The sequence below is a fragment of the Atheta coriaria genome, unplaced genomic scaffold, assembly GCF_025399875.1.
Source record: "Atheta coriaria isolate IRGN ID8LTWV9N9 unplaced genomic scaffold, Caltech_Dcor_3.1 hic_scaffold_2_pilon, whole genome shotgun sequence".
NCBI lineage: Eukaryota > Metazoa > Arthropoda > Insecta > Coleoptera > Staphylinidae > Dalotia > Dalotia coriaria.
The window spans coordinates 2,005,008-2,124,953 of NW_027045444.1; the positions used below are offsets into that span (position 1 = coordinate 2,005,008).

The 119,946-nt window shown below is 32.2% G+C and overlaps 8 protein-coding genes and 3 long non-coding RNA genes across 16 annotated transcripts; 6 read left to right on the top strand and 5 right to left on the bottom strand.

The window, feature by feature from the left end:
- The first annotated feature begins 1,118 nt into the window (after positions 1-1,118).
- On the top strand, positions 1,119-12,496 carry LOC135801885 (microtubule-associated protein futsch-like). Its single transcript, XM_065315408.1, has 7 exons — positions 1,119-1,552; positions 3,768-4,125; positions 4,196-4,286; positions 4,384-4,584; positions 8,929-9,148; positions 9,212-9,292; positions 9,360-12,496. The coding sequence occupies exons 2-7, from the start codon at positions 3,768-3,770 to the stop codon at positions 11,985-11,987; spliced, it is 3,579 nt and encodes a 1,192-aa protein (XP_065171480.1). The 5' UTR covers positions 1,119-1,552; the 3' UTR covers positions 11,988-12,496.
- Positions 12,497-16,287: 3,791 nt separating this feature from the next.
- LOC135801086 (116 kDa U5 small nuclear ribonucleoprotein component) lies at positions 16,288-20,219 on the top strand. The gene is made up of 7 exons (XM_065314455.1): positions 16,288-16,509; positions 16,578-16,798; positions 16,863-17,131; positions 17,185-17,993; positions 18,050-19,185; positions 19,245-19,398; positions 19,886-20,219. The coding sequence occupies exons 1-7, from the start codon at positions 16,393-16,395 to the stop codon at positions 20,090-20,092; spliced, it is 2,913 nt and encodes a 970-aa protein (XP_065170527.1). The 5' UTR covers positions 16,288-16,392; the 3' UTR covers positions 20,093-20,219.
- A 546-nt stretch (positions 20,220-20,765) lies between these two features.
- LOC135801095 (serine/threonine-protein phosphatase Pgam5, mitochondrial-like) lies at positions 20,766-22,467 on the top strand. Of its 3 annotated transcripts, none has more exons than XM_065314466.1 (6): positions 20,766-20,910; positions 21,087-21,271; positions 21,330-21,630; positions 21,697-21,783; positions 21,955-22,088; positions 22,147-22,467. In XM_065314466.1, exons 2-6 carry the CDS (start codon positions 21,087-21,089, stop codon positions 22,295-22,297), a joined length of 858 nt encoding a protein of 285 aa, XP_065170538.1. In that variant the 5' UTR covers positions 20,766-20,910; the 3' UTR covers positions 22,298-22,467. The 3 variants fall into 3 exon arrangements, with proteins under 3 accessions (XP_065170538.1, XP_065170544.1, XP_065170551.1); XM_065314472.1 differs by having other exon boundaries at positions 21,958-22,088; XM_065314479.1 differs by having other exon boundaries at positions 21,967-22,088.
- Positions 22,468-22,906: 439 nt separating this feature from the next.
- On the top strand, positions 22,907-26,596 carry Hmt-1 (ABC transporter ATP-binding protein/permease Hmt-1). Its single transcript, XM_065313791.1, has 12 exons — positions 22,907-23,068; positions 23,136-23,476; positions 23,548-23,747; positions 23,807-23,948; positions 24,143-24,320; positions 24,377-24,546; positions 24,607-24,844; positions 24,896-25,071; positions 25,131-25,336; positions 25,396-25,782; positions 25,846-26,223; positions 26,290-26,596. The coding sequence occupies exons 2-12, from the start codon at positions 23,171-23,173 to the stop codon at positions 26,438-26,440; spliced, it is 2,532 nt and encodes an 843-aa protein (XP_065169863.1). The 5' UTR covers positions 22,907-23,068; positions 23,136-23,170; the 3' UTR covers positions 26,441-26,596.
- A 3,085-nt stretch (positions 26,597-29,681) lies between these two features.
- Positions 29,682-34,490, bottom strand: Reg-5 (Rhythmically expressed gene 5). Its single transcript, XM_065315023.1, has 3 exons — positions 34,145-34,490; positions 32,680-32,851; positions 29,682-30,686 (listed from the first exon to the last, which is right to left on the bottom strand). Exons 1-3 carry the CDS (start codon positions 34,271-34,273, stop codon positions 30,157-30,159), a joined length of 831 nt encoding a protein of 276 aa, XP_065171095.1. The 5' UTR covers positions 34,274-34,490; the 3' UTR covers positions 29,682-30,156.
- A 10,544-nt stretch (positions 34,491-45,034) lies between these two features.
- LOC135803207 (isoaspartyl peptidase/L-asparaginase) lies at positions 45,035-46,645 on the bottom strand. The gene is made up of 4 exons (XM_065316788.1): positions 46,405-46,645; positions 46,071-46,246; positions 45,579-45,941; positions 45,035-45,520 (listed from the first exon to the last, which is right to left on the bottom strand). The coding sequence occupies exons 2-4, from the start codon at positions 46,195-46,197 to the stop codon at positions 45,090-45,092; spliced, it is 921 nt and encodes a 306-aa protein (XP_065172860.1). The 5' UTR covers positions 46,198-46,246; positions 46,405-46,645; the 3' UTR covers positions 45,035-45,089.
- Positions 46,646-47,806: 1,161 nt separating this feature from the next.
- Positions 47,807-50,828, top strand: LOC135802897 (toll-like receptor 4). Its single transcript, XM_065316522.1, has 3 exons — positions 47,807-48,857; positions 49,783-50,365; positions 50,431-50,828. Exons 1-3 carry the CDS (start codon positions 48,669-48,671, stop codon positions 50,673-50,675), a joined length of 1,017 nt encoding a protein of 338 aa, XP_065172594.1. The 5' UTR covers positions 47,807-48,668; the 3' UTR covers positions 50,676-50,828.
- A 6,345-nt stretch (positions 50,829-57,173) lies between these two features.
- On the bottom strand, positions 57,174-58,129 carry LOC135800664 (uncharacterized). Its single transcript, XR_010550208.1, has 3 exons — positions 57,993-58,129; positions 57,755-57,863; positions 57,174-57,682 (listed from the first exon to the last, which is right to left on the bottom strand). It is a non-coding gene; the product is annotated as an uncharacterized lncRNA (long non-coding RNA).
- Positions 58,130-62,303: 4,174 nt separating this feature from the next.
- Positions 62,304-63,347, bottom strand: LOC135800659 (uncharacterized). Its single transcript, XR_010550206.1, has 3 exons — positions 63,224-63,347; positions 62,964-63,086; positions 62,304-62,891 (listed from the first exon to the last, which is right to left on the bottom strand). It is a non-coding gene; the product is annotated as an uncharacterized lncRNA (long non-coding RNA).
- Positions 63,348-67,263: 3,916 nt separating this feature from the next.
- Positions 67,264-106,145, bottom strand: LOC135802654 (fatty acyl-CoA reductase wat-like). 2 transcript variants are annotated; one of them, XM_065316276.1, is made up of 6 exons: positions 106,008-106,145; positions 69,562-69,950; positions 69,099-69,208; positions 68,497-69,028; positions 67,746-68,003; positions 67,264-67,664 (listed from the first exon to the last, which is right to left on the bottom strand). In XM_065316276.1, the coding sequence occupies exons 2-6, from the start codon at positions 69,861-69,863 to the stop codon at positions 67,553-67,555; spliced, it is 1,314 nt and encodes a 437-aa protein (XP_065172348.1). In that variant the 5' UTR covers positions 69,864-69,950; positions 106,008-106,145; the 3' UTR covers positions 67,264-67,552. The 2 variants fall into 2 exon arrangements, with proteins under 2 accessions (XP_065172348.1, XP_065172340.1); XM_065316268.1 differs by lacking the exon at positions 106,008-106,145 and adding an exon at positions 72,901-73,526.
- Positions 80,330-87,878, top strand: LOC135802667 (uncharacterized). 3 transcript variants are annotated; one of them, XR_010550600.1, is made up of 4 exons: positions 80,381-80,469; positions 80,673-80,878; positions 80,956-81,247; positions 87,793-87,878. It is a non-coding gene; the product is annotated as an uncharacterized lncRNA (long non-coding RNA). The 3 variants fall into 3 exon arrangements; XR_010550603.1 differs by lacking the exon at positions 87,793-87,878 and having other exon boundaries at positions 80,330-80,453; positions 80,956-81,291; XR_010550596.1 differs by lacking the exon at positions 87,793-87,878 and having other exon boundaries at positions 80,956-81,291.
- Positions 106,146-119,946: the final 13,801 nt, after the last annotated feature.

The window sequence follows — 119,946 nt, forward strand, 5'->3', positions numbered from 1 at the left end:
AATTACGGACTTTCTAGATTACATATAACTTTAGTGTAAACTTTACCCTTTGTAGGATTTAATCCTTTATAACATATCCAAATTTGGTAACAATTCGATAAAATTAGTGCAAAAAAAAACAAGAAAAATGTTTCTGAAACCAGAAAAAGTTGTACTGTAAAGGTAAAATTAAGCCGTTCCGGACGGCATATTAAATTTCTGCACCTTCAATCCCATAGAGAATTTAATCCTTCATAACATATCCAAATTTCAAATCATTCCTAATCACCAATAAAAAGATACAGCAACTTTTATGAAAAAAACTAATCAACACATTCGTCAATTTACATCCATTGTCAACTTTAACGTTAAAATTAACACTCTTGCCAAAAGAAATTTAATCATAAAAGTAGTCAATACTACAGAGAATTTAACCCTTAACAACATATCCTAACCTCAAAACTCACCTCGTAATAACCTTAAAGATACATCAAATTTTCTAAGAAAAACACCAAAAAATTAACTCCAATTTCATAACATTACTCATTTCCTATTACAAATGACATTATTTTGACATTTGACAGTATATATAATAAGCAACGTTGCCAAATAACCAACAACACTATCTCTCAACTATCAATTGTCAATTGTCAAAACAAAACAAACCAACACAACGCAACACCTCACGTCAAATACAATTATCATCTGTCATATATTCGCATTGTCATCTGTCATAAAAACCACAAAACTAAAACACTACTAATCCCACCATCACCCAATCCAATCCATTCACCGCGTACACATCACATCACCCGCTTCGTATTCCAACTCAAAATCCGCACACGAAACGAAACTCACCGAACGTTCATCGAAACACCGCCTGTATACACTCACCGCTCGCCTGTTCACACAGCGTCGTCGGTTGCGCAGCGCACAAAATCCACGACGTCGCCGACGACGAATATTCCGTATTCAACGTTTCACGCTGGTGCGCGCGTCCGCTGTAAATAAGGGGAGCGCAAGTAAATAACCAAATACACACAGCCACACACACACACACGCTATATACCACCTTTCCATCGTCGGCGCGCAGCCGGTCGAAACGTGCACGAACCCAACCGACACACACATCGTGCATCTCCGTGCGTTATATACTCGCCGCCTCGGCAACAACCGGCGCGGCGCGCACTCGTCAGTCACTCGTTCGCTTTCGTCGCGTTCACGTCGTGCGCACCGCGAACGCGCACAATGTTTATTTTCGGTTGCGGTTGCGCTGTCGAATGCATAATCGACGTATAACTAGCATACCACTATAACCTAACCTATAAAACTGAAACAATCGAATCGGCTCGTGAAGGTGTTAAGGTTGCGGCGATTATTTTTGCTCGGCGTGGTGCGTTGTGTGTGGAAGGTTGGTAATCGTAACAGTTGTGTAAACACGCGTCGCTATGCGTTCTTGGATTACCATCGTACGACGCATGTGCTGAGTGCTCGCTGTGTGCTGACTTTGGATATTTATCACAACCCGGAGTGAAACAAAAGTGCAAGTCATTGCAATTCGCCAATATACAAGGTTAGTATTTTCTTGGACATATTTCAGGTTATGTATGTTATTACCAACTGTTTTTGTGTGTTTTTCTAGTGTTTTTAATGAATTTTTAAGGTTATGTTGGCTATTCCGGATATTGTCACACACGTCTCGTCTTTTCTTCGTTATTATTCTCGAACTTTATTCTCGCCTTTCGCCTCCCTTGACGTTGTGTAGCGTCTGTCTCGCTTTGTAACTGGAATCGAACGGCCGCACACCACTCGTTGCAGTCTTCTTTGCTTTGCTCGACGCTGGTTGCTTGTGTACGCGCTGTGCATGTGCACGTTTACGCCATTCTTCTTCCTTCGGCTTTCTTTCTCTAGTCGCGCCTGGCCTGCATGGCATTAGCATGAGCTAGTTGCTTTGTGAGAACGTTTTCTTTTTTTTTTACAAGGGGGGCTATTGTATTGTTTGGCTGTGTGTGTGTGTGTGTGTGTGCCTTTTTTACCTCCAGCGTGTTTGAAGGAAAAAGTACGCGTTTAAGGTTTTAGTTGTGTGTGGATGGACAAATTGTGAAATTGGCAGTATGGGTTACGTTGCGTTTCTTTTCTTTTTTCTTTATTTCTTTCTTTGGGAAGTTTGGTGTGTCTTCAAAATGGGGTTAGGGGTTGTGTATGATATTAGGGTTTATAGAAAAAGGATTAAATTTAGAAGGGGTTAGACTTGTTTTAGGTTGAGGTTGAGACTGGGAATGTGTAAAAAACTAACCTTAAAGTTGTGTTTGATGTTTTGGTTTTTTGGTTTTTGGTTTTTGGGAGGGGGTTGTAGGATATCTTGATAACGGATTATCCGAAATCTTTGAAAGTTGGATGTTTTGTAGAGTAATAAATTCTGAGGTTAATATGATATAGATTAGGTGAATATTGCTACTGTGGTCTTTGTAAACTAACCTCAAAGTTAATGATAGGTGTAAATTTATGTAAAGTTGATTTTTCTTCAAAAACTTGTTGTATCTTCTCATGGAAGATAGGTGTATGTTTGAAATTCCGATATTTTATAGAATATTGAATTCTGAAGGTAATATTACAAAGATTATGTGTTTAAGCCTTCTCTGGACTTTGTAAATTTAGTTCAAAGTTGATGAATTATGCAAATTTTGCTATTTGCCTAGGCTTTTCTTTCAAAAAACAGTTGTATCTTCCCATTGAAACTTTGGATCTTTTTGAAATTTGAATATGTTATAAAGGATTAAATCCTGAGGAGAATTCATAGCGTGCCAATTTTATATCCATACCAGAAAATCCTTAATTTTAGCTTTAAAACTCAACTTTTTAATGATTTCACAACATTAAATTTATGCTTTTTGTCAACAAGTTGGCAATTATTTCCTGATTGCGTTGTTCGAAACTTTTGATATTGAGATATGTTATCAAGCATTAAATTTTAAGATAAGCCTACTTTGTGTTATCTTTATCTTTGAACGGGGACTTCCTTAATTTTAACTTCAAAATTTATCTTTTATCGCTCTCAAAACAGGTTTATGTGTACACTTTTCATTAATTGTTAAATATTTCGAGACTGAACGAAACAAATTAATTCTGAGAGTATTTCTAGGTAGATTGTTTATATACGACCCTTGCAAATAGGTTAGATCAACGCCTAAAGTTGATTGTTACTCATACATAATCAAAATTGAATAGACGCACTTTAAAGGGTTGTATCTTTGATATGAACATAGGGGTAGTTATAAAATTTGGATATGTGCTAAAGGGGTAAATTCTGAGGGTGATGTAAAACAAACAAGGTATAAATTTTGCTTTGAAAGTAAATTGTTTTCACTTTAAAGTATTTGAAACTTTCTTCAAGAACATTTCGCAATATTAAAGAAAACTTCAAATATTTTGAAAATGGATGCTTGAAACCTTTCCAATTTTGGATATCTTATTAAATATTAAATTCTGAGGGTAGTGTGATATAAATTTCTTCGATTCACTTACTAAAAAGGGTTGAAAATTAACCCCAAAGTTGATGTTTAAAAACCACCGCAACTAAAACATCGTCAACTTTTTCGAAAACCTTCAATATCATCAAAACTAATCATCAGATTTTTATAAAACCTTCTAAATCAACAAATTATTAAATTCCACATATAATAAACAATACATTTCTACAAAATTCCAGTTTATAACTATGCATAACCCTTGCTTAAATCTGCATATTGCCTTCCATCCCTCAAATCATCTGTTGTGACTTGTTGCAGATGACGAACATGGACCAAGAGCAGCGCGACGCGGTGGGGCACGCGGCCCCAACGAGCGTGCAACACGCGCCCGCACTAAACTACCCCATCGCCAAGGGTAGTTCCGTCGCCGTCGTCGGTGGTGGCAAAAACGTGCCGCTTGACTTTGATACGCCCAAACCTGCGACGATCAAAGCGCCACGTACGCCGACACCCATCCCGACCACAACCACCACTACCACTCAACCAGCAACCACCCCAGCCACCCCCAAGAAGAACGAGAAGATCAAACTGCACGAGGTGAACCCGTACCTCACGTGCCTCCTTTGCAAAGGGTATTTGATCGACGCCACGACTATTTCGGAATGTTTACATTCCTGTAAGTCTTCATACTAAAAGATTTATTGATTGTATTGTGATTGATTTGTCTTCTTTTTGTTGATGTTTAGTTTGTCGGAGTTGCATCATCAAATTCCTACAGGATAACAGTCATTGTCCTGAATGTGAGGTGGTTATTAATAAGACCAAACCTAATTTAAAGTAAGTTTTCTTTTTTTTAATTTTTTTTAAATTAAATTTTCTTTGTTTTTATTTTTTTTTAAATTAAATTTTTTATTTTTTCTTTTTCTCTCTGTAGGCTGGATAAAACCCTCCAGGATATCGTCTACAAGCTAGTCCCCGAACTGTACCTGAACGAAATGACGCGCCGGCGGCAGTTTTACGCCGGCCACCCCGCCGGGTTGAAAGCGCCCCTGTCGCCAGAGCAACGCGGGGATGATACCGAGCGCATCGTCTTCAACGCACGCGACAAATTCAGCCTATGTCTGGAATACGTCAGGTAACGATCGTTTTTCGCTCTTATTCGCTCGTTTCGAGCCGGAAATTGTCGCGTTTTATATGTGCGTTCGTTAAATTCGTGTTCATGGCGCCGTGTGGAAAAATACGCGCGCTCCCGGTGATGTTTATATCGACGTGATAAAAACGTGCTGATGTATTTAGCGAGCCGCGGTCTCACACTTTCTAGAGAAGCTAGAGTAGAGAATGTGGAGGAGAGGAGAGGAGTACGTGGTGACAACCTTGGAGATGACTATTTTGTCTCGTGTGAGGTTTTTTGATGTTATTTGGGATGTTTTAGAGCGAATTGATTCAAATTTGAGGGGTTTTTGTTAGGGATTAGGTTGGGAATGGTATTTTGTGTGGGATCTAGTGGAATTTGAATGGGAAAATGGGTAAATTTTGGTTTAAAATTGAGTTTGAAAGAATTTTAGTGATTTTTTTGTTTATGTCCTTGTAAGTCAGAATCCTTTCGGTGAATTTTTACCAAATTTGTTTCTGATTATAAAGGATTAAATTCTGCGTTCTGTGACATTTGATCAATTTCAAAATTATCACTTAAAAGTTGTAAAATTGGTGTTTAAATTTCATTATTACTAATTTTCAGTTATTTTGGTATTTTTCTATAATTATCTTTATAATTACTAATTTTACAGACCAATTTGTACCAAACTTAACAATAATATAAACAATTAAATTCCGAAGTGAATTGTACTCGCGATATTTCAAATATTTTACGGGAAACTCTTCAAATTTGTCTCCAAGGTTGACGGTTCCGAAAAATTTTAATTTTTTCGAATGTCACACTTGATTTGTGGACAAGTACCTATTGATTATAACTAAGTATTCTGTTGGTCAATTTGCTTCAAATTTCATATTATTATAGAAAATTAAATCTCGATCAATATTTCATTTGAAATTTTTCAAAATTTTAACGGGAAACTACGAAAATCTGCCAAAAACCTGCAAAAACTGATAATTTTGCTTTTTCTTGGTTTTATCTTCATAACGTATTACCCTGTATATTAAATTTGATAAAATTTATACCTATTGTACAAAATTAAATTCTGAATAGAACCTAATATGTGATTTGCTCAAATTTGATCAGGAACTTTGTCAAATCTTCTTTCAAAGTTCAAAATTCAACAAATTTCAACGTTATTTTGAAAATATTTACAAACATCACAATAAAACAAAAATTTACCAATAAATTTGTTTATAACTTTGCATAACGCATAAAAATTACATTCTTTAAAAAGTCTACTACAAATTTGATCAAATTATTACTTCTAATAATTAAAAAATACAAAAAATTCCAAATTCTCACGTTTAAAAGTATAAAATTCTTCAATAAATTTAAAACCTTTGTCCGCTTGCAATTATAAAACCCGTGACAAAAACCTGCGGAGACGAAATTCAATTCCTCACAAACGAGATCTCCGCAAAAGAAAATTCTCGGCGTGCCAGCGGCGCGCTAAATAAAAAATGCAGTTACTCAACATTAGCATTAACTTTAACAAAAGTTGCTTATGCATTTGGCGCGCATTGTAAAACTTTCCATCCGTGAAACGCACGCCGCACGTAGGTACAGTACAGTACTCATATACTCACACCATACTCATACAGTACGTAACGCGCATTCTCACACACAAACACACACACAGACATAACATTACGACGACGCCGCCGAAACGGGCGCGATATAATAAACTACAAACCCGGCGTGTGCTTACACTCTCGAGGCTTATGCAAGCCGAGTACGAAGTACGAATATACGCGCAAACATATTTATATTTACGCGCAGTCGTCGGAGAATATACAGTGTGTTGGGTATCGCCATGTATACGTGATCGAGGAGAGAAGGAAGGCGAGCCGACGGGCGACGACGAGCAAACCGTGAAACTCGAAACAGCTGGCACGCACCAACACACACACAACACATACATACATACACATGGATATCTACTGCAGAGAGAGAACAAACCGCCTTTCAATCGATGCTTGCCTCGTTCGGAGAGCGCCGTGGAAAGAAAATTGATCAAATGATAGGAAATGCTTGAATGTGAGCGTTAAGAAAATGACACTCACACATTTATATGTATAGGATATACTTATGAGGAGTTGGAACGCACGCGAGTTACGTATTATTAATGTCCTAACCTTAGGGTTGTAATTTGTGGTGGCTGGCTTTTCAATAAAACTATATTCGCTCGCTGTGTGGTGGTTGTCAGGCTGGTCTTTGCTCGCGCACGCGGCACGGAACATTTGAGTGCTTTGTTTTTAATATTGTAACGGCGGGTGTAAGGGGTATGCAGGGTTGAGGAGAGGGAGGGGGTATTATGAAGGGTCTGCTGTTTGCTTCCCGTTTTCGAATATTTTGTATATTTCTATGCGCTTTGAAAGTTTCTAGACTTTGGAACTCACTTAGGCATAAATTTCAAACTTGCGACGAGAGTTTTTGAGGGTTTTGCGATATAAGTTGCGATTGCGTGGGTGGATTTTGTTGAAATTTGTGAGGGTTGTAAGGAATTAAATTCCGGAGGATATGGGGATTTAATTTTATTGGTTTTTGGTTTTTTATAAAAGAGTTTTACAAATTTATCATTTTTGAGGTTGATATTTGTGAAATATGCGTATTATACCCTGTTTTGGTGGTTATTTTGTTTAAATGTTATGTTATATTATAGGGAATGATATTCTTTATAGTGTGGAGTTTGAATTTTGTTTATACCTGCGATAGTTTTTGTTTTATGCGAGTTTAAAGTTGACGTTTTTAAAGAAAATCGTGAATCGAAAATTTCAGAATTGACAACAGTCTACAAAAACGTTAATTATTCAAAATTCTATTGTTGCATTGAGTTTAAATTTGGATACATTAAAGAATAAGAAATTTAAAACAAAATATGATCAATTCTTGTTTAATATTTCAACTGTAACTTCTTCAAATATTCCTTCAAAGTTACGTACACTTTGGAAGTATGTAGTACACGTTTGTCCGAAACATTTGAATGAACTTTAAACTGTCATAATTTAGCATTAAATCATTGAATATAGATAAAATTCTCACTAACTGATAGAGTATTTAATGCTAAAGAACAAAAACAATAGAGGTTGTTGGTTTCTACACGTTTAAGTGGTTATTTTTACGTTTAAATGATGAAATTCTCGAAAATTTGTTCGATTGGCTACATGTTTACTAAATTGCTGATAATTCTAAATTTTATCGGCCATTTTGTTTGAAATTTTGTCACATTATAAAGTATTACATCCCTTATTCCCTACAATTTAAATTATGCTTGTATCTTCAGTAGTTTTTCTTTAATTCAACTTTGAAATTTGATAACTTCTCAAAATTTTACCGAAAAATTGACTTTTTCTAAAAAATACAAATTTCATCCAATTCCATTGATAAATTCCTCTCATTTCTGATAGGTATATTACACAGAGAAGAATATATTAACCGTAACTGTTAGTTAACTACCACTATTTAGATAACTTTAACCCTTAAATTAAACGCCAACCAACTTGCGCATTCCTCCAAAAACCAGTTTTATACCCGTCGGTACCTTTTCCGCCGCTCCTCTAATAATAATTTAATTATCATTAATTTATCCCAAACCCAAGCATTCCCTTAAAATATCCACCAGATAGCATCCGTACAACTTCACCTCTTACTCCCCTCCACAACTCCAAAGTCCGTCTATTCTACCCCAGGGCGCCCTCTCAACGAACTTGCATTTTGTTAATGTTTCTTTTTCTTTTGCTGCTTCTTTTGTGCAACCAAAAGAAAAAACGTGATAACGGCACAAGTACAACCCTCCGGTATTCTTCCGAATGCGAGCAACATTTCTTTTATTTTTCTTCTCGCACCAACGCAGACGCGCTTCGACTCCCGACACTTTCGAGTTAATAATGCGTTACTAATGACCTCAAGCAAACGCACGCCGTAGAAAAAGAAACATAAAGCAATGTAAAGAAAGAAATCAGCTGAGAATGATTATAAATGAAATAAAAATAAATAAATTAGATCCAATAAAATAAAATTTAAAAAAATATATTAAAAAATACTTAGTGACAAAGACAAACCCGTCTCTGTAACCGAGTATAAGGGTGCAACGTGCACAGGGCGGAAGCCTCACCGCCGACCGAGGAGGGTGGCGGAGGAGGCAAGCGAAGGGCAGGCAGAGGCGGGCAGGCACAAAACACACCAAAATCGATATCGTCTATAAATAATGCACTCTCTAGGGGTTGCTGGGGATGTTACGTGTCTTTTTCATCCCCCGCACATAAAACATTTAATTCGAATCTTCAAATCTCGCCACCAAAAAATATTTATTGTTTATTACAGTGACGATTCCACTCCCGGTGCTATTCTACTACCGCCAAACACCAATGACTCTTTAGATGTCGCTACAATCATCAACAACAATACTCTGGACGCTAAAACCAACCCCAAGGAGACCGAAAACAATATGCGAAGGTATCTTCAATGTCCTGGCATGTGTCGTATTGATGTTTTGAAGAAATTCGTCAGGAATAAATATACAGTTGATACGAATAACTACCATGTAAGTTTTTATTAAATTTTTGGGGTTTTATGGGTTTTTATTGATTTTTTGTGGAAATTTCAGATTGATATTTTGTATAAACGCGTTCCTCTACCAGACCACTACACACTTATAGATATAGCTTATATCTATTCATGGAAAAGGGTAAGTTATATTTTTTTCCCCTGAAAATTAAAGTATTAATGTTTTTGTTGTAATTTTTTGTTCCCAGAATGAACCTATGAAGTTTTTCTTCCGTATCACTGATATCCAGCAAGTTCGCGACCGTTTCGACTTCTATGACAATTCTACAACCACATCCCCACTACCAACATCACCACCAACCAAAGACCTCATCAAACCACCCAGCGAGAGTGAAACAAAAGTGAAAAAATCAAAATCCGTGCGGTTTCATAGTGATGTAATGAAGGCTCCGGTTGCTACGAGCACCTCGATCAAAATCAAAAGTGATAAGAGTGATAAACCGGATAAAATTGATAAACTTAACAACGGTGTGATAAACGTGCGTGCTTTTACACCCATGCCTACACTTGCAAAAGATGCTGCTATCGATGTTAACTGTGACGAGTGGTTGAAGAAACAAGTGAAACTCGCCAAAGAACTCAAAAAATCAAAGAGTAAAGAAGTGAAGAACGCTATAAAAGATATCAAGGAGACGATTAAAGATATCCAGGCGACTATCAAGGATATCAGTAATAAAAAACCTGTGCTGTTGTCGAGTGCGAAATTAAAAAGTGATAAGCGAATTCATTATAAGTCTACTACTATTGCTCCACGGTTGGATCATCAGGTGTCTTCGATTAAAAAGGATTTCCCCAAGGTGGAGATTGATCCGGATTATAAAGTGAATGCGTTGACTGAGATTGCCGCAGTGGATAAAGAACAGTTTCTTAAATTGATGTGTCTACAAGCTAAGAATTCGTCGAATCCTGCTACGAATCAAGTTAATCTAAAAAATGATCAAAATTTAAACCAAAGAAAGACGTCTCCAATTCCCATGAGTGGTTCATCTCCCAAATCTCCTAAACAACAGGGTCAGAAACGGAAATTGGCGAGTCCTGTACCAGATGTGAGTTTAATCAAGTGTAAACCTGCTAAAGAGCCACTGAAAGAAGTTAAAAAACCTAAGCTGGTGGTTAAGAAACCTCCAAAAGTTGCTAAAATCCCTAAAATACCCAAAATACCGAAAATTCCTAAGGTTATTAAACCACCCAAAGTACTGTCTGGTTTTGTACCACCTGTTGTGATACCTGTTATTCCTCTAAAACCAAAAGCAGAAACAGAAAGGGTTGTAAACTTAGAAGAACCCAATTTGAAGAGTTTACTCAACACCTGTAAGATACCTTCGAGCTTGTCTATAACCTGTGTGAATGGAGGTGTTACCGATCGGGAGAATCAGATCAAACCTGTGATTAATCACATTGAAATCTTGAAATTACCTGAAGTAAGGGAGGTTAGAGAGGTTGCTTCCCCGGATAGTACTTCTATCAAACAAGAACCTAGACAGGTCTCTGTTTCTCTCCCTCCCAGTGAAGATACAAAATCATCTTCTAAGGAAAAGTTAGAAAAAGTTGGTACTACTATGAAACTACAAAGCAAACAAGAGTCTCTTAAAAAAGAAGATGTAAAGGATCCGATTTGTAAAGAATCTGAGTTGTCTATCACCATCACAATGGAAAAAGAAGCTGATAGGAAGGATATCAAAGAAGATATCAAACTATCTCCTAGTATGGGTGTACATCCGAATTTACCTAAGGTTATACAACCTACTCCTACAGGAAGGAATATAAATTCATTCCAGAAAATGTTTGAGGATACAGTGCGGAAGCGTAATGAAGCAGCGGCGGCAGCTGCAGCCAAGGGTGTTAATATTAATAAAACCAAGGAGACTATTGTCATTGATCCCATACAGGATAATACAAAAAAAACTGAAGAGAAAAATTCTGCTGGTAATAAAAGAAACATCCTCGAGATTGCTTCACAATTATATTCAAAGAAAACCAAACTAGAACAGGATCCATCTACAAAAGAAGTGGATATGGTGACTAATGCCCAAGGAAAAGTCGCGATCCCCCGCCTGAAGAAACCCGAACGTACCGAAACCCTCTCGAATCTCCACTCGAATAAACTAGCCTTGAATTATTCGGTTTCCATCAACCAATCACCTCAGAATGAGAATTTGGTTACTTCTACGACTACAACCAAAATAGACGCGTCTCCTACTTCCCTTTCCAGGGAAGGGTTGTCTCCTTCACCTAAGTTCAGTATGAAACAGGGTAGTCCAAGAGGAAAACCTAAGTCACCTCAACCAAGACCTTGTGATGTTATGTCACCGAAACCCATTGCTCCTAAAGGACCATCAAATCCACTACCAGGAAAAACATCATCATCATCTCCGAAGAGTATTTCCATGCCTGCTTTATCCCCATTATCTCATATGAGTATGAGTCCACAACCTTTGGCGTTGACTAAACTCCCACATTCTCCACGTAGTGATAAACCCCTACAACCCACACCTGCTCTATCCCCATCCGGGTTATCCCCGGCGAATAAATTGGACGTTAACCAACTCCAGGAGAAATACAACCTGCAAAATCTTGCTCAGTTGAGTGCAAGTTTTAATTTCCCGGGTGCTTTTCCTCATCACCCAAATGGTCATCATCAAGCAATGGCCGCCATTCAACAAGCAGCGATGTTATATGGAATTCAACAAACACGTCCGTGGTTTAACATGCCGCCTGCAAACATGGAGCAGTATGAGAAGTTTTTCCAGAGTTTGGGCGCGAATCAAACCAAATCCCCCGGTGGTCAGAATCATCTCCTTACCAAGGAGAACTGACGAAGTCAATCGTCAATTTTCGTCAATGTTTACCGATTGGTTAGCTAACTAGCGTACTAGCTTTCTCTGTGGTTGAATTTATTGTTGATTCTTGATTGATGTTTTTGTTTGAGCTCTTATCTATTATTATAAGATTATTATTATTATTATTTATTGCAAATGTGTGCCAATGCTGATGAATATTGGTCCAAATTTATAAGGCGTGTATTTGAATTAAGTATTAGTGAAAGAAATTAGTTTCTTTTTTTTACTATACGTTATATTATGGGTTTAAGTTCCGATGGTTGCGTTAGGGGTGCGAGAAACCAACGAGTCGTTAATTTAATTTGTTTTGCTGCGAGAGTATGGCGTATGACGAAATGATATGGAGAAATTAATATAATTGTACAGTTATTGTAAAGAATTTGCTTAACTAATTATTATATTGTATGTAATTGTAGTCGGACATTTATATTGTATATATTTCGTAATATGGAGGAACGTAAAAAATATTTAGAAAAAATATTAAATAGGGTTTTATTTGATAATATCCCAAGTTTTGTTCTTGTTTCAGGTGTGTTAAATTTTTTTGTGTTTAGAAAAATCGTGATATCTTGACATCTAATTATCGGAGATTAATAAATGATGTGTTGGAAGATGCAGAATTTAAGTGAGAATATCCCACGTAAGTTTCAAGGTTGTATGTGGAACCGTTAATGAGATAAAAGGGTTTTAGTGAGGGTTAGTTTCTTTGTCCTATTTATAATCTGTTTTTAAATTTGTTGTAACTTCAGAACCAAAAGACGATGAATAATGAATGATATGTCATTGGATGCAGAATTTTAGTGGGAATAATCCACGCAACCTTCAAGTTTATATTTGAAACCATTTTGGAGATAAAAGGGTTTTTGTGAAGGTTTGTACTTTTAGCCCATCTGAGACCTATTTTTAAATTTGTTATAACTTTTGATCTAAAAATCGTAGGATAATGAGTAAAGTGTCATTAGATGTAGAATTTTAGTGAGTATAAACCATACTAGAGTTAATTTCACAGAAACAACCCTTCCGGAGATAAAGGGGTTAAAGTGACGTTACGTACTTTTATCCCTATTTAAGAAGTTACAAAATTTGTTATAACTCGTGAACTAATAATGATAGAATAATGAATGAACCATCAGTAGATACAGAATTTATCCAAAAATAACCCCTATCAATCTCAAATTGATATCAATAACGATTATAGAGATATAAGGGTTTAAAGGGCTGATGGTAAATTTACGCCTATGTAAACAATGAACAAAAATCGTTATAACTCGGAAACTAAATGAGATACAGAAACAATTCAAGTGTCTACAGATTGGCCATTTGCACCTCTACAAAATATAGTTTACACAAAAATGATATTGTTTATATTTTAGCGGTAAATTAACTTTTTCTAACAATTTTCTACCAAAAACTCAATTTTTTTCGTCTAAAATTAAAATTCTAACTTTATCACCACTCAAAATCATACAAAAATACTATCAAAAGCTAAAAAATAAACCACACAATCAAACAAGCTTAAATTTTGTATCTAAAACAATTATTTAAACAATTAAAATCCTTATAATATTAATATTAATCTCTCAATGACTCTGCATAATATCTTTCCCATTTCACTTTCATTCCTACATCGTAATTTCCTATTAATTTCAATTTCAAGGCTTTTCCCGCACCGCCGGAATGTTTACGCTTTACGACAAGATGTGTCTGCGAATGGTCCGCACGGCGCGCTCAATGCGACCGAAAAACCGGCATTCAACCAGCCCGACACGTTGCACGTTATATAAAAGTTATAAAACATTTAGATACGCGTCCGACGGTGTCACTATCGCAACACGCCGTCAACACACAACCAAAACCAACCATAATAATCAAATAATCACACAATTCATACTCTAAACTCTAAAAACTTAAAAAACTAAATTTTATTTTATTTTATTTTCACGCTTGTGCTTTATTTTCTCCCCAGCAACTGAATTCGAGCGAAAATACCGCTGCTATATCCCTTAAACAGAGATAGAAAACATTTACAGTGTTGCCAAACATCCACTCAACAACTTACTCTTTCTAACTTTTGATTTCATAAAAGTATAGTGTTTGTGTATGTAGAAGAGTAAAAGAGAGAGTGTGATACTCTTGGCAACACCGCACTGACTGCGCGCTTGTTATCCCGAAGCATGTGAGAGCTTCGAGCTTCACAGCGCACACAAACACCGAGCGGCGTATGCTCGTGACGGATCGTTCATGTCCGTAAATTAATATAATTGCCTCAGAGACCGGGAGTGATTCATGATTCACTGCTACACTTCACCAAACCGGCGAAAAGCTTTTTAATAAATATTTAACGCGAATTTCAATGAAATTTAGTTAAAATATCAAAGAAAAACATTTTTTATTTCTACGAATGAAATAATATGAAATATAACACCTGGCGTAGTCTAACCACAAATTTAATTAACCACCCATCAATTTATGGCTTTATTAATTCGGGTCATTATTTATTATCCTACTGGGCTCGTGCCTTTCGTGTTTTACGATTCTTTTGTACTTTTTTACGTTTTATTTCCTACGCTTGACTTCTTTTTCATTTTCTTTTATATTACTTACGCAACATTCGTGTTTTAACGGTGTACTTATCCTCCACCTGTTCATTGTTCTATTTTACATCCCAAAACCGACTTTTCAAGTAAACTTTAATCATTTATGAAGAAAAAATGTTTTTGCAAATAAATTGCAAATAAAATGTGGAAAAACAGATGTTTTTAAGGTTATTGAAGGTTGTTATGAGTTTTACTGTCATTTGTCATTTGTAGCACGAGTTTTCTTACCGATTCTTGGAAGGGCTTTGAAAGGGTCGCCAACCGTTACAGCAATTCGAGCTTTTTGCTCTACGGAATTGTATTCCATGGCTTTTACAGCTTTACCACCCGCTTGGTGATTATTATCCGAATTAGACGCGCATTCTACAGACCAATATGGCTGATTTACGCATGTGAGCCAACGCCCCAATTAAACTTTCTCTCATTTTTCATTTTTCACTGTTTCACTACCAACTTAACACTAAATCACCCTAGATATCATTAAAAGATACACTAGGTAATATTATTTTAATAGTTTTAAAGCTATCACTATGAATTTCCAGTGGAAATCCGAAAATTTGTCGATTTACGACGCAGGATCAAAGTCCAAGTCTCCGAGAACAAAGACATTCCCTTTTTTTACTCGTAACTCTGTTGGTTTTGCACCAAATTGCCTGAAATTTTATACTTACCTTGTCCTTTTTATCCTCTTTCGATTGATGTATCATTTATCCTTCTAGTGTTTATAGTTTGTGTTTTTCACAGAATGATTTTACGCTGAGCGTTGTTGATCGTTGTCAATTTGGTTAGCGCGGTGAGTGGACGCATGAGGCGTGTCCCACGCGCAGGCAGCAAATGTGAGCTGGGGCGAGGCGGGCCCCAAGCGTTTTATCACTGCCTGCGCTCGCTTTCTACTCGTTTGTTGGGTTTCGAGGCGGTGCGCTCGATACGCTTGCATCGAACGGTGGTTTTGTGCTGTGTGTGTGTGTAAATGAGTTTGCGGCGTTTGCCTCGTTCGTCGGGTCGATACCGCTGGGACCTTCAAACGACCTCTAGGTGTTTTATTTGTGCCGCATTCAAGCAGCTAGCGTACGACTAGCGTGGCTAATTTTGTTCTTGTATTGTTTGTAGAGTCGTCAAACTTCTACTGCTGTATTTTGATTTTTTTTTGTTGGTAATGAATATAAACAATATTTTTTTGTAGATTGTGGTTGATATCACTTTTACAATGTTTATGCGTTGTGTATGGGTTATACACAGTGCATGAAGTGTATCTTTATCACTAGTCTACTATATTTGTTTATATTTTGTTCGTGGTATGTTTTTGTGTGGTATTTTTATCTTCTTGTGTTGAAAATAAAAAATATTTTAACTAGAAAGTTACTTCTAGCGACATCTACTAAGTTAAAATTGTAGTTTCAACACTACTCAAACCGCCACTTTTAAAAAATGAACTAATATTTTTATTTATTACTGTCTTAAAAGTATTTACCAATTAATTTTGTAGATAAAATAATATCTACAAAATTATCTAAGAAAACTCTAATAAATCTTAACTTGTTAAAAAGTAAAATAATGAATACCTGGAATATTTTTCTTAAAAACTTAACACTAGAGACGCCTATCGGAGTATTTTTTAAACATGATACAAGCAGCTCCACCATAATGTGTATTTCAAACATTTGAACTAAAACTATAACCTTACAACCAAACGCACCGCAAACGTTGTTTTGCCTTGCTTATATCCCAAAACCGCGTTGTTTTAACTCAAAAATCACTCATAAATAAACAGAAATAAGCCCAAAATGGATTCTGATTTATACGATGAGTTCGGTAACTACGTCGGTCCTGAACTAGACAGTGATGATGACGATGACGAGCCCGATAATCTCCAAGACGACGATGAACAACAAGAATACGATGTAAGTTAAAATTTTAAAACATTTTAAACGCATTTATAACTAATAAATAAATAAATAAACACAATTAGGATGAGCATATGGACGATTCCGAGCCACAACCCATGGCTATTGTCCTCCATGAAGACAAAAACTACTATCCATCAGCTTTACAAGTTTATGGACCTGATGTAGAAACAATTATTCAAGAGGAAGATGCACAAGCTTTAGATGTCCCCCTAGTAGAACCAGTAAAGAAGAAAAAGTTCCAACTTAAAGAGCAGGACCTTCCTGATACTACATACAGCATGGAGTAAGAATTTAATTATTTTTATGTAGTGATTAATATTAATAAACTTAAATAAATTTAAAAATAGGTTTTTGGCTGATATGATGGATAATACATCACTAATCAGAAATGTAGCCCTTGTGGGACATCTCCACCATGGCAAAACAACATTTGTTGACTGTCTCATCAGACAAACTCATCCAGATTATCAAGATAATGAAGAGAAAAACCTAAGATACACTGATATGTTATTCACTGAACAAGAAAGAGGCTGTTCTATTAAATCCGTTCCTGTGACACTTCTCCTGCCTGATATTAAATGCAAAAACTACTTGATGAATATTTTTGATACACCAGGTAAACTCTACCCTCAAAAACTAATTTCTCTTAATAAAAACAATAAATTTCAGGTCATGTAAACTTCTCTGATGAAGTAACAGCTGCAATGCGTCTCTGTGATGGCATAGTCCTCTTTATAGACGCAGCTGAAGGTGTAATGCTAAACACTGAACGTCTCCTCAAACACGCCGCGCAGGAACGTCAGCAAATCACTGTCTGCATCAATAAAATTGATCGCCTCATGCTGGAACTCAAACTTCCGCCACAGGACGCGTATTATAAACTGCGTCATATTGTCGAGGAAGTAAACGGCCTTCTAACTTTATATTCCGATGATGCCAATCCTTATATTGTATCACCTGTGCTCGGAAATGTTTGTTTCGCCAGTTCGCAATACGGCGTATGTTTCACGTTGAAATCTTTCGTGAATATTTACAGTCAGTATTACGAAGGGGTTAATATCGAAGAATTCTCGAAAAGATTATGGGGGGATATTTATTTCAACAACAAAACTCGCAAGTTTACCAAAAAAGCACCGCATAATTCAGCACAGAGAAGTTTTGTCGAGTTTATACTCGAACCACTTTATAAAATCTTCGCGCAAGTTGTTGGAGATGTAGATTCAAGCCTTCCTGAAGTTTTGGACGAGTTGGGGATTAAATTAAACAAACAAGAGTTGAAGTTGAATATAAGACCGTTGCTGCGATTAGTTTGTAATCGTTTTTTGGGAGATTTCAGTGGTTTTGTTAATATGTGTGTGGAACATATTAAATCACCGCTTGAAAATGCGAAGAATAAGATTGATCACATTTATACTGGGCCCAACACTAGTAAAATCTATGATGACATGGCTAATTGTGACCAGGAAGGTCTCCTTATGGTAAATATTAACTTTTTCAACAAAAAAAAAAAACAAATTTAATGCTAAAATTTCAGGTTCACAGCTCGAAAATGTATCCGACTGAAGATTGCACCTTTTTCCAAGTGTTAGGACGTGTAATGAGTGGTACCCTACACGCTGGAACAGATGTACGTGTCCTTGGTGAAAACTACACTCTACAAGACGAAGAAGACTCAAGAATCCTCACAGTTGGAAGACTATGGATCTACGAATCACGTTATAAAGTCGAATTAAACCGTGTGCCAGCTGGTAATTGGGTATTAATCGAAGGAATTGATCAATCCATAGTGAAAACAGCCACGATAACTGATTTAGTTATACATGACGACTTGTACATCTTCAGACCTTTGAAATTCAACACTCAAAGCATCATAAAAATCGCCGTGGAGCCCGTGAATCCATCCGAACTGCCGAAAATGTTAGACGGACTTCGAAAAGTCAACAAATCTTATCCTCTACTCACAACAAGAGTAGAAGAAAGCGGTGAACACGTTGTTCTTGGCACTGGAGAGTTATATCTTGATTGTGTCATGCACGATTTACGAAAAATGTATTCTGAGATTGATATTAAAGTGGCGGATCCAGTTGTGGCATTTTGTGAAACAGTGGTAGAAACAAGTTCATTGAAGTGTTTTGCAGAGACACCCAACAAAAAGAACAAGATTACCATGATTGCTGAACCCTTGGAAAAAGGATTAGCTGAAGACATCGAAAATGAATCAGTACAGATTAATTGGAATAAGAAAAAACTTGGAGAATTCTTCCAGACGAAATACGATTGGGATTTATTAGCTGCACGAAGTATTTGGGCGTTTGGCCCGGATGTAACCGGTCCGAATATTCTAGTTGATGATACTTTACCTTCGGAAGTAGATAAAGGTTTGTTGAATTCAGTGAAAGATTCAATTGTGCAAGGGTTTCAATGGGGTACAAGGGAAGGTCCCCTCTGTGAGGAACCCATAAGAAATACCAAGTTTAAAATCTTGGATGCGGTGATTGCGAATGAGCCTTTGCACAGAGGAGGTGGACAAGTTATTCCAACGTCGAGAAGAGTGGTTTATTCTGCTTTCTTGATGGCTACGCCTAGGTTAATGGAGCCGTATTTGTTTGTGGAGGTACAAGCGCCTGCTGATTGTGTTTCTTCGGTTTATACTGTGTTAGCTAAGCGCAGGTTTGTTTTTATAAATTTTTGTGTTTGAATGATGAAATATTGATTTTTGTGGGTTTTAGGGGTCATGTCACGCAAGATGCGCCTGTTCCAGGGTCTCCTTTGTATACAATCAAAGCTTTTATACCTGCTATTGATAGTTTTGGTTTTGAGACTGATTTGAGGACGCATACACAAGGACAAGCTTTTTGTTTGTCTGTGTTTCATCATTGGCAGGTAAATTACGCAATAATTGCTTGGAAAATACTAAAAATCTTAGTTTACACTGATTTAAACGTTCAGAATTAACTTTTTTTTGTAGTTTTGCTAGTATTTTTCCATAAACTCAACAATTTTTGCATGTTTTTCAAACAAAAAACCCTAAAAATCTCACTTTAAACTGATTTAAACGTTCACAACTAACTTTTTTCATAGTTTTGCTACTAATTTTCTATAATCTCAACAGTTTTTTCATGTTTTTCAAGCAAAAAACACTTAAAATCTTCCGTTAAACTGATTTAAACGTGCAAAACTAACTTTTTTCATAGTTTTGCAAGTATTTTTCCATAAACCCAACAATTTTTGCATGTTTTTCAAACAAAAAACACTAAAAATTTCACTTTAAACTGATTTATACGTTCAGAACTAATTTCTTTCATAGTAATGCAACTTTTTTGATAATTTTAACGTTTTATGCATTTTTTTCATACAAATAACGTTCTAGATTGTACCTGGTGATCCCTTGGATAAATCAATCATTATCCGACCGTTGGAGCCTCAACCAGCGACGCATTTAGCCCGTGAGTTTATGATCAAGACTCGTAGACGAAAAGGTTTGAGTCAGGACGTGTCTATCAATAAATTCTTTGATGATCCTATGCTGTTGGAGCTCGCGAGGCAAGACGTGATGCTAAACTATCCACTTTTATAATTTTACACTAAAATTATCTATCTTAAACTGTATCTTTCTGAATCTAGGAAGTAATGTACGTTTTTTATAACTATTCCTGCTAAACTATCTTTGTAAATCAATAAAAATCAATGGAAATCAACGCGAATCAACCGCTCTTTGTGCGCTTTGCTAAAAACTGAAAACCGTTACAGTTTTCCCGCAAATTTTCACTCAATGACAGATTTAGTGGGATTTTAGAGAGAGAAAAGTGAAAATTTATGTTGGTAGCAATGTCCGTGTTAATCTTACGAGGCGGCCATTATTATTTTTAGTGTAAAAACCAAAAGTCCCTAAGTGCTGCAACCCACTATACATCTAACCAAGTAAAACAACTAGTAAAATAGCTTTTCGATAATAAATCTTAAATTATACATTAAAATTGATACTTAATTGATTTATTAGCGTATAATTTCAGTTATTTCGTATTAATTAAATATTTTAATAGTATATTTACGCTGTAAACTATAATTTTAGAAATTAGCGTATATTAAGTTGCTTATACGTAAGGCGAATATTTGTATAAAAATATCCTGAATTTATTTTAAATAACTCGTTTATTTGCTCAATAGCCAATCAATTAATCAACTTGTAAGTATAAATTTAGATTGAAATATTTCGCGGTGCAAACACGAGAGAAAAACAATATTTCAAGGTTATACTCGCAGTTCGCCGCAGTTTGCCGTCCGAAACGTGTCGACTCGCATTGAAATCGACTCTGATTTAATTTCTCCCCAACGTCTTATCATTGTTAATCATATCAGTGTAAATAATCGCAACCTGGCAACCAAGTCACACAGGTACGAAGACGTTTCGCATCGCTTTTCATTTATAATACAATTATTGTCAACGGACGTAATGTCATCGCGTAAAATTTAATCTCTGCATTCGTCCGTAAAAACTCTTCCAAATTGAATGTGTTCATTCAATTCCAAAGCATATCGACGTGAAATTGTAATGTGCACGCGGTTTTCAGATGGCATCGTTCACGAAGCTGCAGAAGCTTGTCCTAGGTCTTGGTGCAGTCAGTGGGGCAGCTATCTACTACATAACTAACGTGTACGAGCCAGAAAAGAAAGAATTCTTAGACAACAAGAAGGTGCACGCGTCATGGACAACGAATTATGTACCGTCAACGAAATGGGATGATAACTGGGACCAGTAAGTTATTATTTTACTTGTTTTATGCATTTTTAAAGCATAAATTTTATGTTTTAAGTCGGCAACCTACCAGTTTGGTGAAACCTCCACGAAATGGTGACACCAACGAAATTTCCAATGAAAAATTAGAAGAGGTGAAGTCACGTTTCACTCGGCATATTATTCTTGTGAGGCATGGTCAATACAACTTGGATGGAGTCAATGACGAGGAGAGATTCCTCACTAAGTTGGGTGTTCAACAAGCTGAGTCCACTGGTGTCAGGCTGAAGCAGCTAAGTTTGCCTTACACAGATATGGTGAGGTCTACTATGACTAGGGCTCAACAGACAGGGGAATTGATATCAAATAGTCTTCCTGATGTAAGTTATAACATCTAAAGCATTTTTAAATGAGTTACTGATTATTATCTTATATTTCTGGTTTAGATCCCAGTTAGAAATTGTGATCTGATTCGTGAGGGTGCTCCAGTGCCACCAGAGCCACCAGTGGGTCATTGGAGGCCTGAACCTCATGTAAGTTATATTTTTTTGTTAATTTTTACTTTGTTTACTTATAAAACTAATTTTTTGTGTCTTAAACTTAGAGTGGTTATATTTTTACTTCATTTTATTAACAATTATTTGTAAATTAATTCCCTGGAGTAATGTAGGGCATGTGAGTCTGTAAATGCGGCATTATTTTAGCAGTTTTTTAAGGACGGTGCAAGGATCGAGGCTGCTTTCCGCGAGTACTTCTATCGCGCCCCTCCGGAGCAGGTGAAGGACACGTACACGATTCTTGTTTGCCATGCGAATGTCATCAGATATTTCGTCTGCAGGTAAAATATAAAATTAATTCATTTTAATATTATTTTTGTTATTAACTTTTTTTTGCAGGGCTTTGCAATTTCCACCTGAAGCCTGGCTGCGATTATCCCTAAACCACGCAAGTATTACCTGGCTATCAATTACACCAAGTGGACGCGTTATTCTTCGCAATCTAGGCGATTCCGGCCATATGCCTCCAAGCTTAATCACCAGCAGATAAAATCTCAGTCGATGAATATTTAATACGTAAAAACTATGAAATTAATTCCGTATCATTTTGTTATAAATTAATTAAAAATTGTGTGTTTATGCTCAAAATATCATGCCAAATCGTTTATTTATGTTTTTAACATGTGAGAACTACAATAAAACAGTTAATAATGCCATTAATTACTGGTTTTGTTTTTGTTTTGACAACTATGACAGTTTATAACCAAATAACACTACTAGAAATACACTAAATAGGTTGGCAATCGTGCACGTGTAAATCTTATGAGGCGGCCATTTTGATTTTGTTAGTGAAATAGCGAAAATCCCTAGAACTTGCCGATTTTGTAGTGGTAACAATGACCGTGTAATTCTTACGGGGCGGCCATTAAAATTTTTTGCACAAAAAATAAAAAATCCCTAGAAATAAAAATTAATTTGGTAAGTTATGTTTGCACCCGTGTATATTTTTAGGTTTTATTTTCAAACTTCTTATAGCCTAATAAAACAACTACTAAAAGTTTAAAACAAATTTAATTAAAAAGTTTAAATAATAAGTACTAATACCATATTAAAAACAACGTATATTTAGTTGCATACATCTGTTTAACTTTTTTTGCTCTGCATCAACATCTGATTTCGCTGACCATCGACATTTGACTTTACGATTCCGGTGTTGATGCAGTTCGTGTTGTTTTTTCGGCCCTGGCGTTGTAAATACACAATGACTTAACGTTCGAGAATGCAAATGTGTACGTCGATTACTATGCAAAACAAATAAATCGTGAGTACTTCACTTCACCGCACCGAAACTCTCCAAACACGCTTTTAAACCATCACAAACCTTCTAGATTGTAGGTTAAACACTTATCAAACTACATTAGTCATGCTTGGAGGAACTTATTGCCCGAACGGCACATCCCTGGACGAAATATGGGTGGATCATGGTATATCCCCATGTTTTATGGAGACAGTCACTGCAGGAGTGATTGGCGCTTACATGCTGATCGCTGGAACTATCCAATTGGTTATCTACAGGAAGTATTCAACTGAAGCAAATGTTCATCATCTGCCTAAAAGTAGACTCTATGGGCTGCAGATATGTCTCTGTTATTTTGTGCCAATGTTTGCCATTGCAAGGCTATTATTGGAAGGGTTTTTGTTGCACAACAAAGTTATTTATGGCTACATGGTAAATAGAACTAGAACTAGATAATCAATAGTTGTGACAATTTAAAACTAATTTTAATGTTTATACTTTAGGCTGTGTCTGCTGGAGTGACCATCTTCATGTACCTGTTTAGCATTGCTTTGATTGTTAAAGAAAGGTATTATCTTTTGCCGTCTGTGCCTACAAGAGGACATGGTTTGGTTTTGTTACTCTTCTGGACTCTTGCTTTCATTGCTGATAATCTTGCCTTTATTAACTTTGAAAAGAAAAGTTGGTGGTTTCATCTGAAAGAGTAATATTTAATATTTTTATGTATTTTATTCAAAAATTTTAAATTATTTTATATTTTAGTGAAACTGATGTTATAGAAATGACTGTCTTCATTGCGCATTATGTGTGTGACCTCTGCCTGTTTGTTTTGGGCTTGAAGGCACCTGGAATAATGCATCATGTCGACTATTTGAGTTTGAACGACGCTGGAAACGCGCGACAAGTAAGTCATTCTCTGTCAAAATGTTATTTGAAGTTTTGTTTACAAAATACACTATGTTAAATTCAAAAGGGCGTTATATTCCGATAAATAAACGTTCGGGCACGTTGCGGCTCTCACGAATGGGAGTAGTTGTTAAATGCAGAGTAAACTATTAAAAATTTTGATTGAAAATTAATAAAAAGATGAATTTCCAGGCTTCGTCCGAGAATGCTTCAACATGGCGCAACTTCTGGAAGAAACTACGCACTTTACTACCGTTTTTATGGCCAAAGAAAGACTTCCTCCTGCAGTTCAGAGTATTATTTTGTTTCATGTTACTCATGGGTGGACGTGTCATTAACTTATACGTCCCGATCTATAGTAAATTAATTGGTAAGTAAAAATAAGTAAAATTGTTTGTTTTTTCATTAAAAATTATATTATTTTAGTTGATAGTATGACGATAATTACCCCGCTTGTCTTCCGTTGGGACTGGATCCTAATCTACGTGAGTTTTAAGTTTTTACAAGGTGGAGGCACTGGAGGAATGGGTTTCCTCAACAATTTGCGCTCGTTTCTTTGGATTAAGATCCAACAGTATACTACAAGAGAAATTGAGGTAAATATTTATAATTTAAACAAATTTTAATTAAATATTAATAAAATTCATAATTTAAAGGTTGAATTATTTAGACATTTACACAGTTTATCCTTACGTTGGCACTTGGGCCGTAAAACCGGCGAAGTTTTGCGAATCATGGACAGAGGCACTGATAGCATCAACAATTTATTAAACTACATCTTGTTTTCCATCGCGCCGACTATTATTGATATCCTGGTGGCTGTTACTTTCTTTATCACAGCGTTTAACATGTGGTTTGGTCTCATTGTATTCACTACGATGTTATTATACATACGTAAGTATTTTTAAATCAAAAAAACTTAAAATATTAATAGTTTTATTTCAGTTGCTACTATAATAATAACGGAATGGCGCACAAAGTTCCAGCGACGTATGAATCTAGCTGATAATGCGACACGGGCGAGGAGCATGGATTCGTTGATTAATTTCGAAACTGTGAAGTATTACGGCGCTGAAGCTTATGAGGTTGATGCTTTCCGGGAAGCTGTATTAGCATATCAAGTAAGACTTAGTTTATTTTTCACATAAAAATTAAATTTATTAATTTATTGATAAAATAGGTAGAAGAATGGAATTCTATGATTACGTTAAACATGCTCAACACTCTACAGAATATTATAATCTGCAGTGGTCTCTTTGGCGGATCACTGCTTTGTGTACACATGGTTGTGGAGCATCAGTCTTTGACTGTTGGTGATTATGTGCTTTTTGCCAGTTATATCATTCAATTGTATACGCCTTTAAATTGGTTTGGAACTTATTACAGGTATTTATCCATCTCACATTTAGTTAATGCTATTATAATTGTTTTTATAATCACTTTAGAGCAATACAGAAAAATTTCGTCGACATGGAAAACATGTTCGATTTACTCAAAGAAGAACAAGAAGTTATTGATGCGCCTGGTGCTGGTCCATTGCTAGTTAAAAAAGGAGTGGTTGAATTTAACAATGTCACGTTTGGCTATCAACCAGAACGGACAATACTCAAGAATATATCGTTTAATGTGCAGCCAGGGAAGACAATCGCGTTTGTCGGGCCAACTGGGTCTGGAAAGAGTACAATCATTCGTCTGCTCTTTAGATTTTACGATGTGCAGACAGGTTCCATAGTTATTGACGGCCAGAATGTGAAAACAGTCACTCAGGAGAGTCTTAGACGTGCTATTGGTGTGGTTCCACAGGATACTGTCCTTTTCAACAACACAATCAAGTAAATTTATTTAGAAATCGAAATTTTATTAAAATTTATTAATTTTTTGATGTTTTTTTAAAGGTATAATATAAAATACGGCCGGTTGGATGCAACAGACGCTGATGTGATTGAAGCAGCACGTGCAGCAGACATCCACGAAAAAATCCTTACTTTCCCGGATGGCTATGACACGCAAGTTGGTGAAAGAGGATTGCGTCTGAGTGGTGGTGAAAAACAACGCGTTGCAATCGCCCGGACGATTTTAAAATCGCCGATTTTGGTGCTGCTTGACGAGGCGACAAGCGCGCTTGATACAAAAACAGAACGTAATATTCAAGGAGCTCTTGAAGGGATTTGTAACAATCGAACGACGATTATTGTCGCGCATCGACTATCAACCATTATACACGCGGATGAAATTCTTGTTTTGAAAGATGGAGAAATTGTTGAACGTGGAAAGTATGTTAACACAACTTTTAAACAAAACATCAAAACAATATTAAATGATTTTTTTTGGCTGTTTAGACATGAATATCTACGATTCCAAGATGGCGTCTACGCATCAATGTGGGCTGAACAATTACGAAATCCAAAGGGTGAAGACCCCGATGAAAGTGTCGGTGATGGTGAGGGTGAAACTGAACAAAGCGCGGACAATCCGCCCGCCCAGTCTTAGAAATATAAAGCGGTGATCAGGGTGAGCGTAGTCTAATTTTTGATATGTTTATTAACGAGCTGAAAATGAAGGTAATTATGAAATTAGTGTAGCTAGCTGCAAATTAAAAACTAAAAGAGTAATCAACTTTATTTATCATAATAAATATTCAATAGAGTTGTGCGTTTGATTGTTGAGTTAAAATTCAAAAACATTCAAAATCAACTTCTGTTTATCATTCCTTTTTGATATCGCAGTGCCATGCTATCAGCCGGAATGGGCACTTTGAAGTTTTTGTACGTTTTTGTTTGCAACATACTCAGCGCAGGTTTTTGTACTTCGTGCAGAAAGTTGTGCGGAAGCGTCACTTCCAATTGTTCATTGTTTCGCGTTGTGAGAAACATTTTATCCTGTAATAATTCATCTGTTGTAGATGTTTCATCTTCCACGGGGATGAGATTTAAGTTTTTTAATGATGATTTCTCGAAGAGTAATGATCTACTGTTGATTGACGGTGGATGTGAAAGAGTTTCAGCTGATAATGATTTCCGGCAATGTAAACAGCGACTTGTTCCATATTCATCGGGATTTTCAGCTGTTAATTTTAGATTTTGATTGAGATAACACTTGTGAAGACATTTACTGTGATAGCATGCAGTTTCCTTCTGTTTTTCATCATTTCTGGGGTTTTCTAAAGTAGCTGTGCTTGAATGACATGCGAAGAAGTTTGATTTTCGAAAAGACATTATATCTTTGATTTTTGTTTGTTGTGTTTTAATTTGGCAACATTTTTCACGCTCTTTACGCTGGGTACGTTCCTGTAGACATCTGTATTCGTCCTGTTTGCGTTTTATTTCTTCTTGTTCATGTTTTAACTCTTTCTCTAGTTCTTCTAGTCTTTGTTTTAAAGTTGTAAAGTAATCTTTTGACTTTGTTTCGTAGTATTCACGACGTTTTGTGTATCTACCTGCAGTTTGGCATCTTTCTGTCTTTGGATGGCTTTGTGGTGAATAGTTTTGTGTCTGTGCTGATTTTGTTCTTGTTCTGGTTGTGTTTTGAGTTTGTGTTTGTTGGCAGCAGCAGGAATCACGCGGTTTACCCATGCATGGCGCAACAGGAAACGATTTGCAATAGCAGTCCGGGCAGAAAGTTTTATGTATTTTGTGTTGTGGAGTGCCACTCTGTGGCTCGGAGAGGATGACCCTTCGGGGCTGTTCATCTTCTGAATCTGTGCCTGTGTAGCTTTCTTCTTCTAGTAATGCTTGTTTATTGTTTTTGTAGTTTTTGTAAGTGCAGTCCGGTTGTAATAAGGTGGACACAGAAGTTGAGTCGTTTCTTCGAATCCATTTCTGCGATGTGAGCGTTTTCTTCGGGCAGATAATGTTGCTGATTACCATTTATTATTGTAAATTGATGGTATATTGATGATGTAAATTGAAATATTGTTTTGCATGCGCCAAAACGCCCCTTGACGCGTGTCCTAGGATACAAACATTTCATTTTTATCTGTTTCCATGGCGAGGGACGCTATACAGACAAATGTTTGGTTTTGCATTGAGCAAGTACATTTATCTTTTGTTTATTTAAACATTTATGTAGCTTGTTTGAGAGAGAATCGATTTATTTGCATTATAGGTGAAAGGATCTGAAGAGATGCAACAGGACTACTAGACGACTCAGGCACAAAGAGGGTATTAAATGTGTATGAAAGGCAGAAATAAAACAATTCATTGTTCTTCATCGTAATTTATTTATTTAAGAATCCCTCTTTTAATCAAGCATGTTTCCAAGTCTAAATCCTTTGAAATTGTTAAAAATTTAGGTAATAGTGCATACTAGTGCCCTCTTTTGGCAATAAGTACAAAGTACAGCCTTTACAGAGTCCTGTAATACTTTAAAGCTTGTAACAAAATAGTTCACATCTTCGCCAACAGACGCGCTAGTTTGTTTAAAACTTTTACACCTTCTCATACATTCTGTGATCCTAATAACAATAAGGATTTTGTCGACTTTGACGAGCAAAATTTCGCTGTGAAAACGTTAAAAATCAGTTTGTGTCATTAGGAGAGCAGAATGTGCGAGGAGGCTGTAAGAGTTTCGACCTCAAATTTAAATCTAGCGCGCAACGTATACTTTGAGTTTTAAAAATGGCAGTTGTAGTAGAGTTTATCATAGAAAGAGGGCACTAATAGATTTGTTTTTAATTAATTTTTGAGGCGAAATAAACTACAAAATTGATTTTTGCTAATAGGATAGCAGAATGTGCGAGGAGGTGGAAAACTTTCGACGGATTTTCGATCGATTTCAGTCCGATTTTCGATTAGGATAATAAATTTTTAACAAGTTTCGACGTCTTTATAATTAAGAATTAATTTTTGAAATCTGAAAACAAATACAATTAAGAATACAAAATTAAGATTATTAAAACTTTAAAAATGTTATTTATTAGTGTGTAATTTCAAGAAACATTAAAATCACCCTTATAGTTTGAAAATTATAACCCATTTTTTACCAAAAATAGGGGCATTTTCAAGGCCCATTTTGAGGTACTTCCTGACGTACTACAGAGTGACTGTATAGCGCACAGAACTCTTTAGCTATAAAATAGTATAAATAAACTTAAAATTACCCCTATGGTTCGCGAGTTATAGCCTATTTTCCACTGGGTATTTTTACAAAATCCCAAAGTAGTGCAACTTTAAAAGCCATTTTGGGGCACTTCCTGACATATTACAGAGTGACTGTATTGCGCACATGAAAGATAAACTCTTCAGCTATAAAATAGTATAAAGAAACTTCAAACTACCCTTATGGTTCGCGAGTTATAGCCCATTTTCCACTAGGTATTTTTACAAAATTACAAAGTAGTGCTACTTTAAGGGCCATTTTGAGGCACTTCCTGACATTCTACAGATTAACTGTATAGCGCACATGAAAGACAAACTCTTCTGCTATAAAACAGTGTAAAGAAACTTCAAACAACCCTTATGGTTCGCAAGTTATAGCCTGTTTTCCACTGGGTGTTTTTACAAAACCACAAAGTAGTGCAACTTCAAGGGCCATTTTGGAGCACTTCCTGACATACTACAGAGTGATTATATAGTGCATATGAAAGATAAACTCTTCAGCTATAAAATAGTATAAAGTAACTTCAAACTACCCTTACGGTTAGCAACTTATAAGTCATTTACTACGGCGTGTTTTTATAAAATTTCAAAGCATTTCAATACAAAACAGAACAAAATCACAGAGACACAATATCTAAAAGCCATAAATATTTAATAGATAATTAGAATTACATCACAATTAAACACACATTATACAACAAAACAGACAATTCCACATGAAAAGCAATGTTTAAATAATAATTCTACCCACATCACACACGCAACATGCAAATTCATGCGTTAATTAAATTACGAACACATTTTCTCACAAATCTATCATCTACCGGCTACACATTAAACATCATTACAATAAACATAGATTATTTACAATTACACACATAAAATTGGCATAGATTCGAGTATTCACTTGAGAGCTGTGATTCAAATAAGTTAAATCGCGTTCGCTTAGCATAATCAACTAATTCCTAACAATTTCAACGCACTTCTAAGCACTATCAACTACTATATACAGTGAGTTCTTAGAATCCTGCTTCTTCATCAACATTAGGAGGAGTTTTCGTTCATAAATATCACAGCACATGAGGCACTTCACATCAAACGCGTTGAATCTTAGTGAAACGTTGGAATCTTTGCCTTTGACATCTTGTACTGCTTGAGGTCTTCATCCTGGGGTAAACTGGCCTTCTCCTGGACAGGAGTGCCATCCAAATGGACCTTCACAACCATAGGTCCTGTCAATGGAGCGCCATCACCAGCAGCCATATCATCTTCATGATCTTGAGTAGTGAATTGTTGTTTTTGTTGGTAATTAAACTGTTGGGCTTGGTTTACTTTTACTGCTTGACCTTGGTAGTTATTTGTCTGTTGAGGGACATATCCTCCCTTAGGGCTCACGTATTGAGATGGTCCGTTGGTAATGACGAATCCTTTGGGAGGTGGAAGACGATAGACAACTGTTTCGATCTTGGCGGAAGCTGCGCCGGTGTAATCGTTGTTGGCAGGTGTTTTCCATGCGAATTGGTCATCTTCATATGAGTTGGGTTTGGCTGTGGTTGTGCGGTAATTAGTGGTGGCAGATGATGGACGACGTTGCTTTACTTTGTCCATCATTTCATGGCCTTCCATCATTGAATCCCAAACTGGAATAAAAAATAAGAAATCATTAGTAAAGCATGTAAGAAACACATTATAGCTAATTGTGTACAATAAAAAGGTGATGGTGATTAATTAGGAGATCATTAAGTGTAATAAACTAGTACAGTAATTGAGTTTGAATATAAATTAATGAAGTTATAGAGAAAAACGTAAAATTTTGCACTTTTGGTCGAAGAGTTAGAAAAATGTAAATTTCTCTGATTTAAAACCTACTAGAATGATTGCAATTAATTGCAATTTATGCAGAATTTAATTAGGTTTAGTTTAAGACCAACTTAATTAATCTGCTAACAAATTAGCAGAAATTGTACGTGATTAACTAAGTAATTTCAAACACAACTAATTGAAGGCAAATGCAACATGTTTCAGTTTAATACTTCGACTTTAACTGCAATTAAGCAATACTTCCTGATAAGTTAATTATAATGTATTAGTATCAAATGATACATAATTTAATTGGCTTTCATTGAGTATATAATATGTTTTTTTATAGAGCATTACACAAAAGTTATTAACAATATTGTAAAATATAACAATTTTTACTTTTTTTGTATTTTAAATTGAGTTTTCTCTATGTGAAATATTATTCATAGATAATTTGATAATATGTACTTAATCAGAATTTAATTAGCTATAATAAACTTTTTTAATCATTAAATTCCCGTAGAAATTAACAAAGTTATAGATAAAAACATAAAAACATACTTTTTTTTCAAGTACGTAATTAAAACATAAATTTCTCCCGTTTACGATCATCTTCAATGATTGTAATTGACTGTAGTTTATGCAGAATTTAATTAGCTTTAATTTATGACCAACATGATTACTCTAGCAACAAATTAGCAAAAACCGTACGCGATCAACTAAATCAATTCAAGCGCAACTAGTAGCAAATGCAACATGTGTCACGGTTAATACCTCAACTTAAACTTCGAATAAACAATACTTCCAAATAAGCAAATTAGGTTTTACTACTATCAGATTAAAGGTAATTTTATTGACTTTCATTTAATCTATAATTTGCTTCTTTATCGCACAATTTACGATAGTTATCAACAAAGTTATACCGCAAATCACAAAAAATTACGTTTTCCAATTGCAATAAAAAAAAAACATCAATTTCTCCTGTTTAAAACCGTCTAAAACACCAATAATCACCTATAATTTATTCAGAATTTAAATGGCTTTAATTTAAGACTAACATGATTACTCTATCTACAAATTAGCAGAAACTGCACGCGATTGACTAAAACATTCCAAGTGCAACTTACTAGTAGAAAATGCAACATGTTTAACGGTTAATACCTTCACTTTAACAACCATTAAACAATACTTGGTGATAAGCAAATTAGGTTTTGCTACTATCAGATTAAAGGTAATTTTATTGACTTTCATTTCATATATAATTTGTTCCTTTATCGCACAATTTACCATAGTTATAGCACAAAACATAAAATCACGTTTTCTCAATACATTAAAAAACATCAATTTCTCCTGTTTAAAATCATCTAAGACTCCAGTAATCACCTATAATTTATTCAGAATTTAATTGGCTTTAATTTAAGACCGACATCATTACTCCAGCAACAAATTAGCAGCAACTGCACGCGATAAACTAAATCACTCCAAGTGCAACCAATTAATTCAGATTAACATTTTTATGATTGATATTTCCTTCTCCTTGAGGCGTGGAAATACCCAAGAAAAGATCAAGGCGAGTTCCGGCTTCGTGTACGCGTATTGCATGTTTATCGCTTATTTAAATATAAATCTGCTGCACAATTTGATCGAATGATTTACGAGCGTTCAAGGCAAAGTCCGACGCGCCGCGTGCATTTAATTAATTCGCGCCGTAGTTGAGAATAATACGCGATGCGCAACAATGAGATGATTATCTATCTGTATAGAATTGGGTTGTTAACATTGAGATGCGAGTCGTGATGATAAAGGTCATCTTGAATGGGAATAAATACTTACTGAGTGTGTGTGCACCGCGCTGATATGGATCCATCGTGTCCAGATGATCTTCAGGCATGTCCTTCAGCTTGCCGAGGCCGAATTTCAACAGCTCACGATTGCAATTGTGCATGTCGCTGAACTCGCAGAAGTCTTCCACTTGATTGGCGAACATTGAGTATAAATAAGACATCTGTAATGGAAAAATTATTCAAGTTATTTGAATGTGAATTTGTAAAGTGTTTTGCGACATTGACATTCAGTTAAAGGAATTAATCGGTGGTTTTCTCGAGATGTTTTGATTTCACATGAATGGGGATTTAATTGGCTATAAAATACCGCCGGAGATTTATAAATAGATGTTAAATTGTAAAAGTTATAAAGGAAAATGTTTCGTAGTGCACAGAGTAAAATTTTTGAAGAATATTTTAACTTCTACGAGTTTAATTTAATATTAATTAGCTTTCCAAATGAGTAATTGATAAGCAATTTACATCAAATCGTAGATAATTTAAATGGCTTTAAGTTGATATATAATATATATAATTTGTTGTTATTAATGGATTTGTTCAATAGTTATTAACAAAATTGTAAAAAGTTAAATTTATTTTAACTTTTAACTTTAACTGCTTTAAAATACATGAAAACTAATTTAATTATGTTTAAACTTTATTAATTTAAATAGAAAATTTAATTGTTTATAATCTGAAGCTAATTTTGTTTAATTTAACCCATAAACAAAAAACTTATAAACGAAAACGTAAACGGTTTCATTTTTATGAGTCATAAAACTATTTTACCGACGGAAAATGTGTATTTAAATAAAATTAAACAACAACAAATACTATTAATTGTTTATAAAATTAATAAACACATAAATTATTTATAGTTTTATGCAAAATTCACTAAGTTAATTTAATTTTTGGGTTCATAATGCTTCAAATTTACAATTTCACACTTTTTTGAAGTAATAGTTGATTATATTCTTAATTTATTATTACATAATCAGTATTTTTAGAGGTATGATTGGTTTGGCTGATTAGTAATATAATTAGCTGTAGATCACCATAAGAATTTTATAAATAGCACTAAAATTGTAAAAGTTATACGCAAATAAGTTCCAGTAAACCAAAACTAAAAATTTCTTCGATTAATTTTTCAAGTTTATCAAGATTTAAACAATACTTCCGGATAAATAAATTATACTGTACTAATATCAAATGAAAGATAATTTAATTGATTTTCATTTCATATAAAATTTGTTTCATTATCATTGAATTTAAAACAATTATAAACAAAAGTGTAAAATAAGTAATTTTTCTACTGTTTGTCAACAAAAGGACGATTTCTCGGTTTAACAACAAATTATTCGAATAAATTAAACTTGTATATCATATAAAATTTATTCTTCTTTAATTTAAGCCCAAATTCAATAAGATCGGACAAAAACTACGCGAGTTATTAGTAAAAGAATGTCACCACTCACCTTTTCATCCTTGCTTAAATATTCCCACATGGGAATCGCCGCCGATTGAACATCCTCCGCCATGAAAACGGCGGCCGAGATGGCGACAAGTAGGCCGCAACACAACGAATTGCGTCTTTGCGTGTTCATCTTGACAAGTCGGATTTCAGTAAACAACAATTACAAATAATGTCTTACACTTTCTTCTTTTTTCTTCTTCTCAAAATACGAATAATCGTATTAAATCAACGCGTAAACTCAGTTTTCACACTTAAAATACACTTTACACACAAATAGCGGATTGCTTGTTGTAAATAAACTCGCGTGTTGTGCGTGGTTTGCTTGCTGGCTGTGAATTGAGTGCGTTTCACACTCGTCGTCGTCTTTATAGCCGCGGCCTTCTCCTCTCAAACTCAAACTCAACATTCAAGTGTTGGTTGGACTTGGAACAAAGTTGTGTATTCAACACACACACACACACACACTTAAACGCAAAAAAGGTAAACGCGAGTTTTACCTGTGCGCAACGTGACGCACGTCGTGTTTTAGATGCTTAGATGCTTTAACTATTGAAATTACTGTGGAATCCCGCATCGCATGACGTCACGTTCCAGCACACGCGTTTTGTTGTTAATTAGTTTCGTTTCGAGCATACGCGAGCAAAAAATCATCGATTCCAAGAGGTAAGATGTAACAATAAACAGATAAACAGGAAGCGGACACTTTTTTTATGAAACAAGCGTCAGGACAACAGAATTTTGGATTTTTGGAAATTTCACTTTTTTATTGATGCGTAGTTTGTGTGTTTTAATTAGTGATTAAATTAGTGATTTATGTTGGATATAATTAATAACATGATTAAGTTGAAAATAATATTTTTATCAATGTTTTTATTGTGTTTTGGCCTCATTTTCATATCTTTACTCTAAACCCATGATGTCATATAGTGTTAAATGTCACTGATTAGTTCATACGGCTGTTTGTATCATGAAAATTACTTAATTGAGTTGATATGCTATAAATAATATGATGTTATGTTGATAATTTATTAAAAAGAGTTGAAAGTGATGGAAATTTTATATGATTCATTCATAGTAGTGAAATTCTTTAGTTTTTTGTTAATAACTTTTAAACTAATTGATTTATTTGAATTATCTCTTTAACACTCTCTGTATTATTAAATTCTGCATCTATTGGTGATTAAAATTTATTGATAACATAGTTTTATCAATTGTTACCGACCAATTTATGTCAAATTTAGAAATTTTGTGAATATCAACTTTAATTGTTTATAACTTTTGGAGAACTCTCAGAATTTACAAAATTTTTACGCCAAATAGTCTGGAATTTAATACAGTATTGATATGTAAAAAATTTTTGATTTTGTTATGGTTTTGTAGTAGTTATTAATAAATTACATAATCTACAATTTAGATTCCTCTTATCATGGGTTGTACAAACTTTAAACATTTATAAAGTTCTGAAATTTATTACTTATGATTGTTTTTGTAAACAAGATTGTTCTAAATTTAATTCGCTTTAATTTAAAGTTTAAATGAATTATTTTTATTGAACATTCTGGGAATAATAAACAAAATTGTTAACGGTTGCAGAAAATGCAATATTACAGTTTAATAACTGCAAACAAAGCATAAATTATGCAAACACAATGTTTTAATGCATTATTAACATTGTAGAATTTATATATGTTTAATTTAAATGTACCATCAGCAATTTACAATAATTTTTATAGAAAATATAAGCAAATAAGTAGATGATTGCATTTAATTTTAAATTTTGCGAAAAGTGTGAATTAGAAAAGTTAGTATTGTTTTAAAGGCGCATATTTTGAAAACTTCAATTTAAAATTTAATTATCTATAAGATAATATACTATTTTCTAAATTTTAATTAAAATTTGATGTTCTACGAGTAAAAAATTTAAATTATTCCTGAAAAGTAATTATGTTCACGTTGTTGAAGTTTAAAGGTGAAATACGTCAAAGAATCATACAAAATAATTGGATTTAAGTGTTGTTATTCACGTTAAATATAATTGACTTTAATTTAAAAGCAAAATAAACAATATTGAACAATATTTATAAAAGATACAAAAACTTTACGGTTTATCAAGTGGAATTTTACTAAAACGCTTTTTTGTGGCATCTTAATTAAAAAGGTTTAATTTTTAGGAATAAAAACAAAAGGAATTTGTATCCAAAATTTAATTGTCTTTAATTTCATGTTTTCATTATTAATGTGGAATAAAAGTTTTAGGAGTTATGAGAAAAATTGTAAATTTTTGCAAAAAATGTTGTTTTTACATTTTTTGTAAATTCAGCAATAAATATTACAAAAACAATACAAATAACAACTATTTTAAATATTATTATTAATATAAAATGTATTAATCTTTAATTTAAATGTAAAATCAACCATTTACAACAATATTTACAGAAGTTACACGCAAATAACCAAAACAATACAGTTTGTCAAATGAAATTAAAATAAAACTCCAAAAATACTTGTTTAAACGCTTATAAAATAAAACCTGTAAGTTTTTATTACAAAAACCAAACAATTTCATGTTCAAAATTTAATTATCTTTAATTACATGTTTACATCATTAATTTCCGATAAATATTCTAAGAATTATAACAAAAAATGTAAATTATTGCAAAAAATCATGTTTTCACATATTTTCTACTTTGAACAAAAAATATCACAAAAATATAACAACAAACCACTATTTTAAATACCACTATTAATACAGAATTTATTAATCTTTAATTTAAATGTATAATCAACCATTTACAACCAGATCTCGCCGATTTACGAGCAAATAACGAAAACATTGCAATTTGTCAAATCGGATTTTTATTCGTTTTCTATTCATGTCCGAGTGTCAACGTTTTTACACAAATTAAAATTTATCATATTTTGCAGCCGGCGTGCATTGTCCGACACATCCTGCACATAAACATAATCGATTGCATGATGTTTTCTTTTTGGCGCCTGTTTTGTTTGTTTTGTTTTTGGGAATTCCGAATTCCTTCGCAATCGGTGACATCGATCGGCGCCAATGTTTTTATTCTTCGGCACCACGCCGGAGAATCCGTGCGCTCATCCTCTTACAACTCCTACGCGCAAGATAAATGCGAATTTTATTAATGAACTCGGCCAACAAGTGTAAACACCAACAACACACACTTGTAACCACTTAAAACGTAAACAAATCTCAAAATGCAACTTTTACTCAACACATTTATTTAATGTGTTTTACAACGCCCTCTATCATAGAATGAATAAAGTATTGTGTAGTTCTATTGTGTGCCACTGTGAGCTACCATTACATTATGTGATTTTTTTGTTTTATGCTTTTATGTTTTTTATTCTTTTCGATTTGTGTTTTGTGTTCAGATGTGATGAGGAATGCGAGAGGCGCCAGCACCCGGATGCTCGACACGACGCGAGTGTCGAGTGTCTTCTTAGCGCGCCGTCGAAGGTTTGCTTGCAAAAAATGTCAACGATTTTTACGACGGCACGACGTCGGAATGCGAAAAATGTTAGACGCAACATGGACGACGCTCTGCCTTGAGACACGCGACACGACGGCGCGGACAGGACCGACCAAAACTGGTCAAAGGTCAGGTCGTCAAGTGCTTTTTGGTCCAACCACATTTTTATTGAATTTTAGGACTTGAATATTAATATATTCAAGGAAACACCCGGTATAGCAAAAGTTTCTTAGAATGTTCTCGAGTTTTGTGTAATTTTTTTTAGTTTTGACGTAAATTTGTTTTTAAAGCTTTGTAAATAGTGTTAAACCTTGATAATTTGAAATTGTTTAAACATTATTTGTTGTAAAATTTAATTGGCTTTAAAATGGCGTTTAAATAATTCAAATTAGTTGATTATTTTGGATTTTATTAATAAAAATGTAAACAATTTCAAAAGTCTGAAAGTGTAGTATTTGTATGAGAATATTATTAATTTTATTTCTAGTTTATGCAGCAATGGCATTTAACAAATGTTTAAACATAAATGTAATTGATAGAAAATTCAATTAACTTTTATTTACAACTAATTTTATGCATTTACTCGTAAAATTGTTGTTGTTATTACATTTTTAAAAGAAAATAAAGTTTTTAGTTTTTAAAAACTAAAATTTCAATTTAAAACCGTTGTAATTACTGATACAAACAATAAATGATCAATTTTCTAGTTATTATTGTTTATGTATTTATTAATCTTTAATCTGGCGTTTACAATTTTTAAATTGAACAATTAGTTTAAAAGTTATTAACAAAAAAGTGATCAATTTACAAACCGATGAATCACTAAAGTGATTAAAACGATAACTTTTGCAAAATCAATAATAACGATAACAATATTGATAAAAACAGATTAAAATCTATCTAGCATTAAAACCAATTAAATTTTAGTTAATAATTTAGAAATACAAGGTGTTTTAAGTATAAATTCGGATCAAATTAATAATTTTTTGAAATATTTCTTTTCTTGTAATTTTTTTGACAATTTTTTATATTTTTGTTAATAACTTTTAAACCATTCACAGTATCCATAAAATTCAAACGGCTATTAAAAGTTAATTAAATTTTCATTATAAACATAATTAAAATTTTGCAAAATATCAACAAATTAATGATTTACAAAGCATTTAAAACTCAAAATTTAATTTCTTCAAACCAAACCGAACCAAAACCAAATTTATCGCTTTAAAAGCCAAACAAATGTGTTAACGATGCATTCTGCCCGCTAGCAAGCAATAACATCGCGAAATAATCTCAAACTCAATAACATCGGATGATTGATGAGCGACATTCATCCCGCAATGGGCCTCCTACAAACGTCAAACAATAAATTTTCTTCAAGAACACCATCGACGCAAAAGTTCATCATTAATTTCAATATAAATATTAAAATCATAAAAATCAGCTTGGAATCAAATCAGAAATCAATGATTGATTTTTAATGCCGCGAATTTTACGATGATTGATGTCACAACAAGTCATCGATTGCGTGATATGACACATGACTTAAGATGCTTTCGGATTGCTGCGAGATGAGGCTTGGAACCTCGAAATTGACATGTTAAGGCCTTTAGAAATTAAAATCGGTAAACAACCGTCATAAAATTAAGGTTTTTCAATGTAAACACTCGTAAACAGAAAACTAATTGTGTTTCAAAGACTTTTTTCGACAAATTAGGAAGATATAGTCTCAGGTGTAAAATTGACGGTGCAAGAGTTTAGTTTTTTATTGATAACTTGAAAACTATTTGAGTTACTTTAATTATTTAAACGTTAATCTAATGAATATTAAATTCTTTGTCACATTATGAAAAGATATTAACGATAGCTAGTTTTTATCAAAAGTTACAAGGCAATTTGTGTCAATTATATAAATTTTTACTTAACGCAAGTTTAATTGTTTATAACTTTATGTACAATAATCGTATAAACAAAACCGTTACGTTAATTAACGTAGAATTTAATTCTAAATATATCTGTAAAAACACAATATTAATAATATTAATATTTATTGTTTAAATAAGGAATAAAGTTGTCGCGCTTTATGCAAGTCGATTATTTTTAATCAACGGTTCATTTATTAATGAATTACACAAAAACTAATTAATTTAGACCATAAATTTCTTAAGGAATATAATCTTTATTAAATTCTGAATATGTTTATGAAAAAACAATGTAAATAACACTATTTAAACAAAAGTTATAGATTAATTTGTGTCAACATTATAAATTTTTTAAAGTTCAACTTTAAATGTTTATAACTTTTTACTATAAACTACTACAAACAATATATTTATGCTACTTTATGTAAAATTTAATTCTAAATCAATTCCTGCAAAAATAACAACAATATTTCAAATAGTTTCCGAGATATTCACAAATAACTAAACCTAACCACAAATTATTCACACCCAAAGTAACCTTAACGCCACAATTAATAAAAAAGCAATTTACGCACAAAATAAGTAAGTGTTAATAATAATAATTAAAGTCCCGCCTAGGGAACAAACAATAATTGTTTATACTCTGTTCCTATATCATAAAATAACGCTGAATATGTGTTTATTGCCTATAAATTGCTGTAAGTTTGAGCGGAGTTGACAAATGTCGGAAGTTAAGCTCTCTACGTTTGTTTACTGATCGCACACGAATGTTTAAAAGGTAAATCGCGGCCGAAGGTAAGTTCAAGGGTGTACGTCGGCAAATTCTACTTCCTGTACTTTTCAACAAGGAAATAAATCGATTCAATCAACTTTTAGGTTAAATTTTACTAAATTTTACAGTGTGGTTATGAAATGACGTAATACAATGTCAAAGATCATCATAAAACTTAACCTCAAATCAATACACAATAGATAAACACAAACACGGCTTGAAATGATGAAAACTTGTTTGATTTATGTTTGATTTATGTTCAGATTATACTCGAAGACACAAATCCTTGATTGTGAAGATTTCATTGAAAGTTCTTGACCGTTGTGCATGTACTCGTAGATAGCAACAATTGTTAAACGTTTAGTATTACACGAACGCTTTGTGCGTTGAAAATCACTTCTTCGCACGCGATGGCGCGAAGAAAGTTGATGTCCGACGTCCGATCATGTATACAATAAAATAATAAAACGCTTTTCGCATTTTGTTTGTCTGTTACGCTGCGCTTGTTTCTGTTTCTACATTTTACTGCCAGCCAGCTGCATTCGTCATTATTGTAATTTCGAATCCGGGCGCCGCGCAATGTCGTTAACGTTTGTTTATTCGGCCGGTGAAAGTCTGCTTTTCTTTTGCGTTTTCTTTCGCTTCTGTATTCTGTATTCGGCTGAGTCACGAAGCAAACGCACGCTGTGGAGGAATTTTAATTTTGAACACTCAGGCTTGACATTAAACTAAAAACGATGGAATTGTTTGCGTTGAAATTTGAATATTGGCACGTTTTTGTTTGTGAATGGTAGATGGAAATTGATTTTGAATAATGCGTGTTGAGACATTAAAATCAAGATGCCAGACAATAAAATACAAGACGAATCTATTAAATATCAAATAACGCATTAACATTCCATACAATTCACACTGTGTTTATTGTTAAACTTGTTTTTTTGATCAGTTTTAGACAATTGAATAGGTTTCAAAACAAAAGTATTAAAAGGTGATAAATTGATTTGTTTTGCTTGATATTTGGTTGATAATTTTATGTTTTTGTTAATAATTGTTGTAAATTTTGTGAATAATTTAATTGGCTATACGATGAAGTTTAAATTAGTCAAATTAAGTCAGTATTTTAAAAGTTATTGATAAAAATGTAAACAATTTCATTAAAATAAAATTTAAAATATTTGAAAAAACACTCTTGACTTCAAGATCATTTTATGAAGTTTATATTATCCGAATATAAAACAAAATTATTTAATCATATGCTAAATTTAATTGACTTCAAGATGCTCTCAAAATTATTTCACTTGAGTATTTATTTTAAAAGTTATTGTTGAAAATGTAAACAATTTAATTGAAATAAAATTTAAGAAAATTTAAGAAAAACTCTAGTTACTTCAAGATCATTTTGTAAAGTATACAGTATCCAAATATACAATAATAACAAATCATCTTATGTATAATTTAATTGGCTCTAATTTAAGACTAATTTTAATAATTTATTCACAAAAATACAATAATTATTAGCAATTTAATAACAAAAATCAATTTTTTAACATACTTGGTGTCATCTTTTTTTTGGATGCGTTTTAATCAATATTATAACGGATAATATAAAATTGTTTCTATATTTCCACCTTTAATATAGTCTAAAAAGTATTTTAGTCACGGGCTTTAGTCACGGGGTGATTATTTCCTCGTTTTTTCACGTTTTTTCCACATATTTTAAATTTTTGCATTTATACAAAAAACTTTTTGTTTGTTTTAAGTATAAATAAACAAAAACAACAATTAACAACAATTGTTTATTATGTAACATATAATTATCTTTAATTCAACACTAATTTTGCAAAAAAATTCCAAAAATTACAAAAGTTATCATTAAAAACAAATAATTTTCGTGTTTTTTGTGTTTTTTGGCAAAATCATAAAACTCGACATAATTATCATTAACTTTTGTTGCTAAAATAACAACAACCAATTAATCTAAACCGTAAACAACACAACCAAACCAAAAAATCAAAAATAATACAAAATTTCTATTCGAAATCCAGAATTCTAAAACTTTTATCGAAATAGTTAATTTACAATCTTGTTGATTGACAAAAATCTAGAAACTCAACGAAATGTTAACGACGTGCATGATAAACAAACAAATGACTAATGATCTAACAACAACGACAACAGTGACTAATCTTAAACTTTTATTTAAATTCCTTAATTATAAACAATTAATTATCGTGTGGGCATTAATAAAGGAAGTATTACATCAGCGTGACAATTAAAAACTGATCAAGAACTTGATTGTTCGGACACAATTCGTGAATTTTCGGATGAGTCACTTAATTGGTACATCAAATTTGGTCACGACTTAAAACACGACTAAAATTCCGTTACGGATACAGTTTTTTTTGCTTTCTTCGTTTTGCATCACATCGACGCGCTGCAAAAAATAAAAATTAATGAAGACGTTTCCAATCGAAGGAATTTACATCCGGCGGGAATGGGAATTACCAAAAAAGTTGCATGCGCATAATAATAAAGCAAAAAAGAGGCAAACAACGTGTTGGATGTTGGAATTTCGCCGGTTTTGTTTACGATTAGTTTGTTGACGTCCCGCAGGCGTGCAAATTGTACGTTTTTATTAAATGCTCGCAATGATGGCGTGGAGTAGGTATGAATGTATGATAAGATTAATTAATGTTGTCAGTTGAATAATAAATGTAAATTCGTTTCAGAATGTGATTTCATGTGATGGTAAAGGTGAAAGAGACGACACTCGATGAGAGAAGGTCGTCGCGCGACCTTCTTGGGAATTTTTGCCCACGCGTGCTTCTCGCATGACCACATCGGTGAATTTTGTCACTTTTCAAACCCCGCCACATTCCACACTTTAAATTACCAATTATTTTGGTTGAAAGAGCTTCCTAATGAAGATTTAAGAGTGCGTTTTGGAGGGAAACTCGTGATACTCTAAAAAACGTTTATTTTGGCTTGTAATTTCAAAAATTTTAAGTTTTTGGAAAAATTTTTATGTTTATTTGATAGAAAATTTATTTTTCTTTTATCCAATTTTTTTTTCATGTCGGGAATTCAATATTTTCAAAGATATTGCAAGTTTAGTAAAAACTGATTTGAGTTAGGTAACAGATTGTTTATGCATTACTATCTAACATATGGTGTAGTTTACAATATAATATTAATATAGTTAATGTATATTTTATTGGCTTTCAAATGACGTTTAAACTTTTAAAATTGAGGAATTAGTTTAGAAGTTATTTATAAAAATGTAAATTATTTGCAAAAAAATTACCCTAAATACAAAGTGATAAGTTTTTGTATGTTTGAAGAAGAATAAATAACAAAAACTATTTACAAGAAACTGTATATTCTGTATTATTTCATTGTCTTTAATATAAAACATATATTTTTTATGAATTTATAAAACTGTGGTAATTAACGCAATAGTTATACGTAAAACCCATTTATTGTAAATTGACAGAATTATATCTATTTTGATTGCGTTGTAAACAATGTTTTGATAAGTAATAAACAATTATCTATACTGTACTTATTGTAAAATTTAATTATCTTTAAGATAAGGTTTAAATTTTAAAAATCAAGCAGTTATTTCAAAAGTTATTGATGAAAATTTAAATAATTTGCAAAAAAACTTAACATAATCTTCAATAACACATATTTTAACAAATTTCAAGCTAAATAAACAATATTAACCACTTGCTACAAACTTTTTATTATGTAAAATTTAATTACCATTAATTTGATACTAAATTTGTCCAAAAATTCCAAAAATCACCAAAGTTATCAACAAAAACACACAACAAACCAAAACAAACCATTTTCCAATATGGCTACCTACAACAAACCTCAAATACATAGCTCCCAATGCCAATTTTGACAAATTTCAACGTCACACCCTAAAAATCATGCACACATTTTGGTTATTCTGCATTTGTACATTCCTACTGCCCCAATTACAAAATCTAAAAGAAGTAAAAATGCCCCAACTTGCATCTTACACCTAACACGACGCACATCAACAGACACCTGCGTTGGAATCTATGTAGCATCATATTGGGTACTCACCTCGCAGTCCTGTGTATTCTCAATGGAACGCGACGGCCGTGTGCTTGAAATCATCATCTGCACGGGCCCTGCAAAGACATCAATCGAATACTGCGAGCAACGCATGCTAGGAGTCAGAATCACAAAACACCCAAAACTCAACATCGCCCTTATCGAATCCGACTACGATTTTGATCATCGCCTCTTCCCAATCACACCATTCACAAGAACAGAAGAAGAATTAGCTGCAACTACACAAGATGAGCAGAAATGTTTCGTGTATGGGTTCGAAGCATCTGAAACAGTAGCATCTCTTGAACTGGAATACAAAATCAATAAGTATCTTGGTCCATGCGACGATGATCATCACGTTTGTGTCCTGAATCTACCAGAAATGCCATGTCAGAGTGATTCCGGAAGTCCCTTGATATGTGATGGTAAACTTGTTGGTATCCTACACAAAGCCACGCCTTGTAATGAAACACAATCTGGCGGTGGTGCAGACGGTGGTAATATTGATTCCTACACAAAAGTTGTGGATCTGTTGAATTTCATACAATATGCACAAATAGTCAAAGGGATTCTATGGACGTTTCCGGTTGGACAATCGCATGCTAGTGTTAGACTTATGAGTAATACAATGTTGAGTTTATTGGTTGTAATAAAATCAATGTGGAATGTTTAGATTGTAATCGTTTCAATGTCATGTTGATCTTGGTCCACGCCGAAATGTACTTCGTTGCCTTTAATGTAGGCCCAGGACATTCTATTGGAAGAGAAACCAACTCCTACTTCGCCATTGTGGGAGATAGCAATGGCACCGGCAGTGTTACCAACTTTAGCTGTCATATCATTGACGCCTTTCTTCGTAGCATCTTGAATACTCATCCCTGCTTTGTGATTTTCAAGAATATTGTATGCCAGACATACTTTCATGATAGATTCACCATGGCCTGTGGTTGAGACGCATCCAATGGCGTCGTCTGCAAAGGTACCACTTCCGATTTGGGATGTGTCACTGCATCGACCCGGCATTTTGCCTTCGCGGCCTCCTGTGGATGTTGCAGCAGCTAGATTTCCCTTAGAATTGATTGCTACACTACCAACGGTTCCTATATAAACCATAAAAGATATAATAATCATTTTTAAATTGTTTAAATTAGTTATTACCCATTTCACATTTGGGTTCTTGTCTTTTTGCTAAGATCCTTTTTAAGTCTTCAATTCTACGCTCGGTGACCAATGCTCCAGGTTCCATTAAGTCTAGGCCTTGATCAATTGCAAAGCGTCTTGCTCCTTCAGCTCCAAGGATTGTATGTTCGGTGTTCTCCATTACTTTCCGGGCAAGTGTAATGCAATTTTTGACGTCTTTTACAATGGTCACAGCTCCGCAATCGAGTGTTTTTCCGCATTGAATACTGGCGTCCATTTCAACTTCTCCATCTGTATTGATAACGGAACCTTTTCCGGCATTGAAATTTTCGTTATCTTCAAGATTTCGGACGGCATATTCAACAGCATCCAAGACACATCCTGTTTTTAAAATAAAAAAAAAATTATAAAAAAGTTTAAAATGAAGATTTACTATAGGCAACCAGTCGTACACATACGACTTTTTTTATTGTATTAATCAATAATTTAGTATTATTATAACTTAATTACCTGTTTCTTGAAGCTTTCTGTACCCTTCTAATGCTGCAGCTTTCACTCCTGCAAGTAAAATAGGAATTTTTGCTGAATCTGTAATGTCTCCAGCACCACCATGTACCAAAACAATATGCTCGATCATTTTATCACTAGTTTGATATTCTTCTTTGCTGTGGGAAGTTCTTTCACAACTAAAAGCATTATTAAGTAGTATTCTCTTATAAATAGACTTAAATACTTGGAATGTTGATAAAGTGAACATAATTAAACAAATGTCATAGTAAATAATGTTATCATTTGTTGCTATAGTGACAAATTATTAATAAATGTAATTTTAACAAAAACTTACTTTATAACAGTAAAGAATGAATCCACTGGGCTTTAATAATATTATTAACAATGCAATTAGTATATTTTTAGGTTATTTCAATGTTTTATAAGATTTCTACTTGAATTAAATAAATTTAAGCACAAAATGAGCGAATATATAGCAGAAAACACTTAAAAATGTGTTTTTAAGTAAATATTTACTTCCTTATCACAGATATTAGACTTATAAGATGTTTACGTGCCACATCAGAAGTGTGTTTGATTATTATAAGGTTGATTACATGTGCAGTACATGTTTAAACAATTTACACGCAAACTGCGCATGTGCACTAGCGCAAAAACGACTCTATTAGCAATATTTCACATTTATCTGATAAAAAATGTAAAATAATAAACATAAACTCTGTTTTGACGAATAAAATGTGTAAACTTGTCTTTAACATCTTCAAAAGCTTCGTGCAACTTCGCCAAAGCTCAGTTTACATTAATCTGCGAGAGTAGGGATGAAAAACTTAATAAAATAAATCCGTGTGGGTTTTATTTGTTTATGATTCACGCTGGCAGAGCGCTTAAACTGATTTTAATTGAAAAATACTGTACGATGCAGTGCGACAAAGCGCACTGAAAAACTGTACGAGATACAGAACGACGAATCGTTGATTGGGAGCAATTTAATCGGTTAATGAACGCGAACTGCTTCAATTGAACAAAGTACTACAACTATCTACGCTACAAAAAACCTTCAAACACGGTTGTGAGTGGTTGTGAGGGAACAATCTGACGATCAGACACATGACGAACGACAAACAATCGCTGAAACACTCCCTGCTTTATTATTGCAATACAATTTATGCAGACAATTAGTTTTTAGGAACAGTTTGATGATCATGCAGCGGATCATGTTACAACTGATTAAAACGCCGTGAGAATATGGAGATTTATAATATAATATTACATTTAACTATTTGTCAGTTGTGTTTAATTCGCAAAGAGAAATTTTCACTTAGGGCTCACATTAACAGAGTCATTACAACTCGTTACATTAATTGTTGTTCGAATTGGACATCGGTCTATCGGTCACATTGCTATGACATTTAATACCAGAGATATATTTATCAAGAGTCAGATAACAAAATATTTTTTTAAACAGGGTGTTACAAATGGAAAATTTAAAAGTTTTTATTGCGATTTTATCGGTTTTAACATAAAAATTAGTTTAATTTAAATTTTTATGTTTCCGATGATTAATTTGGATTTTTGGTCTAAATATAATATTAAGTGATATGTTATCAAGTTCCTCTTGCGGTTTCACTCTGTTTATAGCCATTAGAATCAAATTTGAACCATTCAAAAGTTTAGGCATTAATTAAGTGGTATACTTGTCAACTTGTCGTTTATTCCAGTGATAACGCACGAACAGTACGCATCACAAACAAAAAACAAAACAAAATCAAAACTAAAGTTAATAAAATTGAGTTTTCGTGACTTGTAATAAAAGTGTTGCCAAAATATAATTCAATGTGAGCAAATTGAAATCCACACGCCATCAAATATTTAATCATATCAAGGTTTGATTGCGTTCTATAAACAGCTTAAATGATAAGAATCCCCTTGTCAATCGCACTCGTTTGTGCGAGAATATTATCATTACCATTTGTGATTATCACAGTGTGAACCTCTCAGTGATCCCTCTGAACTAATTCGTAATTAATTGCAAGTGCAATTAATTTTTCGCGATGCGTCTTGAGCAGTGAGTTGTGAGATCAGCAGACGTCGAGTTTAACCTTTTGACCGTAACAATAAAGTACAATAAATAAACACGGTTGGGCGGCGAATGTGCTGAGAGCTTTGTGCATGCGCTGAGCGCCGAAGTTTCCTCCGCGTGTGATTGTGAACTTAATCGAAACTAATTTGCGCTCGTTTTCTTCCATCGCAAAGCCGAGCATAACATAACAAACAGTGCGTCAGTGCAGAGGCTTGCTGTAATTTGGAAGGCAATTAACAATTAAGACACTGGACAAGAGTGCTGAATAAGTTTAAGTTTACAAACTGTGAAGTTGATGTTGTTTTGTGATGAAAATGTGATCAATGTGTGCTTGAAATGTTTGTGCGTGTTGTAATACCAGTGATAACATATTGACCTCTGGGTTTCTTCTGATTCCACCCGCTGCAATCGGATTAAACTGCATTTTATCAGCTCGGATATGACTTTCAACTAAGTTGACTTTAATAGTGTTTAGTTTTGGTTTCTGTTGAACTGTTGTGTTCGGGAAATCTTCGAAAATGTGCCAGTTTCAATTGCAACTAGTCGGATTAGCGTTGACTTTGTTAGTTTGTAGTGGATATGCTCATGTGGCACAAAAGTTTTGTGAAGGACAGTGTTCAATTCAAAGGATTCATCGGATGATGTCTGCGGATTGTTATGATCGGACCTGTAGGAGGATTCCGAGGAATTTACAATCAAATATTGAGGTAAAATGAGTTTAATTAATAGATTACGTTTGTTAGGATTGTTTAAAATTTTCTTATGTCTAAAGTATGTTTATATTTAGCACTTACACTTTAAACAATAACAAAATATCGAGTAGTTTAAAAGATACAGTGCAATAAACAATAGAAAGCACGAACGAAACGTAAATCTGACGCCATTTTGTTGATTGTGTGTAAACTATTTGTTGGAGGTTATTGAGATAATGCACGTTTCTTGGAAATTTATTTATTTATCGCCTGATGTTTACATCAACGTAAAATATTTGCTTTTGTTAAAGTTATTGTTATTTTAGTAACAAAGAAGAAAAGTAAAATAAGTATCATAATTTTCTTTGTGTTTCGAGAGAATTTGGCAGTAAAACTAATTGAACTTTTACATATTCTATAAAAATTTATCTTTTTATTGTTTATTGATAAATTCACATAACTGGGAATCATATTTGACTAATTACAGGCATGTAAAACACAAAAAACGTAGATTTATTGATAAAATTCTAAAACACGACACCATTTTGTTAATTATACAATAACTACTGCATAGATATCATTTAAATTTGGCACATTTGTTAAATATTTATATATTTATTGTTTTATGTTTAAATCAAGACCGTACATACATTATTTTTGAAGTTATTAACAAAAAACTAACAAAATGGATAAAAATCTAGAACAAGTCGCCATTTTATTGATATCTAATCATAGTACATTGTTTAAATTCCGCATATTTATGAAGAATATATTCATTTATCGTTTATTATTTAAATTGCATCGAAATATTAAATATTATACGAGTTACAGTCGATTTACTAACGAAAAACACTTTAACCGCCATTTTGTCATGTTTACATGAATTTTACACGAAACATAACCTCAATATCATTTTATTAACTCAAATATATTCTTCTAGGTCCTAGATGTAGCATTCAACCGCATTAGATCTGTCTCCGCCGAAGACCTAAAACCATATTCAAACCTAAAGTATTTATATCTGGCTGATAACATGATAACACACATACAACCAGAAGCGTTATCGGATAAAGATTCCCTGCTTGCTCTGGACCTATCCCTCAACTCATTCAGCTCGGAAGCATCCATCCCCGAAGTGGTTTTCCAGTTGCCATCATTGAAGTATCTTTACTTAAGTCAAAACCACAACATCAACATGGTGGAAGTCATTGAAAACGCCACACCACTGCGTGCACCATTGGAATACTTGGATATTTCATTTAATTACTACAACGATGAAGAATGGTCACTGTTACCTATCATGGGATTAATGCCTACGTTGATAAAATACAATGTTTCTGGGATGAGTTTAATCTTGAACACAAGTCAATTTGCTGGACTCTGTAACCTGGAAGTTTGGGTAAACGCGAATATGAGCGCCCAGTTTATAAATCCCTGCGATTGTTGGAATTTGGATCGATGGCTGAAGGAAAGACGCATTGTTTATACCAATTTTACTAATCAGTGTGAAGTTAAACAATCAGGTAATGGTTTTATTGCAAAATCTTTGATTATTTTTTAATTAATTTTTGTTTTTTGTTGCTTTTAGAATGTGATTATGTTATTCCACAAGAAGATATGGATTTATTCACTTCTTGTAAGAAGGAACATGCCGAACAGATTTTTCAGACGAAACTAAATAAGTCGTTACTGATTGGTGGATGTGTCTTGGGTATTATCCTGATTGTTGTCGTGATTGTACTGTGGAAATGGCGAAGAACAAAGGTTAATCAACGGAAAAAGAAGAATCAGATTTTGAATCATGAGGAAAGCGCCAATTTAAACACTTTCTGATTGTTTCTAATGTTATTAACACAAACTGCTATTTTATGAATACTAATAATTAGTCTTTGTAGTATATGTTATATTATTTTAGTACGTACACACATTGTAATTATTTATTAAAGTGACAATTTAATAAAACGTGATATATTACTCTGTAGATAACTGATTTTCTTTTCTGTGTTGGAAAATTTTATTTTCAAAACACGATATGGAAAACACCCTAAATCACGCTATCTACAAGCACAATTTTATCGTAAATTACGATTGCTTGTAAAAGATGAGTTCCTCGTTTATTTAATATCCTCAATACCCTCCAAAGCTTAGAATAGTCCTAAAGATGTTATTAAAATTATTCTATTTTCCACGAAATGGGTTTAAATCATTAAAAATCCATCAGTAAAATCATTAAATCTGTCAAAAATCCGTAAAAACATAACAGCCTCTTCACACATTCTGCTATCCTAATAACAAAAATCAATTTCGATTTATTTCGCTCCGAAAATTATTAAAACGCGCTCCAAATTTGTTTTGAGAGAGGTTTCAAGCATATTCAATATTCGGATCGCAGAATGTGTGAGAAGGTGAAACATTTTCGGCAGGTAAGATTGGTGGGTAGGTAGGTGGTAATATTTATATCTTCTTGGGGTCTATCCAATAAGATGCTCTCTTTGTTATCAATGAAATATTTGTTTGTTTATTGGTTGTTTAAAGTATGCACATTGTTTATTCAAATTATAGCAATTTCTTACATTAGAAGTGATTTAATTGATGTTATAAATATTTTAAATGTAAACATTGAACACTGTAATAAAAAAACAGGAACAATAACGTACTAATAACAGAAATATTAAATTTAATTAAAAATGTACATACTAGCGCCCTCTCGTGGCAAAGTGTGTTATCATAAACTATTATAACATCATGCTACTCAAAAATTGCAGAGTTCTACATTTAAATAGATAAAAGCTTGAAGCTAGATTAAAGCTTTAATACTTTGCAACTAGGTGGCGCCAGAGGTATTAAAACTTTACAAAATTACGCCGAATCTTTTTCGCTTCTTTATACATCCTGTGATCTGAATACAAATTCTGTTCGAAACTTGTGCCGAAACAACTCTGGTGTATAATTAAAAAATAAACAATACACAATAAAATCTATGCAAGTATCTAATTAAATACATTAACAGGCAGTCACTGTTGAATCAAACATTATTTCGTCCTACATGTACATAATTTTAAGATGTATAACTATTTACACCAGTTGAGAAAAATGAATTGCTTCTTTTAGTTAAATCCATTAAGTGTGTATTAATGATACATCTTAATTGACACTGCAGACAATGGCAAACTGATGTTGTACAGTTGTTAGCACAGTAGAAGATATCTTTGTGCCCCATATAAACTCAGTCTTCAACTTGAATCAGCAGAATGTTAAATCTGGTTAATATTTGAAGACTCTTCTTACTTTACCTTTAAAATCCAAGTTGGAAATCAGCTGATTGTGGTTGTTCATGATATGGACCACTGTTTCAATGTTACAAGATTCTGCTATTCTGAATTCTTATCATATTATTAGTCATTTTGTGTGAAAGCAGTTTCACCTTTATTTAACACCTAATTCCTTTTACCGGGTGCAAAACAACCCTTATACTGTCAATGAACATCCTACAAGATGTAAATTAACAGTGCACATCAATTCAGTTTAAAAGAGTGTGCAATTTATTAAAATCATTCAAAATCCCGCCGAAGGATTTCAGCCTCCTTGCACATTCTGCTCTCCTAATATAGAAAATCAATTTCTCGATTTATTTCGCTCCGAAAATTATTAAAACGCGCTCCAAATTGTTTCGAGAGAGGTTTTAAACATATTCAATATTCGGATAGCAGAATGTGTGAGAAGGTGAAACATTTTCGGCAGGTAAGATTGGTGGGTAGGTAGGTGGTATTATTTATATCTTCTAGGGGTCTATCCAATAAGATGTTCTCTTTGTTATCAATGAAATATTTGTTTGTTTATTGGTTGTTTAAAAACTACACATTGTTTATTCAAATTTTAGCTATTTCTTACATTAGAAGTGAGTAAATTGATGATATAATAATTTAAAATGTATACATTGAACACTCTAATAAAAAAACATTAACAATAATGGACTAATAACAGAAATATAAAATTTAATTAAAATGTACATACTAGTGCCCTCTCGTGGCAAGTTATACTATCACAACATCATGCTACTCAAAAATTACAGAGTTCTACATTTAAATAGATAAGAGCTTGAAGCTAGATTAAAGCTTTAATACTTTGCAACTAGGTGGCGCTAGAGGTATTAAAACTATAATATTACGTCGAAAACTTACCAATTTTTCTCAAAAAATAGAGTATTTTTGATAATAATTTTAACGCCATTCTAAGCTTTTGAGGTCGCTAAGTGATATATCAAATAAATGGGCAACTCTTATTCTATAAGAAAACATAAAATTCAATAAGATTGGGCTAGCGGCTCGCAAGATATTACGAAATTTTCATCGCGTGTTTTAAAAACTTGCAAACTATGTCAAAGTTTAATGCAATTTTAAGAGATAATCTGAGCTTTTCAGAGAGTTACGTCATACATCGTGCAAAAGCTCAATTTTTGTTCTACAAAACGGCATGAAGCACAATAACATTGGCTTGGCGGATCGGGAGATATTGAACATTTTCAGAGTGTATTTTAAGAATTTTGTAAACTACTAGCGACCCGCCCCGGCTTCGCACGGTTGCAATACTGATACTAAATACACTACAGAAAAACTGTGAACGTTGTATATAAAAACATAGCGGCCCGCTACGGCTTGAAGCCATTTTCAGAGTGTATTTTGAAAATTTGCAAACTATGCCAAAGTTTAATGTCATTTTTTGGGCTGCTCTGCGCCCTTCAGAAGGTTAAGTCATATATCATTTGAAAGGTCAATTCTTCTTCTACAAATCAGCCCTAAAAATGCTATTAAATATTGGAATGGTTTGCAAACTTTTAAAACACATTGTGAAAAATTACTTATATCTTGCGCAATGTTATTGTTATTTTACGTTTTCTTGTTGAAATAAATTTGTGCTTTTATTTAATACGGGACTCGGCATCCTTGAAGTTTCTGCGCAGCTCTAAAAATGTTATAGGAAATCCACAATTTAATGTTAAAAAGTGTTAAAACCAAACAAAAATTCATTTAAAAAGTGTTGAAATCACGCGAACATCCGTTGAATCATATCAACCTCCTCGCACATTCTGCTCTCCTAATAACACAAATCAATTTTTCGATTTATTTCGCTCCGAAAATTATTAAAATGCGACTCAAATTGATTCGGAAGAGGTTTCAAGCATATTCAATATTCGGATCGCAGAATGTGTGAGAAGGTGAAACATTTTCGGCAGGTAAGATTGGTGGGTAGGTAGGTGGTAATATTTATATCTTCTTGGGGTCTATCCAATAAGATGCTCTCTTTGTTATCAATGAAATATTCGATTGTTTATTGGTTGTATAAAGTACACACATTGTTTATTCAAATTTTAGCTATTTCATACATTAGAAGTGATTTATTTTATGATATAAATTTTTAAAACGTAAACATTAAATGCTTGAATAAAAAACTTTAACATAAACACACAAATAACAAAAATATAAAATTTAATTAAAATGTACATACTAGCGCCCTCTCGTGACAAAGTGTGTTATCATAAACTATTATAACATCATGCTACTCAAAAATTGCAGAGTTCTACATTTAAATAGACAAAAGCTATAAACTTTCAGACTTTGCAACTAGGTGGCGCTAGAGGTATTAAAAGTTGACAAAATTGCCTCAAAATATCAGCACATTTTTTCAGCATATTGAATATTTCTATTTACAATTTTAGGGCTATTTTAAGCTACCTAGAGGGTTAAATCATGCATTAAATAAAAGGGCAGCTCTTACTCTACAAGAAAACATAATTTGCAATAAAATAGGGCTCACGCAGCGCCATATATAAGTTGTTTTACACATCGTGTTTTGAAAGGTTCCAAAATATACCAGACCTTAAGCATTTTTAGGGCTGTTTGTATGCTTTTTATAGAGTTAACTTAAACAATAAACTAAAGGGCTAATTTTTTTCTATAAAAGGGCATAAATTACGGTCAAATTGGTTTAGCAGATCTCGAGATACAGAAAGTTTTCCACATTATATTTAATTTACAATATGGAAAATCGCACTTATCTTCCGATACCTCGGTTTCATTGTATTACTATTTATACCCTTATATGGAATAGAAATTGTCTTTTCATTTAATATATGACTCAAAATCTCATAATTTTCAGAACAGCCCTAAAAATGCTTATTAAACTCATACATGTTATGCAAATTTTCAAAACCCTTGGAAACTAGCTTATATCTCGCACTACGTCAGTTCTAACTTATGTTTTCTTATATAAATAAATTTGTCTGTTCCTTTAATACGTGGCTTAACATCCTTAAAGTTTCTGCACATCCCTAAAAATGTCATTTAAATATGCAATTTTCTGCTAAAAATGTGTTGAAACCCATCAAAAATTGATTTTAAAAATGTAGAAATCATGCGAACATCTGTTGAAATATTTCAGCCTCCTCGCACATTCTGCTCTCCTAATAACAAAAATCAATTTCTTGATTTATTTCGCTCCGAAAATTATTAAAAGGCGACTCAAACTGATTCGGAAGAGGTTTTAAACATATTCAATATTCGGAACGCAGAATGTGTGAGAAGGTAAAATATTTTCGGCAGGTAAAAGTAGGTGTTAATATTATTATTGGCCGAGGATGTATCCAATAAGATCCTTTCTTTGATATGAATGAAACATGTGTTTGTTTGTTTATTGGTTGTTTAACGTATACACGTTTGCATCTTTACATTTCAACTAGTTTATCAGATTAGAAGCAAAAATTTTGATGAAATAATTACCTAAAATGTAAGCATAATTTTGTACATACATGTTCAATAAAAAAAAATACTAACAATAAAAGATAAACATCAAAAATAATAAATTTAATTGAAATTAGTATACTAGCGCCTTCTAGTAGCAGACACAAATACTACTATTTTAAGTTTCTGTATTCAAGTAGAAAAAATCTTTTAGTTACAAACTTCACCACTAGAGAACGCCATAGGTATTAAAATTACAAATTACGTGGAAATATCAACCATTTTTATAAAAAAATTGAGTGTTTTTAATAACAATTTTAGGGCCATTCTAAGCTTTTGATGGAGCTAAGTAATATATCAAACAAAAGGGCAACTCTCCTTCTATAAGAAACCATAAAATTGAGTAACCTTAGGTTAGCAGATCGCGAGATATTAAGGTTTTTTCACAGCGTGTTTTGAAAAATTGCAAATTATGTCAAAGTTTCATGCCATTTTTAGCCCTGTTCTGAGCCCTTCAGAGGGTTATGTTATATATTAAATGAAAGGGCAACTCTTCTTCTATAAGAAAACATAAAACTGAATAAGATTAGCTTAGCGGATCGTGAGATATTAAGGTTTTTTCACAGCGTGTTTTGAAAAATTGCAAATTATGCCAAAGTTTAATGCCATTTTTAGCTCTGTTCTGAGCCCTTCAGAGGGTTATGTTATATTTCAAATGAAAGAGCAGCTCTTCTTCTATAAGAAAACATAAAACTGAATAAGATTAGATTAGCGGATCGCGAGATATTAAGGTTTTTTCACAGCGTGTTTTGGAAAATTGCAAATTATGCCAAAGTTTAATGCCATTTTTAGCCCTGTTCTGAGCCCTTCAGAGGGTTATGTTATATTTCAAATGAAAGAGAAACTCTTCTTCTATAAGAAAACATAAAACTGAATAAGATTACGTTAGCGGATCGCGAGATATTAAGGTTTTTTCACAGCGTGTTTTGAAAAATTGCAAATTATGTCAAAGTTTAATGCCATTTTTAGGCCTGTTATGAGCCCTTCAGGGGGTTATGTTATATATCAAATAAAAGGGCAACTCTTCTTCTATAAGAATCTATAAAATTGAATATGATTGGGTTAGTGGAATGCAAGATATAAAGGTTTTTTCACAGCGTGTTTTAAAGATTTGCAAACTATGCCAAAGTTTAATGCCATTTTTAGAGCTGCTCTAAGCCCTTCAGAGGGTTAAGTCAAATATCATGCGAAAGGTCAATTCTTCTTCTACAAAAAGACATAAACAACAATAATATTGGCCTAACGAATCGGGAGATATTAAAGTTTTCGTACAGCGTGCTTTCTAAATTTGCTAACTATGCCAAAGTTTAGTGCCATTTTTAGGGCTGTTCTGAGTCCTTCAGAGGGTTAAGTCATATATCATGCAAAAAGTCAATTCTTCTTCTACAAAAGAGCATATTCCACAATAAAATTGCCCCTTTGGATTGGGAGATACTTTAACATTATTCATGCATTTTCTACAGTTTGTTATACTATTACCACTACTTTCTGCCATAAAGCGCAACGTAAATTGAGTAAAATAAATTAGAATATATTTTCACACCATTAATGATTGTTTATTCATTAAAACAGCAAAACATACTTAAAAAATATACCAAATATTTTACACTTACAAGTTAATATAAAGGTTATAACTGTTATGAAGCTTACAAAACCTTTCAATAAAATTACAATAAAAATGTACAATTGAACAGCATGCTTCTATGCAAACATCTAATTAAACATATTAACAAACAGCAACTGTTGAATCAAACATTATGTAATACCACATCTCTATAATAATAATAAGATATATAACTCCACACACCAGTTGAGAAGAATAAATTACTTCTTTTGGTTAAGTCCATTAAGAGTGTGTTGATGACACATCATCATTAGTGCAGAAAAGGGCAAACTGATGTTGTTCTTTCCTTGTTCTTAACTTGAAGCAGCAGAATATTAAATTTGGTTAGTATTTGAAGGTTCCCTTTACTCTACCATGTAAACGTTAGTTTGAAATCAGCTGATTGTTATGCATGCTCAATGCTTTAATGTTAAAAGAGGCTGCAAATTAAATTAAATGAGAATAAGTTCAATAAGAAATAAGTGCTGATTACAGTTGCAACAATAACTTACCAGATTGCTCAATCACAATGTTCAGCTTTAGATATGTGGTTCCTTCTGCTGAAATGTTTGTAATCTATAAATAAACGCCTTGCCTTGCTGTAAGAATTAATTTGTAAAACTGCAATAAACAAAATTATTAGAAACTTGAAAAGGAATTTGAAGTTGTTTATAACGGATTCGCTCCTGAATTGAGACAACCCAGATTCCACCACTTTTAATTTATAAGTATAAGCACAGTAATAATTACCAGAATTTCACATCCAAAGTAATAAACTAAAAAATCAGAAGATTCGGTGAAGAAATGAAAAGAAAAAGTGGTTTGTTTACATCTGTCATTCTTTTGCGCCAAACTGTCAAACTTGCACCTAGTGACTTATTTTTTTAGGGTCTTGTCATTTTGTGAATTACCAATTATGTAACTAGAAAATTCCTGATTTTTCGAATGAAATGAAACTATTTAGGTTGGCAGCCACGCTGACCTAGTTATGCGGCGGCCATCGCACATTCCTCTATGCAGACGAAATTCTAGGAACTGTTACTACGTTTTTACTACGGAATCCCCGAAATATCTGGAAATTTCATAAAAATGGAAATATTAATATTTACCGCGGTTTTGAGTATTTTTTGATGATTTAAAAACTGGTATCAATAGAAAATTAAAGAGTACACCAATATCTGTACAAAAATTTAAATTTTATTACGTTGTTGATACTGAAATTATAAAAACTAACTTTTAAAAATTCATAAAAAATAAACAAAGTAGTATTTGATAAAAAACAATATTGCATTAGGATTTGCAACTCTTTAACATTCTACTGGTAAACTTTTGAATAAATTGAAAACTTAGAAGTTAGAGTAAAATTACTTTAATTTTGAAGTGTTTTTTAGCACTCTTAAACAAAAGTTACCAATCTATGTTTAATGTCAGAGAAATCCTGATTAGACGAACTAATTTTTGTTTTTTAAACCAATAAAATTGAACAATGGGTTCATGAGTTATAGACCCGTAAAGTTAACCTAAATATGAAGAAATTTTCGATGTGCGAGTAAAATTGAATTAATTTCAAAAATTAATAAAAAAATAAATCAGCTGAATTTAAACAAATTAATTATACCATTAAATAAAACAGTTATTACAGTATCAGTAGCCATCATTTTGAGTAGATTGATTCCAGGAATAATTTGTATAAGGGTTGTAACTTTAACCCTTATTTACACCCTTAATTTAAGGGTTAAAATAAAATTCATATAGTTGATTTTATAAGAAATTTAATGTAATATTTATTAGTGTTTAAAACATTTTGATATCTTTATTGTTTTAGTGGTAAATAATAAAAGAAGACCAGAAACCATAAAAATTAAAACATTTTAAATTGTTTATTCGTTGTTAGCGATTATTGTGTAAAATATTACAGATAAATTAAAAAAGGTATTTATCAATGGCTAATTACTTAAATGAAATATAAAGTGCAGTATATTTTAGCCCCAAACATTGAGAAATTTTCTTTTTAAGGGGTTGCAACTTTAACCCCTATTTTCATCCCCTATTTAAAGGTTAAAATAAAAGAAATGTTCATAATTTTATAGGAAATTTAATATACTATTTAATACGGTTTATAACAATTTGATATCATCATTATTTTTATTTTTATTAATTAAATAAGACTAGAAAACATTAACATTCAAAAATTCAGCAATCTAAATTTATTTCGTTCTTTCTAGCGACTATTATTTAAACTGATTTAGATAAATTATATATATATATATTGATGCGTAGGTTGTGCTTGGTTGTTGATGATGCTCGGAAGAGGTCGATAAGTGCGTGCGGCGTCGAGCGATGTTGATGGTAAAGAGGCCGAGTCGCTCAGCATCCCTTGCTGAGCACCCTCAGCGCGGTCTGGTCGGCGGTGTTCGTGGCTCGTCGGCTTGGGATGCGGCCTCTTCCGCTGGGGGTTGTAGGTCGCGGATGTTGTGGGCGTTCCGGACTTCGCGGCAAGTGGGCGCCGGAGCCAAGGGTGGCTTCAATATATTTTACTGATATTTAAATATTTAAATATTTTACTAATTATCATATTGATTTCACCCCTAAATAATGAGTTAAAATAAATATCTGATAGACGTTTTTGTAATGATTTCTATTGTATTTTCTAATGTACACGTATTTCTAATGACAATTTTAGGGCTATTCTAAGCTATAGAAATGGTTACCTAATATTTTAAATAAAAGGGCAACTCTTCCTCTATATGAAAACATGAATTGTGATAAAATAAGAGTGGCGCAGCGCGAGATATAAGATGTTTTTACAATGTGTTTTGAAATTTTTTAATATATATACCATTGTTTAATGATAAAACTCAAACTCATACATGTATGGCAAATTTTCAAAATTTTATGTTTTCTTATATAATTTAATTTGTCTGTTCCTTTAATACGTGATTCGACACTCTTAAAGTTTCTGCACAACCCTAAAAATGTAATTAAAATATGTAATTTTGTGCTAAAAATGTGTTGAAACCCATCAAAATTTCATTTCAAAAATGTTGAAATCATGCGAACATCTGTTGAAATATTTCAGCCTCCTCACACATTCTGATCTCCTAATAACAAAAATCAATTTTTCAATTTATTTCGCTCCGAAAATTATTAAAATGCGACTCAAACTGATTCGGAAGAGGTTTCAAGCATATTCAATATTCGGATCGCAGAATGTGTGAGAAGGTAAACTATTTTCGGCAGGTAAAACTAGGTGTTAATATTTTTATAGGCCGAGGATGTATCCAATAAGATCCTTTTTTTGAGATGAATGAAACATGTGTTTGTTTGTTTATTGGTTGTTTAACATATGAACATTTGTTTCTTTACATTTCAACTAGTTTATCATATTAGAAGCAAAAATATTGATGACATAATTACCTAAAATGTAAGCATAATTTTGTACATACATATTCAATAAAAAAAATACTAACAGTAAAAGATAAACATCAAAAATATTAAATTTTATTGAAATGAGTATACTAGCGCCCTCTAGTAGCAGACACAAATATCACTATTTGAAGTTTCTGTATTCAAGTAGAAAAAATCTTTACGTTATAAACCTCACCACTAGGGGACGCTATAGGTACTAGAACTACAAAAATACGTGGAAACATCAACAATTTTATCAAAAAATTGAGTGTTTTTAATAACAATTTTAGGCCCATTCTAAGCTTTTGATGGGGCTAAGTAATATATCAAACAAAAGGGCAACTCTTCTTCTATAAGAAAACATAAAATTGAGTAAGCATAGGTTTGCAGATCGCGAGATATTAAGGTTTTTTCACAGCGTGTTTTGAAAAATTGCAAATTATGCCAAAGTTTAATGTCATTTTTAGGCCTGTTCCAAGCACTTCAGAGGGTTATGTTATATGTCAAATAAAAGGCCAACTCTTCTTCTATAAGAAAACATAAAACTGATTAAGATTGGGTTAGCGGAACGCGAGATATTAAGGTTTTCTCACAGCGTGTTTTGAAAAACTGCAAATTATGCCAAAGTTTAATGCCACTTTTAGTCCTGTTCTGAGCCCTTCAGAGGGTTATGTTATATATCAAATGAAAGGGCAACTCTTCTTCTATAAGAAAACATAAAACTGATTAAGATTGGGTTAGCGGAACGCGAGATATTAAGGTTTTTTCACAGCGTGTTTTGAAAAATTGCAAATTATGCCAAAGTTTAATGCCATTTTTAGGCCTGTTCTGAGCCCTTCAGAGGGTTATGTTATATATCAAATGAAAGGGCAACTCTTCTTCTATAAGAAAACATAAAACTGATTAAGATTGGGTTAGCGGATCGCGAGATATTAAGGTTTTTTCACAGCGTGTTTTGAAAAATTGCAAATTATGCCAAAGTTTAATGCCATTTTTATGCCTGTTCTGAGCCCTTCAGAGGGTTATGTTATATATCAAATGAAAGGGCAACTCTTCTTCTATAAGAAACCATAAAACTGATTAAGATTGGGTTAGCGGATCGCGAGATATTAAGGTTTTTTAACAGCGTGTTTTGAAAAATTACAAATTATGCCAAAGTTTAATGCCATTTTATTCCTGTTCTGAGCCCTTCAGAGGGTTATGTTATATATCAAATGAAAGGGCAATTCTTCTTCTATAGGAAATCATAAAATTGAATAAGATTGGCCCAACGGATTGGGAGATATGAAGGTTTTCTCACAGCGTGTTTTGAGAATTTGCAAACTATGTCAAAGTTTAATGCCATTTTTAGGGCTGTTCTGAACCCTTCAGAGGGTTATATCATATATCATTAGAAAGATCAATTCTTGTTCTACAAAAAGACATAAACCACAATAATATTGTCTTAACGGATCGGGGGATACTTGAACTAGTTCGTATTTTAAATAATTTGATAGACTAACCACCCACAAAGGATTAATTATTATAATTAGACGGTTCTTTAGTTCTTCTATTTCAAACATTATTCATGCAGTTTCTACAGTTTGTTATACTATTACCACTACTTTCTGCCATAAAGCGTAACGTAAATAGAGTAAAATAAATTGGAATATATTTTCACACCATTAATGATTGTTTATTCATTAAAACAGCAAAACATACTTAAAAATATACCAAATGTTTTACACTTATAAGTTAATACAGCAGTTATAAATGTTATAAAGCTTACAAAACCTTTCAATAAATGTGCAATAAAAATGTACAATTGAACAGCATGCTTCTATATACAACATTGAATCTATGCAAACATCTAATTCATCTAATTCAACATATTAACAAACAGCAACTGTTTAATCAAACATTATGTAATACCACATCTCTATAATCATAAGATGTATAACTCCATACACCAGTTGAGAAGAATAAATTACTTCTTTTTGTTAAGTCCATTAAGAGTGTGTTGATGACACATCATAATTAGTGCAGAAAAGTACAAACTGATGCTGTTCTTTATAATTTATATTTTGTTAGTTCTGTAGAAGATGTTTTTGTGCCATATATAATCTCTGTCCTCAACTTGAAACAGCAGAATATTAAATGTGGTTAGTATTTGAAAGTTCCCATTACTCTACCATGAAAATGTTAGTTTGAAATCAGCATTGTTATTCATAATATGGACCACTATTTCAATGTTACAAGATTCTGCAAATTAAATTAAATGACAATGAATTCTATAAACAATAAGTGCTGATTACAGTTGCAGCAATGACTTACCAGATTGCTCAATCACAATTTCCAGGGTTCAATGTACACGATTCATTCTGCTGAAATGTTTGTAATCTATTAAAAACATCTTGCCTTGCTGTTCACAACCTCTGTGAGAATTAATCTGTAAAACTGCAATAAACAGAATTATTAGTAACATGAAAATGAATTTGAAGTTTTGAAGTTGTTTACAACGGATTTACAGCTAAATTGAGGCAACCCAGATCGCACCACTTCTTGTTTATAATAACAAACACAGTAATAATTACCTGAATTTCACATCCAAAGTAATAAACTAAAAAATCAGAAGATTTGGTGAAGAAATGAAAAGAAAATGTGGTTTGTTTACATCTGTCATTTTTTCGCACCAAACTGTCAAAATTTCACCTAGTGACTTATTTTTTTAGGGTCTTGTCATTTTGTGCATTACCAATTATGTAACTAGGATATTCCCGATTACTTCAATGAAATGAAACTATTTAGGTTGGCAGCCATGCTGACCTAGTTATGCGGCGGCCATCGCACATTCCTCTATACAGACGAAATTCTAGGAACTGTTACTACGTTTTTACTACGGAATTCCCGAAATGTCTGGGAATTTCATAAAAATGGAAATATTGATATTTACCGCGTTTTTGAGTGTTTTTCGATGGTTTAAAAACTGGAATCAATAGAAAATTAAAGAGCACGTTCATACCCATAGAAAATTTTAAATTATATTACGTCTCTGATACTGAAATTATAAAAATTAACTTTTAAAAATTCATAAAAAATAAACAAAGTAGTTTTTGATTAAAAACAATACTGCATAAAAATTTCCAACTCTTTAAGAATTATATAGTGAATTTTTGAATAAATTGACAGCTTACAAGTTAGAGTAAAATTGCTTTAACTTTGAAGTGTTTTTTAACACTCTTCAACAAAAGTTACCAATATTTCTTTAATGTGAGTGGAATCCTAATTAGATGAACTATTTTTTATTTTTTAAACCGATAAAATTGAACAATGGGTTTATGAGTTATAGACCCGTTAAGTTAACCTAAATATGAAGAAATTTCCTATGTGCGAGTAAAATTGAATTAATTTAAAAATTCAATAAAAAAATAAATCAGCTGAATTTAAACAAATTAATTATACCATTAAATTAAACAGTTATTAAAGAATCAATAGTCTTCATTTTGAGTAGATTGGCTGCAGAAATAATTTGTACAAGGGATGTAACTTTATCCCCAATTTACACCCTTAACTTAAGGGTTAAAATAAAAGTAATATACTTGGTTCTATAGAAAATTTAATTGATTATTTATTACTGTTTGAAACATTTTGATATCTTTATTAGTTTAGTTTTAATTAATAAAAGAAGACCAGAAAACATGAAAATTCGAAAATTAAAACATAATAATTTGTTTATAGCTACTTCTTTAGCCATTATTGTTTAAACTAATAGAGATAAATTAAATATATGTTTATTTATAGCTAATTATTTAAATAAATTATATATTGCACTATATTTTAGCCCCAAACATTAAAAATCTTTATTTTGTAGGGGTTGTAAATTTAACCCTTATTTTCATCCCCTATTTACAGGTTAAAATAAAAGCAATAGTCATAGTTTTATAGGAAATTTAATATACTATTTCATACTGTTCATAACAATTTGATATCTTTATTATTTTCAATTTTATTAATAAAATAAGAGTAGAATACATGAATTTTCAAAAATTCAACCATCTAAATTTGTTCTTTTCTTTTTAGCGACTATTATTTAAACTAATTTTGATAAATTATATATTTAGTTTAACCCTTAATATAAAAAGCTTGGTTTTTAAGGGGTTGTAAATTCAACCCCAATTTGCATCCCTAAATAATAGGTTATAATAAATTTCGGATATACGCTTTTATAGATAATTTAATATATTGTTTTATACTTTTTGAAAAATTTTGATATCTTTATTAGTTTTACTTTAATTACTAATGAAATACCAAAAAACATGAAAAAATAAATAAAAATTAAAACATCTATATTTGTTTATTCTTTATAGGCCACTAATCTTAAAATAATTAAACTCTTCTTTTACAGATACAAAGATATCTAAATAAAATGCAAATTGCGTTTTATTTCAACCCCAAATATTAAAGGGATACCTTCTGAAAGGGTTGTACATTTAACCCTTACTGTTCTCTTTTAATTAAGGGTTGAAATAACTTTCTTGTAGCTTGTTTTATAGATAATTAAGTATATTATTTAAAATTCTTTAAAACACATTGATATCTTTATCGGTTTAGTTTTAATTGATAATAACTGACAAAAACATTAAAATTTCAAAATAAAAACATTAACAATTTTTCATGTTAATTATTTAACTACAGTAATATTTTGCTGATTTGCCAGTGAATCTTGAGATACTCCTAACATGTTAATCTGAATTAAAACTATCAAATAAGTACTCACACTACCAAAAAGAGTAAACAACATTGTATGATCAACCTTATAAAATGAATTCGCAGTAAAAATCGGATACTTCCCTTTTAATTCATGCGATAACTCTCTCAAACAAAAAATTACTCCATTAACATCCTCATCATACTCAAAAACAGATAACCTTTTAGCTAAATTTTCACTGTGATGTATCGCCATCGAAGATTCATTAACAACAGTATAAGAAACATGCGCCAGGGGAACAATCAACACCTAAAACAAATCAAAATCATTAAATAAATTAACATCTTATAAATAAACACAAAAGAATAAAATGATATACGTACAATACAATTAAACGCACTTAATACTGCAATGATAACATAATGCAATCCAAAATTAGGTATATCAACACCATCAAATACATTTCCCTTCATAACTTGACACAGAGCCGAATTAATCGGGTGTAAAATACTAACAATGAAAGTAATCGATAGAAACAATATCGGATTACCAAAAATTCGATTAAAATCCACACACATTAACAATAATTCCTTATGAATATAATTTAACTTAAAAAAATTCAGTTTCACATCATTATCAGGTATTATTTTGTAAATATCTTTGACAAGAAATATTTTAATGTCGATTGCTTTTAAATTTTTGTTTAAAAAACAAAATCTGTGTTTCAGTGCTAACGCCAAGTTGTAAATAATCATCGACATAATAAACAACTGAATTTTTAGTAGATTAGCAGCTGTGTATGATGAATTACTCTCAAAAGTAATTGTTACAGTCCAGAATATTTCAGTGTAAAATACATTAAACACTAGAATAAATCCTAAAATTAACACGTGTTTTATAAACCATTTACAATGATTATTATTAAACTTATTGCTATTATTATTAGTTATTAATAATTTATCGATTTTAGAAAACTTTTTGAATAACTTTTGTAGTTTTTTATGATATAACAAACAATTATTTATAATAAACATTATTGCTGTGATTGTCATACATGTATAACTCCCAAAATCCAAAATTGTGTCAGTTATATTCGGTGTGAATGGATAGGAATCCTTAAAGCGTTTTTGAATCGATATAAAATACAATGCGATATAGTTTATGCACATAAATATACTCCATGTTATTCTGAGTGTTGATTTTTTTAGTTTTAGTGTTTTAAAGTTTATCGGTGGTACAGCAGCTAATATTACACCAAAATTATAGAGATATTTTAGAAATTTTAAGTTGAATGTCATGGTTTTATCAAGTTTTATGTTGAACTGTGATTTATAAAAAAGTTTGTGCCAGAAATATGTACTAATGTTTTGTGATTATTGATTGTGATATCAATCTTGATTTGAAGTTGACATGTGAACAATGAATGATTATTTTTTTTTTGGCTGTTTTTGTTGTGTAGTGTGTGATTTGTAATTAATGTGTCATGCTTGACTATGGAGACATTAGTATTGTTAACAGATTTTCAAATAAATAAAAAATAAACATGAAAATCAAGAAACATGAAATATACAAAAGTGACTAATTTTATACCTATGTAATTTTAAGGTATTTTCCGGTGGTTTAAAAAGTTTAAATAAATTTTAAATCATTAATTAAGTTTTCCCCTTTAAAATAAAGAAAAGTTAATTAAAATTTAACAAATAGTTAATAAGATACAGGGCGTTTTCCACAACATGCTTTTTAAACATTATTTTGTGTTAATTTTAAAGAACACTCAACTTTGATTTAAAAATTAACATAGTTTTAGTAATTATCTTAATCCTAAGTTATATTTATATTAAAATTTTATTAGTTACCTATTTAAATATAAAAAATAAATAATTTTGATCAAATGGTTTTTGAGTATCAATTTGGTAAAACGTAACATTTTTTAAAATTTGAATCTTACCATGATATTTATTAAATTATCAGTTTACATTTATGTATTTCCTATAATAAAATAAAACAATAGATTAGTTATAAATATAGTTACATGCCTACACGCCTGCATACATGTATACAGTCCACAAAAATATCAGAATACACTTTGAAATTCAAAATAAATTTACACAATATAACATCTAAACTTATGATTGCAGGTCACGACTTAATCTCAATTAATCATATTCAATCTCATTGTATTGTATTATACGTAAATTTAAATCATGTTATTATATCATCCAAGAAACAGTGAAGTTACGTTGAATATCGTCGACAGGAATGAGTAAACCACACGCAGGACGATTAGATAGAATGCGAATTTGACTACGTGATGCACTATATATAATCTAAAACAGAATAAATAAATAATTATTAATTAATTTAATAAATTTTTGTGATTGTGTAATTGTTTAAGATGAATTTAATACCTTTGCCATTTTTTCCTTGCTGCCGGTAATGTGTCTGGATCTTCTTTGATGATGAAGGTCCGCACACCGAAGATGTTCATGTGACTGTGTGCTTCCCAATCAACTAATTTGATATCAAAAGGAAATAGCTTTTGATCTATAGGTGAGAGGGCAGTCCACATGTCTTGTATGTTGTTGTTACGGAAGAACCAACGACGGATTGAGAAATACGAGATTACGTTGGCAAACTTGTCGATTTTCTTGTAAATTTTAACCAGCCTAAAATAAAAAAAAGATTATTATTAACAATATCTACAAATAAAGTATTACAACAATTTAAAAAAATAGTACTTGACCGATATAGCTTATTCTAGAAGAAAAACGTTGCAATATTTAAGTAGAATGTAAATAACTAGATATAAACAAAATTTCGACCAAGAATATCAAAGAAAAAGTGAAATATCTACAAAAATATCTAATGAACAATATTGACATTATATCAAATTAAAGAGAATTTAATCACGCATCTTTTGTGCATAACGGATTAATTCTTTGTGTTGAAATGTTTCGGAAAAGCAAGATTTAAAACATTTTTTCGAGTGACGCAATTAAAAATTGTTTTCTATTACTAAATGCGCTCTATTGCCAAAACTATCTACACGACAAAGATAATATCGACCAAAATTGTTTTCTATTAATGCAGTTTTTAAAATGATACCGTTTTAAATAAGCTACCTTAATTAATTTTTAAATAATCAAAGTTTTTACTTACTGTGGTTTCTTCCCAACCATAACAGCCAACCCATCCAACAAGAACGCCGGCAACCATTGTAAAAACAAAGTATAAAAGTAATGTATCGGTTTATACTTGTTCAGTCTGAAACTATAATACCAAAAGGCCTGCATCGTCGGTACATTAATACCATAATGTCGATTCATCTCGGTGTATTCCTCCCACGTCAGCGGGTTTTCCACAGAAGACACGTAATTATAAATTGGTGGCTCTACAACTTTCACAATCTCATCATGCCCATCCAAACGACCCATATTCACGCCATTTTGTTTAACATGTTCTATTTGCAGAGTATTAGCAATTTTGTGTTTGAGTTTAGCTGATTTGGAGTTTTTGTACGCTGTGGTTATCATCGCGTTAACAACCCAATCGACAGGGACGATTTCAGCGACGTTTTTTCCATCACAGTATAGGGAACGGAGAATTCCGAGTCCTGCGCCGGTTATTACACCTGTAGGACCGTAGACGTTGTCGATCCAGCCACGGAGAGGACCTTCGTATGTTGAAATCACTACAAAATAATTTTATTAGTAAATATTAAGTTTGATAAAGTAAAAATTGTGTGTTGTAGGAATATTTACCGATTGAAGGGCGGAAAATTGCAATTGGTAAGTCGCCAGCTTCATTTTTGATTACTTCTTCAGCCATTGCTTTGGTGAATGTGTATGTGTTAGGCCATGGTTTATATAAACTGAAAAATATATATGTTAATCAATTAAAAAGTTTTTCAATGCAATTTGTGGATATATTTTGTTATAAGCTAATAAAATATTAAATTATCAATCATTTAAATTTTGTTTTATAAAAATTAAACTAAACATTGATTTGTGATTAGTCGTTAAAGTATGGTTATGTCCAATTTTGCAATTTTTGTACAAAGTGCCCTCTAGCGGCGAAACCAAACTTACAAAACTATTCATACTCTCAAAATATATTCTTTAATTAACAATATTTAATATAACCATGACTCCATAAAAATATCTCTACTAGTTTTTGTTTAATTCGTTCTCAAAGTAAAATTTTCTATGAAAAAATAACACTTACCACAATTCTTCCAACTCTGCATCAGTTTTAGTCTTGATAAGTGCGCTGAGATCCTGATAATTAACCGGCATTTCGTAGTATGTCTCATCTACGAACTGCCGCACACAATGCGAGAATGCTGTGCTGATGTGAACAAAAGAATCCAACGAAGAACACTCTTTACCCAGGCGCATCATTTCCAGCGTGCCACGAACATTGATGCCCATTGCAGTGCGAATTTTCTCGTCGAAACGCACGGTCGCAGCGATGTGGAAGATGACGTTTACTTTGGATGCCAATAATTGACGATCTACCTCGGACATGCCTAAACCTTCTTCGCCAACATCTCCTTTGATTGGAGTTACTTTGTGGCGGCATTTTGGGTTTAACTGGTTCAATCGACTGAAAAGCTAAAGAAAAGAAAAAATTGAAATATTTTGTTATTTATTTAATTATAAACAAACTATTAGTAATAATTTGATAAAAATTCGTATGTGGGTAAGTTATTAAATTGTCTATTTAATATAATTTTATAAATAAATTATCTTTATTGCTTTCTGAGTTCTAAGCTCCCAAAATTAAAGATGTTTAATTTTATTTTTGTCAACTTGAAATTTTTCATCGCTTAATAGTCGTTAAAATAATTTATTAAATTAAGAAGCAATTACTATTTCATGTAGCTCTTTAATTGAGCTTTCGCTTTTAACTGCAGCCATCAAATAATCTCGTAAATTACGCGCGTTCGAAGCCATCAAAAGTGACATTGTCGCCGTCATTAAAAGTCAATAACGCATTCTTCAACTTTACTCTTTTCCGAATTCCGAATCGCCGATCGATCATTAAAATTACTCGAATAACTGTGCGCGCAAGTCACTCACTAATAAAATTTCAACGCAGCCGCAAGTTACTTAAGTTATTAACCACGAATTAGAAGCGATTTCGTGCGTCAAGGTTGCATATTCGAAAACGTTACAAATACAACAAATCTTTTGCTTACTTCGACGGTAACAACCTTCAACAACTAATTTTAATTACCAGCGTAGAGAATTTGGACTTTACTTACTTGTGGATAGAGATACGCGCATGTTATATTGTGTTTATATGCAAAAGTTATGATTCAAGAAGCGTACAATACTATTTTTTACGATTGGTATAGTCACAACGCGCTTACTTGACATTACTATGAGAAAAGTTTTAGTTTTTTGTTAATAACTCAAAAAGTAACCAAGATAATTGAATGATTTCTTTAGTAGTCGACAAAGAAGTAAATTCTATGATTAGTTTATAATATTTGTGTTGATAACGTATTTTTATCAAAAGTTATAGGGCTATTTGTGTCAAATTTGAAAATTTTATGTTATTTGAAGTTAATTGTTTATAACTTTTTGTATTAAATAATTATCAATGTTTTTCTTGATGTTCATGTTGCAGAATTTAATTCTTAATCGTTACGAGAAAAAAATGCGCTTATTAAGTGATTTGTTTCTGAGTAATTAACAAAAAACATACGAAATGTAATTATGTAACCAAGCATAATTTGACAAAGTCCAGTTAATGTCTAATTAATCCAAAAGTAAACAAAATATAATAATAATTCGCTTAGTTGTTGATTAAGAATTAAATTCTGAACCAACGTAAGAAAAACTTAGACTAAAAGCGTAATTAGTTTTTGAGTAATTAACAAAAATATAAGATGATTTACTATAAAACTACAAATACGATGACAATATTTTAGTAATTTACTAATTACTCCAAAAATAATCAACGTATTCATGTAATTTCTTAAGAATTATATTAAGAATTAAATTCTTTATCAACTTCTAAAACACGATACTGATAACAGCATATTATCATCAATTATTTGACTATTTGTGTCACTTTTCATGTTTTTTACTAAATTGAGCTTTAATTGTTTATAAAGAGTCGCGAAATAGTCTGATGAGCTTTACACTTATATAATTAGAGGTAGAAATTAATATTAAATGGTTTCTTGAAAGAATTATTACTTTATCTCAAATAGTTCAAAAGTTATTACGAAAAACTAAATAAAAGCATAACTCTTGCACCACGTAAAAGTACCGCAACTATATACGCGTACACAAACAAATAATGTTATAATATCATATGGCGTGAGATATTAACATTTTGATGTTCGTTTTTATGCGTATTCGTTTCCGTGCGTGGTTTGTTTGCTATTGATTTTTTTGTTTGTGCTCGGAAGTCCCACTCAAGGCTGAATAAAATTGCACTGAATAACTTAAACTTAATATTAGGAAATACGCGAAAAAACGTGTTGAATTAATGAATTAATGCAGAATTACGGAATTACGGAAGCGAACTATTCGCAAAATTTGTCATTGAAAGACATTTATACATATACACATATGCGATTGTAGGTATATAAATGTTAAGCCTAGATGGCTGATTAATTAATTAAGTTATAACAGGAGTTTTTGTTACGGTTGCACGCTTACGTAATTGTAACAATTGTCACGCAATCACAATATAACTTGACGACTAAATGTGATATGCGAATGCGAAATGCAAGCTGGCTTATTTTGTACGAGGAACGATAACAAACGCAACAGACGCAGCACATTGGCATTGACATCGTGCTTAAGTTAATTATACTTAATCATTAATGCTTGAATATTGAATATTTAAATATTTAGTTTTTAAATTTAGTTTATAAATAAATATTTTGCCTGAAGTAATTGTTGAATGTTAATAATTTGTTGTTTTTATCAAAGCTCAAAGTCAATTTTACATAATTTGTTGGAAGTCAAATAAGTAAAAATTTACTGTACATTGAAATATAAAAAAATTACAACTAATAGATTATTATTTATATTTTAATGTGGACTTTAAACTTTTAAATTATAATCAACCAAATAAAAGTTATAATCATTCAAAGTTACAAGAAAAATAAAATTAAAGATAAAATTTGTTTTTGTTTTACAATTATAAATTGGGCATTAAACAAAAACTAATTCAGATATCGACATAAATTAAATTTCATTAAATAACTAATTAATTATGTTTTCAATTTATGCATCATCCAATTAATTGTCATAATGGGTTAATTGTTTACAATACTACAAACTCATAGGTTGATTTTCGAGCAAATTTTTCAAAACAAAATTTGCAAAATTAAAAATTTTATAATAATAAACAAATTTAACTACTGTACTTATGGACATATCAACAAATTATTAACTGTACTTTAAGTTGCACTTTAATTTGTTTAAATATCTTCACCCAGTAAAAAGTTATTCACATATAAACTTACTATAAAATTTCCCTTATTTTTAATTGAAAAATCAAGATTAAACATTGAAATCATAAATTATTTGTACTTACAACATCATTGAATATTTCCTCCGTGCGATCATGCATATTCTTCCCCTTTTTATCCCGACACAAAATAAAAATGCCCTCGATATCCGGACAGCATCTCAACAACTTCTCGATCGCAATCTTCCCAAGAAATCCGGTCGCGCCCGTCAAGAAAATCGTCTTCCCTTTGAAATAATCAACGATCGCACTGCCCTCAGTCGGTGGTTCCGGTAAAGATCTATGCAAATCTTCATAGTAACACTTTTCCGGCGGCTCGCTGAACCGCCATCTTCTTCCGGACTTAACATTATTCATTATAAATTTATTTTTATTGCAAAAATATAACACACTTTAAATTTATAATTCGTATATATAATACAAGTGTGTATTTAATATTTATTATTTAAATAATTTTATATAAATTGTATCTGACTTAAGTATGATGTGCGTATACTTAAGCGAAACACGCTCGAGTGGTGCGCGCGACTGCACCGATTCGACTGAGAAACTGACCGACCGGACAAGTGTCTCCCCCTGCTTGCCTCACTTGACTTAACTACTCAACAGGTAAACAGGTAATATTTACACATATGTGTGTGTTTGTGTGTGTTTATTGTGTGCACTTGTTGATCCGTCGCGATCCGCGAACGACTCAGAGTCCGGTCGGACGCGTTGCTTTTTTTTATAAATTTCAGCCAGGTGAGCGAAGAAACCCACCATGACTTGCTGCGAGTCCAGTACACTTGTACTTTGATATCGTACTACACGTGTACACATTCTTAAGTCATGCGAGCTTTGGCGGGTTATAAACAAGTAAAAAATTACAATAAAAACGAGTCAAGAGTCGCGAAACAAGATGATTGAGCAGAAATTAGTTAAGAGAGAAAAAAGTTGGAGGAAGTGTTCGGGGAATTCCATACATATATGTTGAGACAGTGATACAGCAGATATAATGTTATTTTCGCAGTTTTAATTTATGTCTAGAAGAAGTTTTAGACATGTTAAGAAGTGAGTTTGGTATATATCAAGAGGACAATGTATGTCAGTAGAATATTTGAATAAATGTATCGTGTAGAGATGACGGAAGTAAAAAATAAGTCAAAAAAATTATTTTTATAAACATAAAGTATGAAAAATAATTATTTAGCTCTATTTGTGCTACGATATATTGTTTTTGTTATTTGATGAGCAGTAAATTATGATTAATAATGTTTCGTGTTGAAAAAGCACCAGTTTTAGGTGATTTTATGTTATTTTAGAAGTGGACGAAGAAAGAATCTGTGTACCTCCTTCATAATTTAGTTTTTCACTACAAATATTTTTGAAATCTGACAAAAACTAAAAAGTATCATTAATCACTTAAGTAATGAGTAAGTATTTCTGAAAATCTGTAATTGACGTAAAACTTACTGATATGTGGCATAATTAATGCAAAACAATAATTAATACATCAATTATCACCTCCACAGAAAATTGTAAAGTAATGTGGAAGTAATTGAACGTTTATTGTAGCTATAAATTATACTTGAATGCATTTATAATGTATAATAATTATAGAGGCAGAGTTTTACGTTTTTTCTTTACATTAATACCTTACCTATCTACTGTTTAACAACTTATAAACAATTTATTAATAATTTTTAACTAACTGTAAATAATATTATGAAAAATTATACATTTTGTATTGTTTTATTTGTTAATATATAGTTTATATTATAAAAAACAGTTAGGTTTATTTTAGCACAAATTATGAATTATCTAAATTTCAGAAATAATTTTAAATCTTTAAATTATTTAAATACACCCTTAATTTATTGTTGACTCAATTTACAGTTTTTTGTGTTCTAATATTTATTAATTTATTATGAATGAAAAATTTATGAAGAAAGTTTAAAATATTTTTTTCATAATTTCCTATTCTTGTTTTCATAATTTAAACTGTAAAAATGTAAAAAAGGAACACACAAATCAAACACGCGTCATATCCAGACGTATGTTTAACAAATGACTGGTTTAATAATGATGATATATAAATGACAAAAGTGACGAAGGAAATACCTCAAAACAATAAAAATCCCCGTACGTAAAAAACAATTCCTCAATTCCTCAATCTTCAAACAACAACTTCCAACTACCTAACAGATACGGAAACAAGACATGAATTTTAAATAAAATATAGCAGGTATAACAATTAATTTGCATAAAAAATGTACAAAATTGACGCGTAAAACAAATAAATAGATAGATAAACAAACACGTCTTACAAAACGTCTATAAACTGTAAGAATGATAAACATAGAAGTTAAATTTTGTATTTAGTATTTGGTATTATGTATGTATGTAGTAATATATTGTAACGATGTTTGTTATTTCATCAATAAACAACAACGCGTAAATATTGAATAAAACGTGATACGAATTTCTGAATTTTAAGTTTAAACGAGTTCAAGTTTAAAGCAACACTTAAATTTGAGAATAAAAGCGTCAACACTCAAAATATTGTTGCGGTTGAAATGATTTATAAACTTAAATATTATGTTGTTATTTTATGGACTTCCAGACGTCGTAAAAATTTAAAGTGGAGTAAGAATTAATAACAAGTGAGTTTTTATGTAGAAAATAAAAGTGAAAAATAAAGTGGAACAAGTTTGGGACAAGTTTAGTTTAAATTGTTTACCAAAAGAGTATGGATTTATATATAATAACAAATTAAATTTTGTTATAAAATATAATTATTAAACTATTTAATTTAATAATTTTAGTGTTGGTATATTGTTTATTGATTTATTTAACCTGGATTTTGATAAATTAATGAAAATATTTCAATTATTGCGTTTTAACATTAATAACTTTTTTGTTAATAATAATTTCACAATAATATTTAAGAAACGTAAAATATGATTCTATATCTTTACAATGCGATTTAAATATTAAGAATATCTCAAATAATTTTCAAGTTATTGAAGTTTAAAAACCAAAAAGCAAATTTAAATACAGACCCAATCTTCACAACTATCCAAACTATTCAAAATTATTGATTTTTTGAACATAGTCCAGCAAGTGGCGCCTAAATAAGGGTACAACGACAAAAGGGGTAAATAACTACTTCTATTTCATACCCCTGCACAGTGCTGCCTAAAATAAATGGCTATAAACTGAACTAAATCAACATACACCCCAAAACACCCCGTAAAGTGCTGCTTAGAAATTTGACGGAGGGTAGTAGTACCAGTAAAGGGTTGGAAAATAAACTATAAGCTTAAATTTAGCCTTGAATCAAACCTAAACTGCTTCGAAAATAAAAACATTCTATAGTTGCCTAGCTTTTATATGATGCAAGAATTAAAATAATTTTGTGAGCATTTTTTATTAATTGCAGAAAAACTAACTAATTTACGATTAAAATTTATTTAGATATTTAATAACTATTAACTAATTCATTGAATTACTTAGTTATAATAACAGTATCTATTTTATATCAACATTTACAAGCTAATTTGTGTCACTAGCATAAAATTATAAATACGAGTAGTTCAATTTTAAATTATTAATAAATAATGTAAAACAATTTTCATCAACAAAAATTTAATATACAAATACGCAGAATTTAATTCTTAATCAATTTATTCAAAATTATTTACTCTAGCCTAAATAACTTTGATAAAATCAACAAAAAACTAAACATTTTCATAAGGGCGATGTGCTTATGGTGCTACCAAATCACATAAAATTCAATGTCACCAAAATTACTATACACTAACCCAATAATTATAATTATTATGAAATGTTAATTATCCTCAACTGCGTATTTGTTCATTCACTCATTTGTTCATTGCCATCCGAAAATGAATACTAATATCATGAATGTATGTTAGTTATTCACACTTTAAACCAAATACTCAACATTAAATTCCAAATACAGTAGCACAAGACGTGCGAAGGCAAAAAAAGTGAAAGTGAAACTCGGGCTACAAATTAGTCTGGAACTGGTATTTAATATTTTTGCACCTGTGAAAATCATAATTATGCTCCATTAGCAATAGAGGAATTCACAATATTCATTATGCGTACTCATAATTGTGTGAGTGGTGAGTTTCTACTGCCATAATACTGGAAGAAGCCAAGCTTAAGCGTAATTCAATCAATTTATTTGCAATTTGTTTGCAATCAGTTGCAACAATGTGCATGAAAACGCAAGAAAACGTATTATGAAATGTCGAAATGTTGAATGTGCAGCGGATTATTATTATCAAACAAAAAGTTATGACGCAAATTGCAATCTTACAAAATTTCAAAGTTGAAAGTAATTCGTTTTTCTAAATTTCACTTTTAATTTGATCTAATATCATTTTTAGTTTAAATAAAAAATATGTTATAATTTTATTTAAAAATAAATTTTATTAGTTGTATACTAAAATTGAATTGATGTTTGTGTCATAAAAATTGCTTAAATTATTCAAGTTTTAAGATAATTAAACATTTTATGTTTAAAAATGACAAAAATAAAATTATTGTCAAGTTTTAACAGCGATAAATAATTTTTGGTAAATAGCAACAATAAAATTTAAATTGCATGTAAAAATATTGTTAATCATCTATAGAAAACAATTTGTATCATTCGTAAATCTTTATAATAACGGCTATAATTAAACATTTTCAAAAAAAGTTTCTGTAATTTTGCGTTAGTAACTTTGCGATTTTACTAATTAATAAAAATATTTCTGTTAAATATACAACATTAATATAAATTTACAAAAATAAAATATTTAATTATGTTTTAACTGAATTTTGATTGGCATTTATATAATAAAAATTGTTTACGTTATTTAACTTTTAACACAAAAAACATTTTTTGTTAAAATTAGCAATTTTTTTTTGTTGTTTCAATTATAAACTGTTATAAACAATTTCTAGTAAACAACAACAACAAAATCAAAACTGCAGATAAAAATATAGTTAATAAACTATAGATTACAACTTAAATAATTAATTTATCTCTAATATTATAGCCACAATTCAACTTTTAAAAAACATTTGCATTTCGACAAAATAATATATCATTATGTCATGAATAAATACTCGTACCAACATACGCAATATAAACATTAGTATTCCATGAATTGTAACAACGAACAAATTGAACAGCTGTCAATACACGCATAAATAAAATAATTGCGCATTGCACTACACAATCGATTAATTTTATTATTTCGCCCATTACTTTCATTATTTACATTTGCCACAAAATTTAATTACAACCAACGAACCGGCCATCAATTGGATGCGTTTTCCTGATAAATTTTATTATAATTGTTGGAATTGCTGGAATTGCCGCACGATTGCAACATTTGTTTCTAATTTAAAGTGTAATTTATTATCGGTTAAAATATACATTGACCGAATGTGAAATGTGAAATATTGCGGCTGGAATTGCAAATAAATGAGTGCAATAAGTGCAAGAAACGAGTGCAGTGAATAGAGAATGCGTGTGTGCAGTGCGCAGAAAGGCATATCTTGCGTCATTGAATTTTACTTTCGAAATATTTTCAACCGGTCAATAATATTTTCGCGTTTATTTTCCATTTTTATAACTAGTTTTTAATTTGAAGAGGAAAAAATTCCAATCAATGGTAAACTTGTTTTACTACATCTACGCATTATTTTATTATTAACCTTAAACTTCGTTGATATTCGTCATTATTTTGATAAAATATTTATCTGAGACAAACAAACTCTTTAAAAACATAACGCGTTTTTTTTTTGTGGGTTTTAAAGTTTAACGAGTGAATATGGCAGCGAATTGTTACCGCGTTTCACCTTAATTCAACTTCGGCTAATCGTCAAGTCTAAAGTCTCAAGTGATTAGTTATTAGTTATTAACTATTAGTCATAGAACATAAGTCATAAGATATTAGTACAAAAAAGAGATTATTTGCAATATGGTTATATAGTTAAGGTGCTTTAACTTGAAAGAAAAAAATAATATTGAGTAATATTGCAATATTTTAGTTATTTGTTAATAACTCAAGAAATAATTTGTTTATAATAATGAATCCTTTTACATCTTATGTAATATTAAACTCTGCATACAATTTTATAAATAATTATTTGTTTATATATTTTTGTCAAAAGTTATTGACAAGTTTATGTCAATTTAATTTTTTTTTTACAAGATTGAAGTTTAATTGTTTATAACTTTGAAATAAATAAAGGTATTAACAAAATATTTCTCAGTGAGATAAAGACTTTAATTTTTAATCAATTTCTGAAAAAATTATGTCTCTAGCTTATTTAATTAACGAGTAATTAACAAATTAGTCTCGGCGTTTTTTTGAGTTGCTCGGTTCTAATATTTTAATGATATTGTTTTAATTTTACACAAACACTAAATAAACTATATCAATTATCATTGCATTGGTTTTTTTATTATTAAATTTTTTATCTATTTTTGTAAATAATTTGTTGATAACCCTATTTTTTCACTAGTTATTAACAATTTAAATTAATTTTTTTAAATTTAATTTTAATTGTTTATAATTAATTGTTCAATTAAAATATCAACAAAATGTTTAGCAAATAAATACAAAATTTAATTCTAATTATTATTATGAAAGAATTATGATTGTAGCATAAGTAGTTTCCGAGTAATTAATTAAAAACTCAACAATAAAATATCACTCCGCCTCCGCATAAAGCTACCTTGACTATATACCCAAAAATATTATTACTAAGTAACAACAAAAAAGTTATTTGCCAAAAAGAAGTTCGTGGTCGGTCAAACCGGTTTCATTACCGTAAACACCTTCAAGCCAAGCTAATAATACACAACTCATTCTCGAATATTCTATCGTCTATCCGTTTTGATTTGCCTACGCGCGCATTATTTAAATAATTTTCCTATTTAAATGAAAGAGTCGTAGACACATCGGATAGATATCCTATTTCCTCAAAACGTCAATGAACACCCGAATATACATATTCGCGATATTTGGACAACTTTTACTTTACTACCTGGTGTCTGATGTCTGGTGTTGTATCCCTTGGGGGTTACTCTACCGATGACCCTCTTCTTAAAATATCTCCACGGACCGACCCCGTTAGGTATCTGATTGTTGTCGAACCGGTTTGACCATTAGTGTGCCCAAACTAACGAAAGGAATCAAACAAAAGAGCAGACATTGTGATTTTTTGCTATTTTTGGCCGTTGGTGATGTGTGTTGACCCTTCATTTACATACCTGCGTGACCACTGTGAGAAACGTTCACCCTTTAGGTACAACGGATTATTTTTATAACCGTCAATATAATTATTTTTTAATTATTTTAAAAAATTGTCAAAAGATTTTTCTGGAAAAAAATAAAAACGTCTTCACATCACACATGTGAAAGGAGAACTGATACGTGTGTACGTGACTACGTAGGAGATGACGAAGCGTTATTTGAGTTTGTTTATCGGTTGCTATTAGCAACGGAGAAAAAAGTGAATGTAGGGTGTCAATATGTGAGTGAAAATCTGCAAAGTCACCGTAGTGACTAAGATTGTGATCAGTTGTAGTTCAGACTTCATAACTAACACAAGTAAGAAATACTCATGGTAATTATTATCTCAAATACTTTTGATTTTAATAATAAACTAAAATATAAAAACATATTAAACAACAAAATTAAAATTAATATTGACGATAATTAATTAAAAATTAAATTTAAATTGAATTGACTTATAATAACTGAATATTTTATTTTATAATAATTTTTGAATGAAATTTTAATGTCTTACGTTTTATTTTTATCTGGAAGACGTCTTCACATCACAACTACTAAAATCCAACTGATATGTAACTACGTAGTAGATGACTCAACATTATTTGAGTTTGTTTATCGGTTGCCCCTAACAACGGAGAAAAAGTGAAAGGAGGGTGTCATTTTCAGCGTAAAAATCTGCAAAGTCATCATAACTCCCAATCTAATAATCATTTCGCATCCAGACTTCACAACCTCAACACGTGAGTAATATTATTATTAAAAATTAAATTTAAACTTTTATACATTTATATTTATCTAGTATGTTTGTACATTCTAGAATTTATTCTGTCGGACAGATGTCCAACGCGGAACTGCTGCATATGTTCCATTGTAGTTGGTCATCCGAAATTTGCATACTGGTCTGACCACTCCGTGAACCCTTCCGGTCTTCACCTGCATCTGCATCCCTTTCCGTATGAAAGGGAAAGTGACCTCCAGGCTTCCCAACACACTGACCTACACCATGCATTCGAGGAGAAACCGGTTTTCTCATGGTTCAACAAAAGGGTCATGAAAGATTTTAAGTGAAAAGAAAGGGTCATTGTGGTGTAAAAAAGGGTTAGAGCCAGGTACGAAAAATATATTTCGAAAGGGTCAAATCTAACTGGACCTTAATATGATATTCAGTGTAAATTTAGTTGCAGTCCATATTGGACGTAGAAATTTTTATTTTGAAGTTGTGATAAAATCAGTGAATTTGTAAATTTGAAAGTTGATAAGAAATTTGCTGTGAGTATTTTGGAAATTTAATATTAGTATAACACGTGTTTTCTAAACGGATTTATAAACTTGTTGCGTGTCGAGATGGCTGCGGCGGTGGTGGAGGCGGCGTGCCGCCACGCGTTTTGCCCTTCTTACATGCCTTCTTACTGTGTTACTACTCGCGAGCTTTTACTCAAGCTTCTTCCAGTGCTCTTCCACGCACACTTGAAACTTGCACAGTTTTACGCAAAAGACGGAGATCAGTAAGCGCGCAAAGTTTAAGTGTTCGAGCTTTTGAGCTTTTTAATACATTAGTTATTTAATTATTAACAAAACGAATACGCTGATTATTTTAATCAAATATTTTTTGTAGCAAAAATTATAAAAATTATTTCAAAAATCTTTTCAGAGCTTTTTTGAGCTTTTTTTTAGACAAAACACTAGAATACGTTTCATGGGGAATATAGGTGGCGGCTGGCAGTGTTGCGGTTATCCACCGCGGTCCGAAATTGCCGCCTCCCATACCGCCACCCCTGAAAGCTCGCCTTACGCTTGTATAACTACAACGTGGCTGCGGTTAATGCGGTCGGTGATATCATGTCCAAAATCACAATCTGAATTTAGTTAATATTTAAAAATAAGAGCTGCAGGTTTGATTGACATTCGGGAGCTTTTTTGAGCTTTGCACACGTGCGACTGTCACTTTTTCGTAATTTTGTTAGACTTGCTACTGCAGGGGGAGATTCCTGCGAGCCCTTTTTCTATCTCCCCAAAAATGATTGCATCTTGAAGCTTTATACAAAACGAAAGCTCTGCGCTTTATTCTTATGCGATTGTTAGAGTATAAGGCAGGAGAAAGAAGAGGACGAAATACATGCTAAACAGAAGTGATTGCGATTGCATTTAAAAGTGTGTAGGATGTTTTATCTCAGAGCTTGAAAAAGCTCAGAAGGATTTTGGAATCATCCAGTTACGTTATCTTAGAAATTCTAATCAAATAGGATTAAATTTAGATAAAAAATGTTAAAAATTGTTTAGACGGGTTTTTAATGTGATAATAATATGTTTAAAATTACCTTAAGTTATGTTAGAGTTAAAAGCTCTATTTAGAGGTTAAATTCTGGTTGTAGGTTAGGTTATAACCTCATTTTCACACTTAGAATCAAAGTTTGAGTTGCGGAATAATTTTAGTCATCTTATGATCTGAAAGTTGATACATAAATGCAAATATTAGACAAATGACAGGAGATATCAAAAAAATTTACTAAAATAATTTATTAAGCATTAAATTCTCTATTGATTAATAGTTTAAGCTTTTTTGCAATATTATTATTTATTGATTTACAGTAATTTAAAGTTGAAACATATTTTTTGAAGATTTAAATTGAACTAATTTATGATGCAACTTTAAAGTAAAATAACTAATTATCTATTCAATACAATTAAATGATTCTACTGGCATCTGATAATATATTTAATGCCTAATAGATTGGTTTTTAAAATTTCCAAAATAATTGAATAATTTTTGTGATACAGCGATTTGAAATTAATCTGTACAGCCAATTTCCATTTTAATCGCTCCGCGCGCATCTCCAAATGAGATTCTGATTTTGATTCCGTGCCAAAAATGATAAAAACTCTCGAGCGCGAGCAGACGCGGGAAAAATTGCTTTTATGCAAATTCCACCCGGCTCGCCGCCACCCCCGCGCCCGCTGCTCGCAGAAAGATTCTGCGAGTCGAGCAAACGCCGCGCGCGCCAGCGTCGAGAGTAGAAGAAACGGGGCGAAGAAGAGCATTTACAATTAAAAGAGCGCTCTTTCCCCTCGCCGCCGCCCCACGCCGCCCCTTTCGCAGTCTTCGCGTTTTTCGGGCCCGCCGGACGCAATCTATATTCCTCCTTTGTGTATACGCTGTATTTTATAAAAGCCTCGCTGCGCCATCTCCATCTCCATCTCTGGCAGCGGCGGTGGCGGCGGCAGCGTGTCGTTGAGAAGGCGACGGAAGAGCGTTCGAAAAGAAACAGCGCAGACGAAGAAAGAAAAGAAGATTCGCGCGCGAGAAAATTGCGAGCGCGCGGCCAGAGACATCGCTGAAGGGGTGGAAGTGGAGTGAACGGGGGGGTGGGTGGGTGGATGGTGGTGGTGGATGAACGAGGGGCGCCAGCGAGCCGAACACGCCGAGAGAAAAAGAAAAGGGAGGTTTTGAATTTGCATCGGAAAAGAGTTGATTGCTTCCCCCTTTTTAAACGCGGCGCCGAGGCGGCCATCGCGAACGAGAGGGTGCCGTGGGCGGCGGGGTGGGTGAGCGAACGAGCGCGACCCGCTTTTTCATTCCTCAACCCTCGCGCACTTTTTGAGCGCTTCCATTTTTAACCGGAATTCGCCGGCGAATAAAAACTTACCAGAAATCAATACCGGACGAGTTCTTTCGATTTCGGGAAAGGAAGTTGTGACTAAATTCAAGATTACGCGGAAACAATTAGTAATACGGGAAAAGTTTATTGAAATAATATATTAAGCATTAAACAAACTATCACACACAATTTAAAGACATATTTTATCAGTTTTAGTTTTTGTTAAATAATTAATCAAAAATGAAACTAAAATTTTTTTTGCAAATTTTATTTATTATTGCAATATCTTCCAAATTATTTAAGATATTTAAACAAAATTTTGTTGTCTGATAAAACATAAGTGTATCTACAATATTCTTTTAGAATTTTTAAATTTGATTAATTATTTATCGAGTTATCGTTCTTTAAAGTTGAAATTTAATTTTGTCATTTTATTATTTGATTTTTCAACTTTAAACATAATTAACTTTAAAAATATTAAGAATTATAAATATTTTAAAGATATTTATTAAATTTTAGGGTTTTGTTCATGGTAATTTGTGTAAAAAACAAATTATTGTTGATTATTACTTGTATAATTATTTAATCTAATGTTTTTCATGCCCGCGCGTTGTTTTCGTTTGTTTTCGCGCGGATTTTGACTGTTTTTGTCGGTTTGCCGCGGCGGTCGGTGTTGTTCGCAAAATGTTTGACGTTTTGTCATGCCACCCCTTTTCCTATCCTAGCATTGTCCCTCCTGAGCGCCCCGCGGCACAGAAAAACAACCGATGGTCGTTTTTCACGCGTTTTGTTTACGTTCGCGTCTCAATGGCGCGTTATCAGCCATCCTTGCCTTGTATAAAACACTATCTTGAATGCACGCCGCCTCCGCTGCTGCCTTTCATGCTCCGCGCGAGGTGCACGCGAAATTAAAACGTTGCAATTAGTCCTTAATGGTCCGGACACAAAGAAAGTCGTTTTTCAAAATTGCTTCTCCTCGAACGCGTACGGCGGCGGCGGCGGAGGCGGCCTTTTGAAAAACTACACGTCATTGCGCAAAGAATTAACGCCGAAGGACGAAGGACGAAGAGGACGCGCCGAGGACGTCTCCTCGGGAAAAAGACATAAAACGTTCGGCGTTGTCGTCGCGGGGGTGGCCACGCCGACGGAGATAGATAAATTATCTTTTAAATACGCGAGTGATAGCGTCCTTAATTCACAAAGTTAAAGATAAATTATATTTTCTTTTTGCTTTGAACGCGCTGAGAGCTCTTTTACAGCTAGTTCTTTTGTTTAACAAAAAACAGAAAATTTTCAACGCAGCATAAATCATTCAATATTTGACGTAAAGCTATTCTGTAAAAACATTTTAACAGGGAATTAACTATATTTTATAGTGAATCGAGGAAAATATTGATAATAGTAATATTTTAGAAGATATTTGAGGTTAAAGTTGGTATAAATATTAAATTTCAAAAAAAAAAAATGCAAATTTTTAAAAACTTAAATAATTGACTAAAAATTTTAAATAAAAAATATTTGGATATGGATTTTGGTAGATATTAAGTTATTTAATCATATATTTAAAAGAAAATTAATTTATCTTTGATAGTTTTTGAGATATTTGAGTTCAAAGTTGACCGAAATTTTAATCTTTTTTAGGAAACATTTTTATAGTAACCTCAACTTTAATCAACAAAAAACCTACTTAAATTAATTTAAACAAAATATTTTCAAGTTGAATTTAATAGTACAACTAATCATCTATTAAACACACTTTAAACATTTTAAATATCTTTAATACTTTAGCAAATATTCAAATTTTAAAAACTTAAAACATTTTACACTTTTCACTCTTCACAAATGATTAATTGCCTTTAAGTTGTTTTCAGCTTTAAATCTCAAGCTCGACGCTAAAATAAAGCAAAAAATATGAAAAATTATATTTCTGCGCTCACTGGGAAAAAGGGCTTTGACTGGGAGGTATGGCAGGGTCGCGGGGGGCGGCGAACAAATCGCTAACGCGGCCGGACGTTTTAATTAAAATCGCTAGCGATTTCATTTCGAAACGGAGCGCGAATATTTTTAAATGTGCTGAAGAAAACTGAGCTTTTACATACCAGACACAAAAATATTTAATAACAATATATTAAATATTAAGATAAATATTTTTTAAAATCTTTTTTTGTGATTTTAAAAAAAAATTGTTTACTTAGAGTTTAATTCACGTGTAGTAGTTTGCTGAAGCATTTATTTAATAGTTTTTCGCTTGTTTGCCACCTCTACAGTAACCAGCTTCGGGGGGCGGCAGCCGCCGCCGTCCGCTGGTGAGCGCGGACGTGCCGTTTTTCTAAAACTAACTACATTCGGCGGCGTCTACTAATTGGAATTCCAATTAAAACTTTCGCGCTCGGCGATTGCCGCCCCTCTGCCCCCAACACGCAAACAACGTGCATTGACGCCTCACAACTAAAAAAAAGTTTTTCTTAAAAATTAATATCAATTAAACAAAATTTAAAATTTTTTATCCAGAAAAGTTTTTATCGAGACACAAAAATCAATAAAAACAAGGATCTCATTAATTTTTTACAGCTTTCTTTCTCTTCGCTTTCCACCCTTATCGTACCCTTCAACCCCTCCACTTTTATTTCACCCTTTTTATATTTTCCAACGCAGTCTTTAACAATACAATTTTTTTTTATTTCCAAAGAGAAAAAAAAGTACGCCTTCTTTGTAGGCACTTCCTACCCTTTCATAAAACAACCCCTATATTTTATTATCCAATAAAATCTTTCGGAATATAAAACAGCTGCAAAAAATAATCAATAATTTAAGGGTTGAATTTTTTAAGCTTTTTTTTTGGTTTTTAAGGTTTGTACATAGTGTATATTGATTTAAATTCTTCGCGTTTGTTGGACGTTTCCCTCTGCGCCATGGGGTTGAAGTGAGCGCGGTGGATTTTTATATTCGACTCGGGCTTTTCGATTAGCGCTTTTAATTTTAAACTCTTCCACTTTTCCATTTCTCGGCGAACTTCTCTCGCGCGCCTCCACCTCTCTAAGCAGAGTACGTATAGACTGGTGTAGGAAGGTGTAGGGGTAAGAAGGGGTGTAAGGGTGGAGGTGCAGCGCGCACTTTTCCAATCTTACTTTCTGCCGAGTTTCTTTTAAACTCTTACAAATTCGAAAAAGTAAGAAAATTGAAGAAAAAGTATTAGTAAATAAGTATACTAAATGTTTTTTTGCGATAACTTTTAAAATAATAAATATTTTTAAATTTTGTTTATAGGATTGGGTTTATAGATAAATTGGATATATTGTGTAAAATTTTGACTGAATTTTGATATTATTTAATTAGTTTAATCTTTGTTTAAAGTAGGGAAAGCATTATTAATATTTTTATTTTGGTTTTTGTTAAATATTTTCATTAATAATAATTCTTTTTACAATTTTCTTTTAAATAATTATTAAACATTAAATTCTGCATATAATAAAAGCAATTTGGAGGATTTTAAACAATATTTGTTAATTTTATAAGAGTTTAAAGTTTGTAAAAATTATGTTGCTTATCGTAACTCCATACTTTTTGAAATAATTTGGTTTTTGTTGAATAATTTCATTAATAATTAATATTCTTGAAATTTTCTTTTAGCAATTAATTAACAACTAAATTATACATAATATCTAAAATAATCAATTATTTATAAAAAATCTAAATAGTTTAAACTAGAATATGAACTCGAAATTTAAAATTCACATCAAATTCTGAAAATGTTTGCTTTTTCTTTAGTAACTTTTGTAAATATTAATGTTTTTCTAAATTGTTTTCAGCATTAAACAGGCAAATAATGATTCAATCTTCGTGCAAAATTTCAATAATTTATCATATTTTATTAATGTGTTATTTTATTGTCAAACTTTGTTGAAATTTTTTCTAAATTTTATTTTTTAAGTTCTTTAAATTAAGTACCTTTATTCTTAGTTACACTCTGTTTTAAATGCCATTTCTATTATTTGTATTGTAGTGCAAATACGAGCAAATCGAATTATTTAAATCAATGTTTTGTTTTCTTTTCGCAGGCGAACAATGGCGGATAATTAACGACGAAGAAAATCCCGTTTTTCTCCTCCGAATAATTAATCTCCCGCTACTCGAGTAAAAATAGGTAAAAAATAAACAAACACAAATTACTTAAAACCATCCAACTAACCAAAAATAAATAAATAAATTCCTAATCTTCAAAAAATATTTAAATAATAAAAATATCGACTTTTATTAGTCTTTTATTAGTCAATATCTATTTATATCTGTTCTTTGTCTTTGCCTTAGCATTCTCCCTGCAAGCGATCGTAAAAAGGCGTAATGAGGATGTGAAAATAACGACATCGGCCGTCCGTAATTAGGAAGTCTAATTAACCTTTCATTAAGTGCGCGAGCCGGGGCCGCGCGTCGATTTTTCAGCGCTCGCCCGAAGCAGAAAGAAGAGAAAGGTCATCAACGAGAATGAAACAAATCAAATTCCAAGAGAACCGGTTTTATTCTTTCACCTAGGTAAATATAATGTGAAGTGTAATGTACCAACATATTGCACCCTTAGGGCCTTGAAGGGGTAAAGTGTAAAGTGTGAATTAACCACAGGATGTCTTGACCTCACATGGTGAGCAAAATTCTTTTGTTTGATAATTTAAGTTTTAAGGTTTTAGAAGCATAGAAGGGAGTAATTAAGGGTTGGAATGAGTAAATGTGTGTTATGAGTATGAATGACACTGTTGGAGGTCATTAAAATGTGGTTTGCAGATGGTTAAAATAAGTAGTTATTAATCACGTGCAATTATTTACAAAAATATTAATAACTCGGTAATTAATCGGAAATTTTGAATTTTTATTTTTGGGTTTAATAGATAATTAAATTATTTATAAAATGACAAAATTTTAGTTTAAAATATTTGATATTTCATTGTTTAATTGAGAAATTTGTTTAATAATTCAAGTAATTTTTAAAAGGAAAAATGAAAATTGTAAGTGTTTTAGTTTTTTGTTAATAATTTTTACAAGTTTTGATTTTTTTCAAATTTTCTTTCACTATATGATTAACAGATAAATTGTTTATATTACTACGAAATTTTATCCATATTGCAAATGCTTATCATTGTTTAATTTAATAACAAACTCAAAATTTCTCTTTTTTCAATTTTTCTTCTAATTTTAACAAAAAAAATATTCTGCTCACATATAAATAACAAACTAAGGGTAGATTTTAATTTTTCAACCCTTACTGCACCTCAACCTAAAATCATGACTTCATATCTCTCTTTTTCATCTTGGTTTTCGTTTTCGTTTGCGCGTTAAAATGAATTTTTCCTTCGATTGCAAACCATTGCAAACCTCCCCTAGCGTTTTTCGGCCGTCCGATTGCACCCTCTGCCGCGTCAGTCAGATTCGCCCTCATCACCGTCCCTTTTCACCCCCGCCTACCCCACTTATTCGTTTTCGTTCTTTTCCCGTGGCTGCCGCGCCGCCATCGCCATCGAACTGCGAGTCGAAGACGCGTCATTTTCTCATCTTTGTTTGATGCTGCGTTGCGCTTCGCTTTCACGTTTATCTTAAATTACGCCGCGTCCAAATCAGAATCTCAATCATGAATCGTCTATCGCTAATTGCAATATGGTTGAATGCGTTTTTTGTGGGGTTTGATGGACGTTTGACGGTGGAGATGCAAGATGAGATGATGAAATTGAAAATGATTAGTTTTTTTGGTATAACTTGCGTATTAATTAACATTTTAAGAATTTCTTTTTGGCAATTGATTACTAAGTAAATTTTACATATTATAGCAAAATTTTGTTTATATTATATTTGTTATAAACAAATTACACGTGATTTAAAAATGACACTTTGTAAAAGTGTAAAAATATGAAATTGTTTAGATTTTTATTTATAACTTCTGTAATTTTATAGATTTTATTATTATTTTTATTTATAAATATTTATAAAGAACGGATACATAATACCTAATTTTTTCAAAATTGTCGGATTAATATTTCGGTATCAAAATTAACGTTAAACTTGATAGTAATAGCAAGATTAATGCTAGAAAATTATTTATGTTAACAACTTAGTTTTTTGTTAATATCTTTTGAAATATTTAATATTTTTAACTTCTATTTACACTATATTGTTTATAGATAAATTTTATAAAGTATATGAAAATTTCAGAAAACTACCCCTATATCTTCACACGGTAAAACACCCTCTAACTTAACAAAACCTAAAAAATTAAATACTTTTGGTTTTTATGATAAAATCCATCTTAACAATAAAACTAATAAAAATTCTACCAAAATTTCTTCTCCACAATACTCCTACATAGTTTTTACATAACATATCATAAATTTATCTCACTTCCTCTTAATATTACTACTCCAAAACATCAATCAAAACTGTTTAACCTTTTGTAACCTAATCCCAATCTCTAGCGTTTGTAGTGATTGCACTGATTACACTGATAGCATGCTAGGTAATGCGAATGAAAATTGGAAAAACAGTATTAAAATAGCTGGTATCACGTGACGCGCTCGAATTTTTGGGCAAGCGGTGAAATTAACGCGCTCGTCTCGCACCCCATCCCTTGCGCTCGTATTACGCGTTTAAGCTAACTACGTAGCACGCTTTAGGGGTGCAAAAAACGAACGTTAGCCACGAGTTAGAGGGTTAGCTAGTGGGCTACTTAACCCTCTATTAAAAGTCTGCCTGGAACTGATTTGCTATTTGTCGCACTAGAAAATAAAGAAAACAAAACTTAAAAAGAAAAACAGAAAAGTTTAAAGTTTAACCTCCAAAAAATGTGCATTTCGGATGAAAAATTAAATATAAAAAGTATTTTTCTAGTAAATAATTTAATTGGCTTTAATTTGGTGCGAAAATGATCAAAATTGGTTGAAAATATCAAAAGTTATTAACAAATTAATAAAATATATGAAATTTAAGTAAATATTGATGAATATTGAGTATGAATGAGTTTAAGCGTAAATTAAAGCTATTTACATATTTTATTTATAATAATTTAAATGTATTTTTGTTAACACAACTCTTTGACTTTAATTTAGTGTTAAAATTTTGCAAAAATCTTTAATAATTAAAAAGTTATTAACAAAAATGTAAAAAAAGTCAAAAATCAAATGAATCTGCTTATTATTTGATTTTAAATGCTAAAAAATATAATAAATAATTATAATTAAATTAAGAAACAAAATTAAATTGATAGATAATTTATTTGGCTATAAACTAATACTTAATTTATAAAAATCCGTTGAAAATTGCGGAAGATACACGCAAAAATGTAAAATCAATCCATCAACCTTAACCTTGAATTTCTATGCTCTCCGTCAGAATGCGCACGTAATTGTACAAATCGCAAGCAATTATTTACATTATCGCATGTATTGTACACTTTGATATTATTACTTATTGACGATTACTCACACATTTATTGCTTAGTATGCAATGCGGTTGGGTGAATTATCGCAAAATCGCGAAAAGTCTACATCGGGAAAATTTCAATCGCCACGCGACAATAACAATCAACTAAATAACTAAATTAAGTTTGCATGCGGTGTGTGTCGTGTGTCGCATGTTGGCTCAGCGTAAACGCATCATTATTTATTCATCACTGTGCACTGTGCGCTTTGTTTATTGCAAAAACGTGCGGCTTAACAAATCAATATTTAACTATTATAATTGGTAGCTGGTTAGACTCAAAACAAGTTTTTCTGTTTTACTGAATATCTTTGGTAATTATTTATTGATTTTGTTGATCTTTTTAGCAGAATGTTAGTAGGTAAATTGTTTATTAGATAGTGAAAGATTGGGTTAAAAATATTTGTTTTTGTATGTTTTATTTGATAGTAAACATTGAGGTTGAGAATTTTTTGTTTTGGAAAAATTGAATTTTGATTTGTTTTATATTTTTGTTTATAACTTTTTTACTTTTTATTAAATTTTAGATTTTTTGACGTGAATCTATTGCTAAATAAATTATCTTTCAAATGTTTAAACCAATAATTGTTTATTTTAACTTTTCGTTATATTAATTTATTGTTAAAGTTGGAACACAAAATTGAAAAACTTAAAAATGCAAAAAATTGATTTTTGTTAGTTTTTTGTTTATAAAATCAACAATTATTAATATTTTTATATTTTTTCTTTACCAGCAATTAGTCAGATAAATTCTCTACATAATTCCAAAATTTCATTAATCTACAACATTTCCTTCATACCAAAACTTCAACTTGAAAAACAAAAACTTAAAATTTTTATTCATTGTAGCAAAATTTATTCCCTCACAAAAAAATAAAATAAATTCCTTTCGCAAAGGACCACGCACACAACCATTTTACTCCTAACTACAAGAAACGTAGAAAAGGCGAGTGTACACGCTCGAATTGAATTCTTCGCTGGCTGTCTCGTTGCGCCCCCGAACAAATGTTTTCTTCTCCGCGCGAGAAGGCGAAAAGATAAAAGCCGAAAAAGGCATAAAAGTAGCGCGCGCGCCGGGCGCACAAACGTAACGAGCGCAAGGTAAAAAGAAGACAGAAGAGGGACACACAACAGGAACGGGCAGAGGGGTTGTGGATGCGCATTTTCTCCGGACTCCGGAGACTCGGGAGGATTTCGACGTTAACTACCTTTTGTCCGAGTGTCACATTTCTTTTGTTTCTTGTGCATGTTTTACGTGCTCACTACGCTTTGTTTACATTTCCAGGACGTCCAGGACATTCAGGACACTTAAGATTGTATTATTTACAGTTTAGTGTATAAAGTTGTATTTTTTACACTAGTGTGTAAAAATATCACTTTAAACACTCATCAGCGTGCGTAAAATTGATGTTTTTAACATTTTTATATAAAAAAATGAAAAATGTAGATTTTAAGTGTTTAAATGCCTTGGGGGTGGTTTGGAGGATATCAACCGGCGTGATTAATAATCTTTTTTGTCGATGCCGCCCCCAACGACTCGTTTTTCTTTTCGTTTGCGCGCATTTCCATTCCGTTCGCATTTAAAATCGCAAAATCGCGCTGCAGAGAGCATATTTCATTAGCTTGCCATTGCCGCCGCCGCCGCCGCCGCCGCTGGCTCATTGTATCATTGCAGGGACAAGCGTCCATCTGCTTGTGAGGAGCGCGCGCGACGCCCCGGCCCCGCGGCCCACTTCCGGCGTCCTGCTCAAAAAATGAGAGGCGGCGAGAAGGAGCGCCGGCGTTCATTTATAACGTCTGTTTGCCAACAACCGAACGGCCAAACAACAACAAGCTCATGGATGGATGTGCACGAAGGGGACGGAACAAACGGCGTAATTGCCTTGAAACAAGGATAAAAACGACCAATAAGTGACGGAAAACAAACAAAAAATTAGATTTTCGAAGAAGAGGAGATGGATAAATTCATCATTAATCATATTATTTTTAAATATTTATAGAAATGGTGAAATTACATTATTTATAAGCAAAAATAACAACAAAATCAATTTTTAAATTGGTTTATTTTTGAAAATGTTTAGTTTTTTTGTTATAACTTTTTAAATAAACATAATAATCTAAATTTTTGAAAATATTATTATTAACAATTAAATTATCTATCGATTGAGTTTTTGTTATTGTTTTAATCATTTTTAAATAATTAGTTATTGATAATTAAACTTTGTTTTTGTTAATTTGTTTATAGTTTATTAAAATTGCGATAATTAACAAAATAATAAAATATATATTAATTTGCTTCTATTTATTGTAAGATGATAAAATTCTCTATATTATAGATAAAAAATCATGTTAATATCTCTAATAGTTTGTTAGTTATTAACAATTTAATTGACAAAAAAGTTTTTTTCAAAAATAGCAAATGCGGTGTTTACAAACAAGTGTTATTAGTTTACTTTTTTAATAATAACTCATAAACTAATAAAAATAATTTATTTTTTTAAAAACATTATAAATTAGCAATAAATTATCTATTAAACTACGTTTTGACCAAATCAATGTTATTTGTTAATACTAAGTTATTTAATGTTAAACATTTATAAAACTTTTCTTTCCTACATTTGTCAATAGTTTAATAAAATGTTAATAACTTTTAAACTAATTACTCAATTTTTAATTTTAACATATTTTTAGAAACATTATTAAATTCCCTTTTAAATTATTTTTACTATTTGTTAATAACATTTATATTTTGTTAATTATCGTTAATTAAACAAGAAACATAATTTTTTCTCAATTTTTTTGTATTCTCTAAAATAAACTTGTTTAAAACTTAATAATTCCATAAAAATATAATGAATTTATATTTGTAATGAATAATTAAAATATTAATGGCTTAATTTTTTTGTTTATGATATTGATTGATCGTTAATTAAAAACTTTCATCCTTTCACTGGTATTTTTTGTTTCCCGCTGGCTGTTGGAAGCATAAAGAATGATTAATTGAAAAAGTAGTTAATTTTTTGTTCGCCGACGCCCGGCGCCGCCGCCGCCGCCGCCTCCACGCCGAGGACGAACGGTTTCAAAGTTAATTTAAAATTTTAAGTGCAATTAAACTCTCTCTCTGGGCAGCGCCCCAGAGCAGCAAGTGTAAGAAAAAGCCGCGCGCCGAATCAAAAGAACGCTTCTTCGAACGCGCAAAAGAACTCCACCGCCTGCCCCCGCACCCACCACCGCCTCCCAACGGTTCGGTTCGGTTCGCTCGTTAACTTTTTCCATCCTTCGAGTTTTACGTTTTACGTCTTACGCTTTATATTTCGTGGCGCTCGTTTTTTGTCGGACGAACACTTTTACAATCGATTTGCCGCCGCCCCCCGCCAGCATGGAGACTGTGCCATGGTGGAAACTTTGCGTCAGCGACACTCTTCGGGGCGCGCGCGCTTTTTTTGCGATTGAGGGTGCGCTGGGGTGGTGTCTGTGGCAACAACATCGCGAATGGATGGCCGCCCCCCGAAAATGAACGAGAAGAAGAGGAAAAGTTGGGACTAATTTGTTTGCGGCCAGCCAGCCGTGCGAACGAACCAACGTCACGGGGATGATAAAAAAGAAAAGTATTTCTACTTACTTATCACTGAAATAGAGTTATTTTAACTTGGAATTGTTTTATTTTTTTAGTTTTTGACATATAACTCATGAAATAATTAATAAAAATAAATTATTTAAAAAATGGTCGATGTAGTGATAAATTATCTATAAAGTGACAAAAAATTGTTAATATTGCATTAATATTATAAAAGTTATTTGTGTTTAAACTTTTATTTAGTATAAATATCTTGTTTAAAGTTTATTGTTAATTAATTATACTAACAAATAGTAATACAAAGCTGAAATTTATACCACTAATAGATAATTTAATTGACAATCAAATGCTTTAAGAAGAATTTAAAAATATTTAAAAATGTAAAAGTTAAAAGTAAAAATATAAACAAAAACATAAATAAGAAAAGAAGAAAAAATGTATTTTAATTTTTTTAATTTAAAGCAAAATAATGTATTTTTATTTTGTTCTTAACTGTCAGATGTTTGTTATTATAAGATACAAGCAAATGGCGGGCGGATGTGCCAGCTTCCGGTTTTTCCAGTGTGCTTGAACAACTTTTTCTTTTTTATTTCCTTAGTTAAAACAAAAGCAACTGGAGGTTATCGAGACGACCAGGAATATACAATATGTTTATTGCATATTTTTGACTATAACTTCTAAACTAATAAAGATAATTAATTTTTATAAAAATAATATGATTCATAAGTAAATTTTCTAGACAAATATGTTTTGTTGTTAATTCTGGGATTATTATGTAATTAGTTATTCTTTGTTGAAGTTGGATAAACTTTTGCAGAAATATTTTTGTTAATAGTTTATAAAAATGTCAATAACTTTTGTATTAATATAAAGATTTACAATTTGTAAAGATATCTAAAAAATATATTAAATTATCCTTTAATCAGCGTTTCTAGTGTGTCAATTCCTTAATTAGTTTGTTTGTTATCATGCATTAAATATACAATAAATATTTTTGAGAATTTTATTCAAGTTTTTATGTTTTTTTCTATAAATTTGTTAATAACTAATTAAAAACTACAATTAATAAAAAAATAAACAAATATTTATATTCTACATTAAATTATCTTTCAAATGACGTTTTAATCATTTACCTACCCCTAATACTTTGTTCATAATTTTTGATTAAACTTTGTGTTAATTTTAAACAAAATGTAACAAACTGTATTTCATATTTTTCTCGAGTTTTCCTTGAATTCCCAAACAAAAAGTAAAAGACCCAGCCGGCGCACTTTCATTTTATCTCCGCGTAGCCACCCCCGCCGCCTCTCGCCGGCGTCACGGCTCGCGCGCGCGTATAAAAAGCAGCGCAAAAGAATTGAAAGACAAAACGAGAAATCGTTCCGGCGATAATAAAAGAAAGTCTTATTCCACCCCGCACCGGGGGCGGCAAGCACCGCCACCCCCACAATAAACCCCTTTTTACATTTAAGTGAAAGAAAGCAATAAAGAACGAGAGAAAAGGAGAGGAAAAAACAAACGTTTTATAAAATCCTCTCGTTGCGACCCTTAAAAACACACCGCCATAAAACCACCCCTAACGAAACTACCCTTTCCCAACCGGGCATTTTCTTATTTCGCGTTTTTATCTCTTTATGCGTTTTTATCCATTGTCGGCGCGGCGCGGCGTCCTTTTTATCTCTGCGCCAGGGTTGAGAATAGGGGTTGTTGAGGAATTGCGCCCCGCACGCGACGAAATTAAAGCGACTTTAAGCTAACGCTGAGAGATGAGCAAAAAAAGCGCCTTCCGAAGAGTGGAGATGCGAGGGAAATAAATGACTTCGATAAAAAGTTTAACGCGCCCTGCCAGCGCACGCCGAAGGGGCGGCAAGCGTGCGGAGGGTTGTTATTGATGGAAAAGTTGATGAAAGTTATTTCGACGCGCAATTGATTGGAAATAACGGACCTCATGGCTTAGAATCACGAAAAACAAAAAATTAAACATTTTATTAAAAAAATTACGTAAAAATAAATTAAAAACGTATATTATCATTAATTAAACAACATTATTATACAACAATTCTATTTTTGGAAATTTTAAGAAACAAATGTTTTATTTAAGGGATGATATTTTATTTTTAAACTAACGCCATCTATTTTTGTCTAACGTGGAACTTGTGCAGAGAGAAAGTAAAGAACGTCTGTAAAAGGGGTGAAAAATAAGGGTTGAATTAGTAGGGGTCAACTTGGGGTGTATAAAATGGGGCGCACTGTATTATCGACCTATTAGAGCTTTTTGTGAGGGGTGATTTTAACCCCTTATAAAAAGTGTGGGTCAGGGGTGCAAAACATCAGACAAGCAAAAAATAAGGGTTGTAAATTTAGGGTGACACAATATTCCATCTAAAAAATATTTTAAAAACTTTAGGGGTAGTTTTAAGGGATGTTTTGCTGTTTTTTATAATTTTTGGGTAATATTTATGTAAAATTTTGTTTTATTTTATTAAATTGTTAATTACTCAAAAAGTATTTAAGATAATTTGAAAATTCTTTTTGATTTTGATAGAGGAATATATTTTACATAAAATTTTGTTTAGTTTGGTTTATTTTCTCAAACCAATTATTTATAATAAATTGTTAAAGTTTGTATTGCTTAAAAAAAAAAAATTCAAATTTAAAATTTATGTTTTATTTTATAAAAACTTCATTAACTTTTATACCAATAAAGATATTTATTTACTGTAAACATATTGTGATTAAGCATTAAATTATCTATGATTTGATGTATAACAATGTATTTTCTGTTGGTTTAGTTAAAATCTACTGAGTGTTAAACTTTGAAGACAAAATAAAAAGTATAATTTTGTTTTTGTTTATATTTTTGCTGATAACTATTTACTAAACAAATTTATTAAAAATTTAAAAATATATTATAAAACTAGATTAAATTATCTTTCCGCTGATGTTTGAATAAACTCTCTACCCCTTTTAGTTTTCTGGTAATTCGAGCTTAAAACAGATAGTAATATTTCGCACCGAGGTTTTCCTGACACTGGACATTAATCAACCAGTTAAGGAGTTATGCAACCGTAACTTTCTTAACTCAACCGCCCCCATCGCAGTTGTAATGCATGGCGGTACCTACACGTGCGCCGCCCGCAGCCTCACCAGCGGCGGCACAAAAGGGATGAAATTTCAATTAAAATTTACTAGTTTTTAATGAATAGCGACGGCGGCTGCAGTCCACTGCTAAGAACTCGCGGTGGCGGCGGCGGCGGCGGCAACAGCGGCGGTAAAATAGGTAGACATAATAAGTATTGATTTTCCTGGGTAGCGCCTGGGAACAAACGAAACGAGGAGAAAAGCTTCGCTTGCTCTGCCCGGGAAGAAACGTCTTCAGACGCTATACCCGGGCGGGGGGCGGCGCGTGCGGAGGCAGCACTGAAATTGCGAAAATCCTCCGCGCTCGCGGCGTACGTGAGCGGAGAAGACATCTCGGTTTAAGATAACTTTAAGGGCGCAAAATACACCTTGCAAACCAAAATGGGGGGCGGCAAACGGCGGCGGCAGCCATATTCCGCGCGAACTCTTCGCTTCCTTCCCTTTGCATCTTTCCGACTCGCTCGACGACGCCTCGAGAAGCTCGAGAAAATCCATCGCGGCAGCGGGGGCGGCGGAGGCGGCGGCGGCGGGAAGGGTAGGTGCGCGCACCCCTCGCGCGTGTATCCAAGGTAACGACGTCGTGCGCTAACCAATGGCGCGGCGCGTCTTAGACTCCTTTCCTTTCGCTAAGGCTCAATTTTGCCTGGGATAGCAACCCTGCTGCGGGCGGGTGGAAAAACCACCCCCTCACATCCACCCCCTCTAAAACCTTCCCGCATCTCAAACGGGAAGGCATAAAACACCGACGAATATGCTGGGCCTCTTTTCATTGTTCCACCATCCCCACTCTTCAAAAACCCCGAGAAAGGGGTGTTTTTATTTTGCACCCTTAGTGAAAATCATAAAATATCGCCCGGGACCCTAACAAAAACTAATTCGAATACTAACGTTTGTTGGGGTATGGTAGGGGTAATAAAATAGTTTCAGCTGGTGGTTTTTGTGTTTGGGGGTTGGGTTTGGGTTTGAATGGGGTGGGTTTATTGAAAAAGTAGTGTCAGGTGGGAGATTTATGCCGAGGGGTTGTTTTAATGGTCACACCCTTTAGGGGTGCAATAAAAGTAGTTAATTTTAGCAACTTTAGTAATTTATAAAACCGCACAAAGAAGATTGCCGCCTCCCAGGACAGTAAATTAAACGCAAATCTAAATTAAAATCTGCGCTGATTTATGGTTTTTGGGATATTTTTAGCTATTACTTTTAAAATAATCATTATTTTAAATTGAAATTTCGGAAATAGAAAGAGAGATAAATTGTTTATAAACGAGCAAAATTTGTTTATTGATTAAGTTATTATTGGTTCTGTTATTATTAATTAAAGTTTGGTATAATTTTTTTAAATTACGTTTTTCTTAAATGTAAGATCAAGTTTATTTAGCAATAACTTTTTTGTTTATTATAGAAAATAAATTATTTTTTAACACATATTTAGAGAATTTGTCTGTTTATCTACTAAAGGTTCAATAAAAATCATAGCTCTAATATTTTGTTTTTTATTAACAAGAATATGATAAAAACACAAAATAAAAAATACTAAAATTTAATGAAATTTATTTATCGTACTTTAGATTAATTTTTCTCACAAACAAATAAAGATATAAACAAACAAAAATTTATACATAATTATGAATTTATCTGCCTTTTAACAACTAGTTAAACAAATACAAAATTATAATTAGTTCAGTCGTAATTAATTATAAACTAAAACATTGCAATTTTTTTATCTAAACATGTTTTTTGTTATTTTTTTATCAATAACTTTTAAACAGAATAAAATATCATAAAAATTCATACTGCACCTGATAACCAGTTATTATATCTATAACCTACCCTATTTTCACAAACATCCCTCTGTTAGTTTTCTCATAATACGCTCTGAAAGTTATGACAACTAAATCATGCCAGCTTTACCCATCCATCCCTTAAAAAACCCCTTGGAGTTATCCAAAATTTATTCTCAGCGCGTTTCATTCCTCAACCGGATTTAAAACTTAAAACGAAGCCGAAGCCTACCCTCCAACCACCCCTTCACCCCTCATCCTTTCCGCGTTATCCTTTCGGAGGCAGGATGTGGGGCTGCGGACGGGGCGTAATGCCTTATTTCAAAACTTTGTTGAGCCGTGGCATAATAGTACAAAACTAGTATCTCTGGCAACATATAACGAACCGAAGTAAAGTAGTGGCGGTCGGGGGCGGCGGGCGCGCCGGCGAGGGTGGTAGTCGGATGAAACGAACGAACGTACGAAAGGACGAAAACTTTTCGGCGAGCGCCGCGTTAGGCAAACGAACGCAAGAGGATTGAAGAGCAAGAAAGACTCGGGGGCGGCAGAGCGGGGGTGGCGCGGCGGGGTTTGTGCGCTGCTAGCGCGCCGAGATTGAATTTCTAATTTCGTCGTCGTTTTTGATTAAATTTATGTTCGCGGACGCTGGAAAAGGGATTTTCGTCCCTTTTCTAAACTGCCAACCCCTAAAACGTAAAACTATCATATGGAAAATTATCCTGGATATATTATTTTGAGAAATATTATTCTTAATTTGTGGTTTTATTAGGAAAATGTAACTAAAACAAAGAAAATTTAAATTATAACATTTTATTAAAAAAAGTTTTTTTAAGTAAAACTCCCTTAATTTTCAAAATTTTTACAATTTGTTTATAACATTATGTAGAGAATTTATTTGAATACATCAGTATGTAAATTAAATTATTGGAAAATTATTATTACAACTGTTATTAACAAAAAAGTAAACAAAATCATTAAGTAAAATTTAACAAAACCTTTTGATTAAATTTAAAAGTTAAAAATCATGGATTATTTAAAGAAATGTTTAAACAATTTTTTTACATGAATAAAACAATAACCTGTTAATATCATGCAGCTTTCCAATAGCAAGTATCTCTTTTGGTTTTTGTTTAAATAATTAAAAAGCAACATAAAACAATTATAATTTTTTTCAATTTTTTGTCAAGTTTATTGTTAAATAACTTTTATATTTTAAGCTATATTTTCATAAAAATCACGTAGTTGGTAGAAAATCTATTTATCTTTAATATTGTATTAAATTTGTTATAATAAACTCAATATTTTATAAGTTATAAATAAAAATATAACAAAAAGCATAAAAATAAATTTTTAAATTTCACAAAAAATATTTACACAACTTTAATGTCAAATATCTTGGTTCATAATAATCCAATATAAACAAAATTTGGCAGTTATATAAACAATTTATATACCTATATAACACCGTTTAAATAAATCAAATTTCTTAATTAATTTAGCTGTAATCCCCAAAAAACTTTACTAAATCAAAAAAAAAAACTATTAATCTTTATTATCCACGCACGACGTGAGATTTTGACGATGACTTAGCTAAACCGTCCAGAATCAAACCCTTTTAGTTTTCCGGGGATGCACACAGCAGGGTTTGTTATCACCACCCCCTTCACCTCCCACCCACCGCGTGCGCGCGCTAGTTAACGCTGTTCTTCGCCAGTTTTCCACCCGGCGCACCAGCTCGCAGAAGGAAACGCCGCTGCCGCCCCAAAAACCACCCCCCAACCTACACCTACCCCCGACATAAATATACATACATGTATATCAGAGTGTGCGTGTGCAAGTCTTAGCAGCGCCTGAGCTAACTGTTGGCACATGACAGATTAAATTACGAAACTTGTAATGAAATTAATTTCGAACTTCCTCATCCTTTGCATATAACATTTCATATCCTTCAAGTTTGCTCCATCCGTACCGAAACACACATATACACATGTACGTATGTTACATAATCGTGTTGATATAAGTATAGTCATGTTGTGTGGGTGTGTTTGCCAGGGTGGAAGGAAGTAAAGACGGAAGGCTTGCAGGATAACGAAGGCAGGATCTTCATGCGCGTGCGGAACACGCGGAAGATTTTAGGAAGACGCACGTGTGCCGTCCCACAGACTACCGCCCCTTTGGCAAGATGTGCACTTTGCTTATTAGGAACTTGCTTGGTATCGCTATTGGAAGATGATTTGATTTTTTTTAGTTTTTTGGGTGTAAAATGTTTAATTTTGAAGATATTTTAATTTTTTTGAAAGATAATGAAAGATAATAAAATTATGAATGATTTGGTAAAATAATTTTGTTTGTGGTACTTTTTTGTTAGTGGTAATTAGCAATTAAAGTTGACAAATCAAAAATTTAATGTTTTTTTTTATTAAATTATTAATAACTTTTATAGTTATATTAATAATTTAATTTTGTTTAAATAGTTTAAAAGCCAATTAAATTACCTTTAATTTGGTGTATTAGAAGTGGTAATTTTCTTATCAGAAGTTTCATTTTCTGACAGTTGAAGTGATAACTTTTCAAAAATAATTTTGAAGGAAAATATTGATTTTTTGAATTCTTTTATAAATATCTTTTCAATTCTCTTAGTTTCTTAAAAACAAAAAATTGCCCATTATGCACAATTAAATTATCTTTGAAACGATGCCTAATTTGTTCAAATAATTAAATTCTAACCTTAAATAATTAATTGTTAAACTTGACTCTTAAATTTTAAAAAACCAAAATTTTTTCTAAAACTCTTCCTAAATCACCTTATATCTACTAAAATATCCCCTAAAACTAAATAAATCTATTCTTCCCTTAATTCCCTACCCTCCCAAACCCGAAAAATTCCCAATCCACTAAAACTAGTCCAGTTTACTCCAGTTTAGACGAGTTTCGGCTGTTGTTACTTCTAGTTCCACCTAACATCGAGTCCAACTTTCAACCCGCAAATAAAATCTCTCATGAAACTGGATTTTACCGAGCGAATAGACCGTGCGGAGCATTTTATATCATTCGTAACTGACCACTGCCCGCGCGTCCCACGGGAGAGAGTCGTAACGTTGCGAGTGACCGTTTCCCGTGACCCGGCGCGTCCTCGGGCGACTGCGAGTGTCCGGTCGGCGTCCAGTATGTCCACTACAAGTACTAGTTCTGGTACTGACCAGTCTTTACCCTCTGGATGTCTTTAAGTGATATTTTTGATGTCTTGGGAATTATTTCATGGACAATTGACAAGGAAAAATTGAAGGAATTTTTAGGAAACTTGTTTTTTAGTTTAAAGGAGGATAAGTTTTGAATTAAAAGAGGTAGGGGTATAAGGAAAATTGTGTTTTGTAGAGTGATTTATTGGCTTTCAGAATATGTTAAAATATGTTTTGAAAAATTAGTATAAGTATTTATTATTAATTATTTTATCAACAAAAGCATGAAAAGTAGGAAAGAAAAAATGTAAAAGTGATTTATTTTATATTTTTGTTAATAACTTTTAAAATATTTGAGATTCTTATTTTGTTTAAACGACTTCTAAAAGCCAATTAAATTATCTTTAATTTGATATACAGCTTGTTGCCGTTATATTAGTAAGTATACGATTAAAATGCAACAAACTTTAAATTCAATTAAAATTTTTGTAAAAAACTATGTTTGAGTTTTTTATTAATAACTTTTGACCCGATAACCGAAAGGAACTTCTGTTTTAATATTAATATAGCCAGATAAATTCTCTTTCCAATAATATATAACAACATGTAAGTATTACAACCCAACATTGTTTAATTCACGTCTAAACTAAAAACTTCAAACAAAATTCCTCCATCCACATCCTTTTCACCTAAAATCCGCCCATAAACACACTGTATATAAATATTTCAAAGCCTTGTTTAAAGCAGTCGTTCACCGCCTCCGGCTTGCGTCCTCCAGCAGTCAAGCCGTTTAAAACTTTGGCAATTAAAATGATAAAACGTTACAATTAAGTTTGCGCGCGCGGCGCTGGCTTTGGTTATAACTAGTTAGTGAACGTCGACGGTGGCGGCGGCGGCGGGAGACATAAAGGTGGCTGAGGGGCGGCTGCAGTGAAGACTCCGCTTGTACTCTCCAGCAAAGAGGTCGCGGCGCGGAAAAGACGATAAATTATTATCTGGGCGACGGTGCGTTGTTGCCGCCCCCGGGGGGGCAGGGAGACGCAAAGTAAAGGAGTAAAGATTTTATGCATGGTGTGCTTCGCAGCCGCGCCTCGACACAGCGCAAAGACGATGGAAATTTATAATGCCATTACCGGCTCCGGAGGCGGCGGCAAAGACGCCACGCGATGGTCTTACAACGTTTAAGTAAGAACGCATTAATTTATTATAGGTGAAGGGTAATTGTTAATGAGTTATTTGCGTAGTTATTCTAAGTTTCTAGAATATTCTAGAATGTTCTAGAAAAAACATAACCGAACATGACTAAAATACAGTTGTATTATTCTGAGCATACTTTGGATCAGTTATTAAAGTTTGCACGTCTAAAGTTCTTATCAGAAAATTGGAAATATTAAACAATCGCCCGGTGGAGCGCCGCCTCCGAGGCTGAGCTTATATTTAGATTAAGTCTGTAGCCGCAGAAGTGGATTCCGATTGTGTTCGCCGCGGTTATTTAAAATCAATAAAAGCGCTAAATATGGACCTAAAACTATAAACGCACAACGCAGAACGCTGCGGGTTGTGGCAAGGGGTGGATACAAGCAAAAATTAATTAATAATTTTAATCAAATAGTATACTACCTCAAAATGAATTAGAATATTGGGTGAAATGCAATTATTTACTTTGTTTTGAATGCTTTTTTGTATATAATTGAAGATAAATTGAGTAAAAGATAAACTTTTAAAGATATTTTTTATTAGTTTGATAGAGAATTAAATTGTCTTTAAAATGATGTATAATTTGTTTATTTTGAGTGTATATTTATGTGATTTTTTGTTGATTTAAATTAAAAATGATAAACAATAATTTTGTGAATTTAGGTTCAAAATGCAAAGTTGTTTTATTTTGTTGATAACTTTTGAAATATAAGAAATATTTTAATTTTTTTATACGGTTTTGTATAGCTAATTAAATGATCTTTCAATTTATATTAAGATAAGTTAAATTTCTTGTTGATAAGTACTATTAATCATGTTGTAAACTTGAGTAAATAAAATTATTTGTCAGATTTTTTTGTACAAATTATGCCATTACGTTTTTATAAATAATTATGGAACTAATAAAGATAGAAAAACAATTTAAAAACAGTCTGATAGATAATTAAATTATCTATAAAATGATGTATAACACTATTAATAATAGTTATAAATAATTGACTTGCGAGATGTTGAAATTAAGCATAATTGAAAAATTATTGAATTCACAAAATTTTAAAAGTAATACTAATTTATTTTGTTAATAACTTTTATAGTATTATAGGTATGGTAATGATTTAAAAAGTAGTTGTTAACCAATTAAATTATCTTTCTTTTGATATATCACGTATGTAAATATCTTTATTGCAAATATATTTAATTTTGCTTTGAACTTGGACTTACAAAATAGCAGAAATAATGTTAGATAAAAATCGTGTCTCCACATTTTTGTTAATAATTAATGTAATAATAAAGATAAAGCCATAATTTAAACACATTATAAAATCAATTTAAATTATCTTTTCAAAAATGTATAACACTTTATTATTTAAATAATAACAACCCCATTTATCATCCCTTAAACTTCTATCTTCAAAAACTTCATTTTTCTACCTTTACAACCATTATTTCAAATATAAACCCAACGCAATTCCTAGAAATCCAATATTTCCGGGATGCTTAAACCTCCCTATGTGATTTTCCCGCATCTAACGTCCCAAAATCCTTCTCTTCTCTTCCCTGCTCTCATCCACCTCACCCTGCACCCTTCCCGCCCTCATCTTCCATTTTCTCCACCTTAGAAACCTTCAGAAACGACGCTCGTCTCGCCGCCCCTCGTTCTTCGTGCGCGCAGCCCTTGGGTGCTCTCGAGCCACCCTCGCGCGTCGACCGCAACCACACACGTTAATGGAAAACGCAAGAAACCCGGGCGCGCGCGAGATTTCCGCCTCCTTCCACGAAAGTCCTTTATCCTTGTTCCTTCCGGGGAACTACACACACACACACTCGGAAGAGATTACTATTTTCCTTTAGTGGTGTCTTTAACGTGGATTTTCACATTTCAAGATGGCCGCCATGCAAATAACAATCAAAACTAATTCTATGAAATAAAACATTGATTTTCTTACATTTTACGTTGATTTCCACGAGGAATAATCCAATAATCTTGCATATATGCAACAAATACACTAGTTTATTATATTTTTGAGGGTTTTATAAGAGTGGTGATTCTTTTTCGTGTCACGATTGTCGACTGCGTGCGAAATGGTTCGCGAATCTACTGTCGAGCGCAGTTGGCTGTCATTTTTCTCTCTTTTCGCGGCACCAGTGCGCTGGAAAGAAAGAGGGCGCAAAAAAAGAACGCCCTGACGCGCCATATTCGCCATATCTACCCACACAGGGGTGGTTTTTGCAAAGGGTGGTAGTGTATGTGTATACGCACCCCTTTGGTGTGCATATTTCAGCGCGCCGGGGAGAATGGAAAACAAAACGAGGAAAATTCGCTTTTTCAACGCGTGCGCAATGCTGGCGAGGGATTCTTTTCGCGGGCGAGAGAAAGAGTGCACGATGTGCGAATATTATATTTTGTGGAAACGCAATGGAAGGGTTGGAAAGGGGATGCGTGGTGGTAATTGCGCAATGGACGCTGGGAGAAAAAATGTGTCAGATTTGTTTTTCAGTGATAACTTTTAAAGTATTAGAGATAGCGTTGATATTTAAAATGTGTTTTGTAGAGGGTAAAATTATCTTTAATTTGATGTATAATTTGTTAAAGCGTGATGTTTGTAACAATAAATAAATTGAGTTGAAATAGAAAAATTACATTTAGAGTTTCAAAAATGAAATATTTCATGTTTTTATTTGTAACTTTTGAAATAATTTAAATAATTTATTTATTCTTAATGCGTTAAATAGCTAATAAAATTATCTTTCATGTGAATAATTTTTAAAAAGATATGTTTTGCATTAGTGCCCCAAATTTAACTTCAAAATTGATCAAAAATTTGAAAATTGAAATTGAAAAAATAATTTTTTTGCATTTTCTTATTTTATGCTAATTCAGTTAAAGATAAATAAATAAAATAAACACAATCTTATAGCCAATGAAACTACCTATCCAAAAATATATAACACTATACAAAAATCAATTTCTATACATAATTTATTTTTATTTAAACATTAAATTTATTTCAAAATAACAAAAAAATTAACTCCTCCCAATATGTACGATAAATCTCTTAATATTAAACCTACAAAAATAATTTATACGTTTCTAGATACCTAATGAAATTATCTATCGATTGTATATCTTATGTTTAAGAAATGCACCCCAAACGGCCGAATCCGCGCGGTCAAAGTTGTCCAAACAGGCGAAAGGAGCGCGCGATAATGAATCGATTCGGTTTTGCGGGCGATGTCTAATATGTATCGGTCGGGTTCTTCGCGTCGTCTTTTGAGGGTCCTTTATTAATGTTTGTGGCCGATCCGAAAAGATCTATTCATTAGAACGGACCCTTGGAAACATCTTCCAATCTTCTCATCTTCCACACCAACGAGTTTCTTCATGCAAACTTTATAAACGTTTTCGTTTACAAACAAAAATAATGGGTTAACTAAAACCTGAATAACTCGAGTTTGAGAAGAGATATTTAATTTATTTAAAGTGAAGATTATATAGAATTTAAAAAGCTTTAATTCAATGTATGACTTATTATTATTACTTAATGTTTACTGTATTTTGTTAAAGAATTAATAAAAAAACACATTTTTGGTGTTTTTAGTAATTTGTAAAAAAGTTGTTTCACTAAAATTAAGATAATTCCTGACTCATAAGAGATATCAACATGATTAAAAAACAGTGTTGTAGATGGTAAAATTGTCTTTCATTTGATGTATTATTTGTTTATTTATCTAATTGTTTAATACCTTTTATATAAATCTGAAAACAAACAAATATTTTTTGATGCAAATAAATTTATATTTGATTTTCTTTATACTTTTTAATATTACGCCAATACTTTTAAAAATATTATAACAAAATAAAAAGCAATTGATAGCTGATGAAATTATCTTTCATATGATATATAGAATGCCTCAATATCTCAATCCTAACCTAAAATAATTTCAACTTAACCTACAAAAATATTTTTCTTTAATAAATTCCCCTAAAAATGCCTCTGCAGCATTGATTATTTGAGGTTATGTTTGATGTTTACCTAATTTGCAATTTTGCTGCTGTGCGCCGTGTATTCTATGTAATTTCAAGCAAACGAGCAGAGAACGTCTTGCGCAAAGTAAATATTTATACTTTAGATATTATTAGACGTAACGTTTCTGCTTGTAGTGCGCGTATTACGAGTCCCGGAATGGGGGGCGGCTGGCGGTGGTTTTTGATGGTGTGTGTTATGTGCAAACGACGTGTATCCAAGATGGAAGTTTGCTCCTTACTTTGCGCACGTACGCAAGAACGTCTTCCACTTCTTCGCCGCCTCCCCGCCTCCCAAAGCGCTGCCGCTGCTGCCGCCGCCTCGCGCACCAGCGTAAATAAACAATATTAGTTCGTGCTAGCAAACTTACTTCCAGAGTTAATGAAAGCAGAGACGCTTCAACCCAATCTAAACCAGCCAATAAGGAAACTCGCACTTAAAACGCGCACTATTTCTTCAAGGCACGATAACTTGCAAAGTATCAATGATTTTTGATTTCTTTAAACGTGAATTTATAGAGAAATAAAGTATCTATCAAGTTATGTATAATTTTGTTATTTTTAGTTATTATTTATTGTGTTAATTTAAAGTCAAAGTTGAAGAAAATAAAAAAAAATTATTAAAAAATTAATTATTTTGGTATTTTGTTAATAACTTTTGTAATAATCATTATATTTTGAATATTCAAAAAGATTATGATAGACAGATAAATTGTCTATAAAATGATGTATAACTTATTTATTTTGCATATATTAGTACATGACTTATCTGCATTTAAACTTGCCTCTTAAAATCAGCATTCAATTTTGTATTTTTTTATATTTTTATTTATAATCCTTAAACTAATAAAGTAAATACATTTATTCAAACACCAGTTTATAGCTAATTAAATTATCTTTAAAATGATATATAACACAATAAAATATCTCAACTCCTTCATCATAAAATTTGATCTTAAACTTGTATATTTTCTCCCAGTCTAAAACTTCCCTCGTCTCCTAATATAACTCAATATAAATGCAAATATCCAACGATGCTGCATTCGCAAAACGCTCAAAAGCAGTTCGTGTGCTTGCACTAAAGATTCCACAAGAAAGGACGAGCGCCGTGCAGCCAGCAGGATGCTAGCCGCGGCAAGAAAGAGCTTTTCCGCTTTGTCTACAATTCTACATCCTGCCGAGTGGCCGCCTGCGCCGGTGGCGAATGAGATTCTATTTCGGATAGAGAGAAAGAGGATGCGCCCGACCGGCGCCCCGCCGACGTTTTAAGGGATGCTTTAAGACGCGCGGCGGCGGCGCACGCTTTTAAGACCTGCCGCCTCGGCAAACAGCCATTAAGGGGGCCGAGCGGCGGGCATCGGGTAATAAGGAATGGAAAATTAAGTAGACGACGCGCTTAGATAAATGTTTATTCGGCGCGCCCGCCGGAAATTGCGCGAAATTGCGCACAATTTATGAGCGAAAGGTCGAGGCGCACGGCTAAGATTCACCAAGAGAATATATTATGCGTTTAATTTTTAGGGCATGGATTTACTCAAGGGCTCATAAATTCAAAAGTTTACAGGTTAAAATTATGTGTTAATGCTTATATTAAAGGTGGATAAATTGTCTACAAGATAAACTAGTAAATTTTAGTGTTTTCATAGCGGAAGTATGATTTTTTGGGGGTTAAAATTGAGAAAATTGTAAAAATTTTGAAGAAAAATATTTTGTTAAAAAATTGGTTGACATTATTTTGTTAATAACTTGGGTATTAATAAATGTTTTTAAATTGTTTTAATTGCTCCTTATAGACAATTAAATTATCTTTAAAATCATGTATTGCAGTAAGTGATTAATTAATTTTAAAGTATTGTTATTGTGTGTTAAAGTTGGATGTTTTAAATTTTAAATACCAAAGAGAACAAAAAGTAATATTTTGTTTATTTCTAAGTAACTTTTGAAATATATAAGATTTTTGATTTATTTAAAATGTTTCTGAAAGCCAATTAAACTATCTTTAAAATGGTATATAATTTGTTTAAATATTCGATTCGCAACCTATATTAATCGTTTGTTAAAATTCATATTTATTCTTAAATCTTTTCTATTTTACTTCTACTTAAATATTTATGCAATTTATTATAAAAACTTAAATAACTTTTAAATGATCAAATATTTTAACAAATTTCAAAAACATTAAAATAAACAATTAAACTATCTATAGATTGATGTATAGTAACCTACAAAAATAATCTTCTAATCCCATGATATTTGAAGTCAAAGTTGAACAATTTTTTTCTCAAATAAAAACATAAAATTTTTTATTTTCCTATATTTCTACTTTAATTAACTGCCCCCAATATCAAAACCTAGTCAAAGCATAGTCTTTAAGAGGAAATTAATTACGACAGGAGTGGCTGCGGCGGCGGCTGTTGTGTTGGTTGTAGCCGTGCGCGTTCGCGACGTATTAAGTTTCACGTATGCAAATTTGCTCCGCGCTCTTCCTATTCCTCCGCCGCTGCCGCCCCCAAGTTGAGGAAACTCTCACGACGCGCGTGCATACACACATCTATACTCTGCCAAGAAAATAAAAGTCTGTCCTTTGCGCGACATGTGTGCTTATGTGTGCGTTAATGTATTTGCACGTAAGACACCGCCGCCGTCGCCGCCGCCGCCAAGATCTAAGATCTCGCGACTGAAATTACATCTCAAGACACGCGCGAAGCTTTCAGGCATAAATAATGACAGGCTGCCGCCCCACCAACCCGCCGGGGGTGGCAGAACGCGGGAAAGGAAAGGAACGAAGGAGAAAGGACTAAAGGAGGCGGCGCGCGCGAGCACTCACTCTGTGAACGTGTTCCACATCTAAGTAAAACCTCTCTCTGCGTGTGTGTGTGTTCGGTGTGTGTGTGGGGGCGGCGCGGCGTAAATTGTAAATTCTCAGAGGTATTAATCTAACTTAGCGTGGAAATTCAACTCCTGCGACTCGAGATTAGAGCTTTAATATATTCCTAAAACTTCGCCAGCGACGGGTGGCTGGGTGGCTGGGCTCGGGGGCGGCGCGCGAGACGCGTGAGTGAGAAGGCGCGCACACGCCGCTTCCTAATGTATACCTCATCCTTTTAGTTTTCCAGCGCGCCTCGCGACGCCGACGGCGGTGGGACGGCGGGGTGGAGGCGGCGGAGGCGCACTATCGAGCGCGAGCGCGGGCGCGACCGCCTTGGCGATAGGAAAACCCGAAACGGATGGCAACTTTCTGCTCATATCTCGAAAACTAAAACCTGGAGTCGAGACTAGTTTAATTCAAAAATGTTGAAATTGCTTTTTTAGTTTATTTTTACAATAAAAAGTAATCCGTGTAAAATATTTAAATAAAATAAATTGTATATGAAAGTCAATAAAATTATCTTTAAAATGATGTATATCATTAATGAGTATGATATTTGTTATTAATAATATCAGACGTTAAACTTAAAATATTGTTGTGAAATCTTTTGTTATGTTTTGTTTTATAAAAATTGCGACAAAAATTTATATATTTACTATTTTTCAGATTACTAAAATGTGTTGAATAGAAAATTAAATTATCTTTCTGAAACTATATAATTTGGTAGGAGTTTTGTATTAAAAAGTAGTGAAAAGTTAATTTAAACATGATAGTTGTATTTATAACGTTAGTAGTTAGCAAATGAATATGTTTTGTTTTAAAAAATTTGCAATAAAATCTTTTCTAATTATGATATTTGCATTATTTAAAAACTATATGATAAATTATTAAATTTAGTATCAAATGATGTATAACAATCAAATTTTAAATCAACATAAAGTGTACTTTTTTGAGTTCAAAATTATTGATTTGTTTTAGACAGTTTATTTATGCTTTTTTGGTTTAAAACGTTAATAACTTTTATAGTAATTTTTGTATTGGCATCAGGTAAAATTGATTTGATGGACAATTAAATTATCTTTAAAATGATGTATATCATAATTTAGTTAAAGATGGTTGTAACCTTTTAATTTGCTTCCAAACACAAACATTTTTCACTCATGTACCTATTTTATTCTTCTTACAGAACACCAAAAACAACTGAGTTTAAAATAGTGTAGAATGGGGTGTGTTGCAGCCGAAGGGATGAAAACTGAAGGGTGGATGCTGTAGAGATGTAGTTCACTGCCCGACGCCATTTTAAATCAATATGGAAACATCCCACTTCTTATTTTTAACATTTTTAAACATCACAACACAAAAAACTGATTCTTTTAACTTTTAATCACAAAATCACATTCATAATCACAAAAATAATAACAATAATTAATAATTATACTATTTACTTCATTTTTATTATAAAACTACGTCTATACCGTTTGATATGAACCCGTAAACTGAAAAATAAAAATATTTCTTTCTTTCTTCTTTCTTGTTTTTAATATCACAAAATTTTCTCATGAAATCAACATCAAAATCAGGTTTATCTAATTCAAATCCAAATCCAAAGAAGCAATCTTGTTCTGTGTCCAAGAATCTAGCTGTAAGGGTTGTGTACTGCTTGGACGGTGGTCACTTCTCGGTCAGTTTATGAAATTCCTGTATTTCCAGATTCACGCATTCTTGTTTTGATTCCCACACGAATCCAGAAACATATACACACATACACAGAAGAGACGCCTAATAAACAGATTTGATATCAATGTGCATGATAATAGTAATACCTACATATAGTAGATATAGGTATATGTGTGTATTAAGGGTGGATATGGGTATGTGTGTGAGTGTGTGTGTTGGGGCGAGTGGTCATCTGGAGGGTTGCTCGCCGATCGAGTTCTCGACTGCGCGCTATTTGGGAGTCGAATCTTGGACTTGGACGGCGGCCAGTTTCGACAAGACTACTACTACTACAACTGTCTACAACCCTTAGGTAACCTTGTATTGGTGGAGGGTAGGTATGTTATGTGTGAATGTATCAAAAATGTTTTTATATAGATTATTTTTTACGAGAAAACGAGACATTTTTGGGAAAATTTAATTTTTTGTTTGAAGTTTTTAAGGTAATAAAAAAATAATTATTATTTATATTAATTAACAGTTTATAGTATTTAATATTATCTTAGATTCTATGAAGAGATAGTTTATTTATCTCTAGTGGTTTAGGAGTTATGGTGATTTTAATATTTATTTTTATTTCAATACTAAAAAACAAAATTGAAACTAAATTACAAATTATAGCAATTTAGTTATTGTTATGAGACATATAAATTATGTTTCTAATGTCTCAATATTTTATAAAAAAAAAATGCCGAAGACAAAATTTGTTTATCTTCAATAGTCAATAAATTGACTTTTAATAAAAATTTTGCCGAAAAAGTCAAAGTTTGGAAAATCAATAGAAGTATCGTATACTTGTGAATTTCTACCTGTATCAACCCTTATAATCTGACACACGACAGCACACTTTACCGTCTAGGGTGCAGAGTCTAGACACACGACCACATTTTCATCCCTTAAAACTATATTTTTTATATCTATACTATACAGGTATATTCAGTTTTTTTCAATGTTGTCTTATAAGCAGTTGAATTATAAGAAAAAAAAAAACTAGAGATGATTCTTGGCGCAAAAAGGGTTAATAAAAAACTACCCTTAATTATACTTCTATTCTTGAGGTTCTAGAATATGAAACAGGTTCTTTTTCTTCAAGTTAATTTTTTCCTTTTGAATTCCTTTCTTTTTTCAACCCTTTGCATGTCTTACAGGTTTATACTTGATTTAAAGGGTTGATATGTTGATATGAATATTTCGATCTGGTCTTGATGTAATTCTTGACCAGTGGGCATTTAAACCGGACGACTAACTGTACTTTTAGCTGGACAAATGAAGAATTTAAGTTTCTACGGGTTTTTGAAACTAGTTTACGAATACTAAATTTCTAACAACTTTTACACTTGAAATATTCCCATAAAACATGAGAACGTAAAAATTTTCATAGAAATTATAAGGGTTGATTCAGTCTGTAGTTTAGTGTCAACGCATCAATACATAAAAGTGTTTTGTTTGGTTAATATAAAAGAAAATTTAGTGAAAAGTGTAAATTGTGAAGTTTTAAAGTGTAATTTGTCATAAAAGTTTAAATAATTTATATTTGTAATAGTGTTATATCAAAAACAAAAACGGATATTTAAAGATTTTCAAATTTACTATTATAATCAGTTTGAGTTTACTTATATGATAAATTAGTTTATTATTTATCAGACTTTGAAATAACAAAAATATTGGAATATTGAATTTTTTAATTTCAATTTTAATTTCAATCATAAAATTATTGTATTTTTGGTAAATATAATACTAAACAAAAACATGATTTCCGAAGACAATTAAATTTTCTATCGGAATTTATAAACAAACAAATAAATATTTATATTTTATACACAATTACAAGCATCCAAACTAGACATAGCATTTGTTTTTCAACTTTTTTTTTAGAAAAAAATGCATTTTTTACTAAATTTTCAATAACTTTTTTAATAATAACAACTCATTCATTTTGAAAACTATTATTTATAGGAATTTAAATTTTTTATAACTGAGTTCAAAAAAAGTAGCAGAAAAATATTAAATATAAGTTATATGTGCAATCGAAAGACTAAATTATTGTAATTGAAAAGTTTTGTGTTTGGGAAACTAATTTATTTTTAAAACTCAGATATAGGCAAATGCCATATAGTTATTACAAAATAAAGTAATAATTATAAAAGACAATTAAATTTACTACAATAATTCATAATAAAACATGAAAATATCATTACGCAAAATTAAAATAAAAGCATTTAAAGTTGATACTTCATATTTATCTCCAAAAAATACATTATTTTACAAAATTATTAATAACTATTTTAACAATAAACATAAAAACAATTTTAAACATTTTTTCCATAGTCAAATAAATAATCTACATATATCCATAAAAAATTAAACAAAAAGCTATAAAACACTAATTTTAAATGAAGTGAAACTCTAACAAACAACAATGAAGAATGTCTATTGTCTTCGAAAGCATCTGTAGCAATCATCTAAGAAACTCATCCTCATTCCTCTTCGCCCAGTTTTCAAGAGAGAGGGTGGTAGCTTTGAGCGCGTGTTTCTCATCATGCCCAAGAATCGAAACACATTCACAAGCCCTTCGAGCGTTGCTGGAGCGAATTGGAAACATGCATAATAAGCAGTGGGCCATCAAACCGCCCAAAACCTTCCCTAGTATGAGACTCGCGCGGAAACGTTAAAGCTTTTCGCCGACGAAAAGCTGCCTTTGTACCGCCACTAGCGCGGGGGTGGTGGCGGCGTCGGCGGCAACATCTTCGCATGGTAACGAGCAGATAATGTAATCTAAGACTTATTATGACTATGCGCCAGACGAAGTAAGAAGGTCTTTATAGTGCTGCAACGCTGCCATCTTCCTTTGTGAGCGTCTTTCTCATTCCCCCACCCACCACTACCGCCTCCACCTTCAATGTCTTTATTGTCTCGACTTTGAAGAACGAGCACTTTGCGCAACACGAACAAAACGAGAAAATCAACGCCCGGCGCCAACAAAACCGAAAATTCGAAAGCGTCTTGGAAACTTGAAGGGTTTTGAACATTGCCGAGCAATGCGAAAATGTTTCAAATGCCTTCGAATGTTCTCTGCGCGCGAAGGAAAGTAGTATCCTTAGAACGTTCACCCATGGTTTTGTGTGCGAGAGGGTGAAGGGGCGGCGGTGATGGCGGTTGCGCGGAGAATTATCTACAAGTTGAACCCTTCGGCCCCAAAACGCGAACGCGCTGCTTTGGCGATAGGCAAGAATTTCAATTAAAACTTTGACGCCGGGAACTTGCACGGCTTTGCCTTCCAAATGTCGAAATTATTGATTTTGGAAATAAAATTGGTTTTATTTTTAAAACATCAAAAAACACTATTTGTAGATAAGATACGGAAAAGGAAAAAATACATTCTTAAAGATTATTAAATTTACTATGGATTAAAAGTTATTTCGTTTATTTTTATTGATTAGTTTAAAAGTTACAGAGCTTTAAACATTAACAATTTTTTTGATTTTGAATTTGTGATGTTGAATGCAATTCTTTTTTTAGATGCAAAAAAGTGGTAGTTCCTATTAAAATAAAATTTTGAAAAAAATTGGTTCCGCTAGACACTTAAATTATCTATCATACGCAAAAAAAAATTAACTAATTTAAGTGATTTGTTTAATTTTTATCAAGCTTTGAAAATGCTCTCTTTTTAATCATAATTATATTTGTGCATAATATGCAACTTTTTAGAAAAACTTCACAAAATAATAGCTATTGATAAGATATTACATAAATTTTTACTGTCAATGAAAGACAATTAAATTTACTATCAACGTGTGTTAAAATTTTTAAAATCGAGTAATTAGTTAACTAATTACGGAGACATAAACATGCAACAATATTTTATTATTTTAAAATTTTATTGTTTTCTTAAATTGTTAATAACTTTTTTGTTATTAGAGATATTTTAAAAATTTTTTGTGTTTTTGATGCACAATTAAATTGCCTATCATAAAGTATAACTGACAATAACAATATTATACAGGGTGTTCAAGTTATTTCTGCCTAAACTTAAAATTTACTTTTTTCCTGCTTAATTTGTAAATATCTCTCAAATTTCTTTATTTTCTTGTAAATTTTCAATATTTTCCCCTAAAACTAAATTTTCATAGACGTTGTATCATCCCTTGGTGAATGCCTGCCGCCGCCGCCGCCTCTAATAAGTCTAATACTGACGCGAGAGCGCGCGCACAATGCGGCCGGGATTTTAATGGTTTCCATATTGCTTTCGCTCCCCTATTGCGCGCGGGGGTTGCCTTTTCCGCTTCCTTGATACACCCTCCGAATGCTTCGCGCGCGCACACTACTCTTGCACACTACGCGCGCCTCCACCATCTTCTCGCGTCCACCCCCATTTTCTCATTCCTCATCGCTTCCTTTCGCGCGGCGGCCATATTTAAATCTTGACGATGGAGCTGACGCACCCTCTGAATATTTTAATGTCCAAGTTAAGGGATGATCGTAAAGTAAAAAGGCTTTTATCATCCCAGGTTTGATAGCTTTCTTTGTCTAGAATGCGGAGGAAAGCTTTTTGGCTGTTTTGGGTGTTTAGAATGCTAGTATAAGCTGAGATTTTAATGGAGACATTAAGGGATGATGGGTGGTTAATAAGTATTCTCGTTAAATCTTAATTATTTATATATTTTCTTTAATTAAATTTGTTTTTTAATTTTTGAAAAAATGTGAATATAAAGATGAAAAAGTGTTTTTGTTGCATTTTCTTTAAATAAATAATATAAATAAACAAATATTACTATCATAAAATACATATTTGGATAGCCAGTAAATTTATTGTTAAACCTGTTTCAATTCCATGTTAATAAAATTTATAGTTTTTGTGTAATTTTTGTTTAAAGTTGATTTTTACTTTGAAAGTAAAAATATTATTAGTTTTAAGTAATGTGTCAACTTTAAAGCTTTGTAACTATTAAGAAAATTAATATAAATAATTTATGTTTTAAGCATATTATAGCAAATTTAATTTCCTTTCACTGTACTAAAATTTTATTAAATTGCTGTTAAATTAATGCCGTTTTCCTTAAATTAAAAAAAAAATGGAAATATTTTATTTCCTAAAATAATTTGTTTATTTTAACCATAAATTATTACTAAAATAAAAAGTATATCAAACAACTGAAAATGCTATTTTATAGAAAATTTAACTGGCTTTAAGAAAATATATAGTTAAGTAACATTTTATGCATATAACCAGTAAATATTAATAATTATATCAAAAAAAGCATGAATAAAAATGCATTTTTAGTAATACATTGACCCAAAAATTATTTTGCTAAATTTTAAACTTGAATAACTTTTAAACTATTTGTACGATTAGAACAAATCAAACTGTATTTGATACATAAATTATTTCTCTATTAATTTCTATAATTGTTATTAATAATTATTAATATTTACTACAATAAAATCAACTTTAAAACTACATTTACAACAAAAACCCAATTCATGTTAGTTTAAACCTTGTCGAAAACAACGATATAGGCTCCCTCTCACCCCCAAGCACCTCCACCTTCTCCACATCAACTCCGCCACCCCCATGCTGCCGTCACCGCCGCTCTCGCGATTCCAGCTTCGAGTGTAATAACTCAAGACGTCTGAATTAATGAGCTGCGCTACGTTATTAGGAAACGCGCGGAATAGACGAAAGACGCAGCCGCCTCCACCCACCCCCAATACACCCTTAACCGTATATACCCACAAACAACCAAAACACATACACAGGTACACCCAGCGCCAAACCAACCATATATTACGTACGTCGGCGTGGAGAAAGGGCGAAATGGAGGAAAAGACGTCTTTTGTAAACCACCCCCGAAATACGCCATTCCGTAACAGATGAAGTAAGCCATGTACGTGGAAGTAACGGAAAGGGTGGTTGGCGGTTACCGCTGCTGTGCTGGAAGATGCCTCTGGGGGTGGTTTTAGGGGGGCAGGAGAAAACCTGTCACGTGTCCATGTACACCGACTGACACTGAAGATTACTGTGAGTTGTATTAATGGCAATAGGGGTAATACAACTATTAAAACAAAAACTACCCTTAATTAAAGATTTTTAGCGTTTTAAGGGATGTTTACTGATGGTGTAATATATGCTAATTGAAACTGAGTAAATATTACGTTTGCGTGTCTCAAGATGCTCTCAGAAGATGTCAAAACGCACCCTGACGTAAGACACGTCTTGCCGCCCCCCAAATTACGATGCGCTGGGGTTGTGCAAACGTGCAGACGTTAATTGTCTTCCTAATATGCATCAATATTAATCACTGCTTTATTAGTTTGTCTTTGGAAGTCAATCAAAAGTTGTGTACAAGCCCACTTATTATTATTAACAAACTACGCTTAAAAGATGTTGGTGTGTTGTAGGTTTTTATTATATTTTTAAAAATATGTGGGTTATGGTAGGCAACCAAATATACAAGAAAAAAGCTCGGTTGGAAGTTGAAGCGACAATACCAATGCTATTGATGGGTGAATTTTGGGGGTTTTAAAAGGGGTGACTTATTTTTACCTGGCAGGTAATTTTTTTAAGGGTGGGTTAAAAAAAAAAACAACCCTTAAAGTTATTTTTTTTAATGTTTTGAATGCGAAAATTTAAAAAAAAATTTAAGTTTGCTTTAGCAGTGAATAACTTGAGAACTAAATGTTGAATTAATGTAAATTAAAAACTATATTATAAACAATTTAATTATCTATCTTTGGTGTAATTTTAGTGTTAATTGATTTTTAATTTTAAAAGATATAAGCAATTATATACAAAAAATCAAAAATTAGATTTTAATTATTTTTGTTGATTTTAATTCTTAATAACTCAAAAACCAAAAGAGATATCAAGATTCACTAAAAACAAATATATAGATACATCAATTCTTTATCATCTTTATTTATAAAATTTCAAATTTTTCATTAAATCAAAAATTATCTTCAAAAAACCGAAAAAAGTCCAAAATTACCAAAAATTATTCCAACACCGTGACATGTTTGGAAAATAACTACGTGTAAATACATTGTTGTTTGCATTAATTAATTGAAAACACGCCGCGGTGTATTTGCGCAAATTTAATTAAACGTCACGCGCCGCCTCCGCCGAAAATTTCGCGGCCCCGGTGTTTTATTGGCTTTATTAACTATGCAATTTATTTAATATCGTCGTAAATTTGCGCGCACAACAATTTCCGCCGAGATAATTGGACGACTATTATTTTGTACATCGCGTGTGGCCGGAAAAGCTGCGAAAGTTGCG

Bases quoted from the DNA above. Each gene is read 5' to 3' on its own strand.
- LOC135801885 (XM_065315408.1), top strand. From the start codon at position 3,768: ATGACGAACATGGACCAAGAGCAGCGCGACGCGGTGGGGCACGCGGCC. The intron at 9,149-9,211 runs GTAAGTTTTTAT...TGGAAATTTCAG, and splicing joins TTGATACGAATAACTACCAT to ATTGATATTTTGTATAAACG. The intron at 9,293-9,359 runs GTAAGTTATATT...TTTTGTTCCCAG, and splicing joins ATATCTATTCATGGAAAAGG to AATGAACCTATGAAGTTTTT.
- LOC135801086 (XM_065314455.1), top strand. From the start codon at position 16,393: ATGGATTCTGATTTATACGATGAGTTCGGTAACTACGTCGGTCCTGAA. The intron at 16,799-16,862 runs GTAAGAATTTAA...ATTTAAAAATAG, and splicing joins GATACTACATACAGCATGGA to GTTTTTGGCTGATATGATGG. The intron at 17,132-17,184 runs GTAAACTCTACC...AATAAATTTCAG, and splicing joins GAATATTTTTGATACACCAG to GTCATGTAAACTTCTCTGAT.
- LOC135801095 (XM_065314466.1), top strand. From the start codon at position 21,087: ATGGCATCGTTCACGAAGCTGCAGAAGCTTGTCCTAGGTCTTGGTGCA. The intron at 21,272-21,329 runs GTAAGTTATTAT...TTATGTTTTAAG, and splicing joins TGGGATGATAACTGGGACCA to TCGGCAACCTACCAGTTTGG. The intron at 21,784-21,954 runs GTAAGTTATATT...GCATTATTTTAG, and splicing joins ATTGGAGGCCTGAACCTCAT to CAGTTTTTTAAGGACGGTGC.
- Hmt-1 (XM_065313791.1), top strand. From the start codon at position 23,171: ATGCTTGGAGGAACTTATTGCCCGAACGGCACATCCCTGGACGAAATA. The intron at 24,845-24,895 runs GTAAGTATTTTT...GTTTTATTTCAG, and splicing joins TACGATGTTATTATACATAC to TTGCTACTATAATAATAACG. The intron at 25,072-25,130 runs GTAAGACTTAGT...TTGATAAAATAG, and splicing joins AAGCTGTATTAGCATATCAA to GTAGAAGAATGGAATTCTAT.
- Reg-5 (XM_065315023.1), bottom strand. From the start codon at position 34,273: ATGAACACGCAAAGACGCAATTCGTTGTGTTGCGGCCTACTTGTCGCC. The intron at 32,852-34,144 runs GTGAGTGGTGAC...TTTCCATTACAG, and splicing joins ATTTAAGCAAGGATGAAAAG to ATGTCTTATTTATACTCAAT. The intron at 30,687-32,679 runs GTAAGTATTTAT...TTTTTATTCCAG, and splicing joins GCGCGGTGCACACACACTCA to TTTGGGATTCAATGATGGAA.
- LOC135803207 (XM_065316788.1), bottom strand. From the start codon at position 46,197: ATGATCGAGCATATTGTTTTGGTACATGGTGGTGCTGGAGACATTACA. The intron at 45,942-46,070 runs GTAATTAAGTTA...TTTTAAAAACAG, and splicing joins CAGAAAGCTTCAAGAAACAG to GATGTGTCTTGGATGCTGTT. The intron at 45,521-45,578 runs GTAATAACTAAT...TGGTTTATATAG, and splicing joins AGAACCCAAATGTGAAATGG to GAACCGTTGGTAGTGTAGCA.
- LOC135802897 (XM_065316522.1), top strand. From the start codon at position 48,669: ATGTGCCAGTTTCAATTGCAACTAGTCGGATTAGCGTTGACTTTGTTA. The intron at 48,858-49,782 runs GTAAAATGAGTT...ATATTCTTCTAG, and splicing joins ATTTACAATCAAATATTGAG to GTCCTAGATGTAGCATTCAA. The intron at 50,366-50,430 runs GTAATGGTTTTA...TGTTGCTTTTAG, and splicing joins GTGTGAAGTTAAACAATCAG to AATGTGATTATGTTATTCCA.
- LOC135802654 (XM_065316268.1), bottom strand. From the start codon at position 73,191: ATGAATAATGTTAAGTCCGGAAGAAGATGGCGGTTCAGCGAGCCGCCG. The intron at 69,951-72,900 runs GTAAGTACAAAT...TCTTTTCTTTAG, and splicing joins AGGAAATATTCAATGATGTT to CTTTTCAGTCGATTGAACCA. The intron at 69,209-69,561 runs GTAAGTGTTATT...TATATTTTTCAG, and splicing joins GCAGAGTTGGAAGAATTGTG to TTTATATAAACCATGGCCTA.